General features: G+C 41.1%; 3 protein-coding genes and 3 long non-coding RNA genes across 10 annotated transcripts; 3 read left to right on the forward strand and 3 right to left on the reverse strand.

The window, feature by feature from the left end:
- The first annotated feature begins 4,579 nt into the window (after positions 1 to 4,579).
- Positions 4,580 to 45,112, forward strand: LOC310890106 (atrial natriuretic peptide receptor 1-like). Of its 4 annotated transcripts, XM_083818672.1 has the most exons (24): positions 4,580 to 5,067; positions 7,386 to 7,482; positions 11,231 to 11,363; positions 13,439 to 13,554; positions 13,868 to 13,991; positions 16,533 to 16,637; positions 17,262 to 17,364; positions 18,744 to 18,889; positions 21,483 to 21,555; positions 23,940 to 24,087; positions 24,999 to 25,085; positions 25,345 to 25,488; positions 26,396 to 26,517; positions 28,142 to 28,283; positions 31,680 to 31,728; positions 32,663 to 32,767; positions 33,696 to 33,815; positions 34,752 to 34,845; positions 35,553 to 35,640; positions 36,387 to 36,526; positions 37,613 to 37,765; positions 38,702 to 38,800; positions 40,800 to 40,891; positions 41,428 to 45,112. In XM_083818672.1, the coding sequence occupies exons 3-24, from the start codon at positions 11,244 to 11,246 to the stop codon at positions 41,590 to 41,592; spliced, it is 2,535 nt and encodes an 844-aa protein (XP_083674798.1). In that variant the 5' UTR covers positions 4,580 to 5,067; positions 7,386 to 7,482; positions 11,231 to 11,243; the 3' UTR covers positions 41,593 to 45,112. The 4 variants fall into 4 exon arrangements, with proteins under 4 accessions (XP_083674798.1, XP_083674797.1, XP_083674799.1 ...); XM_083818671.1 differs by lacking the exons at positions 4,580 to 5,067; positions 13,439 to 13,554 and adding an exon at positions 6,160 to 6,483; XM_083818673.1 differs by lacking the exons at positions 4,580 to 5,067; positions 13,439 to 13,554; positions 38,702 to 38,800 and adding an exon at positions 6,160 to 6,483.
- An 83-nt stretch (positions 45,113 to 45,195) lies between these two features.
- Positions 45,196 to 52,829, reverse strand: TMEM215 (transmembrane protein 215; the record flags this gene model as incomplete). Its single annotated transcript, XM_083818675.1, has 1 exon — positions 45,196 to 52,829. One exon carries the CDS (start codon positions 52,827 to 52,829, stop codon positions 52,110 to 52,112), a length of 720 nt encoding a protein of 239 aa, XP_083674801.1. The 3' UTR covers positions 45,196 to 52,109.
- A 276-nt stretch (positions 52,830 to 53,105) lies between these two features.
- LOC310890109 lies at positions 53,106 to 78,659 on the forward strand. The gene is made up of 3 exons (XR_014577023.1): positions 53,106 to 53,241; positions 70,383 to 70,579; positions 75,717 to 78,659. It is a non-coding gene; the product is annotated as an uncharacterized lncRNA (long non-coding RNA).
- Positions 78,660 to 78,808: 149 nt separating this feature from the next.
- LOC310890108 lies at positions 78,809 to 83,047 on the reverse strand. Its single transcript, XR_014577022.1, has 3 exons — positions 82,917 to 83,047; positions 82,659 to 82,830; positions 78,809 to 81,126 (listed from the first exon to the last, which is right to left on the reverse strand). It is a non-coding gene; the product is annotated as an uncharacterized lncRNA (long non-coding RNA).
- Positions 81,544 to 87,288, forward strand: TOPORS (TOP1 binding arginine/serine rich protein, E3 ubiquitin ligase). 2 transcript variants are annotated; one of them, XM_083818670.1, is made up of 2 exons: positions 81,544 to 81,791; positions 83,509 to 87,288. In XM_083818670.1, the coding sequence occupies exon 2, from the start codon at positions 83,590 to 83,592 to the stop codon at positions 86,509 to 86,511; it is 2,922 nt and encodes a 973-aa protein (XP_083674796.1). In that variant the 5' UTR covers positions 81,544 to 81,791; positions 83,509 to 83,589; the 3' UTR covers positions 86,512 to 87,288. The 2 variants fall into 2 exon arrangements, with proteins under 2 accessions (XP_083674796.1, XP_083674795.1); XM_083818669.1 differs by lacking the exon at positions 81,544 to 81,791 and adding an exon at positions 82,950 to 83,326.
- Positions 87,289 to 119,626: 32,338 nt separating this feature from the next.
- On the reverse strand, positions 119,627 to 122,538 carry LOC310889072. The gene is made up of 3 exons (XR_014576357.1): positions 121,997 to 122,538; positions 121,818 to 121,892; positions 119,627 to 120,794 (listed from the first exon to the last, which is right to left on the reverse strand). It is a non-coding gene; the product is annotated as an uncharacterized lncRNA (long non-coding RNA).
- Between the last annotated feature and the right edge of the window lie 21,641 nt (positions 122,539 to 144,179).

Raw genomic sequence — 144,179 nt, forward strand, 5'->3', positions numbered from 1 at the left:
GACTACCAAGGAATGGATAAAGGTCATACTAAAGGTCATTAAAAACAGGTCAAACAAACATCTGTCTAGTCAGATATATAAAGAAATGGCCATAACTTGAGGAAATAGTTTAGGACCCCTGTTTCATTTCTGGGTTCTTCCAAAGAGATCATCCAAAAGATTAAATGATCTTTCAGTTACAAAAGGCCAAGAGATGCCCATCTCAGTGACCTCTCAACATCTCTTAGGAATTACTGGTCTCATGAGTCCCTAGAAATACAGAGACTATTATGGCTTATAAGGATGTCTTTTTATTTGGGGTGGAGGAAGGGTTGCAACGTCAATAAATGTGCAATACTAATGTAGATAAAAATATGGGCAGAAAATCATTCAAGAATTCTGTAAACAGAAATGAGTCATGGAGTGAGAAAGGAGGAAGAAAGGAAAACCCCATTAAGGCAAAATGTAGATTTCAGTCAAATGTCACCGCAACCGGTGGAGTGACCAGTGCATCTATGGAGCATGACGCATGTAAGAACAGAAATATCCCTCACCTGCTGTCACTCACCGACTAGTAGATCCTCTCTAGTAGGTCTTAATAACAGCCAAGATTGCTGTTTTTAAGAACCGCAGACATCCATAACATTTCTGCCTGTGTAGGAGGACTGAAAGATGGGAGGCATTTGAGAACATCAGTGATGTTCCACTCAATTTCTTTCCAAACAGAATTGTTCTGTGCTGAACTGGGACCAACTCTCCTTAAGCCTCTTAGACAGTCATCCTGTCAAACTGAACTACATTCTCACATTCTCCGTCTTATGGAATGCCCTTTCAACAAATACAGCCTTGACATGCTGCACTACAGTAACAGAAATCCAATGATTAATTCAAGCAAATCCCTTGGTGCAGAAATCTCTTTTAAGTTATATACTTAGACTAAGATTTTCTAATGGTTAATCACTTTGAAAATGAAATTCCTGTTGGATTTTCTGAGAACTGCAAGTTCTTTTTTTCTTATCCAATCTTTTTAAGGGTTTTCCATCATGTGTTTTATCACATCATGAAGACCAACAGAATTTTCAGCTAGAGAATCACTATTACTTGCTAGATTTCTCATTATGAGTACTCTGTGAAATTCCAGATGTCATCAGTGCTTCCACCTTCTCTTTAGACAAAGAAAAAATACAGATTGCTTTACACAGTGAAAATCTTAGAGTGTTACATGCCTTCCACAACAGCTCATGTACTGGTCAATTCTCTAAACAGCAGTGTGTTCTCTTAAAGGGAAATACTACTTCGAGTTTGCAATATATCCAAGACAACTGCCTTCATACAACCTGCAGGTTATGTGCTATTTCATGCTTCACATACCTGCTACTTCATACTTGAAGTTTTGTTATTTTTTTTAATCATTTTTGAGATTAATTGCATATTTAATCTTATGTAGTGCTGCAGATCAAACTCTGCTGCAACAGCAGAACAAGCCTTCCTAAGATGCTGTATCAATTAGAGTGGACCTAACGAATGCATTTATAAAAGTGTAAATTTGTTCAGTATTCACAGCAACTTGAGAGTCCAGTGCAAACTACTTGTCACCCTACCAATGAATGTTATTTGCATTTTTAAGGTTTGTGTGTGTTGTGAGGTATGTATAACATCCTAGATGGCAGTCAAAAGAAGCAGTTTCTGAGTTGTAATTTTCAATGTCCTGTAATTACCTTTTCACAAAAATCTTTCTCTGATCTGTCATGCTTTCATAGTGCCTCCCAGCTCCATTCCTTTGTGTAAACTGTGTAACTGTTTGTTCCTTCTGCTGCAGTTGAGTTAAACTGTCATCAAAGATTAATCATCTAACATTAAGCTTTCAGATTGTTAGGAACAAGTGTGCCATTACCTCTTTTTTATTTTATGATTATCATTCTTTTAGCCTAAGGCCTCTTTCTTTGGAGTTCTTTCAAACTTCCAATATTTGGGAGAGTGAGAGAAATGTAAAGACACTACAAAGATATGTGATGGTGTGCTTTATGCAAGGCTTAGAAGCTTGCTTCCTGTGCTCCAGAATTTCACCATGCCCTAATCTGGTGCCAGTTCAACATTTCCAACAAATTGAGGACAATCAATAATGTACAATACAAAATGTATGACAATATTTAGTCTTTTAATTAAATTACCAAGAATTCTGGAGAGAATCAGATGTTGTTTCTTGATCTTGCTAATCCAGGCTCATCTATGATCTGAGTTTCACTGAACCACATCATGAGCTCACACCCAGTTTTTACTTTACTTGAACATGAGTTGGTTGGCAGACAGAACAGATGAGGAAAAACAGGGGGTGGGAGGAAAAAAACACTGAGCCAGTTAAAACTAATGCAGCAGAACAAGGGAAATTAAATAATAATAATAATAATAATAACCAGCAGAAAGCCTGGAGTACCAGCACCATAAGGAGAGTGTGCAAGAAGCCCATGCTGGAAGGTCTCTTTTGACATGTACACTTCTTTATGTCAATGTGGAACTACTACACAGGATCAACACTTTTTGTGGGCTGCTAGGTAGAACAGCAAAGCACCTTCTGCAGGCAAATCACATGTGAACAAATGGTTACCATGATCCAGTGGGTGTGTAATAACTTGCTATGCTGAGGTAATGTGTGGTAATGTGAGGTAATACGCCAAAACCTGGCAATTTCTTGTGGCTCTGTCCACTGCATCACTCTGCTGTTATGAAGGGAAGGGGTACAAGGCCACCAGCTGCTGCCTCACCTCATTCCCAGGTGAGAACTCGTACCTGTGCTGCTCGTAGACAGGTGACACTGAAGGTATCCCATTTGTGGCACCTTTTGCATCAAAAGGAAGCCATACTTAAACCAATCTGTGCACACAGATGAATTGGTCTCCCGTTGTTCTGCTGTTAAACCACTAGAGGGAAGTCTCAGAGTGCTCTGGCCTTTTTGCGAACATGATGACTCTGTGAAGCCTGTGATTTGTGCCACGTGGCGCTGGGCTGGTACGTCGCAGTAAAAAATGCAATCAGACCGTGTAAGGTATCATTTAGAATGCTTTTTATTAGAGCTAAGATTGTAAAAAGAGAATACCAAAAATAATCTTATGTCCCCTTAGAAGCTGGGAGCCCCAAGCCCTGAAGCATTGAACGGGATTCCAACCAACATGCAGTGTGTCGTGCAGACCTTGTACGTAGCACAGCGTGTCCTCCTTTGGTCATTCACCGTTCACTTGATTTTCTTTCAAGGAAACAACTCTACTTATCATTTCTACAGTGAAAACAGAAACACCTTGCTCATGAGATCTTCTTTCTGTGCAAAGATAACAGCATTGACACACAAGTGGAATAATCACTGGGTCCAAGGTGTGTGTGCAGCATAACACTGGACTGGCGGCCACGCTGGACGTGCAGCCCAACGCAGCCCATCATGGCACAGGTTCACTGAGTCCTCAATGTACAGTGGTGTTCTGGTCAGGAATGCTTGACTTCGGCCTGGAATTTGTTATCTTTAGAGTTATAATACCCCTGCGTGTGAATACATGAATATAGCATAGAAGGTTTAAACCGCCTGTTTATATAAAAGACCTCTCTTTAGGAAACATAAATGTTTATGCAAATTTTTCACCAACCCTATCAATTCACTTTTACTTAATACTTGCCCAATTTTTCACATTTTTCCCTCAATTGTCCCTCTTTGATTAAATCCAGAATACATTTTTGTACTCCATCAAAATATTTATAAAGATTTTTTTTTTTCAGTTTCTAAATCTGTCTTTTCCTGTATACACAAAAAATGATCTGATAACATCTGGCTAATAACATAATCTGCATACTAGAGTTTCATATTTTAAGGAATTGTGTTTAAAATGCTAATTTTTCAAAGAAAAAACAGTTCTGAAAAAAAGTTGTCTTTCAAATTCCATCATTTTGAAATTACAAATGAAGCCTAGTATTGATTTTTGAGACTGTTTTATGTGGCAAATAATTGTCTTGCTAGAAAATTTAATCCAATTAAAAAATAAATTGTATAAACATCTTTATTTTGACTGCAGCTTGTTATCAAGACAAGAACTATCTGGAAAGCTTGAATTACTAAATAAATACCTTCAAAGTTATTTGAAGGTTCCATCATAGAAAGTTTTGTTCTGGTATATTGCTGGAAATTACTTTTCTAAAATATCTCAAAGTACATATTTAACAAGTATTATTCAGCAATATTTTAACTACTATTATTTTATATGTATACAGCATATGGATATTTTAGATATAGAATTGTTCATTTTTACAAACTTTAATGAAAATGTACATCTTTATCAATAGCAACAGTGATATTGCTCATGGAACTTTGAAATATCTGTATTTTCCTTCTATTTGATGCTAGAAGTTATTATTAAGTTAAGGAATTAAATGGAAACCATGTTTCTTAAGTGACTGTCTGAGCACAGCCAATAGAAATAAATCTGTAAACATGAAGTTATTAGAGAAACTTTATTTAAATCAGTAGAAATCCCCCCCCCCTTTTTTTTTTTCAGATGCAAAATCCTTCTGAGAGGGGAAGCCAAAGAGATGTGTTAATGCATTGAGCAAAAAAAGTAGCAGTAGGCAGAATAATTTATACTGGACTGAGTCTGACTGTTACTAAAATAACTCATAGTACAACATTAATGCAAATTATGGGGCTGCAGATAATGGGCAAACAACAACAACAAAAAAAGCAAATGGAAAAAATATTAAGTCTGAGATGACCATCTCCCTTTATTCAAATCCGTTTCTGATTTCCTTCATATACATAGAATTGTTGACAGACCTGAATAATGTCTTACTTACTAATCTCTCACTTCTTTTTAGCATGGTGCCTATATTTATATTGCAAAACAGTGACCACTGGTTTTCTTTTTAAAATTTTTAGGACTTAAATGCAGAGGCAGCAGTGTGCTTCCCAAATATCTGGGATAGATTGTTAAGTCAGATAATCAACAACCATTTATTTCCATCCATCTTTAATTCAGGATTCCTAGACCAGCTTCTTGTTCTTGGCCACCTTCCAGTAATTCTGAACTTTGTGACAGACAAGTAGCTATAAAGGTAATGTATGATCCTTACAGTCCTTGAATCATGATGTTAATGCCATGTGAATATTTGGCATCCCTATTAAAGAAAATAGGATCAGTCTGGTAATCTGTTGGCTGCTGTGGGATCTAACAAGTTGTAATCCTTAGCTTTCCTGCCAACAAATTCCTCATTAAGCACAAGATATCCTGAAACAAATCACTAGTAAAACCTGTCCTGGTGTTAATATATGTAGAGTTCTTCTAATCAGATAATTCTAGCCAAAAATTATATTTTTTTTCAACTCTTTCTGTCATTTAGCTAAGCTGAAATAGTCTAAAGGTTTCCATATATTGCAATGTATGATTTAGGTTAAATGCTCATAGTGAAGCACAGGGAAGCACAACACAACTGAGGTTTACGATTTCATTACCAACACAAAATTCCAACCCGAAACTTTGTGTTAGTTCATACGTTTATTCACTCTTGGTTCATTCAAACTTTTATGAGTGCATCCAAGCAGATTTTTTAATTGACCTACAAACACTTTCAAGATGAATAGGGCACATGTTGCATCAAAGTAACTTTTTCATGCACTTATGATGCGACAGATTGTGAAGTTCAAGCATGTCAACTAAGGTTCTTAAGGTGAATTTGGGCTGAGCCAGAATTCCAGGGAAAATATCCGGAAGAGCTGAATCATAACTGACATTCAGTGTTGACTGTGACTTCAGAAAACAGAAATAGCACTAGAGACATCTTTTCAGCATGGCTAGGCAGAGGTCTATTTCACCTGTGTAGCAGGTCATGTCTCAAACAAAAGTTGTCCGTCACCTCCAGGGACTGTGAAATTGGAGTCACTGGACTTAAGATAACTCAAGTTGGAAGGAACCTCAGGAGATCACCTAGTTCAGTCTGTAGTCGTACAGTTTGTCTTACACAGGTGATCGTTCCTTGTACAGATCTCTTTGCCCAGGCCCAACTATGTGTCTGTGTTTATTTCCACAATATTGATTCATCAACTATAGGATGCTGTCTAAGGGTCAGATGCTACCCAAGCTCAATAAGGCAGTGAAATAAAATCCTCCCATTGCTCTTCCAGGTTGGAGCTGACAGGGGCACAAACATCAACAGTCTGAAAGCAGGACTGCCCCTAAGGCAATTTCTGATTTTTCAGAGAGGTTCAGCAAAAGTGTGGTGGAGTGTTTCCACCCTGAACTGAGCAGATGTAGGGTAGGGTAAAAGAGGAGGAGGAGGCAGAACATCTGCAGCAGCTGGAGTTGCTAGGATCGGCTTGCCTAGCAACCCCCCTTCTTAGGCAGGGGCATCTAATTCAGCAGCAACAGCAACAACAGCAGCAGCCCAGACACTTGGTGAGCTGGATGCATGTTAGGGAGTATGAGAGCTATCAAAACACTTGCCTTAGGGCTCCGAAGCCTCCTCAGTTTATTGGTAGGTAAACTATGTAGATCCTTTTACTGTAATGTATTCCTCTGGTCCATGCATACTGTAGGAATGGTAGATAGCTTATTGCAGTGAGATGGCTATTTTATTAATGTACATCTATACAAGGATAATAGCAGAATACGTTGGAAAAAAATTATATAATTCTATCTTATTCCTTAAATAACTGGATTAGTAATTGCAAAATCCAGTAGATTATTTTTTTCCAATAATATATAGAGAAAAATAATTCTTTTACTAATTGAGGACTAAACCCAGGGTGTATTATCATCTCTTCATATATAGCCTAGAATGTCTATTTTAATACCTGATTAGTATAAATATGTATAAAATGTATAATATATATACAGGCATAATCATGGCAACTGTTTGAATTCACTCTGTATGCTATTATGATGCTGTGTTCTACTTGTAATAGGCATACACAATCTTAATATTGTCTATAATTACATATTGTAACATTTGTATAATTAATTATATTTTGTTATTAAATCTATAATGAAAAATAATCATGGAAAGAATTTCAGTGTAGGAAGATGGCATTTTAAAAGCAAGGAGAAAAACTCTTTAAATAAAATGTTTCTCTGCATATGGTCCTAGAACTGCCCATTTTTTTATAGAGGAAAACTTCTGCAAGAGACAGTTTAGTTAAGTCACTACATTATCTCAGGTCTAATTTCTGGCTAGATCAAAGTAATAAACTGATCCCTAAAAAGTTGTCACTTTTTGCTTCAGAAGTTGAAGAAACAAATCAAAATATGCCAGGTTCTGTTTCTATGCTTGTTTTATTTTCTTTAGAAGAAATACAAACTTTACAAATGAAACTCATCCTTCCCCTGTTCCTATAGTGTGTTTTATGGGGTCAATTTGTATACTTTTTTTTCTGGCAGGTGATGTTAGTAGGGGGATGGCATGATTTAGACAACAAAGACTATGACTGTTGGCCCCTGGAAAAACCAGATGAGTATAACATGCTGGACTGTGGAGGTGAGTTCTAAAGGTGCTCATAGAAGACCATATCTTGCTTGAGGAAAGATTGAGAAACCCAAATTGAAGTACTCAGAATAATACCTAACTCATAATGAATGTTTCACGTGGTGGAAGGCATCTGAGTCAGTAACAACGTTTTTTTGTAGAGAAAAAAGTGAAAGAAAATAGCCAAAAGAAAGTTTTGAGTAATTATTTGTCCAATATTCATTGATTCCAAAAGAAAAGGGAATAGCAACAGCTGAATCCCTTCCCCCAGAAAATAACTGAAAACATTTCATTTCTCATTAGAAAACCAAATGCAACTTAATCCAAACAAAGCAGGCAGTCAGTTCTGCATTGCAGCAAATTCTGTTGAGTCATTCCTGCAATTTTATAGTGTTATTTCAAAAGTGGACTGTTTAAACACTCCAGCCAGTAAATAAAATCACCATTTCTGCACTTAGTGCTTTCTTCTCCTTGCTCAACACTGTTCCGTGAGTACTTAAAATCTGAGATCTTTAACCACTTATTCCAGTCAGTTTCAAAATTGAATCTACATTATGATAAAATAAAAAATAATTTGTGTTTTTTTTTTAATATTTGGAATTGCTTGAGATTTAAAAATAATTAAAGAATAATTGAAATATGGGAAATTCAATTTAAATGTAAAAAAAAGCTTTTATTCTCTATGGGTCATCAAATACTGGAAGAGGTTGCCCAGAGATGTGGTTTCTCCATCCTCGGGCATATACAAAACCCAGCTTTGCAAAGGACTGAGCAACATGTGACTCTGCCTTGCAACAGGTGACTCTGCCTTGAACAAGATCAGGCTGGACTGGATGATTTCCAGAGATGCTTTCCGTTTTCAACTGTACTGTGATTCTGTGACTGTAACTGGGAATAAAGGGCTAAATAACTGGTGTAAAGGAACACTTCTGTTTATGTTAGAAAAGATTAGATCAGAGACCTTTTCCCTTCCCTTCCCTTCCCTTCCCTTCCCTTCCCTTCCCTTCCCTTCCCTTCCCTTCCCTTCCCTTCCCTTCCCTTCCCTTCCCTTCCCTTCCCTTCCCTTCCCTTCCCTTCCCTTCCCTTCCCTTCCCTTCCCTTCCCTTCCCTTCCCTTCCCTTCCCTTCCCTTCCCTTCCCTTCCCTTCCCTTCCCTTCCCTTCCCTTCCCTTCCCTTCCCTTCCCTTCCCTTCCCTTCCCTTCCCTTCCCTTCCCTTCCTTTTTTTTTTCTTTTTTTAAGAAAAAAACAAGTTTACCTGAGAAATTCTAGTAATGATATAACACTCCAGGAAATAAACTACTGGGTCCTACTCTGAACTCAATACTATAATCAAACATTTTCTGAAGAGTTCAGACTGAACAGAGGAATTGAAAGACTATCTAGTTGGCTGTCAACCAAGGATTTTACTCCTGTATGAATTTATTATTGTTTTAACATTGGAACCACTACTTATCAGAACATATAACTTTTTTGAAGCTATTCTTATTAATAAATCAGTGTGAACTGAGTAAAAGGAAACAAATATGTGTAGGTTTTCTGATTAACATATACCCTTTACAGCCAGTTTTAGAATGAACTCCAAGCTTTATTCTGCCTTTCTCTGTGATTCTTCCTTGCAATCCCTGGGCACTTATGAAAGCAAAGTGAAAGGCATCTACTGCAGCTTCATTGCTGTCAATTTTACTTGTAACACAAGATCTTCAAAACACTTAGATGTGTGAGTATCTATCATTGAAATAAGAGTTTTGTTTATTTTTGTGAGACCTTTAAAGGTGAGTAGAAAGTAATTTTTCTGAAGTTTATGCTGACCTTCTACATTCATTCTCTTACATTCTCTGAACTTCAGCTCTCTTACCTTCTAGTGCAAATTGCTCTTAGTAGCGAGAGCTATTTTTACTTTTTTTTTTTTTAACCTTTGTTTACTTTTTACAAAACTACTTCGCAAGGGAGAGGTGATGCCTAGAGGTTCTTTTAGAATTTGCTTCTTTATATCTGAAAGGGAATTATGTTTAAGGGAAAAAATAACGTCTTATTTCACTAACAGTGCAAGTGAAGAATACACTTGTAAAAACAACTCCGGAGTATTAAGAGAATTTATAACTGAACAACAACAACAAAAAAGTGAGGATCTCTTGAAGAGCAGGATGGGAACACTCTTACCCATCCTCTGCAGAATGGATTTAATATTTCCTGACAAACTGCATGCCTGCATATGTTATTTGGCATGTCAAAAATTTAAACCTTCATCCAACAACATGCAGAGAGGCTGGTGAAAGGAGTGAAAAGATTTTTATAGTTGTTGTGGTTTAACCTGGCAGAGAGCTAAGCACCACATAGGTATTTGCTCACTCCTCACCAGTGGGATGGGGGAGAAAATCAGAAAAAAAATGGTAAAAACTTGTGGATTGAAATAACAACAGTTTAATAAGATAAAAAAAAAAGGGATAATATATATAAATATAAACATAAATAAAATATACAAAGGAAGTGATGTACAATGCAATTGCTCACCATCTACCAACTGATGCCCAGCCAGATCTTGAGCAGCAGTAACTACCCCCCACACTCCCCCACCCGCCCACTGTATTTTATTGTCTCGTACAATGCCTCATGGTATGGGACATCCCTTTAGCCAGCTGGGGTCAGCTGTTCCTGGCTGTGTCCCCTCCCAGCTCCTTGTGCACCCCCAGCCTCCTTGCTGGTGGCGCAGCCCGAGGAGCTGGAAAGGCCTTGTCTCAGTGGGAGCACTGCTCTGCAACAACTAAACATTGGTGTGCTGTCAGCATTGTTCTCATCCTAAATCCAAAACATGGTATCATACTAGCCACTGTGAAGAAAATTAACTCCATCTCAGCCCAAACCACTACATAGCGTTGTTTGAGAATATGAATTAAAAACAGCTCTCACCTCTAATCTCACTTCACTCACAGGCTCAGAGCAAGTAATAAGGTGTCCCAGGGACAAGAGAGATGACCAAGTTAAATTATTTTTCCTGGTAAGGGTGTAAAAATGGAAAATGACAGATGTCTGAGCAGCAGTACTCCCACTGTCCTCTGCTCTGTAAGTTATACAGTTTTATAAAAAGAGTAAGCTTTCTTAAGTATGTAATTAGCATAAGTAGTATCTAGTGAGGTTAAAGTTTCTGACTGAATTTCATGTGTCCTAGAATTGTCTGTTCTTCTTCAATAAGGAGTTGCGCCTCAGTGAAAGCAGCCAGGAATGATGAACAGTGCTTATTACCTGCTCTGAGAGGAATCATAGAATTACATTATCATTAAGGTTGGAAAAGACCTCCAAGATCATCTGGTCCAAGTGTCCCCCTACCACCCACTAAACCACGTCCGTAAGCACCACGTCCACTTTCCTTAAGCGCCCCAAGGGACAGTGACTCCACCACCTCCCTGGGTAACCCATTCCAATCAAAGCAAATGTATCAGGACAAGTAGCACTGCATTGTGCTGAGAGTAAATTTATTATAGATAAGATGAACAGACTTTTTATCATATTTCTCCAAGTGCTTGATCTTTTCTAAGTGAATGTCAGAATTGTAGTAATGAGCATTTGTGCTTACTTATACAGCCACTAAAATGGATGAGTATTTTGGGCTTGGAAAAAGCAAAAGGAACAATGGATGAAAATTACACGTACTTCCCTTTCAGTACACAATGTTCCCTACCACAGAGAAAGACTTACATTTGTATACAACTGTAAAGTAGAAAAGTACGGCAAATATATTGGCTCATAATTTTATTTTTTCTAGGTCTGGAGATGGCATGGGTGAAAAGGCCTCCAGAAAAGGCTGTGAGTGGGGAATTCTTCAATGTGACCTATGCAGTCTTTGCTTCAGATGGCTTTTATCAATATGCAGTGCAAAATGGAATCCTTTTTCACAGGTATTACCTCCTATAAAATGTTTTCATAGTTATGGGTATATGGGGATTCTGTATGCACAGACATTTACTATAACATAATTGGAACACATGTTCTTGTGCTCCTATCTAATTCCTTGCACCTCTTGAGTTCTCTTCTAGCAGTGTTTGCACTGATATTTGCCCCTCTGGAATGGCTTTGCTTTCACAACACCCATCATGGCACACTCACCTGCATGTCAAGGACAGCACGTGTCATCCTGCATCTGTATAACAGTGTCAGTGCAACTCTAAATGTCACTTGTTAGCTTCTCTACGTGAGGAAATTAATGAAATTCTAGCAGGAGTCCCAAACTCACTGTGTTCTATGTCTGTTTTAATAATAAGCATATTCAAAGTGCACAACATAAATGTAACAAAGGGGTTGGCCCAACCTTGAATCCAGTGATTTCAGTGAAGAATTTATTTCAATTTCTATGGCATTGAAATCAGTCCAAAAGGAGTCCAGTTCAGTCACTTCAGAGACTGTTAGTAACTAGACAACATAGGCTAAGTACAGCACATGTCTGTGTACAACTTTAGATCACTAAAATGCTAGTACGTTGTGATCTTACAGTTGTGGACTGTACACACCAGTTCTCCAACCGTATAAAGCAATGTCTGGGACAGAGGCTGCAGCCACAATTCCCCATATTCTGTTCTGTATTTGGCTACTATAAGAGATGTTTATGAAAAAAACTCACGTTCTTTGTCTATGTGAGTGTTCACTTGGTGAAGTTCATGTAAAAGCTGTTATCCAGGGTGATTTTATTTAAGATTGAAAGATGACATATAATCCATTTGCAATAGAAAATAAATAAATAAATAAATAAATAAATAATCCAAAAACTTGACGAAAGAGCATTTTTTTTAACTGCTTGGAATGAGTCAGTTTTCCTAGTCTTTCCAAGGAGAACCACTCTCTTAAATCACTAAGAAATTCAGAAAATCCTGCTCTTTGAGTACGTACACATATTTGTTTCTTCTGATATAGACTTCTCTCTTAAATCTACTCAGTATGGGCTAGTTGTTCTCACATTAAAAATAAATAAATAAATATATATATATATATATATATATATAAATCCTGGCGTCACTTTCAGTTTAGAGAACTATTGTGCATAACATACAAACTAAACTGTAGAACGAAATCTGGCTGTATCTGCTGAGTAAGCCATATTTGGAGAAAATGATTTTATTTTAAAGCCGAATCAGTTTATTATGGTCATAACCAACTTCACAGAAGCTGTTGCTCAACTGAAAGTGTAAATCAGAAAACACATTGGAAAGAAGTGTTGCAACACCTATCCAGGGAACTACATTCATCTTTCTGTGATGAACTTCCAAAAATCCTAACTTATATATATTTCTTGTAATGTAGTCTTCTCTTTTAAATCTAATCTCCTACAACTAGTTCTACTCAGCACTTGTCAGGCCTGGAGTACTATGTCCAGTTCTGGTCCCTGCAATTCAAAAAAGGCTGGTCAGGGTCCGAAGAAGAGCCGCAAAGATAATCAAAGCGCTAAAGAAAGCCTTCCACTATGAGGAAAGACTGAAGGAGTTAGGTCTTTACACCCTTGAGATGAGAAAGCTTAGAGGGGAGGACCTCATGACAGTATTCCAAGGGTAGCTACAAAGAGGATGGAGGTCTCCTAACAAGGAGTCACATGGGAAGACAAGGGGCAAAAACACGAAAGATAAAAGTTGCACTGGGAGACATTTAATCTTGATACAAGAAATATATATATATATATATTTTTTTTTACAATGAGGACAACCAGTCACAGGAACAACTTTCACAAGGTCAAGTTCCTATCACTGGAGGTTATTAAGACGCAGTTGGACAGCGTCCAAAGTAATTTCATCTAGTCTCCTTTTTCCCACGAATGGTCAGACCTGATGGTCTTTTGAGGCCCCTTCCAACCTGGGCTGTTCTGTGATTCTGTGTTTGTTTTGCAGAACAGTCTAAACATATAGACCATTATTTCCTCTAAGATTTTGGTTTTAGGATTTGTGTCTGATATTGTTGTCCAGTGTGCTAATTATCATTGGTTCTTCAGGTTGTGGAGCAAAGACTGAAGCCAAATAGGAATCACATGCATAGATTCATGTATACAGTTGAAAACACCGAGAATGAAAGTAACCAGGGACACATATTTCTGATAGTGGAAGTACAGTAAGTGGTATGTTCTTCTAATCCAGTTGTAGCAATGCCAAGTAATCTGGTCATGCAGTCAGTCTCAAGACGTAAGTGGAGGCTGGTAGCTGCTTGAGGTCTAGTATCTGCCAGAGCTGACAGCAATCTTCATTGCTCTAAGAGTGCTTCAATCAGAAGTAAAACAAAAGAGAAAGAAATGGCATTACAGTGTTTCTCTCACTGCATATGTTTATGTTACTCATTTTTCTATACAGGATTTTCTGTGCTATTACAGTTTTGAGGAATAAGTAATGAATATAAAATTATGTCTTTTTCTCTGCTCCTTGGCCAGCAATGCTACTGCTGCAAGGGAATTCTGTGAGGAGCATGAGTGCCCTGCCAGCTGGAAAGATGCAAATAGCGAGAACTGCTGTGTCCACCATGCCAACATTCACTCCTGTCCTTTGGCCTTCATGGTTAGTATAAGGGTATGACTTCATGTGCTCTGTTTGTGGTATTGGATGAAACATCATTGCAATAACTTTTGTAAAAACTTTTTGCAATGACTTCTGTGAGGTCTTTTTGTTGTTACAATTAGACCAAATCTGTAGTTTACTGAAAAAATTGTGAGAATTTGTCAGTTTCAGAAAGTTTTGCACTTGATTTTGAGGCTGCAAAGCAAATAGCTGTATTTTTGTACAAGATGGTATTCAGAAGCACTCATTATTCTTAATGTGTCTGGTTACATCTCTTCAAGTTTACTTGACTAAAATCTCTTTACAGTCAGTAGAGAAAGAAAGATAGGTCATTTCATTCTAAAACAAGTAGGATTAATTGTCAGCTGCAAGTATCACTATCTCTCTGCATCTTACAGAGGGAACCCGAATGATTTGCCTGAATTACTAAAATTGACTGGTGTGAGTCATACTGTCTGTGACTTGTAGAATGGAAGCCTGTATACACAGGTGCTAAGATGAACTGATTTTTCTATATTAGATTAGAATAAAAGAAAAAGGAATGTAAATACACGGTGACAAATTTTCTTTTCTTTTCCTTCCTTTTTCTTTTTCCTTCCTTTTTCTTTTTCCTTCCTTTTTCATTTTCTTTTTCTTTTTCTTTTTCTTTTTCTTTTTCTTTTTCTTTTTCTTTTTCTTTTTCTTTTTCTTTTTCTTTTTCTTTTTCTTTTTCTTTTTCTTTTTCTTTTTCTTTTTCTTTTTCTTTCTCTTTCTCTTTCTCTTTCTCTTTCTCTTTCTCTTTCTCTTTCTCTTTCTCTTTCTCTTTCTCTTTCTCTTTTCTTTTTCTTTTTCTTTTTCTTTTTCTTTTTCTTTTTCTTTTTCTTTTTCTTTTTCTTTTTCTTTTTCTTTTTCTTTTTCTTTTTCTTTTTCTTTTTCTTTTTCTTTTTCTTTTTCTTTTTCTTTTTCTTTCTTTTCTTTTTTTCCTCCCTTTTCTTTTTCTCCCTTTTCTTTTTTCCCCTTTCCCCTTTCCCCCTTCCCTCTTCCTCTTCCTCTTCCTCTTCCTCTTCCTCTTCCTCTTCCTCTTCCTCTTCCTCTTCCTCTTCCTCTTCCTCTTCCTCTTCCTCTTCCTCTTCCTCTTCCTCTTCCTCTTCCTCTTCCTCTTCCTCTCCCTTTTCCTTTTCCTTTTCCCTTTCCCTTTCCCTTTCCCCTTTCCTTTTCCTCTCAGGAAAGCCTTACCCAGAAAAATAACCTTCATGCGGTTGCCCAGTTTTTCAAGTTGATCTCCCTTGTGGCAACTTTACACATTCTTCATGATCAAACACAGTGTAATAGTAAACACAGCCTTACATGTCTTGTGGCTGTTTCATGCACCATTCTGTGTGAAGGCTTAATGCCTCCTAAGAACTCTAGTTTACTTCATGGCAGCCCTCTTTGTATGGAGCTGTTTTATTAATGACTCCCTGAGGACCTCAGCTGATACCAGGACTTTTATTTGACAGAGGAATCCCTGCTGGAACCATCACATCAAAGCTTTTGGCTAGAACCATACTGAGGAACTTAAACATCTGCCTATTATTTCTTACTTTCACAATTCTGCTTGATATTACTGTGTGTGAAACATAAAAGCACGTAGCCAACATGCATCATCTGGCTTCCTTGTAATATTGCAAATATTGCAGTTCCTTCTTAGAAGTCTAAACTAGTTGGCTGTCATACAGCAAGAAGGCCAGATAAGTGTCATTCTGTAAGACTAAACATACATTTCAAAGTGAGTGTTTTCCATTGTTCCAGGAGGGGGTTGTGTGGGTGTTTTTTGTTTTGTTTTGTTTTGTTTGTTTGCTTTTTTTTTGTGAGGGTGTGTTGTGCATTTTTTTTTTTTTAAATGTTGTAACCTTTAAAGCATTTTTTTTTGGTTTGCATAAACTGTTTCTTTGGATTAGGTCTATGCTTTACACTGCATTGAAAGAAGTTCCTGAGGAAATATCTGGGGTTAGTAGAAACCTTAAGCCTTTTGAAACATCAAAACAATGCACAATCTCCAAACAGCCAAAATAATCCTAAGTGGTTGCAATTGCCGAGAAGTTTGCTTTTTCAGAGCTGTAGTGCGAAATGCTTTGCAAACAGACAATGACACATAACAGATCCCTTCCTGATTTGTTAAAGACAAAAGCTCTGTTATACTAAAAGTCAAGCTGCAATAAAATACCTTTAGAAAAAATATAAAATATGGGATATGATTCTGTTTCTGGTTCTAGTGCAGCAAAACCTGAAAAAAAGTATATTAGCTGCATGGAATTACTGGAGCTAAAATATGGGACCAGATTTTGGTTCATGTATTTTAAACAATATTGAGATTTTGTGAGATTTTGACTTAATTTAAGCGCATTTCTCTCTTACTATCTTTTATTTTATCACAAAACAATGTTGTTTGTACTTTGGCATTTTAATAGAATTTGTTATTTTCTGAAAAAGAATACAAGACATTTTACGAAGGTAAAAAAGGGAGACCTAGGATTTTCATTGTGTCATCATTTAGTAACATAACCAATCTGTCTGATAAAGGGTAGAGGAGGAATATGTGGTCCGTGGATTCCCGATGATGGCCAGATATTTACTCACACTTTATCTACAGCTGGCAAAATGAGCCAAAGAAACTGGACTGCCAAGGTAAGGTATATTTGTTGTATACAACAAATGGTTTGCTCTGTTCAAAGCTTACTTGCTAGTAGTTTGATACAATTCATGTGTATGTTCCCTGTCATGTTAACTGATGTCACTATTATATATGTAAGCAGTGCATATGGCTGAGTATCACCAATTCAAAACTGACTCCATTGGAAGCAATAGCTTTTCATACTGCTACTCCTTATGTAGTTAGTGGAAATAATGGGGATGGGAAAGAAGAAAATAGCCTAACCTTTTTGTTTAAGGCCTGTACTAACAAAATACTGCGCTATTGACTAGACTGTGTTACAGGTTAGCATGACCTCTAGGGGTTTCTACCAAGCAGAAGTAACAGGGAAGCAAATGTGACAGGGATGCATAGGCTGAAAGCCTTGCCTGATTGAAAGAACAATCACCAGTGAGAGGAATCAGACCTGGCTTTCCAACATGGCTTGCCTCTCCTGGTACTATTTGTTTCGCCAGCCAAGCACCCCTGACCTTCCTGATTCTGAAAAAAAATGCACATGTTCTTTTGGAAGACACCATAATTGGATCATTCTTGTTAAACTGACTTACTGTATGCACATGAAGTTTTGATCCTTGCAGCTTTGTTCACTTATTTGGCAGGTTGTTTTGGTTCATGTGGGTGTGACTTCTCTCATCGCACACATCAGAGTTGGAAGAATGCAAGTTGCTCTGGAAGCAAAAACCACAGTCCTTTCTGCAGTAGGTATGATATAGAGTGAAGACGTGAGGGAATTGCTTATTAAATGCAAATGCTTTTATCATTCATGTATGGATACCAAGAGCAAGAGTGACTCCTACCCTTCCTTACAATTATATATAAACAAAGATCTTCCTAAAATTCTTCTAATGCTGAAAATCTAAAAAATTGTTTGAGCTTCTTCTTACCTGTGAAAGAAGCTAGAATAGTAGGAAGCCATTCTTGCCAAACATGTAAAGTCAAATATCATGACCAATGGGTTCAGTTGACAGAGATATGAAAATATTCTTCCAGCCAGTACGTTGTGAAGATGTGGACATTCTTAATCTGAGGGGGAACTGATTAGCCTTAAGCATGTTGGAAAGGTAGAAACCTAGCTTGGTTCCATTGTTCACATTAAAATCCAGTTGCTCCCAAAGGCATCAGACTTCTATGCAACTTAGTATAACAATATGCAGGGAAGCAGAAATAATAGTAACAATTCTCTTAGCAAAGCAAAATATAAAAGTGGGTATTATTTAATAAATTAAACACACAACTTGAAGAAGAATATTGGTTAAACAGAAACGTCATCAAAGTTTTCTTGTTAGCTACTCTTCTGGAAGTTTATATTCCTCAATGTTATTAAAATCAAAAACAAACACAAAAACAAACAAACAGAACCAAAGAAACTCCAGAGTGGATGAAAACAGTGGATTTTGTTTTGTTTAGGATTTTTTTTTAAAATATTTTGTAGTGACAGAATAATATCTTGAGCTTGTCTCAGGAGGCTGAAGTGAAGAAGTGTATTAGTTCGGGCACAGAGGTAAAATTGAAACAGCACTCGGAACATGGGAGAAGGAGTTTTGCCCTCTAGGGTTTTTGTTTTAAATCACAGCTGATGCTGCTGATAATTTTCTTAAGACCTTGGAGGAAAAGAAATCCTTGAAGCATGGGTAGCAAGGTTTCAATCTGCAGTACCCATAGTCTGCTGGTTCTGAGAAAGAATCACCTACTTCTGGAGGTCTCAAGGGCTGACTTATGTGCAAAAAACTCAAAAGACAATGTCTGCCTTGAGGAACTTCTTGTCTCAGAAAAACAAGCAAACAAACAAATCAGATGGACAATGAGAAACAGAGTAGTAATTAAATTATTTATACACAGAAAAAAAAGTCAAAGATTCTCGTGTCATTAACAATTTGATCTGATCAAAGAGATCCTACATCACTTTGAAAACCAAAAAAATAAATTCAGCTGCTGTAGTACTATCTCTGGAATCTTCAAAATGTATTCTTTCTGGTACTCTGAGGTTACCTCAGGAACCATGTGTTTAAATCTGAATTCAACCATGTTGATGGATGAAACTGCCATAAAATATCCTGATATGGGTTTCCTTTTCTAATCAGTTTGTGGAGATGGCTTTTGTGAGGAAGAAGAAGGCTGCTCTATCTGTCCAGCAGATTGTGGGGAATGCCCGCTATCAGCTGATGCTAGGATAGCAATTGCCTTACCAATAGGTTTAGTCTGCACTGCCTTCATTATGACAGTCCTGGTAAGTAAGCTTTCTCTCCTCTTTTGTTTCTTCTCTCTTACTCCCATTATTTCACTGATTTGAATGAGTGTTCTCTTAGGAGAGGTATAGATTTTCTTCCGCATCCTGAACCTGCATACTAGAAAATAAACCATTTTTGGCTTCTTTATGAGGGGAGGATAATTGTTCTAGGAAATTTCTTCCCCTAAGAGAAAAGACTAAAGAGGAGTGTAACAGAGGGATATATAATGGTGAAGGAAGAAGCAGTAGTTATTAACAGTCTTCCACAACATTGGAAGGAGGGATTGCCAGTGAAGTGAGAGTGCTTTTCACTCAGAATAAAATTATATTATGATAACTGCTCCAGAACCCTGTGGAGACAAGAAGTATAAATGAATTCTAAAACAAATTAGATAAGTTCATAAAGGCATCAGGTCCACCATAGGTCATTAAGTCTAAGAGTTCAAATACAACATGTAATGGAGCACCTTCAACTATATTTTTAACTTACTGATAGCTAGACGTTCAAAAGGAATAAGAAGATCTATCTTTTTCTCTCTTTTTTTTTTAATTCAGTTATTTTCTTAGTGTAACTGAACTAGTTTGGTTCAGCTGAAAGTGATTCATTTTGCTTAAAATTTATCAATTACAACAGATTTATGATGGAAAAAAAAGAATAATGAGAGAGTAGTGTATGAATATAGAAGTACTTTTGGATCACTTTGAATGGAATAAAGAGATAACAGCAAATTATTATGACTTATTGATTCACAGTGAAGAGGATCTGTATTCCTCATGTATTCACATCTTGAAAAAAAATCTGAATTTCAAAACAAAGACATAGCAGGTGAATATGTGCAGTGTTAGAGTCATTATGGTGGCTTTGTAATTACAAAATCATTTATTTGGGGTCTGGCCTATAGATCCTGTAAATCAATAGACTCTTGTTTTGTCTGTTTTCATTGCATACTGCATTTGCACTGAGCATCTGAGGTAGTTGAATGTGCTGAAAAGGAATGGGAGGAGAAGGAAGCCTCAATAGCAATTTACTTTTTTTTTTTCTTTTTTTTTTCTGTTTTGTTCCTTTGTTTGGCTTTGCAAGTTAGGAACTGAAGTACTTCTGAAAAACAAGCCTTAATCTCCCTGTGTCTCTGTTTCTTATTTGAGCATTTGTAATCCACATGGACACTGTGACAATGTGCTTATAGGAACTGTCCTATAAAACAATATGCTCTGATAGAAATGTGTGGTTGAACAGATGAGAAATTCAGACAGTTTTAGACAACTTGCATTGTACAAAGGGAAAATGGAGTCTGACCTTGCATAGATTTATCTAAATCAAAAGTTGCTTTATATAGCAAAAGTTACCTATTATTTTTGCTATTTTTCTGTAGGGTTTGAGTGTGTTTTTTGGGGGGGAGGGGATTTTTATTTTTATTTCTTTGCTATATACTTATTCATTCTGCTAACTTCTGTAATAGCTTTTTTTTTTTTTTTTAATTATTGAGGTGATGAATAAACAATATAGGAAAGATCTTTTTAACCAATTCAGTTATTAATATCACATAAGAAGAACCATCTGGGAATCTAATATCTTCTTTAATCATTCAAGCGAAGAAGAGGATTCCTTTGATCTAAGTGTCTGTAACAAGCATAGTGGTCACTCCTAGCTGATGTGTCTTTGTTCAGTCATACCTTTACAAGATAAAATGTAGATATCTTTTCTCAGAAACCCTTTGAAATAAATGGGATGACTTCATTTTTATTTAATGAGCTCAATAGCAGTCATAAATTTCTGCCAAAATATGGACACAGTCTCCACACCATGTTTCTTGAGTATTATCTAGACTTTTGCTACCCATTTCAGTGAATTCATAATTTCTAATGTTTAATTCTACAGTATATAAAATGGAATAGTGATGGTGAAATGTGGCGTTGGTTTGCCATTTTGCTACTGATTGCATGTATTGCATGTATGCAGCTGTGTAATTTAATCTGCTGCTCATCTTCTGAAAGTACTTGTTTACACTTTTTATGTGTTTTGCAAATACAGTAAATCAGCTATTTATAAGACCTATGTCTTCTTTAAGAAATAGCTGATTATTAGTATTCCCTATCTAATATTCTTTATGCTAGAGTATTTGACATAACATGGTCTTATTTGTTGGTGAGGGTGTAATTTTGTTACAGGGTATAACACGTACTGATGCTTTTCTTGAGGCTGGGCACTAGAGTATTCTTGCCATGCGTTTAGGCAGCACAGAAAATTTCCATGGCATGAGGCGATGTACACAACTCATTTGACATCCAGTCTGAGATCTAAATGCACTGCATAAGAAGTATTGACAATAATGGAAAGAGTTTATAGCCAATGCAAAATATTACATGTCATTAGATTCCGGAGTATGGAATACGCTGTTTCAAATATCTTAGATTCTGTTTTCCTCTGGGAATATTAGTTCTAACGTTACTCGTATGATGTATATTGTATGCTTAAACATCATAATTTTGGGGGATACTTATAAATTTTCATATAAAAAAAAATAAATCTCTGGATGAATTCTTTCAAAATCAGTAGAGCTACATCCGGAATGAATGTTATTTACTTTTGTAGTGGTTTCAATATCAGAAACAAAAGTTGTTTTGGGACGAGAGCTGGATTATAGACTTCAAATGCATCAACCAAGGTCAGTAACTTGTCATTTTGTTATTATTATCAGTTTCATTAATAATTTTAAGAAATAATCTAAATCATAATTACATCATGTTTTAATGGTCTTGCAAAGGATGTACAAATTTGTGAAAGACATATCCTAAGATTCATTCCTGTAAGTTCTCTGAGCTGATTACTGGCATTTTTCTTTACTGAAACCTTAGTTATCTAAGCTATTTTAGTTTCTTTGTTATTTACGGTGATTTGTCAATTTAAAAAGACAGACTTATCCCAAAATAAACAGATAACCTCTGGACTTGGATAAAATAAATTATACTTGCTTCAGTGGATACATGGATTTGTATAATTAGCCTCACTAGTTTGCTCTGTATTTGCACAAATAAAATTAAAGATCTTCATTTTTCTCAGTGAATACTGAGAACTCTGACACACTTGTTGCGAAAAGTAATTCATTGAGACCTGAGGTGGTTTGTTTTGTTTTGTTTTTCATTTTACCTTCAGGATATAAAGTAAATTTTAAATTTGTTGTAACTAAACATGTTAAGAATAAAATCAGATGTTGTTTATCTTTTACTATGCTGCACTTAAAATAAATATAGATTATACAATTCACTTAGCTGTTCAGTGTTTTAGCACTGAGGAGGAGAGCACTGCCTAGACCCTCAGGGAGGAGGAAAGCAGTGCCTAGACCCTCAGAAGAGGTAAATCTGTAGTTTGCTGAAGTTGGTAGGTCTGTACATACTCTCTTGTTTTCTGTCTCTACAGGGAATTGCTAGAAAGATATCAGCTTTAGCTGTGTTGTGTCATCATGCTGCTAGTAGAAATATCAAAACATTATTGTGCTAATGTAGTAGAGATACCTTCAGCCTTGGACTTGAACATTAATTTCTGTGTAGTTTTAATATGATATCTTTGTTGCAGTCAAGAACAGACTTTGGCTTAGAAATTAATTTGAGTACATAACATGGATTTCGATACAGTTTTGTAAAAATGGAAGTAGAACTTTCAAGGACAAGTGTCTTTCGATACGTAAAAAAGGAACATGAGTAGATTTCCAGCTGTTAGTCGATTATAAGAGGTCATAAACACCACAAAGGAGGAGAAACAATAGAAAGAAACTAAGGGAAATGAGAGACATGATTAAAAAATAGTGCTTGGCAATTAATTTTAAAAATCCAAGATGAAAAACTTTTTTTTTTTTTTTAATTGGGGAATAATCTGCAAAACAACAATATTCACAGAATCATAGAATCACAGAATCGTCTAGGTTGGAAGAGGCCTCCAAGATCAGCTAGTCCAACCTATGACCTAATGCTAACAATTCCTCCACTAAACCATATCACTAATCTCTACATCTAAACATCTTTTAAATACCTCCTTGTTTAAGACCTAGTTAGGAAAATAACTAACAACTTAGAGTAATGAACACTGATAATGTGAAGAGACTTTGAAATAGACCGTATATCTCCTCCAAACAGAGTTACCCAGCCATAGCCACAGTGGCCTGAAATGTACAGTTATTTAGATGGAAATACATAGCAGTGTTGCAGCCAGGGTATGTAGCCTGTGCTGTGAAAAATTACTCCTCTTCAGGTCCATTGCACCTATATATATATTATCAGAGTTATTGCAGGGATCTCTAATATATTTTTAAGTGGAATGCCATAGAAAGACTCCAAATGTCAACGCAGTTTTGAACTGCATGTGGATAATACTGTGGTGTGGGAACATGACAGTCCTGATGCTGAACTTCCTCAGCAGTACTTTATTGCATACTGATGATACCAGGGAGAGTTGGGAGATTTTGTCAATGCTGAGAGTAATTGGCCAGACCTGGTGGAGATGGTGAAATGATATGTAATTCATTAAATCTTCTTTGAAATACATTTTGTTACCTTGAGCTGGTCAACAGATTTAAAAAAAATAAATAAAGAAAATGTTGAGATTACCGATTTGTTCATCTAACTGTATTATTGCTCTTCACTGACTTCCTTCTGGTGTCAGAATCACTTCCCACACCCCTGTACTTTACAGTCCTCTAGGAGCTCCAAATAGACTTGTTAAAATCTGGCACAGAGCTTGCTCTGCTTCCCTGGGTTTTGTTCTCTACATCTCCATAACAGCAAGGGCTGATAGCACTGAAAGCAGAGAAACTTGCATAGAATCCTGAGGTTTGGTTGGAAAGATCTCTGGCAGTGCATCACCTCTGGAGGTGTTTTGACTTTTTATGCAGTAGTCACATTCTGAAAAAAAATGATTTTCTGTCTTACGCATTAACAAGACCAGTTCTGAATGCAAATATTTGGAAATTTCCTTATATTTATCTGCCTCTGGAGTCCCTACCTTGGTAATAATATTCATCTTCAGCTGCCTTTACTAATCCCACATCTCATTTAGATTCCATAGCAGGGGCAGCAACAGGGAGCATGATGAGTGCTCCCCCAGCACCTAGTGAATCCAATACCAGCTCTATCACTGCTCTGAGCTCCTGCACAGCAGTTGCTAATGCGTCCAAGAAACAGTACTTCACCCAGACTGGGAGATAGTAAGTCAACATATTACTCATTTTCTGCAATATCTATTATCCTATTGTTTCACCATGCTTTCTGGTTCATGCAACTTTGCTGTCAACAGGTATTCCAAAAAAGCTTGTGCTTCTCTTGTTACGTGAAATTCAGAAAGCTAATATCATCATTTGACCTCTGTACTGCTTACTGGCTGTAGAAAGCGTAACTTGATGGGTTTTGTTTTTATTATCATTTCTCCTTTTCTTTTTTGGACTTGTTATGTGGGTATGACTGCATAATGTGTCTTGCACATTAATGAATGATGTTAATGAATGATGGCTACTGTTAAAATATATTTGGAATCAAGGTTTTGATGCAGCCCTTTTTCTAAAATGGAGGTAGAGCACAGCTAGTTTATATGAACTGAAGTTTGCCAGTGCATTTATATGGTGGGTATCAGTTAAGTTCCTGCATACATCTGCAGTGGATTCTTATAAGGAAAAATTGTTTTGGTATCTGTCAAGCTCAGATGCTTCATTGTGGAGAATGCTTCATCCCATGAGAGCAGAAGGATGTTAAATAGCAATGGTGGATCTCCAAAACAGTAGACAGAGAAATAAAGGATAGCAGGGTTATTACTCTGACATTTCCTTTGCTGCTACTCTGTCATCCAGCTGCCTAGATTCTAGTACTCTCATGTTTCAAATGACATACACAGATCAAGGATGCTTGAATATAAGCACTAATGCCTCCCTTATCATGGAAGCAGAACCTTGTCATGCACTCAGACTCTGATTCACACCTGCATATGGACATGCTCAAATTCCCTGCTTCATCTCTAGACATATGAAGCTGCCCACTTTGGAAAAATATCCAGTCCATTTTCCTAGCCTTGTGAAGTTATGAAGTTGGCCTAAAACTCTCTGAACAGCATTTCATTCTGTTTCAGTGATGGTAGAACAGTGGCCATAAAGAAAATAATGAAGAAGGCATTCACCCTGACAAAATCCATACGTAAGGAAGTAAAGCAAGTAAGGTAAGAAGGGAAACCTGAGAACCATATGCTGTTTGATTTTTATACTAGTTCTTTAGAGGTTACAATCTGTCCAAAGGTTACTATAAATTCATATTCTTTCCTTCAAACTTTGATACTAGATCAAAATCTCTTTAGGACTGTTTTACTTTTCTTTGTATATTTCAATACAAAGCATTTGGCTTTCCCATTACTCTGCAAAAACTAGGAGGGACATCCACAAAAATTGTTCATGTACTGTGTTTTATGTTAATTTTTACAGGGAACTTGACCATCCCAATCTCTGCAAATTCATTGGTGGTTGTATAGAAGTGCCCAATGTTGCCATAGTGACAGAATACTGCCCCAAAGGCAGCCTAAGTGATGTTCTGCTCAATGAAGACATCCCATTGAACTGGGGATTCAGGTAAAAATAAATAAATAAATAAACAAATAAATAAATAAATTGAAAACCTAAAAGATGCGAACTATGCTGATAGATGCTATGTGCTGTTTGGGACAATATTCTAATTGTAAATGAAGTACTTGGAGAGATAGACCTACACTGTAATGTGGTGAGAATAAAGAAAAAAGAGTGAATTCAAATATCTAACCTAACATGTCTTCTGGATTTTTGAGCAATCATACATTGAGTGCTGGTCATGCTAAGCCAATGACTTTTCGACCCACCCCTGTTTATTCTGTGAAACTGTTCTCAACCCCCCCTTTCCATTCATCCTTTTCCCAAATATCTTGGGCATCTGCAATTAATTAAAAAGCCCTGTAAAGGCACGTAAGTGAAATGATTAACATACCTCCAAATGCTTTATTTTATTTACCGATACAGAAAATGAGCACAGCATCCTAATGAAACTTCCACAAAGGCACTTCTATCATTTTTTTGAGAATAACCTTTTTGGCATGCTCTTTATACTTCTGCCTATTGTTTGCCTTCAGCAAAGAAAAAGAGTATAAGGGAGGAAACCCTCCAAAAAAGTGAGAAAGTTAATAAAAATGTGTTTCTTTTGTAAACATTTGAAAAGAAGTTGCAAGAATACAAACATACTGGGAAGTTCTAGAAGTTCTAGAGTAAACTGAACTGTCTTAATAAAGGCTGAAGGCTGTGAATCCAGACAATTGAGAGTTGAGGGCTTTCAGCCACCCACTTCAAGTGTTCTGAAAAACAGCCGTGCAGTGACAGATTTCAGAGCTATTTCAGTCATGAGGAGCCTTTCATGAGGAGCCTTTTGGTCAGCTTCAGTAGGCTTTGTATCCACTCTTGAGTGAAGATCTGGCATAGTGGAAATGCTAGCTCATTGGGTTTTGTCTTTCAGGTTTTCTTTTGCTACTGACATTGCCCAAGGAATGGCCTATCTTCACCACCACAAAATTTATCATGGACGGTTGAAGTCTAATAACTGTGTGATAGATGACCGATGGGTTTGTAAAATTGCAGGTAAAGAGAAGATAAATGAAATTTCAAAACTGCCCGGATAACCTACTAATGCATGTAGATTTCACACTGAACACTGTTCACAAGCACGTTCATGATGATGTGAAGTTTTGGTGGAAGTGCTGACTTTAACAGCCTTCACTAAAAGTTCCCTGTGTTGATGCAAACTTCATGTTACATTATCATGTCAAGTCTCTCCTGTAACGTGTTACTGATGCACACATCAGATCCCTTAAATGTTGGAGTCTATCAACAACAGTCTGAGCAGAAACTCTGTCTCATTCTCAGTTTTGATGCAGAGAGAAAACCTTAACCATGGTCTTCACTGTGAAGATATGGAATAATGCTGATTGGTGAACACAAGATGGTTTATGGAGAGAAGCAGACTCGACGCAGAGCTTTGCAGTCCTGTAAACAAAACTGAATTTTATTCTCCCACATATGGAGCTTCAGATCTGTCCTGCTCCTGGTACAGGAGGGCAGTCTATGGGGGCACAAAAACCAGTGGAGAATGTGTTTTATTCTACAGCTGCCAAAGGGAATGGAAGCAATGTTCATCTCTCCTACTCACTTCCCAAACTAGTTATTACACTCTATAACCTGCAGCTATCTTAAAAACAACAGCAACTGATTTATCTTTCAAAGGTTCATCCTAAGAGTACAGTCCCTACACAAGGCCATGGCTGCTTCTCTACCTCCGTTATTATCCTTCTGCCTGCAGGAATATTTGCTTTGCTCCTTTCCTGAGGAAAAACATAAAAAATGGAGATAGCTAGACTACATCAACTGCATCATATTAGCACTGCTTCTCTGAATTAGATGAGGTCCGTGTGAGATTGTTGAGAAGTTAACTGGTAACACTGTAGAGAATTTGAATACTCTTGGCTTATTGAGATTTCATAATGCAAAACAAACCTCACAAATAACTGATATGGTGATTAATAGAAAAACTCCAATAAGCACCAATATAAAGAATGAAGTTTTAGGACCGTCTTAATTAGAGGTCACTCCATAAAAGAGCCAGAGATCTTCATCCTGCCCACCCTACACTCAGCAGACAGCTGAGTCTAAGAAAACAGATGTCAGGTTTTTTTTTTCTCCTCTACAATGCAGTCAGCTGTTGAGAGCCTCTTCTGTGTTAAGCTGAAAGTGTAGCTGCTACGTTTATCTGCCTTTGTTCTCAAGCTAGTGGTGTGAAAGTAAAGCTCACCATCTGATTTCTAGTAGCTTTAGTCTGTCTAACTTGTAATTACTCTAACAACCTGCCACAGATGAGGATCGGGGGATGAGTAGAACAGAAAACTACATTTGCATACTAAGTCTTGCACTGAAGGGAGCCTACTGTGTCTGAATGTAGTTTTATGAAATCATAGAATAATTCTGCTTGGAAGGGGCCATTTAGTTTAACTGTCCTACTCAAAAGGCTGTTAAACAATCTCATCTGCTGTCCAGATCTTACATTTGTTTTAGAGACAAAAGGTCACCAGGCACGCATCATTTTGAGATAGAGATGAGTATTTCAAAGAGGGAAAAATAATTCCTTTGTCAAGTTGTGTCACTATATACCAATTCATGTGTGTTCAGAGAAATGCTGAACAGTTTTATTTCTTGTTTTCTTCCATGTAAGATTATGGTTTGCAGTCATACAGAAGAGAAGATTCTCCTGAAGGGTCAAGCTCATACCAGCAGCACTTTATACAGGTTTACATAGCTCCTGAAATCCATTCCCTTTCAGACTTTGAACCCAATTCTATGACAGACGTCTACAGGTAATTTCCTGTTTCTCTCACTTAATAATCCAATCTCAAGTCAAATATTCTTTCATCACTATTAGTCTCAGTGTAATTCTGTGGTCATCCCAGGGGTATGTTTGATTGCATTTTAAAAAGGTTTTTCAATAATGGCAATATTAAAAAGAGTTAATGGCATCAATTTTCCAGGAGTCATAATATATTTATGCATTCCATCATTCTATAATTTGTGTAAACACTTGCTGCATGCACACAGTGACAAAGTTTTGTTCACAGAGAACAATTAGAGTTAGGAAGAGGAATGAATGTACAAGTGAATTGGTCAATCCCTCTCCTTCTGAAAATCTTTGTGGGAGATCATTGTGATCACTTACTTGGCTATCGAGTTTTGCCTTGCCAGTGATGGAAGGCTAAACTGTCAGCTAAACAAGCTATTGCAAAGTGATCTCCTATAAAGGAGATCCAACCAATTTTCAGATAAAAAGGATTACTAGTGAAATTTCAGAGAATAGTAATCTAATAAAAAAGGTATCGTACTGCGTTTAAAAAAAAAATCATCAATATTTTTTCCTTTTCCCACATATTTTCTCTATTAAGCATCAATGTGTTCTTTGTCTGTGCTGTTTCATAACAGTGATACTTCCTCTGTGCTTATTTCCAGTAGTTAGGTAAAAGCAGTTCAAAGGAGAAGTTGTAGGACAGATGGGACTACAAAATTTTTGTTCCCCCCCCCTTTTTTTTTCCCTTTTCCCAGTACAGCAGATTGGCAACTCTGCAAAATCTGGCAAATTTAGTAGCTAGCAGAACATAAACTACTGGAATTCAAATAAAGATTGAAATGCAGATTGAGTAGACAAGGGCATAGTTATTAGCACTGTTTATTAACAACATTTACCAAAGGGTAGATATTACCGTCTTTTATCAAAAAGTCTGAGTCCTACACTGGGCCACAATAAATGCTTATGGCCTCAAGTGACTGTTGCAGGGCTTTTAGTGAAAATTTAGTTCCAGAAGCAGAAAATGTTGTTTAAATCTTCCTTTTTTTTTTTTTTTCAATTAGGATACATTAAAAATTAGGTAGTGTGAAGATGTGATTTTGTATATAAACACAAGATTTACTGGATTCATGTATGTTGTTCCCTGATGTGCATATACAATAATGATACCTGCTAGGACATTATTATTTTAATCTATTCTATCAGGTCAGATTATGTAAATAAGAATTTGAGGTCTCTGTAGTTTTTTTTGTTTGTTTGTTTGTTTTTTTAATCTATGTGTGGTCCAAATATGCCATTTTAATTTGCTTCAAAAAAGCAGTTTGTCACTATGTTGATATATTTGGCCATTGTCGTTCTGTCCTGTGGAGGTCCTTTCTTTTCAGTATTGACTGGTCTTCAGAAGTACTGTGCTCCAACTAAGCAGTAATTTTAAAGTTATCTTATGCATTGCAATTTATCATTGCTCCACATTCAGGAAGCATTCTATTTTTCAGGAAATGTTATTTCCTTGCAGCTTGCCCGGTTTACTCTTTGCCCATATTCAGATTAGATGACATTATTTGACTTTGCAGACAACCTGGTCTCCGGAAACCATTTCTTGCCAAGGACTCCTCTTAAAATAGTGTTAACAGCTGATTTTCTCATATCGTAGGTGAATACACAGTGAACTTTTGACAGGTTTAGTGAATGCTTTCTGAACCTATCTTGCTGTCAGTTCTTGTGTCTGAAAAGTCCAGGTCTCTTTTTGCTGTACTGCAGATAATCCTTGCTTGGTAAAAAAGAAAATGACAAAAAGAGATGAAATATAAAGTCAGGGAAGAAAGATGAAGAAAAAGAGACTGAAGAAAAAGTATCCTGTAGTATTAACAGGTTTTTCTATTTAACTGAGTTAGTCTTCAAACTCTGCATTTTTATCAGTTTATGTTCATTGATACAAGCAAGTGGTAAGCCTTCCTGATAAATGTGTGGGATCACCAGCTGGGAAGTAGTGACCTAGTCTTGAAATCCTCAGTGTCAAAAATTACTGTGCAAAAATTCCGTTAACATTCCTGAAGATATGGCCCAAATAAAGAAAGAGCAAAGACTGCAGGTTTTGTAATTTTGTGTGCTTTTACAGATGAATCATATGCTTTTAAAGTTCTCCAGGGAATGTGTTGGTCAGATGGGAAAGTTAAAATGGAAATGAGAACAGGAACATGAAAGAACCTCCTAATCAAGCTGAAGAGGCTGTTTCCAGTCACAGTTTCTCCTAGATTGGCTTCTCTTGATTTGTAATGGTTATGTGAATCTCACTTTCCGCTCTGTTAGGACCTTTCTTGAACACTGCTGCTAAAGATGAATGAAATCAATACTGCTTTCTTGGAGTTACCATCATTTAATCATTCTCCATGAAAAATCTGAGCTTTGCTGTCTCACCAGGACTGGTAATCCTTTCTGCTACCAAATCACCCCCCAAAAGAACATAAAAATCTCATCAGATTAATTCTACATTATTCAGTATGGTTTATACACACTATTCTGTTTGGTAGTGGTGTCCTACCAGTAGTACAGAAGATAGATAGCCATACTCATTGTATGGCTAGGATGCCATGCTGAGCAGAGCAACCATTAGCAGTACAACAGATCGCAAAGCGGTTTTCCCCATAAGAATAAATGTATTCAGGAAAAGATGCATATAGTGTGTTATTTGTTACGCAGTTTGAATATACAGAAAGGCAAGAACAGCTTTATCAGTATTGCTGGCTGGAGGAGTTGTTGGCTTCTCAGAGATCACTGTTCCAAAAGATCTCTTGTGAGTTCAGCAACAAGACTGAACACAAAGTCGTTAATCCATTTTTTCCATTCTTCACCCTTGATGAATGTGTTTAACCTTGGTTCATCTAAGGAAGATGTCAATGATGAAAATATCATTCAGAAAGAAGCAGAAAAAATTCGTTCTGTATGCAATCTGCTCTGCACACTGTGTCTCATCATTAACTTTACGGAGATTTTCCAGAACAGTGATCTATGCTGAAAAAGGGACCACTCTTCTTGATGATGATTCTGATGAACCTGCTCCTGCCCATTGATTAGAGCACAGACCTGTTCTGTATGTTTAATAGGTGGGTGTCATGTAGTCCCTGCACATATCCCTTCTGGATTCTATTAAATTCCAAAGAAAATTGCTTTGCTGTCCATCAAACTCAAATGCTTCATCTCTCAGAATGGTAACTGTGCAAGTAGGTTACTGTTAAATTATCAGTGACATATCTCCAAAAACACAGAGAAGTAACAGCAGAAAAGTTGCCATCCTCTCTTTTGGGATACTGAGCTTTCAGTTATAAAGTGGGGAAGAATGGGAAATCCCCAAAAGTTAAAATCACTGTCTCCATCAGCTGTTACTTCATTAAGATTTTGGTTTCCTTTTATTCTGCAGTTATGCCATCATTTTACTAGAAATTGCCACAAGAAGTGACCCTATGCCAGTAAGTAAAAGTGAACTTTGAAGTCTGCCTGGTAATTTTAATTCTGTTTCTGCTGAAGATACAAATCAAATGTACCTGTACCTTTTTTTTGTGTTTGTTTAAGCACCCATTTTCCTCTTGATTTTTCGGTGCAAATTCAGTTCAAATGGAACATGCAACTAGGGCTTCCACATAAACCTAACAGTCTCCCCTTCAGGACTTTAGAGAAGAGTGTATGAAGAAAATAATTGTACTTCCAAAATTGCTTTTGTGTCAGCTCTCTGACATTAAATGTGAGGACAAAGGTATGCCTTAGCATCTTTCTTTTGTATGCAGTTGTTCCTTGCCCTTCCTGCCATCCATAGACACTTTCAGTGGAGTATTGCACTGGTAAGAATATCTTAAAAGAGCACCTGACCTCTTTGTAAGGAAAATGTCTTGTTTGCATGTCTCATGATCAGTGCTAAGTGGCAAACAAAAACATGCACCTTGAAAGTGAGACCAGAGGTTCTGAATACGTAACAACGTACTGTCTGAAATAATTTGCACAACAATAGTTCTAAAAACTAAAACTCAAAACTGACATTCTTCCACTTCAAAGGTTTTGTGACAACAGACCAACAAAGGTCTTGTTGATTCTCAAAAGTCACCAAATGTCTTGCCAGGTATTAATTTTTAGTTTACCTGGTGCAAATACTGAGACTGAACCCTTCCAGCTATGAAAAAGCTTATAAACAAGGCTGCTCAGATTAGAGTGAACTTTATATATGTGTATATATATGTAATTATTATTATTGTTATTTTCTTTCTCTCTGTCCTCTTATTTAAAAACAGAAGTGATCTTCTGCTGATGGGAAGTTGTCATAAAAGTAATGATGATCACAGTAATGTATTGTCAAAAGGATATGTAAAAACATGCCACCTTTTCAACTTTGTTTAATCCCTTTTTCTCTAGAAAGATGATGTGCATTCAGCTGAATATTCTTGGTGTCCACCTTTGGCAGAATTAATTTCAGGGAAGGCTGAGAATTCTTGCCCATGTCCCACAGATTACATAGAGGTGAGATATAATATTACATACAAAAATTCTTTATTGAAGTAGACTTAAGAAATGTGACTGAACTTTCATGGCAATGAATGTAAGCAACTCAGAAATCAAGAAGCACATCTCAAACAAAGCACCATGAAATTTCTTTAATATCCTTTTTTTAAAAAAAAAAAAAAAAGTCAATTTGTCCCCTCAAATTTTCAGTGTAATAATCTTTTTTTTTTTTCTTAGTATTCAGTCATGATTTGTGTGCAATTTCAGTTTATTTTACGTGTTGGTTCCATGCATAATTTATATTAGTTATATCTGTTTAGCTTACAGATGAAGTGCATATGTTTCAGGCAAAGTATGAGTTCAATTTGATTCTCATGCAAAAGATCTATGTGTTTAGTAGCCTCAAAGTGACTAAAAAGAAACCTCACTCCATCTCTGTTCAATTAAATCTGAACAAAATTGTGGCATCCTTATTTCAGTTTAAGAGCTAAATAATTGATCTTCTGTGGCTTGTAGCAACCAAAATGTATCAAGCTTCTCATAAGCAGTATTGGATTTCAGTGGGAAGTTAATGTTTTAAAGATGTATTTTAGTTTTTAAATGCTTGTGAATATTTTGTACAGACAAGTCTTCATGTGACTCCAATTGCATAATAACTTAAAACGCAAGACAAGAGCTTAAGCAGAGTTTGGCAGGACTAATGTGAACATCTACTTCATGATTTCCCCTAGGTGAATTTTCATGAACTTAAATTCTTCATTCAATTATACAGTATAGATCTGTATAGTTCAGGAGACCTCAGTATAGTCCTACTATTTTTCACTGGCTGTAGATAGGGCTTCACACACAGTTTTAGCACTGAGAAAAAAATATTAATTGGAAATACCACCTGTGCATGAAATGACAAAAGGCTGTTTGTTTCTCTCATTCTCTTTCTGTGTCACAGCTAATCAGAAAGTGCAGAAAAAATAATCCAGTCCAAAGGCCTACGTTTGAACAAGTCAAGAAAATGTTATACAAGATGAATCCTAATAAAGTTAGCCCTGTCGACATGATGATGACTCTGGTAATTTTAGATTTTTAATCCAGTTCAAATTAATCTGGCCTTCACCTCTCTACTTCTGGTTTTGTTTGGTGTGGGGTTTTGTGTATGTGTTCTTTTTTTGTTTTGTTTTTTTTTTGTTTGATCTCATTTATATTTGATAAGAACACTCAGTCATTCACTCACCTCCAGCAGATTAATTGTAATTTAAACTGAAAAAAAAAAAAAAAAAAAAAAAGAAGCTGCAGTTCTGTTGAGGCCCATTTTTCCTTCTCATCCCATTTCTGTCAGTTCTTGAATTTTTCAACTTCTTTACAGGGGAACACTTTTGTTTCTTCATTCAAAAGCCATTGTTTTTTTTATGCACTTTCAAGAAATTACAGCCTCCCCTGTGGCTAGGGGCTGGTTTTACAGAGCTGGGGATATAGAATCCCTGCATACCACAAGTATGTTTACAGATGCATTTTGAGCATCTTAAGCCCACCAGGAGAAAAAAGAGACTCGTCTCCACAGCTTGTTGCCTCCCACAGAGCAAGGATGCAAAAAACATAGCGTAGCATAGCATAGCATAGCAGGAAAGTTTATGAAAGAGCTTTGTAAGATTTTGACAAAAGGTTGAGAATTACATTCTTCTTCGGTTTTGGTAACGTATTTTAATATGCATCCGTAGCTTGATCTCTGTATTGGATTTGTCCTCTAATTTTTACATAGACTCTGAAATCTCTAGGATTGATGTCCGCCCTCTTAGGTGTAAGCAACAATTTAAAATCTGGAATCATTAATTTACCTATGGAGAAATCTTGTGTTTGGATTTTTTAAGAAAAATTTAGTTATCTCAGACCTGGGCGTTTGCTTATCTAAATATTTTCAAAGCAATATCATTCAAATGCTTAAATCCTATCCAACTGTGCATCTGTTTCAGTAAATGGATTATTTTGTGCATTTCTCCATGTTATTTAGATGGAGAAATATAGCAAACACCTGGAGATACTGGTTTCTGAGAGAACTCAGGATTTAATGCATGAAAAACAGAAGACTGATCGTCTGTTGTATAGTAAGTTCTGTAGCAAAAAAGCTGGATATTCTTCTCAATAATATTTAATTTTAAATTTCTGATTACAAACAGACAAATGCCTTAATTATTTAAAAAATAATGTTTAGTTGGTGATTAATTGATGCATATGTTCCTTGCAAATTTGAAAAGATATTGAACTGCTTTTTATATTCCCCCCAGTAAAAGTCAATGCTCTAATATCGGGAGACTTTGACTGGATAATCTGCAATGCTCTGGCTTATTTTTATCCTGTTTAGCAGTCCTTCTGTATAGTTGTAAATATTGGGGAATTTTGGATTGATGTTACTTTTGATGGAAGCACATATTCTGGAATTCCTCAGGATAAAAGAAATGTGGAATAGGCATAACTCTTAGGAGAGGAAAAGGAAAAGGACATGAAAGTGCAAGATCAGAAATAATGAAGATCAAGAAAATCTAAGAGATAATAAACAAGCTTGGAATGTATAGATATTGATTTATCTTAGCTAAAAATCATGGGTCATCTGAAAAACCTGGATTTGTTATCAGTGAGATTTACTGTGAATTCTCACCTTACAAAAGAGTAGATTTTGTTGCTGGACTGTTTTCTCCTTAAAAATATTTCACCTTTATGAACATTGTTTTTATACCTTTAAACAAGCATGTTATGATTGCTGTGTTCTTTTATCCATGTCAAAATAGTAACAGTATGCTACCTTCTATAACAGGTATGTTGCCAAAGCAAGTAGCAGATGATCTCAGGCAGGGAAAACGTGCACAAGCTCAAAGTTACTTAAGTGCCACCATCTTTTTCAGGTAAATAAAAATGAAATATATTAATAGAAATGACTCCTGAAGAAACATCTAGGCTCTTAGCAGAGGTGAAGCTCCTAGCAGAGCACCAAATCTCTATCAAAACTGCCACTGCTTGTACCAGGTGGCAACATTTGACTCTGCAAATGAACGTCTTTCAAAATTCTCACGTTCTTATTTTTTTCATTAAAATAATGCAGATAAAAAATGAAACTACTGCAGAGCTCTAAAATCACTCTATGTATGTACTCCTATGTACACAGGATAGGCCTAAGTAAAGGTTCCAGTATTTAGCTGTGTAGAGGAAGCATATCTTTGCTTAGAGTCCACATACCTTTACAGGTTTTGACACTTGGTGTGGTTATGTGTGCTTGAAGCAACAATTGCATTACATCTTAACCTGTCATAAGTGGATAGCTATTAGGTTCTCCTTCTTCATTTGTACATAATCAAAAATTGAAGACTAAATAGTCTTTGAGAGATTAAAATCTAGCTGAAAAAAAAAAAAAGTTTATGCCATTCGTAAGCAGAAAGACTTAGGTCAGTCAGTCCTTTTAAGTGGGAGGCATTTATTTTCATTTTAAGCAAATGTTTGAAGATAGAACTATTCTATAAGATACTCAGCCAAGGAAGTACTGAAAAAAAAAATTAATATTGAGCAAATTCAACTGAGAAATTATTATTGTGTGCCTGGGATTACCAGTTTGCTGTGGTTAAGACAATGCCTATATTCTTTTTGTGATTTACAGTGACATAGTTGGCTTCACTCAGCTTTCCAGCAGCAGCACACCTTACCAAGTGGTAGATCTCTTGAACAAGCTTTATACAGCTTTTGATGAAATCATAGATAACTATGATGTCTATAAGGTGGAGACAATAGGAGATGCCTGTAAGTTCCTTGAATTGTGGGCAATGATGGGACATCAGGGTAGAGACTGATAACAATTAAGAACAGATGAAGGAGATTTGCAAAGCTTATTACCACTGGGAAGACACAAAACAATTGGGGCAGAAATCCTAGCACAGCCTTAGCAATCTTTAGCAACATTTTCCTACATACATTTCATCAGTTCTACAGTTGGTGAATGTTGTCAATGGGATGTTTGGGCTGAGGGAACAATCCCTGATGTTTATTTAGTTCCTATGATCTGCAAGGTCTGAATTTAAACCGTGGCAACTGACTAATCCCAATTGGAAACTTTTGTTTCACGGGAACAAGACTGAAAAATTTACCTTCTGCATGGGAACATAAATGACATTCTCTAAGCTATACTATCTCTGTCTTTGTTCAAAGACAGCGACAGCCTTCTGCCCCAGTCTGTATGGGTTTGGCTGCCTATTCCTTTTGGATTTTTAGGAAAACAGCATTTTAATTGTCATTGTAGAAACCTTCTGGCACCTGACTACCATTATAGCTGAGTTTCATCCAAAACCCAGCAGAATCCAGCAGTTTTGGATGAGACAAACAGGAATTCTTTAGCTAGTAGAGAATTAAAACAAAACAAAATAAAACAAGCTAGGTTTTTGATTGAACACTTTACAGAGCACAGAATTCTTGAAAAAATGCACCTGAGATATTCCGAAGAGACGTGTTTCTTCACCTACAGAGTAAGAGTCGCTGCCAGTAGGTATAGGACAGGGTCTGGTGGGAATCATATACCCAAAGACAAAAGGTATTAAGCAGCCACTTGCCCACTATCTGTCCCATTTGAAAGATCCAAAGATCCTCAGGAGGGGGAGGGAGGGATATGCCTTATGAAAAGTAAGAAGGAAATCCAATGTTTTTCAGAGGCAGTGTAATTACATACATGAGCTGTTGCTCTGTACTTCTCTTGTTTCTGTCTGTCTCTGCACAGCAGGTATAGCTGTGCCTCGGGATATGAAGAAATAGTGCTTTTATGTTTTTCTAACTTAGCAGCATCTGGTAATTATGTGTGTAATTCAAAGGTTAACACAGTTGCATTGTTATTTAAAGATATGGTAGTGTCGGGAGTACCCAGAGAGAATGGGATCCTTCATGCCGGTGAGATCGCAAGCATGGCTTTAGACCTTGTGGCCGTCTGCAAGACGTTTAAGATCCCACACAAGCCCAACACCCTCCTAAAGATAAGAGCAGGAATACATTCAGGTATGTTGAGAGGGCTGTGAAAGAATCCCCCTCTGGTTTAACAAATGTTTCTGTACTGTCATTTCCTTTCCATTTAAAAATGAAGCAAATTTCCTGACATGGGATGGAGCACCTTATAGAGGTCATCCCAGCAGAATAGGTTATTGGGTACATGTAACTTTGGGAAAACAGTGTGGAATCCAACACTGGAAACACAGTATGGTCCCAGTACTTTAAGGTACTGATCTAAGTGGGGACTGCATTCTGTGTCTGTTACTTGTCCTTTTCATCTGTTCTGTTCTCAGAACAGTGAGTTGCTTCTTCAGTCTTTGTTCTAGCCTTCACTCTCGGACTCCGAGCTCCCTGATCTAAGCTGATATGTGATTGCAGCTCCTTTTTGATAGACAGAGTCGGACATGTATTGTGCAGCTCAGCATCTGCAAGTTGAGTGGCTTATGTTATCTCAGCAAAGATCAGATCTTCTGTATTTCAAATCCCCTGGGGCTGACAGGAAGGAATCAAAACTAATATTTGAAGCACATGGTCATTTTCTGCCTTCAGCAAGAGCAGGTTGTTTCCTATTCCCACTTTTCCACATGACTAGAGGATGTTTTGTGGGCAGCTCCTACTGTGAGCATTCCTATCTCCCTGTCCTACAAAATATTCTTTCGTAGTGTTGAAAAATGATTTCTGCAGGTGCAGAAACTCATGTATGATACTTCCATCCCATCCTTACTTCCTCCACTATTCTCTTTTGATGCCCTTTTGCAGTTCCCTTCATGGCTCTCTGCAAGGCATATGTAAACATGATGTATAATCCATCCAAGATAGTACTGGCATTTCTTCCTTATCTTGTTAATAAATGGGATATAAGGAAACGTAGGAAGCAGCCAGGAGGCTCTATGGCTGAGTATGTGATTTAAAAACACAACATATGTTATTTTATTTTCTTAACAGGGGCAGTTGTAGCTGGGGTTGTTGGGACCAAAATGCCACGGTATTGTTTATTTGGAGATACCGTGAACACAGCTTCCAGGATGGAATCTACCAGTGAAGGTATCAAGCTGCAAACTGCAGCTGCAGTTCTGACCACCCCTTAATGAGTACTGCAAAAATGTTATGCTGAGAAATGTCGAGTCCTGTCCTATTTCAATGACTTCAAGTTCTGTAAGGATGATGTTGATTTCTGTAGCCAAATTTGCAGATGCTGTTCTCTACAACCTTTGTAACCATCCCCTTGATTTCCCAAGTCTTAGAGGGGGATTTTCCTGGCTTTGCAGTTCTCTACAATAAGAAATGGTGTACAAGAATCAGATTTTGGAGAAGATAAAAGAAAGAGTTAAATGTGTAGGTTAACTGTTTATATTCTGTCCTTGCACCCAGCTGCGTTTATAGGAAAAATATTTTCATGAATCCTTTTTTTAACTGATAACTTTCATCTCATGAAGAACACAGGAGATAGTAAGATGCCATGGGAGCTGTGTCTGTCTTTAGCCAATATAGAAGGTTATATATGTGTTTCCCAAAAAAAGAGATTAGACAGAAATCTCTGTAGATTAAACCACGGAGGTATCTTCACTTCTTCCCAGGGGATAAAAGGACCCCTTGTATAGCTAACAAGCTTTATTTTCAGCCAGTATGAGTATCTGAATCTCAGCTTCTGAAATATTTTAGCCTGAACAACAAGAACTGGAAAAAATAGAATAAAATAAAATAAAATAAAATAAAATAAAATAAAATAAAATAAAATAAAATAAAATAAAATAAAATAAAATAAAATAAAAAATAATAAAGAATGAGGGAATGAATCAAGGCCAGACATCATGGATGCCATGTTTTTGTTTCTTTCAATCATGAAATGAAGCTAAATAGTTTTATGGCTTATATTGTGATGCTTTCTAAAATGAATTTTTGAATTAGGCAAAATCTGAGGTGTTGTCAAATTTAATTTTAGGATAGAGAGTGATACTCAATATTTTGCATGATCCACTAAAAACAAAGCAGGAAGACAGAAGAGTGGTCCTACATCATGGCTTTGGAGGATTAGCCTGGGGATTTGAGAATCAAGCCAGATCCATTCCTTCTTACCATTATAAACATTTTTTTCCAAAGCAAATGCTAGCTAGAGTGGAACAAGCAGCATTTTTCCTCCTGTCACTCTCCCCAAAAGCTCCTCTCTTCCTCATCCTCTTTTTAGGCTCCTTGTATCGTCTCATTGAAAGTGTTTTAAAAGTGATGATTTCAAAATCTACTTCCGTCATTCTTGATATTTCATCTTTTGTTCTGTATGTATCTCATAAAGAAGAAAAAAAGAAAAAAAAAGAAAAGTAAAAGAAAAATAAAAGGAAAATAAAAGATTTGGGGGGCAATTTTCCACATTGTGCAAAAATTTGTTGCTTTTTTTTGTTTCAAAAGCAGGAGTATTCTGAACTCATACTATCTGTCCTCCTCTTTGATCTTTAGTCTCTCATTTGCAAAAGGCAAACAGCCAGTGTTTAGGTACAGATAGTTTCTCAGCTAAGGAAAAAAACATTGTCAAAAATAAACTGATAAATAGATAAACAAATAGTGGAAGTATCGTAGTATTATCCCTTCCCACTGTTTTTATTTTCAGGCTTGGAGACAGAGCAAGAATGGCATTTTCCTTTATGGTTAGACTTCGCTGAAAACTTTTTGTGTGAAGGCAACACTGGGCTTTTATTAACCATGATGTAAAACTATGCATGTAGATCTTTCTTCACTAGATGAAAAGGGTGCTTGTCAGTAATTTCAGTCAGGTGGCTATGAGGAGTAGAAAAATAATATTGGATGCAGGATGTGAAGAGTAGAGTTTGCTGACAGCCATGTATTTGTCCCGAGATGCCCTCACAAAGAGGCCAGGATATTGGAGCTTGTGTGTGAACATTTCAAATAACAGGGGAATGACAGCAAAGACATGAAAAAAGCAAGAGGAAGTTCATTAATGAGCCTTGAAGTCTTTGGCACGCAGAGGGATATATGTCTGTCTTGAATGGTTAAATCATTACAACAATATGACAATTGTCGCTTTTTCCAGCTCTTAAAATACAATGCAGTTCAAGTGCATACCAGCTGTTGGAGCAGATTGGAGAGTATGTGTTAGTATGCCGTGGGAATTTACAAGTCAAGGTGTGTATCTAACATTTATACTCAGCTTTTCAGAGAGGAGAGTGTGAAAGTACTCTGAAGTTCCTGAATTTTAACCCATGCAGTCCTCTGTATCTCAAAATCCATGGGTTTTATTTCCTGACCCTTAAAAGAGGGGCTTAGGCTTTAAATCAGGACGAATTCCATGGGCTTGTTAATGGACAACCCTGATAATTCAGAGAGTGAAGGACTAAGCCCAGCTTGGAAGTACTGCTTGTCAAGTCATTTCTTAATGAAATCAAATATGTTAATTAAGAGAAAATATAAATAGTAACACTTCCATAAGAGGACTAGTATACTTGTGGACGCAGTTTTGGATGGGACTTCAAACAATTGCTTTAATCCATGGTGCTTCCATTAGAGCACGGTCTTTCAAGGCAAGGTTTTGTGCCTGTTTTCCTATATGTAAAATGGCTGACAGGCACATCAGCTTCCTTTCGGGACTTAAGGTGATATGAGAAGATTATTACAAAAATGATGGCTGGTATTATAACCCCATGATTCATTTTCTTCCTCAGGGGAAAGGAGACATGGTAACTTACTGGCTTGAAGGTAAGAAAGCCTCTGCCACCCAGAAGGAAGTCCCCAGCCCATCTGTGACTCTTCAAGATCCCAACAGAACTTCGTTTAGTTTGATACCAGGTGTCTTTCAGGGTGATCCTCTCTCAAGTCCTGCTTACTAGCCACTCACTGACTCCAACATCCATACGACTTTCAGCCTGTTAGATGACCCTGCTGATTTAGAAAGCAAGAAAATAGATAGTATGTCCCTTTGGCCTTGTGGTTGTATTAGCCTAGATTTTATTCACTGGTATTCCTCTTCTACCAGTGGCAAGATAAAAAAAAATATATTACAAACAAAAACAAACAAACAAACAAAAAACCTGGGCGTTACTGGGTAATGGCCAGTAGCCACCATCGCCTCACAGCCGGTCGGCTGGACATTCAAGCCTGTAGGTGCTCTGACAGTAAAGAAATAGACAGAGTAGTGTTGCTGTTTAGTAGTATGATAAACCTTGTGGGTGTGATTGGTTTTGTGTTGAGAAAGGAAAAAAATGACATGTAGATTGTGATAGAAAACAAGACCCAGTCAAAGAGGGAATGAAGCAGTGCAATTGTAGTCAATACAAGCCCAAATGAGAATTTGGATTCCTGCTTCAGTTTCATCTCCATTGCCAGGAGCATAAAAAGAATAAGAAGAAAGTCTGGGATAGTTCCATAGATTCAACACTCATTAATACCTTCCATGTTTGTCCAGAGATCTGAAAACCTTAGGACGGCAATGGAAAGCATTTCAAGCTGTTAAACAGAGGAGAGTCCATTACAGCTGCCCTTGTCTTCAGCTGCTCTGGGACTTCTCTGAAAAACTACACTTAACATTAGCTTGTATTATGTGGTTGCTTTGACTAAAGTGGCTTTGAACCCCCTATTGCTGGCTAGTTATCTGACTGTGAAATCAGGCAGACCTCTGAGTCACTGTGTAATTTAGGACACGGTTTAGAAAAGGTCATTCCTGAACAAGCATTTCCTGTAAAGAGAGATGCATTACTACAAGTGGAGTAATCTGTTGATGAACATGGTCTGTAAGCATTGCTGGTATTGACTTTCTTTAAAGACAAAGTGTATGTATGGTAAAACCTGCCTGTACTTTTTAGGGTTCAATTTATGGCAGTAAATTACTTTCCAAGGCTAACATATTTTTGAAGAGTTTGGGCAGTCCAGGTGAACCGATTAAAAGTGCAACAGAATTATATATGTAAAATAGTTGAAGAAAGCACAGAGTCACAGCAGTTCCACCATAACGCCCTCTGGACTGGCCAAACCTGACTGGGAGGAGGTGAAAAGGAAGGACTATAAGTGACATAGCAGCATTTACTCTCCTTTTTCTGCTTCCTTACCCTCCAGTCCATTCCTGATCCTACGTACATTTACAAAAACATATATATAAAAGCAGTTTTTCTGTCTGTAAATTTGTGTAGCTCAAACAAGCAGCTGACTAGTTGCCCATGTTCCGATGAAGTCAGCATAGTTTTAATGCTGAATATTTGGTATGTGATAGTAAGAAGAGATTGACATTACAGTTTCTTCTTCAGCTTCTATGGGAAGTAAATGCAGCAATAGCATTAGATTTTTCCGAGATGCTTAATGGAAGTAGAAACCTAAATCTTTCCATGTTACAGAAGACTTATTTGAAATAATAATTAAAAAAAATAAAAATAGAACATCCTGAGTGAAATTCTGTCTCAGAAATCTGTGGGAATACTGGCAATTTTGGCAAGGAACACGCATAGAGCTGATCTTAGCACATGAGATCCCAACATGGAACCTGTCCTAATTTTTAAAAAGTTGAATTTTAAATTCATTTCGTATTTTTTTATAAACTTGAAAAGTTCCTTTCTCTGTTTTTGAATTTCATATTAGTACCTGGTGCAGTACAGTTACCTTACTTGTAATCTTAGCAAAATAAACCTTTCAGTTGTCCAGAGTATAGCGCTGACCTTTAATAAAAACTTTTCCTTTATCCCAAGGCTACATAGATATTTTGAAACTCTCTGCCATATTATAGTACTGCATGGTGTATAATATAGTTTACATTATCCCTTTAATGAGTTAGCGTGCTTTCTGTTCTTACTAGAAGGGTGCATATCAAAGGATCTTTTATCAAATATGAATGTGAAAGCATGTGCTTTGTTATATGTTCTTCTGGAGAAGCATTGCACTTTTAACTCACCTGCTTTATTTTAATGTTCTCAGAATTAAAAGCTTAGAATCGAATGTGTTCTGAGTCTAAAGTTTTCTAGATATAAATGAATGCTGAGTGACCATTAGCGATCTTGTTGGATGGTCAACCTCCACCATGGATATCCTTGGGTAGTATTCAAATTCTGCTGATGATAATGGACAGACTCCTGTTGACTTCAAGAGGCTTGAAGTCTGTATGGCTATTTGCAAAAGAGGTGCAGCTCAGGGAGCACCAGTGCCATCCTAACTCTCAGTTTTTTCACTGTCTCTTGATCCTCTTCTTGAAGAGAGTATCTCCAGAATGAGAACCAGATTATTTTCTAAGTTCTTTTGAATCTGTGGTATCTCTCCTGAGACTTCAAACAGTAGTCCTCATTAATGTCAGTTGTCGTCTGGCTGTGATACAACTGATCATTTTCCAGAATACAGAAGTAATGAAAGTTATGGATACAAACTGAAATGTCCTCAGCCAGCTGGCAAGTATGTAAGATTTAACTCAAGACTTTTGGAAGCTGTTGTCAATGCCTACAGCCGTATTTCATTGCCACCTACCAAAACAACAGGCAAGTTACAGGGACGTGCACTACAGAGTTACACAGATTTTATCAGGCATTAGATAAAATGCAGCAATCTTCAGAGGTTGTACTACAGAACTAGCTCAGCAAAGGTGGTTGCAGCATGAAGCCTGTCAGATGTGCCCTGCTTTTACCTTCTGGGGATGACATAACTGCAGAGATCTTTTTTTTTTTCTTTTCCTATATTGTGGCCACACAAGCATATATGCACATATATATATATAATATGCCTAATATAATATATATAATATAAACATTCTGGTTATAAATATAACTATATAAGGAGACATTAGTGCAAATCAATATCCAGTATAAAGTCACAAAACTGTTGACAGCTATATCAGAAGTGTCTCAGGTTTGAACACTGCAGACATCTCAGGTTTGATCCCACTGAGGGAGCACAGGATGGTTGTCAACATGAAACTTCAGATACAAGGGCAAGGTGGTCTTTGTATCACCTGCAAAACAGAAGTGCTGTCCCATTCTGCTGCTCTCAATCTACGTCCTTGTGTGAGAATTCACTTGAGACAAATGCTACTGAAATTCAGCTCCCCAGAAGGTTCTGCTATAGCTCCCAGTATTTCTAACTGCCTGAGAAATACAGAGAGGTGTTGTGGCTCCCCTGGAAGCTGCTGTCTAAAGTCCTCGTGACCATGGCAATGCAGAAAAGCTCTGTCGACTGATTGCTGTCTGCTCTGTGAAGTCTGACAAGCAGCATGATGCACATCTATGAGATGCATTAAATCTGCAGAGATTCACATCCCAGTCCTTTCAGTGTCTACAGTTATGGAACATAATGCAATGGATACCCATAATGTATTCATGATATAGTGATCTTATGAAAAGCTTGTGTGTTTTATTGTTTGTTTATTGTATGATTATTGCCCATTGCAGACCGATCTACATGCAGGTGATGACGCAGGCATGTACTTTAAATAAATCTCATAACACAAAAGAATGACTTAAGAAAGTCTTTAATTGGATTGATAAACCATCACTTTTTTTTCACTTTGAATGTTAAGGAATAGATTGAATAACCACAACATTTAAAAAAGTCGCAACAAGTTAAAAAAAATGGTTAATGTATTTCCAGGTGTAAAACTTCCTAGACTTTTTTCAAACCATTTGCATTGGAAAGAGACTGTATTTTGCCAATGAAAAGTTAGTCTTTATCCCCAGCAAATATCTTTTATTTAATTTGCTATTGATATTTGCAGATATCTCCAGTTCCATGCTCCTTTTAGCGTAAACAGAAAAGCCGTCTGCTTCTTCGTACAGCTATGAAGCACGATCAGAAACATCAGTTTGTTTAAAGAAAACGAAAGGAAATCAGATGGAATTAAAAAAGTACGAGGACATAGTATGAGTGCTGAGCCTAACGATGGAGTCAGAGACTGCGCAGTGTCTTGAAGGTTGGGTCTGAGGAAGAGATTGGCATGAGGTTCCCCAGGACGCAGAGCACGTAGTTATCTCTCTCCCACCCCACCTAGATCCCCAATAGTAATTAATAGCCCTTCCATCTGAACTGACCTCCATAGTAAGAGTCTTTGGTTTTTTAAGAGTGTCTTTCTGGGGCTGTCCTTTCAGACCAGTAAAAAGGCAAGGCTATGCAAGTTTATTCTGATTATTCTCCAGCTGGCTAACATCTGCTTTTCAGATAATGAGTACTCTGTCTTCCTAACTCCTGTCAAAACTGTGCCCTACCTCACACCAGGCAGTACAAAACACGGGATTAAACATTATTACATTCTAGCAAGGAATACAGAGATAAAATCATTTGCAACCGAATGTTCTCTCCAGGGAAAGTGGGGGAAAATTCCCTCTCTTCCTAATTTAAAACCTATTAAAAATGCACTTTCTGATATAGAGTTATGAAGTAACCATTTTGAAATGTGAGATTTTTTTTGGTGTGGGAACCCTGATAATTGAAACTTCAAATGAGCATACATGAGTCTATATGGTGTCCCATAACATACTAACCACAGCCCTCTGGTTCAGACAGTGAATAAGGGAACCATCTTCTATATTTTTACCCATTTTTGCACTGCCCTAGGTCTTACGCACATGTGTACCCTTTTTGAAACTAACTGGTACTGTTGGATTTAACTGTTTTTATATATCACTAAGTTTGACCTTGAATCTCTACATTATTTTTTTTTTTTTTTACTTTTAACAACTTTTGGAATTTTACTTTGTATTTCTGTGGCAATGGAACAGGTTCTTCCTAGCCAGTGAATGTTAAAAACAAAGCTACTGTCATTGCACCCTTTTGTGCTTGATTGGGCACAATTGGTAATGGTTATCGATGCATTTAATGGTCAAATAAAATTATGTGTAAATAAGAGGTTTGATGAAATCTGAAGACAAATTGGCATTCCTGGAATCAGACCCCTGCTACGTACCTATTTTTTTTCTGTAACTCTTGCATTCTTCCTCCAGGCAGAAAAACGCTCACTGTCCCTTCCTGGGGAGCCTGTTCAGGGTAAGCTACCGAACAGAAGCCACACATAATGAAGAATGCACTAGACATAATTTTTATGAGACTAGAATATAACTCAGTAATGCAATACTGTTTGTGAAGCCTTTTAGGTCTCTTCTGCTTTCATGAATAGCTCCAGTGGGTCTTTTTCTGCTCTTGCTGCCCTAGGACAAGGTACAGAGTCAGATTTTCAAAGTATTCACCCCTTTTCCATTCCCTAAGTAATAAAACTGTATGTTGAAAAGATAATAGTACTGAATCTAGCAGGACTGACCAAGGACTCAAGGCTTTTACCAAGGATTTGGGGAATTACTGAATGCAAAGGAGTGGAAAATCTGAGTTTGCTATTGGTAATGGAGCCGCGACTTCAAAGGGGCTATGACAAAACATGGTCCTGGGACATTTGAACTCTCTGTATTCTGTTGGTAGAAAAAAGATGGCCTTAAAGAGACACAATATATATACATATATATATAATATATTAATTCTCTTCTTTTAAAGGACATGAATTTCAAACTTTCAGAATAGCAGCAATAGGGCTGAGGCAGAAAATTGATGTGAGATGTCTGAAAGACAGGGGGTCCCGTGTGTAGATCTTAAATGAATTTACCACCACGCATTCTGTTACCTGCTCTTGCAAACAAGTGGTTGATATATATACACCTATGCATGACGCAGTGTTTCTAAGAAATAAGAATAAACCTCTCTGCAGGCATCTAACAATAGGATAGTCACGGAAGGTCCTCACAACTGTTCTCGACAGAAAGTAGCAAATGGTTTAAAACGCAACGATAGCTGGACTTTCCTGTCTGGCAAAGAAATACGGGGTCTGATATCCCTCCACTGAGAGGACTGATAAACTAGAGGCAATGTTTACTGATGAAAGTTTGCCAGAAAGCATTACAAGTGAATTCTAGATTTGGTCTCTGTGTTGTTTCAGAATACAAGACATAAAAGCGCTTATAACACCAGACAAGTAGCAAATGTACCTAGTTGTCCCAGCAGGCATCACATGTTCGGACTGTCTGCAGATTACAAACAGGCTCAGCAGAGCTGCTTTGCAGCTGATGCCCCATGCTGTGTGTCAAGAATGTGTCAAGAAAATTCCTCTAGTCTACATATTAGGAAAATCCCCTACACGTTTTAATACTATTGATAACAGTATTTACATAGAAATCTTACAGGATTCAGAAAATTGCTCCTTGTCCAAACTGCATTCTCTAGCATGATGTCTTTACTGGCAACATGTTGAGAGTCCAGTGTCTGAGTGCAGGCTGCGCTCTGCAAATAAATAGATCAGTTCCTAAACGGTCATGAAAACCAGGCTGTGATTTTGAGGAGTGACAGCCACCCCTCCTTAACCCATGTCTACAGCACCTTTAGAATGAAAGGCATTCATTCACACACAGAGATGCAAAATCCCAGGCCTGTGCTGCAAGAATTTAGGATTTAGCAGGATGTCTCTTACATTGGGCTGATGCTGCGGGCTGAGATTCTACCACTCTGGTCAAGAGCAGGAGCTCTGCCTGCAAACAGTCTTGTCATGTATCAGATCTGCTGAGAGGGGGTTGCCGTGCCTGTTACTCTGCTAATTGCAATGTGATAAATGCTCACAGGAGCTGGGATTGCAGCGAGTTTTCATCAGATGGAGAGGAAAAACTGCCTGTGGAAAAGCAATTTCTGCCCAACTCAGATCAAAAACGAAACACCGGTCCTGAGGGATGCTCACCTCCCACTCATTTGGTTCTGGTCGGAGAGGACCAGCATTGTTTACTGCTCAAGAGGGAAAAGCCACATGCTGATTACAAATCCCAATTTCCTGTTGAAGGCTTTACAATGATCAGCTCATATGGCTGTAAAAAATGCTACTTCTGCCCATGGATATTTAAACAAAGCAGGACAAAATTGTCCTGAATACAACTGATCTGCCACATGGTTTCTTAAAAGAAGGTAAACTCCACTGTAGCACTATGATAAATTCTAGTCTAAAAACGACATTTTTATATATCTTAGGAGTGTCTAAATCACGGTCTTTCCTCAAATGCTAACATATGCCCTATGGTAGGACCAAGCAATGTGCAGCCATTGACCTCAACAGGACCACAAACAGAGCTCCACTACAAGTGCCTTGTTTGGAGAATAGCACTGAGGAGAGAATTTTAATCCAGAGAGATTATAAAGTTAGCAAGGAGAGAAAGCAGCTCTCATCTCCAGGTCATGGCTTGGAATTGCACCCAAAACTGTGGTATCCTGGAGCCAAATTCAGATTCAGGACAAGCAGCAGCTGCCTCTGAAAAGCAACATAATTATTGCTGCTTGTTCGAGGATCAGCACTGGCCATACAAGTTCTAGCAGCCATCAGAAGAGAGCACATGAGCTGAATGAGAATAAATCCTCAAAAATTCTCAGGCCTGGACATGTTATCTGCATAAAAACCCTGAGGCTGCTGTCATGCTGTCTCTGATCAAATAAGCAGTGGATTTTTACTGGCAAAACTATAGTGTATGAAAAATGCTCACTTTGTGGGGAAAAAAAAAAGAAAAAAAAAAAGCTTTGGTTTTAAATGGCCAAATTCATCAATTAACATTTAATTCTCTGCTTAGCTAGCAGAAAAGAAAGGAAAAAATCGTAGTGATAGAGATTTCAGAGGCAGTACAACTATATTTATTTAACTTCAAACTCTCAAGTGTTTGGAAAAAAAGCCCTGTAATATATTATGGTGGATTAGCCTAGAAATATTGTTCAAAGTTATATTTTGTTATAAAGTCTTACCTCAGTTAATTCAATGGAGGAAAGATATTGCCTATAAATATCCTTTAAATGTGCATTTTTTAATGCCTGTTCCTATGCTGAGGGAAAATTTCGCTCCCAATAAACTTTGCTTTAATAAAATTTTCTTTAGGTTTTAGAGTAGGAAAGGAATGAAGCAGATGCCTCGGATCTGCACGGCTGCATCTCAAGTTATGTATTTACTGTTCCATTTGTCACTAGGGTTTGCTGTCTTGCCTTGCAAAACCCCATATAACTTTTGACAGAGAACATCTAATCCTAGACAAAATGGAAAAAAAAAAAAAAAAAACTTGACCTCTTCCTATATATATATTTGCAGAACTGTACAAATCTAGGCTCCCAGCGGGCTGATGCTTTGCTCTATTATGCAATGCAAAAGGATTGCTCACAGCCCTGGCAAAGGCAGCGTTCAGCTACCTTGCAGCACGCTTCCCCTCAGCAGGTCTGATCCCCAGGGGCTGGGTGAGACCCTCACCTATGTCCCCTGGGAACAGAAAGTGATTAAAGACCCCGTTCCTAATCACGTACCTGAGCAGCAGCTCAGCTGTTGACTTCAGAGGTTACAAATTAAGATTTCCCCGTGCCTTCAAAAAGCTGCTTCTGTACGTTGCAGAAAAAGGTCCTGCAGTGACCGAGCCTGCAGGAGAAAGCCTGTCTGACAATGACAGAGAGCTTTTATCTGGACATGGTGGGAGTTCGGCGCTTCTGGTAGATGGTCTCTTTTTGTGAAATTCCTTTGCTCTGTGGACGAAACGTGGGTTGCACAGAGTATGAGTGTTTTTTTCATTCCCACAGTACTGTTAACACATGCCAGAGCAGCAAAGCTGTCCTACAACCACCTACTCAGAGGCTTTACCTGGCTCAGATGAGATACCATTTTTTATTATCATTATTTTTTTAATTTCTCCTAATAGCATCCAAACGTCCCATCAAAGCTTGGCCACAGCACAAACAAAGCATCTCATTTGGTCTGACAGAAAGAAACCTTTGATAAAAAACTCTATTTCCCCATTTTGAAAACCTCTTCAGAGGCTGTTATTCTATAAGAATTTGGCAACAACAATCAAGTTTCCAAAGAAATAAACTAAGGGACGTGTAAAGTTGCCCTCCACTTCCCAACCAGTTCCACAGGCTGCAAAGAGTGGCTCCTTTCAGTGGAAAGTTCTTTGCCACTTCCTATACAACATTTCTGCGAGCTACAAGAGAAAGACTCTTTCTTTCCTACACTGATATTTCAAAGTATTTGTCTGCTGCAACTTATGGTCGATTGAAAGTAGCTAAAGTAAGAACAGTTATAAAGATTGGCCTCACGGAGGAACTTTTTGAAGTAGGTGTGAGAGTTTAGTTACAGGGACTGAGACTTTGTGAGATACTAGCAAATTACTCCATGCTTTAGAAACCATTACCCTAAGAGCTTAACCCTTAAAGTAGCTGTGCAGCGTACATATCACACAAGGTCGCATCTCGATTATCTGCGTAGCCGCCAGATAAAATTTTGTACACTACATGGAACATGCAATTTTCTGCTGGGGAGAAGAGGCAGGATTTGCATTGCTGTATGTAAGCCGCAGGCTTAGATTTTGAATTAATCCTCATTATTCACTTCATATGTCTCATGCTGTATATCCGTAAGTAGTGAACAAAAACATCTGCCAGCCAGGTCCTCTGTTCCCTCAGCTCCTGCATGGACTGTAACCATTTATGAGCCACAGAGAAACATCTGGCATTTTAAAAAAGGCACATGAAAATGACATTTTCCAAAGAGTCAGATCCAGCTTTCAACAAAACCCATAGAAGTCTATTCCCTAAGAAGTACTGGAATAATTTCTTTAAGATCCTGAGTCCACTGACATCTGCAAGAACTGTGTCGTGGTCATGTTGTAATCCCCTTGTCAAGTATGCCTTCAAAATCCAAATGTGTTATACACGTCCCAGTGAACTCAATACCGGGAAGGCATGGAGCTAAAACCTGTACCTTTCATGCCACTGATGATTGCTTAGTCTTTGAAATCTCCCCCAAGCTCATCTAGCTCCTAGAAGACTTCCAGAAGAGCCCACAGGGTCAGCACATCGACACCTTGAAACAGAGGAAAATAAAATCCTGCCAGGAAGGAGAAGGAAGAGACAAACCACTTCCAGGCTCCCTAACATCGGCCAGCCGTTGAGGGCACACTGGCACCCCTCAGTCCCTCCCAAAGCAAGGTGATACTATTACCAGGACACACTCAGAGCACCACAGAGTTTTCTGCAGACAGCTCCAGAGTTTTGACTCAGTTCCTGCTCCCAGCTGACCTCCTGCCAGCGTGTCTATGGGCTCGTGTACGAGAGACAGCAGGAAAACAAAAGGGAGAGGAGGGGAGAAAGTAAGATTAAAATGGATTTTTTTTGTCCCCCCAAAATGAAAAATTGAATTCTTTAACCTTTAAACATGCTTGTTTACTTACAGAAAGAGTATTTCAGGCACAAAAGGTTTGAGTATCAGTCACATACCAGGTTAAATTGTAATAGTATCAGGATTGTCCCATGCAGTGCAGTCAGCTATATTATCCCCTATCAAGAAGTTGGAGCTGTAGTTTTTGTATAAATACATACATATATATAAAGTATGCATTGTTCACACTATGGTCTCCTGGTCTGAGGCGACTCCGGTAGGGTTTATGTAACAACAGTATCTGTCATAAGGGCTGTTCTCCTTGTAGGAGCAGACGATGATGCTGTCCTTAGGAGCAACAAAAATGTTGTCTTCAACGTCTGGGCAAGCATCGCTGTTCCTGGTGGGAGAAGAGCTCTTCTTCTCCAAGGCACTGTATGTGGAGCCGTCTCCCACAAACACGTTCCCTGGCATCTCCGGGTAGCAGGTCTCCAGGTATCTCAGCATCTCCTCCTGGTCCACCTTCCTGATGAGGCTCTTGCACTCCCCCGCCGTGGTGGTGGTGGTGGTGGTGCAGATGGACACCGAGTCCTCACCGCGTGGTGCCCTGTGGTCCCTGTGGTACGCCTTCTTGGCCAGCTCGTCGCAGCTCCCCTTGCCGGACTCCAGGTCCGAGGGCGTCCTCAGCAGCTCCATGACATCGCGGTCCCTGCCTTGCTTGCAGCACGGACACTTGTTCTTGGGCCATTTGGTGCAGCCGTCGGTCTTCCTGGTGAGCGCGATGGCAGCGATGCCCGGCAGGCAGATGGCCGGCCCGATGGCCAGCAGCGGGATGTCCCCCAGCGTCTCCCCCTTGATACCGGACACGGTGAACATGAAGCCGAACACCAGGAAGACGCTGACCAGAGCCACCACCAGCCCCGTCCGGGGGTTGATGTCGTCGGGTCTCATGGTCCTCGCCATCCTCGCTGCCGTGCGTGGGGACCCCAGAGGATCCCCGACGGCTGGGACGGCTTCCGCACGGCTTCTCCTCGGCGGCACGGGGGCCGGGAGCCTCCTGCCTCCCTCCTCCTGCCTTCCTCCTCCTGCCTCCCTCCTCCTGCCTCCTGCCTTCCTCCTCCTGCCTCCCCGAGCCGCTCTGCGCCGCGCTGCGCCGGCCGCCGGGCTAAGGAGGGAGCGCCCCCCCCGTCCCCCCCTCTCCAAAGCCCGGCGCCCTCCCACGCGTGACGGCGGGCACAGGTGGGCTCGGCCGTGCGAGCCCGAGCCGCGGGAGGGGGCTCGGAGCCTGCCGAAAGGCGAGGGGTGGGCGCCGGGAGGGGTGCCTGCCCTTCTTCTTCTTCCTCCTCCTCCTCCTCCTCCTCCTCGCCCGCCCGCCGTGAGTACGCGCACCGCCCCCACGGGCGCGGGGGGCTGCCGCCGGGGGTCGGGGTCGGTGGGAAGTGGGGCGCGGGGGGCCTTTAGGAAGGTTGGTTTGGGGTGTGTTGGGGGTGTCCCGGTGGACACAGCAGCTGGGGGGTTCCTCAGACCTCCCCCCCCGCCCACACGACGGGCACCAAAAGCCGGGTCTGAGTTCCCTTCCCCCCCCAAGGCCCCCTATCCACAGCTTTGTGGGTTGGGATTTGCCCCAGATGTCACCGGGGTGCGCGCAGGCAGAGGGCAGCGCCCTAGGAGATGTTGAGCTCCCACCCCAAGGACCAAGGCCACCCCCTTTGTCACCCCTCCTGGACCCCAGCCCAGCTTTTGGGGTGTGCCTTGGGGGTCCCGTGGTGCTGAAGTCCCACTGTACGTCCGTGTTGGTGGCCGTGTTCGGTGTCTGTGGGTTTTGGTGCACGCGGGAGGTGGGGGCCCAAAACAAGCCCCGCCGTGTGAATGAATTCAGGGGAGGACCCGAAACCTGTGGGGATGTGGAGAGGAGGGAGGCAGCATTTTCTGGCAGGTTGGTTCGACACTTAAAAGGAAAGCTGCCTGGCAGAGAAGGACCTGGGAGTATTGGTTGATAGTCGGCTGAACATGAGCCAGCAGTGTGCTCAGGTGGCCAAGAAGGCCAACAGCATCCTGGCCTGTATAAGAAGCAGTGTGGCCAGCAGGTCTAGGGAAGTGATTGTGCCCCTGTACTCGGCTCTGGTGAGGCCGCACCTCGAGTACTGTGTTCAGTTTTGGGCCCCTCGCTACAAGAAGGACATGGAGGTGCTCGAGAGAGTCCAGAGAAGGGCAACGAAGCTGGTGAGGGGTCTGGAGAACAAGTCTTACGAGGAGCGGCTGAGGGAGCTGGGGTTGTTTAGCCTCGAGAAGAGGAGGCTCAGGGGCGACCTCATCGCTCTCTACAGGTACCTTAAAGGAGGCTGTAAAGAGGTGGGGGTTGGTCTGTTCTCCCACGTGCCTGGTGACAGGACGAGGGGGAATGGGCTAAAGTTGTGCCAGGGGGGGTTTAGGTTGGATATTAGGAAGAACTTCTTTACTGAAAGGGTTGTTAGGCATTGGAATGGGCTGCACAGGGAGGTGGTTGAGTCACCATCCCTGGAGGTCTTTAAGAGACGTTTAGATGTTGAACTTAGTGATATGGTTTAGTGTAGGTCTTGTTAGTGTTAGGTCAGAGGTTGGACTCGGTGATCGTGGAGGTCTCTTCCAACCTAGACGATTCTGTGATTCTGTGATTAATTGTGATATAAAGGAGTAAATGCTTTCATCTGGAGCAGAGGTACTGGGAGATGGGAAGGAGTGCTACCAGAAAGCCTCTGAGGGAGTACGAGGGCATTCTGAACCACGCTGCAAAGAAAAATGGGGTAACTTCTGCGAGTTACCCCATTAACGTGATTCCTTCTCCTCGGCTTACTGTTGAAAGTAGGAATGCACAAAGCTCAGAGAATCCATTAAAAACACCACCACAGATCCTCATCTTCATGCACTCTCCCCACCGCACACCATGCACAAAGCACTCCCACGCCGTGGATTTCCACGTTGCCTCACAGGCAGCAAGCCCGAGGATGTCCTCTCTGCAAAGGTCACAGCTTCTGCCTCGCTGGCCTCTTCCCTGGTAAGCAGGGTGTCAAGTGCTGGTGCCGTTGGTGCCTTAACTTGAAGGAAGCACAAGTGTGAGGGAGCGGGAAGTAGGCTTCCTGGGGAAGGGAGCTTGAATTGGTGGTAACAGCCTGGGTTTGAGATGAAAATTGATAATAATGATCCATAACAAACTTCCATCCTTTGAACAAGTTCTCTGGGAAGCCGTCCAGAAAAAAAAAAAAAAAAAAAAAAAACCAAACTGGTTCAGCCTCTGTGCTGTGCCTGGATGGGCTCGGACAGGAGTAACGTGGTCTCCTAGAAGCACCATAAAAGTGCTTGATGTAAAAGGCTTCAGCCTGAAGCCTCCCAGCCGGATTTCAGCACAAGTTGACTCCAGTCGCCAAGCAGGATTTCGCAGAGCGAGCAACGGCTGTGGCTTCTTGGCTCATATTTTCTGGAGTGAGAATTTGCTGCTTGTTTCCATCTGCTGTTATTTGGATACACAGCTCTCATGTCCTCACATTAGAGTGAATAATGCCTTTTCTGCCCCTCTGTTAAGCCCCGGATGAAGGGAAAAGATTAACCTCCAGCCAGTCTGTCCCACGGAGATGAAGAGCTGCGAAGGCCACGCAGGGTTATGCCGGTAGCAAACGCCTTGAAACTCACTGCTCCCTGCACCCCAACCTTTCCTCCCCTCCCCCCACATGTCTGAATAGTTCTCCGACTTCTTTTTGGGTGGAAAATTGGTGATGTGCAGAAAAAATACACTATGCTCTTTGGGAATAGCAATTAGCTGCCAGTGTGTTCATCAGGGTCCGTCAGGGAAGGGAAAACCGCCTGAGTAGATGACACAGAAATGTAAATGTCATTAGTGGCATCAGTGGAGGGGAAAATACACTGTAAGAACGGCAGTACATGTCAAAAGATCTAACAGGAATAAAAATGGCTCTTCAAATGTAAGCGACAGGGTTACTGAGATGGAAGAGAGAACATCTACTCTGGAGCAGGAGGATGTTAGCACACAGGAAGATGCTTACAGGAGCTGTCGGGACAAAGGTGGAACTAAACGCCTCCAATTTGTCCCGAACAGTTCCCAAGACTAAAATCACAGAGATTTTATGCTTTCTGGGGAAAGATGGAGATGGGAAACCAATCACCCTGTTCCAGGGAAATGTGCTACAATTGTGAAAATTGTCTCTCCAAGCCAGAAATCAAGAGGTCATCAAGTATCCACTTACACAGGGGAGCAGCGATGAAAACAGTTGAGTTTTCTTTCCTGGTCACAGCTAGAGAAAAAAAAAAATCTGACTCCTGTGGAGTCTCCCATGTGGTTTCTTGCACAAACGTTTTGGATTAACTAACACCGTGACTGAAAATTCAAAGTGTTATTTCAGATTAATTGAATAGACAAAGTGGTGATTAACCTTCTCTTAGTGCTATTACCAAAAAATTTGTTCATTCAAAGCAAACCTGAAGCAGACTTCAGGGACATTAGTGTTCTTTCTTTACTCTGTGGTTTTCCAGTATTTTTTTAGGATGACTCAAATTAGGTTAATCTGTCTGGAAGAGAGTTTTGGAGAAATCTGGAGGTTTGGTGACCACACATCCCCTACCAGGGCGGCAGGATTCAAAGGCTGGACGTGGGTAACCACATTTGCACATCATAGGTAAACAGCGGTATTAAATGGTGAGCTGTTATGTCCCAGACTGGGACAGTAATTTCAGCTTGTTCGACATGCATTTCCTCATATGCTCATTTAGATACAAAACCCTTTTCCTGTGCCACATAACATGTTGGTGTAACTGCTAATCAGGTAGTGTGCATCATTCTCTCACTGTTCGCAGTTCAGAGAAACAGCCAGTGTTAGTAAAATATCCGAGCATTACCCAAGTTAAAAGCTACTACAGCAGTGTCACCTGCCTCAGCTAGCTGCAAACTGGAAGTGAGGGTTTAAAATTCAAGAGCTAGTTTGAAGTGCTCTAACTACTGTTGCTTCAGCCATTAAATGTAGCGGGTACCCAGAAGTGCACAACCCCCTTTTTCATCAACCAGATCCATCACATGTAAAACACGTAAATTGCAATAATCCCAAATGAATAAAATGAAGTTGGGCATATGCTGGGAAGCTAGGAGCTTTAACACGTTAAAGGTCTGAGAGTCTTCAGCAGCTCTTATCCCATGCAGTGCTGTGAGCTGCATGCATCTATACAGGAGTAACTCATTTTTCCAAAGGGTCGGACCCCTCAGGCAGGGGTGACCCCAACTTCTTTTTTTATCTCCGGTGCTTTCAGCACTTGCCTCCTCAGGAATGCAGAAATCCTCAAACCTGCTTTGCTGGCTAGTTGCATTGATGAAAAAATACCAAGAATAGCCCACTCTGGATGGTTACTGCTTCAGCCTGAATTTATGTTTTGGATCAATGGCAGATTATTTCTTAATTTCCATGGAACAATCGAAACAGCTGTCTAGACAAACAAGTTAGGTGTGCTACATCATGTGAGTATTTATGTAGGTTTTTTGGTACAAATCAGAACAGAATGGACCAGGAAGGATGCCATTAAAAGGCCACTGGCTGAGTGACACACACAAATTTTCTTGGCACTCCTTTCTTGAGCCTGCTCTGAACCTTCTCTGTTGCAGACCTGATTGTCCACTTCTGTCGGGAACCTTGTGTGAAACCAAAAACCATCTGATGAGCAAAGTGTGTGTAGTGTATATTTTTTTAGCATCCTAAAGGGAAACAGACCTGGGAGATGTAGTTTCAAGTTAATACATTACAGCTGACAGCTGGCCTATCTATAATGTCCAGACCATCCCATAATGAGAGTTCAGGAGCCCTTGGTAACACCGCAGGTAAAATGAGACCTGCCACCTTCTAACCTCGGTGGTGATGCTAAAACTTGACACAACTTGATACCACTTCTGAGTGTGGGATCATGTACGTCCTAGCAGTAATTTGGATATGAAACACAGGATTTGCTTTGCTGACAAGTTCTGTGTGGGCAGGGATGCTCAAGTTTCAAGCTCTTACACTGATGCCATTGTGCATACACTTGAGCCTCTCCATTAGCTTGAGCATGCTGGTGTCATTCTGCTGAGGTCACTGGCTCTTCAAACCTGCTCGAGAGCTGCTTCACCAAGTCCTTCCAGCCTGTTATCTACATCAAGTAGCCAGTGCTGGAGGTGGATGATGAACGCCAAGTCCATCTCTAAGTGCTCTTTAACATTATCTTTTCTCAGCCATGTTGGCAGAAGAAAGCACTCACTAATTTCTCTGTGCTGTGCAAAAGTGTGCTAAAATCCTTATGCTCTTCAACTTACAGCTGTTTTTTTATTATTTTGTTTGTCTTTGTTTGAAAGAGTTTGTGGGTAACCTGGTGCCACATACCAAAATACTCTTATTTATGTCACTCTGGGGGTCTGTCTAGCAGGACCTCACAGCTCTCCCATCCCTCCTGCCCTCCTTCAAAGCCACCGGTGGTTCTCTGTCTCCTCATGTCCTCAGTTACAAGGAGTTCACCTGTGGAAAGATTTTTGGGCTGTTCAGTAATACCCTCGTGTCATGGTGTTTGCAGGCAATCATTTCTGCTTGATTGCTGCTTGCTGGCCAGTTGGCTGTCGGTCAGATGTGGTAGGGCTCAGCTGGTCCTCTCAAGAAACAAGTGGCAAAAAGGAAGTAGCAGATGCCTGAAGGGCTCGTGCTTTGCTACTGAGCCAGCACGCCAGGAGCAGGGCTCAGAAATCTTGATAATGAGTCATGCATCAGTCTTGAGGTGACCTCGGGAACTTCACCAGGGTTGCTCTGGAAGAGGTATGGGCTGTTGTGTGAGTCACAGCACCAGGCAGTAAATTTTCTCCATAGGAGCAAAAAACCCTGCCCATGTAATTCAATGGGAATTATGTTTAGCTGTATCACTCTGCCTGGTGTGCTTTTTCCCCTTAATATATTTCTGGTTAAACACACTTTATGCCTTATGTCTAAAACTGCTCAGACAAAAGACGCAATAATCTCAGCGGAGTCACTGACAAGCACTGCGTGTTATGAACAATGGCGAATAATAGGTGTCTTGCTTTATCCCAAAGAACACAGCAAACTGAGGCTGTGCTTCTTAAAAGGGGTCTCTAATTGGAGTCACATCTGTGGAGCGGGAGGGAAAATAGCTCATGTCAGGTTGTTTTGACCTAACTCTACAAAAGAAGATAATGATTTCAGATGTGCTGAAAAACCTTTAAAACAGTTTTGAGCATAATCATGTAGAACTGACCACATATTAGGGCACTCGAAATGACAAGTGCTCCCTGGGAGGCTTGCTGGTACTCTTCCTGTCTCTTCTGGGAAAATTGGTAACAAACTAAGGGAGCTGAATCAAAAGAGTACTAGTACTTCATGTTATTTGCAGGCTCTGGAAGTCCGGAACTTGCCAAGGCAACTAAACTTGAAGCCAATGAAAAAGAGGGTGGGCATGCTCAATGGCCTATTCAATAGCTCATTTAAACAACGTATTTATTTTATTTTTTTTTAATCACCACATACTGTAGGTATGAACAGTTGAAATCTTTGTCATAACAGTCCTGTTGCGTCCCCTCTGACTACTTTGCGCCTCACTGGAACTTTGCCAGGTAACCCTGGAAAACATTTCCAGGCACAAGGAAAACAAGAAGAATCATAGAATCACTAAGGTTGGAAAAGACCTCCAAGATCATCTACCATCACCCTACCACCAATGTCACTCACTAAACTAAGTCAGCATGGACTCACTGAGGGGAAGTCATGCTTGGCCAGCTCTATAAGTGTCTATGATGAAACAACCAGCCTGATGGATGAGGAGAAGGCAGTGGATATTGTCTTCCTGGACTCCATCAAGCCTTTGACACTATCCCCACCAACCTCTTCATAGAGAAGTGTTTGAAGTATGGGCTGGAGGAGCAGACAGTGAGGTGGATCAAAAACTGGCTGAACATCCAGGCCCAGAGGTCAGTGGTCAGTGGTGTGAAGTCTGGTTGGAGGCTGGTAATGAGCAGAGTGCCCCAGGGGGCAGTGCTGTGTCCTCCAAAGGGAGGCTGCAAAAAAGATGGAAATAGGCTTGTTTCAGTGATGCCCAGTGCCAGGACAAGAGGCAATGGGCACAAACCGGGACACCAGAGGTTCCTCTGAACATCAGGAAGTGTGGTGAAGCACTGGCACGGGTTGCCCAGAGGGGTTGTGGTGTTGTGGGGTTGTGGAGTCTCCCCCTCCTTTAAAGATGCTCAGAACTCACCTGGACGTGGTTCTGGGCAGCCTGCTCTGGGTGTCCTCCTGAGCAGGGGTGCTGGAAATGATGACCTCCAGCGGTGCCTTCCAGCCTCAGCCATCCTCTGATTCTGCAATGGCAGAAGAATGGGTGAGAGTGAGGGTAAGCACTGCAGGGGCAGCGGATGGAGGAGGAGGGCAAGGCATGCTTTCCCAGAGATTGGGGGTGCAAGCAGATCTCTTTGAAGGGGGTGAATTCAGCGCGGCGCACCAGGAGCTCTGTGTATGGGGAGGAGCGGGATGCGACACAAGGAGCAGGGCAGCTGTGTCCCCGAACAACGTGAGATCTGTGTTTCCAGCAGGCAGCCTGTCTGATCCTCGTCAAAACCTCCCCCATCCCCTCCTCTGGGACAATCTGCCACCACGGTTGCTCCCAGCTCCCCAGGGGATAGCTGCCACCTCGCCTGGCCACCCCTCGCCGTCCCTCTGGCCAGGTGTCTCAGCAGGCCTTCCTCCAGTGGTGACCCCCCCTGCTGCCGTCACCATCGTCACCACCACAGGCCTCGGGCTGACGGGGCATGTGCTCTGCACTTCCCCTGTCAGGGGGCACCGGACACCGAGGCCAGGGACAGACAATGTCTGGGCTTCCCTCCTGCACTGCCACCTGCTGGAAAATGCCCGCAGAGCAAATGCTGTTTGGGTTTGTAAGGAGTTTTAGGGAGAAGGAGGGGAGGGAGTGGTCATTAGATGCAGCGTCTTCCTCCATGGGTAAAGCAACAAAGTGGTAGGAGAGGGTAGGAGCTGTAAGGTCTCTGATGGAGTGGAATAACATCAGGAGAAGTTCTGTTATCCAAAGGAAAATGCCTGAACCTTACTGTGGGACTTGCATGCCATGGTTTGTCTGAAGACCAAACTGACTGGAATGGGCACTGCCCACAAGAGCCATCATTGCTTCAGCAGTGCCCAACCATCTTCCTGAGGGACCTTAGTGCCATACTGATGGTGTGGTTACGGGGACGGCTCCACAGACTTCAATATCTCCTCCCAAAGGACACACTGCCTTTTCCTAAAGATTCACCCACAGTACCCATTAACCAAGACCTTGCAGATGGAGAAATGATGGTCGCAGTGAGCCCCCGATGGCACTGCTCGGTGTCAGGGAGCAGGATTTAGAGGCAGGATATTTGTACATGGTACTGGGAGTGCAGCCATGCAAATGCTTGAGAAATAAAATAGATGGTATATTTACTAGACGAGGAGATGTGTAATCACAGAGGAAGAAGGATGGCAGTGGGGGAGGACTTTGTTACACACCTTTCAGTGTAATCTACCATATTTTTTTATTTCAGAGCATTCAGCACAGGGGGTAATGTTAAAGTTTACGCTGTGGTGCGGTTGGAGTGATTGCAGCACTCGGAGCTGGTAAAAACCTTGGATGCTAATATGAGAGGATATCAAATGGCTGCTGATTGCAAGCGTGGGTGTAAATACGCTGCTAATTCACTCCCTTTCTGCAGAACAGACCCGTCTCTCTCAAGACACGGGGAAGGATGCTGTGCAAACAGCCACATATGTTGCAGAGGAGGAGTGGAGCACAGGCAGGTCTCCAGCCCGCCCCGGGAGCGAGGGCTGTGTCTGATGGGTGCGCCGAGCCTCCGAGCAGGGGCTGACGGGACCACCGCGCGGGATGCTGCTTGCTACGAAATGCCCGAGCACAAAATCCTGTCACTCGCTGCTGCCAAAGCTGTGGTCTGTCACTTACGTGGTGGCAGAGAAACTGCTGTAACAGCAGCTTAATTACAGGGTCTTTTCTCTTCCCCGTGGGCTCTGGAGGCATCTTGAGCCCCTCTGTCTGGGCACCTGTGCTCCCCAGGAGCTCAGCAGCAGCAGGACAGCTGCTGGAGATCTGTGCCCAGGACCTTTGGGTGAGCAAGCTGCCAGAAGAGGGTCCGTCATGCTGCCCTGCCCTGACCACCATGCCACGGGTGCCACAGCGATACCCTCACCCCAGGTGCGTGCATCCTTGTACTTTGAGTTTCCAGGATACCTGCTTCCTGAGACTTATTCCTGCTTTCTGTTCTGCAGGCTGCCTCCAGCTGCAGGACATGCTCGTCCTGGGCTTGGCACCAACCCCACCACCCCCTCCATTGCAGAGAGTGAGCGGAGGCTAGTCCTCGACCCTCATTTGCTGCTCTCGTGGTCCCCAAAAAGGAGCAGCCAGCCACCAGCGTGTGCTGAGCAGTACCTCCTGCCCTGATGGGAAGCTGCAGTGTGGCGGGATGAGTAATTAATTAGCTTCGTGCTGCCATGGGCATTTCCAGTCCCAGCTGACAACGGACTAATTAAGAACCTCGCTGTGGTGTCTATTTTAGATAACCAGTTACTCTGGTACAAACTAACAAAGGCTTCTTTAATGGTTTATTTCACAGGCGACACATTAGATTAATTTATGGGACAAATAGCAGGAACCTGATCGGACATTTCCAGTTCCCAGCCACCAAAAGCCCAGGCAATTTTGCTGAAGTGTGCTCTAATTTTATCAAGGCAAAACACTTGCTTCCTTCTAATTTTGTGTGTCATGTCACTTGTTCTCAGACATTACCTTAGCACAAGTCCAGAGGCTTTGGAAGCTGAAGGTGACCCCTTGTAAGTGCCGCTTCTTGGGGACGGACTAATGGCTGGCCCACCTTATATGCACAGTGTCCATCAGCATCACCTGGGGTGATGGAGTGCCCCATTCCAGCATCATGATGGAGACTGAGGAATCAAACCTCGTGCTACCCCTGTGGGTGTGCATACCGAACAGTTTTGCTGGAGAAATTGCTCAAGTAAGGGATGCATCGCTGCGAGTCCTCTGCTCAGAGCCACCTGCCCAGAGGTGGCCAGATCACCTTTGTTTGTTGATGACAGGGAACATTTTCACCCTCTTCTTCCTCAACTCAATTCTCATGCAGATTAACTCACGGGAAGTGAAAACATTGGCAGGATTGCTGACTGGCATTTCTCAGCACCTAATTGTGCGTATTCTTTGCTTTGCTCCCCCCCAGCCATTGTGCACCGGCAGAGACGGGAACATTTCCCTGACAGGAATATTTCCCTGAGCGGAACATTTCCCTGCCTGGAATATTTCCCTGATAGGAACATTTCCCTGCTGGGGACATTTCCCTGAGGGGAACGTTTCCCTGACAGGAGTATTTCCCTGTCTCATGGCAACACAGCCACACAGCAGAGGCTCCGCCAAGCCAAACGCACTGCAGGCCTTGCCCCCTGCTGCAGGCTGGGCGTTGTGAAAGCTTCTCCCCAGCCCTCACTCATCCTTTTGGGATGTCTCTGCAGTCTTCAGGCCCAATTCCCTGGGTCTGGAGGTGTCTGGGAGCACCAGGTCGCTCAGCCAAAGCCAGGGCAGATGAGAGGACATGCAGGCCGGATGCGGTGAGGTGCTGCAGCAAATGCTAGTGCAGAAGCTGGGTGACAAGGAGCTGTCCCCGTGCTCACAGCCAAACGCCTCTGGGGAGCCTACTAAGCTGGGTCTTCAAGGCATTTTTTCCAAGAAGAAGCTTTATGTCAGTGCTACGTCGGTACAATTTGCACCATTGTCCTCTTCTGGCCTCTTCTCTGTGCTGCGCCAACCCTTCCCTGGCGAGCTCCTGCCCCAGGTGAATGCAGATTTGTCTCCTGGGACACTCACATGGGAGTTGGGATTTTCAACCATTTGCCTTTTATTTATTTATTTATTTATTTATTTTCAACTTTAAATGGTGGTTTCCAGGAATTTTGGGTGGTTTCTAAGGATACTGCCTGCAGTACCCCCAGGATGCAGGCTGACGTGCCCTGTGTGCCTCAGGACGTTAGTAGACGGGTTGCCTGGGCAAGCTGCAGTGCCAGCAACCCATCTGGCCTTTGAAGCTGCCAACTCCTCAGCTGCTCGTTTTCCAAATCAGAAAATCGTTATGGGAGCATGAGTCTAGGCAAGACCTCAAGGGTGAGCTGGGTTTAAACTCCGAGTGACCACAACCCACTGCACTACGTATTTCTCTGCAGAGGTTTGCTCCACCGCAGCAGATGCATTGACTGACCAACTTTGCAGCTTTGGATGTTTTCAGACCCTCACTAGACCTGCAACTCTGACTGCTGGGTACCTCCAGGTCCCTGGCAGCTGCATTGCACTGGCTGCGTGGGTGATACTGTCCCAGGGAGAGCTGTCTCCTGCCAGTCTCACTGCAAACAGAGCATGGAGCCCTGGGGCTTGTGCTGGAGACTGTGGCCATATTTCTCTATCTGTGTTACGGGCTCCTGCTGTAAAACCCTATCCTGAATTTCTCCCCCTTCTGCCCCAGGGAGGCCACCAGCTGCTGTGTTGTCCCATGGTTTGTTGCAGGGTCACTGCTTGCAGAGGACAGGGGCTGGCACACGTTATTCTTCCCCTTTGGATGATGCCTGCTCTCACACACGGTGCCAGTTGTGTCAGAGGAGCGTGCTGTGGCCCTTTCTCTCATTGTAATATATTTAGCCCTACGTCTGGAAGACGGCTCGTACCAGGCAGAGGTGGGCTAAGGTTACCTCTGTGATAGTCTGTACATTTCTAGTCCGTGCAGCCACTGCTGCTGCAGGACCCTGCTTTGAACTTCCGCTCCTTTTTATTTTTTCCTAGCAGACTTTTTACAGGAAGGGACATGGAGGTGATTTCCTTGCCCAATATTTATAACTCTGGAATATGTCTCCAGTGCAGTTAGGGAAAAGGAACTGAATTCAGCAGTACGACTGCGCCAGCAGAGCACATGTTTAGCTGGTGGTAGCCGTTTCCCCCTTCATGCCAGCACTGAGTTTGTCCTAGCATTCCTGAAACGCCTCTGAACACTTCACTTCTTGTTCAGAGAGCTTTGGGAAGAACGCACTTAGCCCCTTAAAAAAAAGCTGTCAGGTGGGAAGGGCTGTGCCTGTGTTCAGCCTCCATCCATCACCCTCCCCGGAATTTGAGCCGATTTCTCTTTTTGTGCCTATCACCTTCTCATTTCCTTTGGCTGGAATCCCTGTTTCTTTTTGCTGAAGTGCTTGGAGGGCAGGCGATTCCCTGGCTGACTGCTGATGAAACGAGATCAGCTTTCGGCATGGAGTTGTGTAACAGCTGCCCACTGTCACCGCAGAGCCAATTTGGGGACAGTGTCATCAGCTTTGTCAATCCATATGTCCCAGGGAGATGTTTACTGGATCAAAGCTTAAGCACACATTAACTGGATCAAATTCTTAAATGTACATCCGAGAGCTGAAGTGATGAATGGCACACCCAGCTCCCACCGGCCAAACAAAACTGCAGCTCAGTGGTTCAAGCTGAGCGCTCCTGTGAGATCAAGATATCCTGGGAGATTGTATCGCCCTCCCCCTTTATTTATTTATTTATTTTCAATGTGGACGTCTGTGAATAAGCAAATAATTTTTGTAGCATTTTATTTGCAAATTTCACATTGTTGTTATTCAACTTGCAGTTGTCAGGTCCTGCTCTGTGCTCGTGAAAAGCATCTCACAAAAGACCAGTATGAGTAATACCAGGGTTTTAGTTTCACAGATTGAATGCAGAAAGGCCCGGTGGAAGCTTGCAGAGGTAGGTTGTAGCTTTCTAATAATAACAATGTCTTATTCGTCGGAGATGTGGGACGCCGTGTCCTGGAGGACGGCCTGCTGTACCTAACAGCGGAGCCTCCCCCAGTGAGGAAATGCCCTACATTATGCTTTGCAATGGGGTTTGTTGGTGAGACCCCAGCGCTGGTGACTCCAGCACCGCTCACACAGCATTTGGTCCAGGGTAAAGAGACCCAAAGAGCCTGCTACTGAAAAGAAGGTCTCAGGACTGAGTTTGGGTGTATATCTCTGGGCAGTCCCAAAAGCAGGATCGACTGGGCTTGCTTCTCCTCACTGCCTTGTTCTAGTTACATTTATGTACAATTCTCATCTTTCACAGTCTAATAATGACTTAGACTTTTCAGTCTGATAGTGGCTTAACTTCACCAACAAGCTTAGTATTTCTTTAACTGACTTGATTTACATAAGAAACCAACCACGTCTGTTGTGAAATTTGCAGCATGATTGAGATGTGGGCCTGCTCACGAGCCCATGGTCTGACATTAGCTCTAGGTCACTTCTTAACAGACTTCTGAGCATCTGCAATGTGACAGCTGCCTTCAGGGTAGCCAAAGCAATGAAAGAAAAATTAATGCTTATTTATTTTAAATAACCATCTCATGCTGTAACGAAAACTAAAAAACATAAACTTGTCTGGAAGCACCATATTTATTGGTCAGTATAAGCAGCTCCGTCCCTCTGCTAAAGTCAGTCAGTGTATATTGATTTGCATCTTCCTCTGGTCAGACACATGAGATTAACCCCCTGAAATTTTCATGTCTTTGAAAAGTGGCTTTAGCTTGTTTCTTTGCAGCATTGGATAGTTTATAATAGGAAATGTCAACCCAGCATTCTTGGTGCCTGTGGACAGCGGATTTCCTTATGGAAGTTGCCACAGCAATTTTCTCCCAAGAACAAGCTGTCTGTTTCAGGCTGGACAAATTCCAGCTCACATAATTACACTCTGCCCCCAAGGTCCAATTAATTCAGGCATCCTTAGCGCGCACACACACACACACGCTGGCTGCATGCAGCTGCCCTACGTGGATGAGCAGCTGTCGCCAGCACATCTGAGGGCCCGCAGCCCTCTGTGGCAAAGCCCTTGTACCTCATTCCTCCTCGCTCTGCTCCTGGAGGAGCGGAGGAGGCGGCACAAGGTCCCAATGGTGCCATGGGTCCCCGGGGATGGGCACAGTGGCACTGTGTGCTCGCACTGCACATGGTGTTCTGCATGCCCGAGAGGGCACCGCTACTGAAATAATTCCTTACGTCCGTGCTTACAGCGGTCCCGCGGAGATGCGGGTCCCCTGCTCCACTTCCTTTCCTTTTCCTCCCAGTCTCCTTGCTTTCCTCCCTCTGCCTGCCCCCTTCTCCTTCCTCCTTCGTGCCTGCGTGACCCAGATCCACGTGGCTTTGACAGACTACGGCTAACCTGCAGCACTACAGAAGGCTGATGCCTTCCTCAGAGCATGCCGCTTCCTATTTTTACCCTCTCTGAATGACAGCCGCCTCAGACCGAGCTGTGGAAGCCTGGCCCCTGGCTCTCTGTGCAGGATTTGCACAGCCGGTGCTGCGGGCATCACTCACTCGTGCTCCAGCCTGTGTCCGGCCAGACTGGGGCCACACTGAAAATGTGTAACCATGAAGTGTGTAAAGAAGGTATGGGAAACTTGCATTTTCAGTTGTGCATGTGGAAATGAGAATGACAGACTATATAAGGTGGATTATAGGGTTTTGCTCTGTATTTTGAATTCCCTTTCCCCCCCATCCCCATCTAGTTTTCGCCTGCTTTCATAAGCGCTGCGAGGAGTGAGACCACCTGCCTCGTGACACCACGGATTTGCTGTGGTATGACAAGAGTGCGCACGTGCTCCCCTCCCAGCGCATTGCAAGTTTCTCTTGCTCACATGGTTTGTTTAAGCAAGACTCCAATAACAGATTGAATCATAAAAAAAAAAAAAGCTCCATTTTTCATCACCCTCAATCTGGGTTATTTTTTCCATATTTAATGGCTGGATAAGCAAATACTTACTGCATTTATTCCATGCGGTTGCTTTTCTGCTCAATGGTAGTGATATCCTTTTATGTATCACTTTATCATATAAATTTGGGGGGGGGCAGTGTTTGTTGTATGTTTTGTCTGGCAATCTGACTTTAAACCTTTATAATCATTACTTGCTATTGCACTGGCAATGAATCTAACCACATGCCCATTGCAGGCACTGAAGGTCCAGCACTTCCAGAGGGCTTTAAAGTTGTTTGTAAGCTGCATTGCTGGTGACGTCAAAAAGAATCTATTTTGCCTGAAAACAGAAAAGGTTTGAATCCGAGGGATCCATCTGGACACCAAGCTTTCCAAACTACAGGAATTCTAAAATTAAAATTTGGAATTAAATAAAAAATTGCACTTTGGAACTTTTCAAAGTTCCCAATTTTCATGTTGGAAGGCCTTCTTAGCCTCCCAAATATCTAAAACTCAAACTGCGTGGATTGCACTGGTGTGACTGAAAAACTAATATTTTGCAGCTGTTTTCCACTTGGGCATCCAAATCCTGAAGCAGGCATAAGGCATAAAAACAGATTTGAACATTTATTATATTCTCCAATACAAGTTGCTTGTATAACTGGAAAATATGTGATCGATGCAGTTCATGCACTGCAGCATCAGCCTGACTCAGAAGTTGCCTCTGCTGTGGAGCATGCAGGCTCCCACAATCAGAATGTTTGATATTGGCTGCTTAGACATATAAAGCGTAATTTATTTAATAGGAAAAAAAAAAAAAAAAAAGGTGAGGCCCATCCCTGCAGAGCATGGGATGGGGTTAAAACCTGTGCTGGCTTGTAGTAGGGAGCAGGAGCTGCATGTGCTGGCTTTTTCTAGGGGAGATGGTGAAGCACCCTTTGACAGGAATGCTGAGGAGGTGTTTGAGCCCAGCTGAACTGGCTGGGGGTGTCCATAGGTGTCTGGGGGCAAGCACATGGGCCCCAGCTCTGTGTACATTGGGGGAATTTTAGGATGAGTCTGGCTATAGCTTCCAGTAAAATCACTGTACCCTTGGTATTTCCATGCAAATGTCCAGCTGAGCTCTTCAGTGCAAGGCTCCGCTCGTGCTTCAGCATCTTACTCCGGTTTCCGCAGCCCAGGAGCTGGGATGCTTTTTCTGCCTCCATCCCACCATGGAAAGCACAGGTGTCTCGGCACTGTTCACGCCTGCTGTGTGGATCCTATCCCAAACCTCTTCCCCTCTGCGCTCAGGGCACATTGCAGTCATGCAGAGGCTGCTCGGGATGGCACAGTGGTGCCCTGTGAGCTTGGAAATGCCTTCTAAAGGGCATTGCAAGGGCTGTCCTGCTAGCGTCCTGCTGTGAGGAGGATGGGGTCATCACTGCTTTCATTCCTCAGATGGAAGCTGAGGGACCTGCAAGGACAATTTTCATGGAGTATTTGGAAGGTGAGAAGTTCTGCACACCTGGTTCTACCTATTAGCAGGCGTGGGAGGTTTTCACTGCTGTCCTCGCCTGTCTTTAAAAGCATGTGATTTAATGCTTTCCCCTTATCAGTATGGTTGCTCCTGCTTTTTCCTCCTCACCTGCCTGTTTTTGTGTACAAATGCTGCTCTCAGTGCAACTTGTACCTCCTTTATACAACCCCTGCTGTGCTGCAGTTTCAAAACTGCCTTCTGTCTTCAGCAGAGCACCACGAAAAGCAAAGCACAGGCAATATTGCCCGGTGGAGCAGCTTGGAAATAACAGTCTCGGTTTCTCACTTTGCTTAACAACCTCTGTTTCTGACACTTTCTACCCAGGGTTTCCAGGACTTGAGAGCTCGTTGCCTGCTTTACTGGGTGCCTGCTGCGTGGCTCTTTCTGCTCAGCATTTTCCACTTGACCTTTCCAGTTTCTCTTGCTGCTTTGCCCTCAGCCAGCCAAAGGGCAGGTGCTGAGCAGAAGCCTGTTTGAGGCAGCAGGCTGCAGAATCGATGCCTGTGCATCCCTGTGGTAGTGCGAGGCATGACCAGAGGGTGAGCAGCTTGCTGGTCGAAGGCTGTGGGTCTTGGAGAGCCTGAAGAGCTTGCAGGGGGGAGCCTGTGTCAGGGAATACTACTCCATGAACAGAGATTATATTCTGCAGATACTATCATGCTGAAGGGTATTTGTTTGTGACTTCCCCTCCAGCTGTTACCCAGAGGACTCCTCAAGGCCAGCGTGTGATTTTGCAAGCATTCAGTCCTTCCTGAGAGGGACTGCATGCCATACACATCTTGTCTTTTTCATCATGGTGCTGGTTTAGATCCTAGATGTTCTTTCATGTCCAGGAGACAGAACGTGTGTGGTTGTGCTTAGAGAAGAATAATTTTAAAATTTGGAGAATCATTCTACTTTAAAAAGCATTTAATTTTATTATTTTTCCTTATTCTTACTCCTTTATTCCTTTTTTTTTTTTTTTTTAAATTTCTTGTCTGACTTAAAGGAGCAGGTACAGAAGCTAAGCCTTTACTTTCCAAGTCTGACTCAGTTTGCACTCACGTGCTAGAGCGCAGCGTTGCCATCTGACAGCTGCCTGCAGCTCACTTCAGAATGAGATGGTGGTTTGAGTCCAGTGCTTCAGGCTTAAGGGAAACCAAAGAGAATTAAAAAAATAATAATAATAAATCTAATTTCTCCCGCAGGTTGGGACTGTGTGGGCGCTCCTGGTGGAGTGCCAGGAACAGAGATGGGAGGTGTACCGATGATGCCCTCTGCCTGGAAAGCACCTTTACCTCAGTGAGCAAACTCACCTTCCTTCTCAGCTCAGGATGTGACCCACGCTGCAAGGTGCATCTCATCAGCTGTGACCTGACTAGCAAAATGGCAATCTGGAGATGTGGTATGTGTTGGCTGCTTTCTGTTACTTGAGGGGTGTGTACCTGCTGGCTCACTTTTCTTTGAAAAGACAGTTAATTAAGTTCTGTAATTTCTGTAAAAATACATGCAATTCCAATCACATTACTGAAACTCCTCATGGCCTCCCCACGTAACGCATTTTGAGGCTTTGCAGCAATAAGGAAACAAAATCTGGCCTCTTAGATAAATCAGCTCCCTCATTTGCAGGGGCACCGCCACGTCTGTGGCTTGATACTGTGCTATTATAAGCCCACGTGTTGTCCTCAGAGCTGGTCCGTAATCAGACTATTGCTGATTTCATGCTTTGAATTAAAGTTACTAAAAAGCTACACAGGCCCTCTAGGGGGTAAGAAGATTGGAAAGACTGGAATGGGCAACACAGGGAAAATAATCAGCAATGCCTGAGCTCCGGGAAACAGAAGCTCCTCTGGGAAAATGCCTTCTCTGTCACTTACAGCCTCTCTGCCCAGTGATAACCCAAGGGCCAGGGCAAGACATCAGATTAAGCCCATCAGGTGTACTGGATGGCACAACCTGGGCCAATTTAATTAGCTGCTTACACAGGTGTTGTAACTGATGTTAATTAACATCTTTGTGGCATGACTGGAGCGCGCTGCATCTTTTCTTAGGCAAAGATGTGGTTCTGCCGGCTACGTAAACACCAATCTACTCATTCCCTCTCCAACGCATGAGGGTATTAGGGGATGCTGCCCAGTTTTCAGAGGCAAACAAACTCAGAATTTGCCACAGTGTCAATCTGCTCTGGGTGAAAAAACAGAGCAGAAAAGCCGAGCTCACATGGCATTTGCCCATCTCCTCACCGCTATGTCCTCACAAGTTTTATTTAGAGATACACAATTCACATGCCAGCTGTCCCCTGTGAATGGTGAGTGGCAAATGCAGCTCACCCCAGATAAGCACTCCTGATATTTCCTTCTTATGTGAGCCCTGTCCTCACACAGGAAGATCTGAACTTGGCACGCCTCCTGCCTGGGCTGCACAGGAGGATGTGGGAGTGGAGGGATCCACAGTCGGTGTTGGGAAGAAGAGGTGTGGGGCAGGGCGATGAAGCCAAGGACATCTGATTGTGCTCGACTCACCGTTCTGCTGTACTATCAGCAGACCCTGATGAAAGGGTAAGGAAAACAAGTTCCTTACCCTTTCATCAAGTTCCAGTGAAGCTACCCTTTCAAGCAAGTTCCAATGTTTGCACTGTCAGTCCAGACCCTGGGCAGGAAACTCCCTTAGAGGCAGGTGGTGTTAATGATTAACACGAGATGTAGGTGATTCTTGCTCGCACCCCAGGTAGGATGGCCTTCAGAAAGTCTTGCTCATAGATCACCAGGTTCCATTTTATGGCCTGTGAGAGCAGGAGCTGATGCTCAGGGATAAGGCAGTGGCTTGGCTTGGGTGGAAGAGAGGTCAAGAAGCTGTGACAGCTGTGTCTGTATCAGTAAGAGTAAAGGCATGTTGGGTCACCATCCCACTCTATGTGTGGCACAGGCTTTGTGCTGTGCATACCGAGAATCAGAGTCTCTTTTCTAACCAGCTCCATCTCACTACCAGAGCAAGAACAGACATTTATATGGCACACATGCTGCATTTGTGGCCCAGAGAGAAGTGAAGTTATTTAATTTTTATTTCCTTTTGAAGCATCTAAAATGGAAGCATCCCCATGAACCTGGGAACAAACGTCTGGTGGTGCACAGTGTCAGCTGCGTTGCAACATGCAGTGGGCTGGGGCAGGAGTTCAGCGTGGTCCTGTTAAGACCAGATGCCTTCTGCTGTTCTTGACCGGATTTTTCTGAAATGGATTTAGATGTGGGAGTGTGCTAAGACATTGGAAATGTCTGGCATGAAGGGTATGATGAGTGTTTTCTGTTGCTTTAGATGACCCCTCTGAAGCTAATCCTAGCTCTGACTGAGATTGCCATCTATAAAATAGGTATTTTCCTTCCCTGCCAGCACTGCAGGTTCATTGATAGGTGAAGAGTGCAGCGGTAGACCAGTTTCTTTTTGTCTGTGACTGTTTATATCTTGCTAATTCATCATTGCCATAACTCTAAAGCCAGAATATCGCTGCATGAATTTATAGAAAAATTCAGAGGGAGACTTTTGCTTTTCAGCATGCTTAGTTTGCTGCACAATGCCACATGTTGCTTTTGGCTTTATTTGTTCTTCAGTGTTGGTTATTTTATAATATACGCCTGTGTAGGTACTTAAGCGTGTTGGAGTATGTTAGGTTTGCTTAGTGCTAAAAAATACCCTTTTGATTCTCTGTTACCTTTGTTCTCATTACAAAGTAATTGAAGAGTTTGTATTTGAACAATGAAGCTCATCTATCATTTTGCAGCATTTAGGTGGCTTTCTTGATGGTTGTCTTTTTTTCAAGCGCAATAGAAGGATAAAAAGTACATAGACTGATATATAACTCAGGGTGAGGCAAGTCAAGAAGGCAAACTGGAGATCTAAATTGCTGATTTTATTCCATGTGTTAAGTGTTCTCAAAAACTAAAGGCAATCCAGGAAACAGTTGGACATGGAAAGAGCATGTTATGATTTTTGATGTGGACTGTAAGGAAAACCATGTAGCAGTTTTCAGATTACCAGGAAAAAAAAAAGAAAAAAAAAAAAGAAAAATTTGCAAGGTTATATACTGCAAGAAATTTAGGAAAGTTGGCAGTATATGGAAGTTTGGCACATGCAGAGTGGAGGCAGTCTGTATCCATGTAGGTCTTCACAGATATGGAGAGACACTTACATATGCTTTCTTTCTTAATCTTCTTAATCTTAATCTCTCCAAAATAGAGGGAAAACTTGTCTAGGTTCTTCCTGGAAATTACATTTTATTTTCCTTATCCACACAGAATGAGGAGGTGAACTCCTGTCCAATTTATCATGATTGACCTTTTTCAGAGAGCTATTAGTCACGAACAGGAAAAATGTCTGTACTCTCACACTATGCACAGGTTAACTTCTGTGTCGCTTTCATCCTCTTCACACATTCAGTTTAATAAATGCCATCGTTTAAGGTTATTTTCATCAATGAATAGATTACGATGAAGAGCAGCAAACAGATGAGGTGCTCAGGAGATCCCCACCTTCTATTTCTGTCAGTGTGGTTGCTCCGTCTCAGTCAGTGGCATCTCTCTGCCCTATGATCCTCTTGAAAAATACTTTAATTCAGATCTTTTTTTTTTTTTTGGCAGAACTGTTGCCTCAGAAGACATAAAAACCTCTGCATTGAGCATGTGTATAGAGAAATCTCTGGCCTTTGTCTGTCACAATACAACCCTCTTGCGTTACAGCTTTTGTATATACAACGCTGGGCAGTTTTCTGAGAGTAAAAGTAGAGATGATCTCCCATACGGGTTAAAACATATTCCCCTCCTCCTCCCCTCCGCTGCTTCCACTGCTTAAGCTGAAATCACCAATAGATTTTGGAGTTAGCGTTGTTCTGGCATAGCAGAATCCCCTTGTATGTCCTTGGATGAGAGATGTCCTTGCCTCAATGAGAGTACAGGCATCAATGCAGTTAAGAGTCATGACTGATACACACTTTGAAAGTGCTTTCAAGAAGTTAGAGAAGAAGACTATAATTCATTGATCTGTCTTCCATAAGCCATCTGATACTGACATTTGAGTGAATAACAGGACACACAATCATCCAGTAAAAATTAGATGGCCCAGGGTATGGTGAGAAACCTGACTAATTTAGGCTAGATACCTAAATTTTGCATGGTGTATATTATGAGGCATTCATCCTGTCTTTGTTGGCAAAATCAACTTAATGCCACAGCAATTCATGTGGGAGGAGAATAATACCAAATACTAATAATACCAAAACCCCAAATTCAGCTTGAAATTTTGATTTAAATTTGTGGCAACATATGCTTAAACTTAGTATAAATGCAGCAAAGGAAGGAACTTTTTCATTTTTTTAGTTCTTTTCAAAGGGGTGACTGTGTGTGTGCTGGTCTGATCATGTCAGCAAATGGAGCCAACCTTCAGCTGCTGGGGGTAGCCTCATTTTGTTGGGGGCAGGTGGTTTCACAAGTCTCTGCTGGTGCACTTTGTCCCCTAGCAGAGAGGTAGAGACGTGCCTGATTTAATGCTGGCAGCTTTCTACATTCATATGCATATCACCAGTCTTATTGTTTGTTCATTTGGGCCTTTCACATACCACCAGTAGGGAAAGAAGCATTTATTTTAGTGGAAAATGTGACTGTGGAAATGTAAATTATTTGCAGGCTGCAGGCATAGCTTACTCTCCCCTAACATTAATTGTAGCTCACTTTTATTTAGCACTTGACATTGTCCATTTAATTCAGCACTGAAGTTTTAGAAAGGTTTCTAAAGCATCACTTACACTTTCATTGTCTGCCTTCAGTAGCAAAAAAAATAAAAAATAAAAAAATAAAAAAAACAGCATAGGTGAGCTACCATTTAACTCTAAAGCAGTAATAACAGAACATATGCCCATTAAGCAGTAACAAAAGAATCCTACTAGGCTATTTCTAAAATTGCTTGCCAAACTGGGAGTGTGCATTCCTCACATATGTATTGGGTAGTCTTTCCCTAGAACAAACTACGTAGTATTTATTGTCAACATTAACGCATTAATGTGCCTGTGAGAGGTATGCTGGCCAATGACAGACTGCACTATGATCAAAGTCGTGTTGAGATGTAGTTATGTGTCTTTCTTCCTGTTGGATAAAGACTTCCTAATTTCAGTTTATCTAAAGAAAAAAATGACAAAACATTCAACTCACTTACTCATAAATTAGCTGTGGGTGGATCTTGTGCAGACAGCACAGTCAGGAAACTAAGTCTACTGAAATCCCTGCTAAGAAATTGCAGTTTTCTGAACTTTTTACTATTTTGAGAATATTGAAAATTATGGTTATTATTCATTCAAATGAAAAATTAGTGATCTAATATACAACCACTTTATGAAGCACACTAAGTTAAATATTTGTACGTGGACTTCGTGCTAATACATATTAATATACCCTATCGTATCCGGAAAAGTAACAAAACAGTTGTTTCTGAATTCTCAACTCTGCTAACATTTGTTGTGAAACCTTTCTTTTTATCCCAAACCAACATTTCCTGTGCAGCTGTCTTTTCACTTTTTTCGCCGCTGGAAGGAAGAATTAATGGACCATTCAAACAGAAAGGCACTCTGCAGGGGAAGAGACAGATCCATCCCCTGTGGGGGGCTGCTGTCCCTGCACAGCCCCTTGTGATGGGTACCAAGAGGGTGGAAGAGGAACCCTCGCTGGTTTGGCTTGGACAGAGCTGCTTCATCCTGAGGAAGGTGATTTGCTGTTCTCTGCTGGATACAGTCACAGAAACATTCAGGTTGGAAAAGAGCTCTAAGGTCTTTTAAGACCTCTGAGGCCTCTAAGGCCTCATCCTCTCTCCTGTCCCACACCTCAGACCAGGATTGTCCCTCTGCCCACCTTCTCCAGCATATTCTGTCCCTCTGCCCACCTTCTCCAGCATATTCCATGCCCAGGAAGAAAGACAAGAAAGATATTAAGGAGAATTCTGGCTGGGTGCAGAGTATCTGGAGAGAGCAGGGACTAACAGAAATGTCCCTGGCAGAAATAACCACCTGGGGTGGTTATTACTTAAAATCAGTGAGGAACAACTATCTGCAGCAGATTAAATTTGCTCTTTTCACTGTTTGTCAGGTTAGCTGTCTGTTGTAAGGAAAATCGGAAGTTTCTGAGGAAAACAGAAGGGTCTGAGAAGATGCACAGGCTGGTCTTGGGGCAGCGTCCCTGCTGCGACAGCTGGTTCAGGAGTGAAACTAATGTGAGCAGTCCCATCACAGCCACGGCCCAAACTGTTCTGGCAAGACTTAGCAAGGTATACCTTTTTTTTTTTTTTTAACACCTTTTTAAAGCCCTGAGTGTGCTGGGGCCCCCAGGAGGGGCACAGGCACCACCTGTGTTGTCTCTGTGAGCCCAGCCAGCTTTCTGACCAGCTCCTCTCCTCTCGGCCCACATGCAGGGAAACAGGCACATATTTCCTTCCACCTGTTTTCTGCATCAGGCTGTACAGGGCCACATGCTGCCTTTCACTCTCTCACAAAAATTTGGTTTACCTCACCGTTATGATTATATATGCCCCAAGTACAAGGGTGCTGGCAGACATCCCCGAAGTCATTACCTGCACGGTGCTTTGGATCGAGGCCTAGTGAACTGCAATTATTTGAGGAGGGTTTCCTTTTGGAGCCGACACCTTAATCACTAGACCCTTGGCTCTTTACAGAGGCAGAACCCTCCTGGCCGCAATTAATAAAATCTGCAGGCTGTGGCCACGTGCAGCCTGTGTGAGGCAAAGCATAGTGCTTTAATGGTTTAACCTTTTGGGTTGGTGCTTAACACCTAACAGGTGCCACCAGTCAGCATAACAATGGAAACCAGAACTGTTTGTGTTGCTTTGTGTATTTCTGTCCAGGTGAAATAACCAAGCAGCTCCTCTGCCTGGCAAAGAACTCAGCATCTACCAAGGTGGGAGGTGTTGGTTTGACCTTATGGACTTACTTTTAATCAGTGATGGGATGATTGAGGACAAATGTGTTCACTCACAAATTTCACACAAGTCTGCTAATGCAAGCCTCTGGAACACACATTCTGTATAAATCCCACCAGAAGGGGGCTTGCTGGAAGCAATGAGACCAGCTGAACCCATCAGGACCACTGCTGCCTGCAGCTGTGCGTGGTGGAGTGCAGCCTCTCTTTTGAGATAGATACTGGTCTTGGGTTCTCGTATCCCTGGGGTCTGATTCTGCAAACAGGTACAGCATGCAGAATCAACCAGAATACAAGGCACCTGAGAGCTAAATATAAGTGCTACTTAATAAATAGCAGCCCTGCAAGGATCACTTGCTTCTAAGGAGACAGAATTAATGGGGTTTTAGTCCCAGTCTGGAAGTTCATGAAGTTCTTTTTTTTGTATGTGAACAGTCCCGTTGAAATCACTGGGATTAACTACCAAGGTCAAAGCAACGTTTGCATCTGCCGCTGATCTGAAGCCTACTCCAGATGTTTGCCCAGAGCTTGGTTTTTCAGATTGCGTGCTTTTGTTGACTTTGATAGGATTATTTGCCCCAGTTTAGTGCATGGTGGGCCATTATGTGTGGGTCTGGGCTTTGATCTGCTAGCAGAAGCCTCTGTTCCCATTCCTCCCCCTATCCCTGTACTACAGATTTCACCTTCATGCATTAGGTGTACTCAAACCTGCTGCAAAATGTGTTGTCCACTCACAGTTACAGCTGAAAAATCACAGTGCTTATCCTGTGCTTGAGAGCCTTTATAGAGCTACAGCAGGATGACTGAAACTGGTATGGTTATGAAGCTGCCTAACAAATTATTTAAATTGCATGGGTTTATATATATATATATATTTGTATATTTATATATATATATTTGCCTACATTTGGGTTATACTGCTGGCACTGAACTCATGCTTTATGATGAAAACCAACATATATTTAGGCTTAACTACATGTAATCACTTCTTAAATACTGTTGTGTTTTTTTTTTTTTATTATGAAGCTACTTGAATCAGCATAAGTATGGAGTCAAAGTATCATTTGGAACAGAGGACTAGGAAAATAATTCTACCAAAAAATTAGCATGCTGGCCAAAAACATGTGGACATATTGATTGCAATCAATAACACCAAAAGATTTTAAGACTGAAGTCACACCAAAAGAAGAAGTAAACACTCCCTGTCTGCTGGCAATGTTCTGCTTTCAGCTGCTGTTATCATTTCAAAATAATCCTCATCTGAGTGGAAGAGAATTCCTTGTGCTGCACCTCAGCATGGGTGCTGTCAGCTTGTTCTTCCATGTGATGCCTATCACAGAGGAAGAAGCTGAAGGAACTCACTGCATGTGTTCTCTTGTCCTACCAAGTCCAGAAATCCCTTTCAGAGCAGTCCTGTACGGTCACAAAACTGTACTCAGTTAAAAGATTATTGTGACATTATTATTAGAAATAGCTGCAGCAACGACTTGCCAAATGAACCATTAAAAGAAAACCAGGTTCACTGAACCACAACAAAATTCATTAAAGCTTGCTTTGGGCAACATACGGTCTTTGAAGGTCTTTATCTTTTTAACTATTCATCTCTTCCAGCATCTGTGGCAAAGCCCTCCACCTCTCTTTTTATTTCATTTGAATGTAAATACTCATTTCCAATAATGCACATTTCCTTTATTGACAAACTCATTTGACAGTGCGTCACTGGTAAATCAGACAATCTGCCAACATACAGAAATGTGAATAGCAAAAAAACAAACAAAAAACACGCACACAAAAAAACCAACTTTATACTGTTAGCGTGAATGATAAATTCTTTATGCTTGGGGAACACTGGTTAAAACTTTTTGGCTGTTGCTTTCACTCTCTAGCTGAGTGTTTGCTGGTCTTCAGTCTAAAGTTTCACCGATCCTAAACAAGTTTTATTTCAGATGACAAAAGAGGAGGTCCAAACCTGATTCCTCTAAATGGAGGACTCACAATTGGAACCCACTGTGTAAAATACAGGCAGTAGCTTGCCTGTGCCTCGGAGCATATGCCAACACTGCCGTCTAGCTTCTGCAGAGGTTGTTGCATGCTGTTGCTTCATTCTAGCTGATCACATTCATATGCGAGACAGCATTACGGAGCCACCTGTAGTGGCTGGGGCATCATAACATGGGCTTCTGTTCTCAGACAGGGTCCTCTGACATGCCACCCTCCGCTGGTCTCAGTGTTGTCTTCCATTTGCTGTTCCTCTCTCCTGTCCTTATTCTGTGTCTTATGGTATACCATGCATACAATTATTTTTTCTCTAACACCACAAAAATCTGAAGTTCTGTCTTTAGGACTACAGGCATTTTATATATAGTCACCACTGGGATTTTACAAAGTTTTTAGGCTTCCATTTACCATGCTATAAGCTTGTGTATATTTACCAAAATCTGTATTTATACAGTTTTTAGGCTACAGGTAGTGTTGCATAAAAAGTAGGCAAGAGAATAGAAAGCAAATACTTATTATTAAGACAACAGGGATCTGTTAAACTGTGGCTTGAACTTGTGTAATTCCTCCATTTTCAAACAATCTATAATGCAGGAATTAAGCCATTACATTCCAGCTTCCTTGCTGCTGTAATTCGAGAGAAATTGATTATCATTGGTAGATTAAGGTGATTTGAGGTAGAATTCAGCCCACAGTTTCCTGTTTGGCTGATTATTTCGTTTCCATTTCTTGACTTTCTTCCATTAGTCTTCATTCAATAATTCAGCTACAGCTATCCTTACATATTCCTGTCAACCTTATAATTAACATGTATCCATGGGTACTGCCTCACGTTAGTGAAGCAAGGTTGTATCTGAAGGAGAATCTTTTGTATTGGTTGAAGCAGCTGTTATTGTGGCTGCATACCTGGATGAATCAATTAATCATTTCATTAAGCTAAAGTGCCTCTTAGCGATGCTAATCAAAAGCACGCTGTTCACAATTTTCCCAAACAACCCCCGAAACCTAAACCAACAAACAAAACACTTTGTGACCAACAAACAAGCTTTGCTGTCATAAATAGGCTAAGCTTTATTTAACATAATAATAATAAGATCTGAAAGGGATTTCATCAGCATTATGAATATGTTCCTTTAGGGATGATAGGCATTAGCAAAACAGCCGTCCCTGGTGATTGCATCTGAATGGTTAATGCTGCTTAAAGCAGGGTTTTTATTTGCTATACCATTTTGGACAGGAAACATTTTCTGATCTTCACTGCGTTTTTGTGGGTCAGGAGAGTCCTGGCCCTTCCTGCGACACCCCCAGTGCAAGCTGAGGGGTTTTGCACGTGCTGCTCCTTGACTTCCACAGGCAAGGACAGGAGAGCAAGCCAAGCACAGTTTGAAAGGGAAGGGGAGATGGAACAGACAACATAGGTGGTAGCACTGAAAGTGGGCAGCTTCAGAGGGAGCTTCTCTAGAGGGGAGAGGTCAGCATGTAAAGAAATGAGACAACTAGCATCAAAACTGCATAGGAACTGAATTTTTAACACTGTTACTGCTGATATACTGAGCTCGTATTCTCTTTTCTCCTGAGACTAGGTATCTGCTGAATAATTTCTTAAATTACTTTCAATCCAGGTCTCAGGATCTTAATCCTGGACACTGATCCCTATGGCCTTGGCATCAAAACAACGCACAGCTGTCGGGCACAAGAGCCAGAGTGAAGATCTTCTCCAGCGTGAGAAACTGAGCTGATTCTAAACCTCAAGTTTCTGGGATTTCTCTGGTTACTTGGAGCTCCACAGAGCTGTGGGCTCTGCTTCCCACTCTAGGGAGCAGCCGAGGGCCTCCGGAGGCTGCTGGAGACCCGCGGGGCAGGCAGGGAAGCGCTGCCGGGGCTGGGGAGCGGTGCTGCGGTGCGCTTCTCCATCTGGTGGCCGCTTATGAGTAAAGCGGTTCAGGGTGGTCACAGCAGCTCAGCTACCCTGAAGGCACAAGGCTCCCTGGAGAAAGAGAGGCAGAGAGAGTTGTCTGTCTGCACAGAGACCTTTGCAAGGGGCACCGCGGCAGCCTGTGGCAATTTTTATGTATTTGTGAGCAGCCCCGCTGGCAGTCCTGGGGCTGCGACTGCTGCTCGGGGGACGGGAGCAAGTCCCCCGCTAGGTGGGTGAAGCTCTGCTGCTGGCAGAGGCTCTGAGAGGCTCTGGGAGCAGCGCCCAGCCTCGCAGGGGAAGGCTGCTCCCCAGCCTGAGGAGGTCTGTGGGTCTAAGGGGGTGGCATAGGTTGGGGCTGGTTCTGGGCGAGGAGCCACCAGGCTTCTGCTCCTGCCAGTTGCTCAGAAACAAGCTGACACGCCCCACATTGTGATCTCACTAACTTTCAGAACTTTCTTCCTAGCTCACAGGTGAATCGCCCCCCATGAAGGCGATTGGTGTCCTCACCTGAGCCAGGCGTTTTTGAGTGAGCACCAGGTAGCAGGCACAAGCAGCTCACAGTGAGGAAAAGACGCTTCCAGTTGCCTGTTTTGGAGACTATGGAGTTGCAAATGGTCTCTCCAGGTGGATCCGACCTTGCCTAAAAGCTGACACGTGCATGCAGCATTTAGGAAGTGAACTGAAGAGGACCCTTGTGGACAGCAGTCTCTCAGATATGCCAAACGCGGGAGCAGGTAAGAGTCCTGGTGGCAGCGATGAAGGTAGGTGATGGGGAAGGGCTCAGCCCCAGTCCCCGGGACAGGAATGGTGCGTGTGTCCCAGGTGCAGCTACTGGGATAACTGGAGTGAGTAAACCCAAAGGGAGTGCCAGCACCAGGACTGCTGATCACAGCATGTGTGCCTGGTATTGCTGAGCAAAAGTGTTTGCATCTTCCTCCAAACCCCACAGGTAACTGTGTGTGTGCAGGTGGATGTAATTTGCTAGCAAACTTCCAGCCTGCCCTGGGAACAGACAGGGCTATCAGGTGCACAGAGGCCTGTGCTGATGTCCTGTGAGGAGCGGCTGAGGGCACTGGGGTTATTTAGTCTGGAGAAGAGGAGGCTCAGGAGAGACCTCATTAATCTCTACAGCTACCTGAAAAGAAGGTGTGGGGAGCTGGGGGTCGGCCTCTTCTCACAGATAAACAGTGATAGGACAAGAGGGAATGGCCTCAAGTTGCTCCAGAGGAGGTTCAGGTTGGAAATGAGGAGACATTTCTTCTCAGAAAGAGCAGTCAGGCATTGGGATGGGTTGCCCAGGGAGGTGGTGGAGTCACCGTCCCTGGGGGTGTTCAAGGATAGGTTGCACGTGGTGCTTAGGGGCATGGTTTAGTGGGTGATACTGGTGGCACGGGGATGGCTGGACCAGATGACCTTGGGGGTCTCTTCCAACCCTAATTATTCTACGATTTGGAAGACCCACGGGTGCCTGTGGGTGCACGCCGCTTAGCAACGAGCACGAAGCTGGACCAGCCCTGCCCCACCGCCCCCCCCTCCCGCGGCTCCCTGTAACAAAACAGCGCGGCGACCCTTCACCTCGTTGCCCTCCCTCAGGGACGCACCGTGCGCTTTATCCTCCCCTCAGAGCTCCTCGGGCGGCGTCCTTCGGCCTCTCTCCTCCTCTTCCTCCTCCCCTCAGGGCACCGCGGTCCCGCCCCGCAGCAGCCGCTTCGCTGCCTCCCGCGCCCCGTACAGCACGTAGCCCCACGACAGCAGCACCACGGCGGCCAGCACCTGGGGGGGGAAGCGACAAGAGGGCGTGATACGGGGATATCGCGATACGGGGATATCGGGAGACGGGTTCCCCCCCCCCCACGCACCAGGCGGCACAGCGGCCGCGGGTCCCTCCGCGTCATGGCGGCGCCTGCCCGACACTAAGATGGCGGCGCGGGGAGCGGAAGTGACGCCATGAGGCGGCGACCGGCCCGTTGCCCCGCTGCCGGGGAAGCGGCGGCGGCGGCGGGGGGATTGGAACCCGGTTTCCGTGGCAACAGCACTTCCGCCGCCGATGTCGGAGCCGCGGCGGGGCCTGGCGGAGCGCGGCCGCCGCCGCCCAGGGCGGGAGGAGCGCCGGGACCGGGATCGGGACCGGGACCGCGACCGCGACCGGGACCGGGAACGCGCTGGGGACGGGGCCGGGAACGGGAATGGCTTCGGCCGCTGCCGGGCTCGGCACAGGGGGAAGGCGGCCGCGGAGCCGGGCCGGGCCCGGAGCGAGGCCACGGCGGCGGTGAGTGCGGGCCTGGACCCTCCGTCTGTCCGTCCGTCCGTCTGTCCGTCCGGTGGCGGTGCCCCCCCATCACCGGGAGCCCCTTTGTTCGGGCAGCCCGAGGCTCACGAGCACCTGTTGTCAGTTCCCGTGCCTGGTGCGCCGTCTGTCCTCGCTGACCCCTTTGTCTCCTCCTTTTCTAGAGCACAGCCCCCGCCGCCAAGGAGTTCCCAGGGGATAGCAATTTCCTGCCAAAAGCCAGCACCAGCAAGCTGCACCAGACCATGCCAACCGATGCGTCCCCTGACTCCAAGTGCCCCATTTGCTTGGACAGATTTGACAATGTCGCCTATCTAGATCGTTGCTTGCACAAGTTCTGTTTCCGTTGCGTCCAGGAGTGGTCGAAGAACAAAGCAGAATGCCCGCTCTGCAAGCAGCCCTTCTTTTCCATTTTCCATACGGTTCGTGCCGAGGATGACTTTGAGGAATACATACTCAGGCCTACAGAAAATGGCTCTTTTGCCAGCCCTGATGGCCAGAGGTTTCGTTACCGGACCACCTTAACAAGGCAACATGACGCCTCCTCTTACGACCAAGGCAGTTCCTCATCTCTAAGGACACTGTCCCCTCCGGATACTGGGATTTTGTTTGAAGATTTGTCAAGCCAGCCGGTTCAGCAGAGAGATGGGGAGATTCAGCAGATGATAAGGAGGCTGGCCTTGAGGAGACAGGAGAGTGCAGAGGGCGGATATGTGGTACCGATGCTGGAGCAGGAGATGATCAACTTCCGCAGGGCCCTGTACCGTGCGGGGATGCGTGTCCGTAGCATTCAGGATGGCGGCCGCTACCGAGACATTTCAGCAGAGTTTTTCCTCCACAACGCCGCTTGCTTTCACAGGTTGGTTCCCTGGCTGAGGCGAGAGCTTGTGGTCTTGTTCGGTTCCCAAGGGGCTCTGGCTACCATCGTGCACCGTGTCATCGCCAGGAATATCATCAGGTACGATATGGAGAGCCAGGCCTTCGCTGATAGTTTGAAGCCATTTTTGCTGAATCGGACCGAACACTTCCTCCATGAATTCATCAGTTTTGCCCGTTGTCCTTTTAACTTAGAAGCATATGATTACAATGCCAATTATGACTGTCCTGCACCGTCGTATGATGAAGGAAGTCACTCAGAGTCATCAATCATTACTATATCTCCCGATGCGGCAGATTCTCACAGGCCAGACCACCGTTCATCCATGACTGGTATTGGCCAGGCCCCCTGGGATGATGAAACTCCAGGGCCTTCCTATTCCATTTCAGATGATGTCCGTACAACCATAGCTTCTCCTCTGGAGACATCAGAAAGTTCTGATGAAGACTCTGCTGCAAGGAGAACCGAACGACAGACTCAGTTACAGGCAAATGCTGACTCAAATGACAGTGATTCTTCTTTGGACAATTGTGTTATCGTTGGGTATGTTAAGCCACTAGCTGAGAGGACACCAGAACTGGTTGAGCTGTCCTCAGACTCTGAGGAGTCCATCAGGGAGGAGAAAAGGGAGGATGTGAAAAAAGAGCAGTCAGTCCAGCATCGTAGCTGGAGTGACAGCGAACAAAGCAGGAGCTCATCACCACGCTCCCCCATGTATAAAGAGAATGTAGGAAGCTGCAGGAGCTCCTTATCCCCTGCAGTCGAGAAAACAGAGTTGAAGGATGAGGAGAAAAACAAGGGTAAAGCAAAAGCTCTGTCTCCACAGGACTCGATCTGGAGCCCCTCTTCGGAGAGGGACACAATGTACTCTCCTTGTAATCACAGATTGTCTAGAAGGAGAAAGTCCAGGAGTCCGCCGTCCTGTTCACAGAACAGTCAAGGCAGTCATGACCATCTGTATAGGAGGGAGCATCACAGCAAACGCCAGCTTCGAAAGAGGCGATCAAGAAGCAGAGATAGGAGCAAACATAGGAACAAAAGAAGCAGGAGGAGGTCGAGATCTCCTTTCACTAGTGTCTCCCAAAAAAGCCAGAGAGGCTCCCTTAGTCGTGAGAGCACTACATCCAGGGAAGTAAGCAGATCGCGGTCGCGTAGCCGTGGCAAAAGGAGATCGAGGAGCAGAGACAGTGACCAGTGTCATGTAAGAGACAGTTACCAAAGTAGATACCACCGGGGTTATGCTTTCTACAGTCGAAAGACACCTGGAGAGGGCTCCTCCTGCAGGAGGAGGACTCAGTCCAGTGCTCACTGTTCAAGGCAGTCTGCTAGTCCAGAGTACAGGTTACAGTCTTCTACTGAAAAGACAGATCCGCACAGCCAGAAGGGAGTCCATGAGAGACATTATTACTATTATGAACGACGCAGATCAAGGAGTCGGTCAAGCGATAGGTCAGGGACCCCGTCTGGAGGGACTGACAGAACGAAAAGCGAAAAGCCCGGTGGGAAAAGGAAGTACAAAACTCGGCACTTGGAGAGTGCAGTGAAGGAGAGCACAAGTCTAGAGAGAGAAAACGACCGCAAGAAAAGTTTCTCGAAATACAGCGACTGCTACAAAAACGAAGATAGCCTTTCAGACAATCAAGCAAGTAGTGAGACAAAGCCTAAGAAAAAGAGGAAGAAAATGAGAAGCCCAAGTGTGGAGATAGTCTATGAAGGAAAAGTGACAGACCCGACAAAGCACACGAAAAAGAAGAAGAAAAAGCATAAGAAGAAACACCGGAAACATCACGTACATTCCTCACCAGTGGTGATTACAATTGATAGTGACAGTGGCAAGGAGCCAGAAAGTACCGAATGTGACAGCAGCGTTACTTGGACAGGCGCAACCAGGTTAAACGAGAGGGAAAATGAGTCTCCATCATACCTTCCGGGAACGACAGGTTTTGAAGATGTTTACAGAGTGAGCGAGGAAACTGGAGAAGCAGAAGAAAAATACAGTATTCCTACTGCAAGAGACTTCGATGGTGACATTGACATGAGAAATGCTGATGCTGAGCCTCAAGAAGCAGCCGGGAAGAGTCTGGTAGCGGATACGACAAGCAGCAACACCACTCACACAGAAACTGTAATTAGCCATGGTCAAGGAGCACAAGCAATGCCTTCCAGTCAACTGTCTTTACCCCAGTCTTCCTTACTAGAGTGTCCAGAGAGACCACCGCTGATACTAAGGCTGTCAAAGAGATTTGTCAACAGATCCTGTTGGTCTGAGTCCCCAGAAAAAAACATGTAGCGTATTTTACACTGAATAATTCTTAAAATTCTGAATTTAATAACTTTTTTTCACCCGTGAGAACAAAGCACGTGGTGTAACTTGTGTGTGTTAAAAGATATTTGGGAACTGTGGAAACCCCTTGAATGTGTATGCACTTTTACACTGGAGAAGATAGAGCATTGTTAGTATGTAACTTCTGGGGTTTCCTAAAGGACTGCTTGAAAGCTATAATTTCATAAAGCCATCGTATTTTCTCATGGTATGTAAAATATATCCACAGTGTTATTTCAAAGCTGTGTTTAAAAACAAAACACACAACAAAAGCATACCAAAAGACAGAAAATACATTTTATGGGGATTGTTCTTCTTGTACCTTGAAAAACTTGCTTAGTTCATAAAAAAATGTTTCTTGATGTGTTGTATTTTGATTTGTGGGGTTTAAGCTGATCTCTGCTGAAAAGCAGTTGGCAATTTCTACATAGATCTTGAACAACACTTCCAGTAACATAAATTGAGTTACGTCAAAATCTGAATAAAGCAATAAGACTTTTTTTTTTTTTTTATAAAGAATTTAAATCCATAGACGGTGTACTTTGCCAGCAAAACATTTCTCTTTCAGTTTTGGGTTTACGGACCATCCAACATTTGTGCTGTTGGTGGTACTCCAGGTTGGGAAGTTGTCAGATCCTAGCCCTCACTGAAAGCAGAAACACCTTTGGTCAGATTGCTCAGGGTCTGTGCAGTTTGGAATGTTCCCCAAACTGGAGATCGCACAGCCTCTCTATGATACCTCTTCTAATGTCCGAGTATTTCCTTGGGATTTGTTGCTGTTGTTGTTTCAAATGTCCTTTTTGTATTTCTCTTGTTGCAGCCTGCGTCTATTGACTTGCATCCTATTGCTGTGCAACCCCAGAAGAGCCTGGGGTTATAGCTGTCTGTAGCTCCTCCTGAGCTTGCTGCATAAAGCATCTCCCCCAGCTCCCTTCACAATACATGTCCTGCTGTGTGTATGTACAGTGCATGGGGCCAGGCGGGGTCATGGTCTCTCGGTTGGGCACAGGAGTAGTTCCCCGGTGCTGATACGAAGTTGCCTGCTGTCTCTTCTGTGTAAGGGCCTTCCTGTGTGGTGGGTTTGGCCTTGGCTGGCTTCCAGAGGCCCACCAGCTGCTCTCTCACACCCCCTTCTCAACAAGACAGCCTGAGAAAATAGCATGGGAGAGTTCCTGGGTTGAGATAAGGACAGGGAGATCACTTGCCAGTTACTGTCATGGGCAAAACAGCCTCAGCTTGGGGAAGATTAACTTAATTTACTCTCAGTTAAAAATAGAGTAGGATAGTGAGTGACAAAAAACTGAAACCACCTTCCCTAACTCCCACTCTCCACAGGCTCAACTTCATTCCTGATCATTCTACCTCCTTCCCCCCAAGTAGTGCAGGGGGATGGTGAGTGGAGGTTGAAGTCAGTCCGTAATGATTTTTGTCTTTACAGCTCCTTCCTCCTCATGCTTTCTCTTTGCTCCAACACGACCCACTTCAAGACCTGCTCCAGCATGGGTCCTTCCCACAGGGTGCAGTCCTTTGGGAACATGGTGATCCAGCGTGTGTTCTCCATGGGCGGCAGCTCCTGCCAGGAAACCTGCTTCTGCACTGGCTGCAGCTCCTGCGGGGGGCTCTCCACGGGCCGCAGCCTCCTCCAGGCCACATCCACCTCCTCCACCGGGGGCTCCTCCACGGGCTGCAGCGTGGAGATCTGCTCCGTGTGGGACCCATGGGCTGCAGGGGGACAGGCTGCTCCACCAGGGGCCTCTCCACAGGCAGCAGGGGAACTGCTGCTGTGTGCCTGGAGCACCTCCTGCCCTCCTGCTGCACTGCCCTTGGGGGCTGCAGGGCTGTCTCTCTCTGATTTTTCTTAATCATCTCCCAGCTACTACACAGTGTTTTTTACCCTTTCTTAAAAGTTTTCCCTTGAGGTACCATCATCATTTCTGCTGGACCCATCTTTGGGCAGTAGCAGGTGCATTAGAGTCAGATAGAACTCTCTGTGTCTGGCATGGGGCAGCTCCTGCAGCCCCACCATAACCAAAACCTTGCCACGTACACCCAGTATGCCTTGGCCTGGCAGATATGGATCCTCCAGGTCAATTGCTAGTTGGTTGTGTCTGCAAAGATGGCGATGAGGCATCTGACTGCATGATAAACTCCAGCTTAGTACCTAAATCCTAACATGATTCATTTTAGCATGGTACTGAAAATATGTTTCAGGCTCCATTATGTGCAATGCACGGAGATTTCATTACCATTCTGGATTAACGAGGTGACACCACAGTTTGTAAGGCTTTCCACACTTTCAAAGGTGCCGTCTTGTCCTGTCCAGAGAATAGGAGATTTTTGCAGAGGTTGTGAAGTTAATTATTGAAGAAGATCAGTCTTTGGGGCTGGGTGAGTTCACCTGTTTTCTGGCTCTCATGGGGCACCAGAGCTGACCGTAAAGAAATGACATGGTGGCAAATTGAAATTACTGTAATTCCACATAAATCCTGAAATTTGGAAATGGGACAAGGTATAGTGAGAGGTACTCCACTAGTGAAGGTTTCAAAAACCTGTCATAAAACTGGTGGCACCTATGGGGTTATCTAAGAGACAGGCAGTGGAACTGTGTCAAACATCTTGGCCCGCTACAACCACATTTGGTGCTGCAGAACAAAGGTGGACACAAGTTGGCAGTTTTAATGTCCATCACCTAAACTTTTTGTGATTATTATTGGAGGACCAGTTTCCTGACCTAGCTGGTCTATTGGTGAATATGGACAATTTGGAGAACCAAAATAGTCAATTTAAATAAGTCAAACAGTGGCAGGAAAAAGGTTTTGTCTCTGCAAACTCAAGCAATTGCTAATGCTGACAGTGCTCCTGTTGTGCTGCTATGGCCTTGGTTTCTTCCTCTCTGTCCCTTTCTGCACCCCTGGCTGCTTATCGTGCTCTGCCAGGTCTGTTAGAGGAGCTCACACTGTCTCCGCCCACCTCATGTGCTGTGAAGGCAGGGCATAGTGTGCATGTGCCTGTGGCATGGCAGATAGAATGGGGTGTCAGCAACAGATGCTGCAGTTACAGGAAGATCCAGGAAAGGTGTTATGGATGTTTAGAGGTATAGTTAGGGCATATGATCCAGTATGGACAGATGTTTATCAGTTGTTAGATGCTTTGTTTACTCTGGATGAAAAAAAAAAAACAAAACTTAATTTTGACAAAGGGACAGGGCTGCAGCCCAGCAAGACAGAACTGCATGCCTAGAGCAAGAACCAGGTTTACCAGAATTACCAGACTTGGGCAGGGGTGGATGCAGTTAAAATGGGTTAGTATCTGCAATAGACGCAGCAGGGCAAATGATGGTAAATTGGACAAAGGTAAAAGACTGTCAGCAAGAAGCAGAGGAACACCCCTCTGCTTTTCTAACTAGGTTGGAGAAACAGCTGAGAATCTGTGGGGGACTCTGCTGCTGGTCTGCATTCTTTATTCCACCCTCTGGAAGTCAAAACGATGAATTGAGACTCCAGGCTGTAGCAAGTCACTTCTTGTCATGAAGAAGCCCAGAACTTCCAAGATACTGTAACTTCCCCTTGGCTGAAAGCCGAAACACCTACAGTCATCATCCAAAAAGGATGGGAGCCACCTGTCCTGCAGGCCTACAGAGATCACAACAGAGCTCAAAGGATTCCATGATACACATGGACACAAAGGTGTTGTTCACTAGAGATTCCTGTTTGTTGCAAATCAAAACAAATCACCACTAGCAAATATACTTTCATTATAAGGCAAATATACAGCTATATATATTTAAGCGCTATTACAGACAGTACCAGGAAACACGGAACAGGCAATAGTTTAAAAGTCACAGCAGTAGCAATTGGTGGTAGTAGAAAGGCAATTTGAAGTGAGGACATCAGCAAGATAACAGCAGACAGGGTTTGGGGATCACTGTACATTCCAAAAAACTGTCAAGAATACTCTGGCATGGCAAATACTTATGGATTACAAAATTATCAATGCTCTAACAGCAATCTGACTTATGAGAGGTCATACATATCAGTCCTATGTTTAGGATAGGGTATGCATCTATCTACATATACATAAAATTACCTGACATTTCAGCGAAGCTACAGCCTGTTTCAGGAGCAAGAAAAAACACAAAGACACAGAAGAGAGAAAGAAGGACGTGCAGCACAGGAGGTTTACCGCACATCAGGGGTTGCTCATCACATGTCGGGGTGGCTCTGTCTCCCTTTCCATGTTCCTCGGTGTGGTGCTTTTACTCAGCTGGGCAGCCGAGCTCCACCACAACCGCTTTCTCACTCCCCCTCCTCAAAAGGAAAAGGGGAGAAAATATGATGGAAAGGGCTCAAGGGTTGAGACAAGGGCAGGGGGATCACTCAACAATTATTGTGACGGGCAAAACAGACTCAGAGTAGGGAGATTAGTAAAATGTATTGCTTATTACTAGCAAGCTAGAGAAGTGAGAAACAAAGGAAACGAACTACAAACGCTTTCCCTCCATCCACTCTCTTCCACCTCCTCTCCCTGACTGGTGCAGGGAAAAGGGGGAATGGGGGCTGTGGTCAGTCCATGACACTTCGTCTCCACCTCTTCTTCACGGTCACTCTCTGCCCCTGCTCCCCGTGGGCTCCCTCCCACGGGATGCCGTCCTTCCGGAACTGAGCCTGCGGGGGCTGCCCACAGGCAGCAGCTCTCCAAGAGCTACTCCCACACGGCTCCGTACCACGGGGTCCATCCATCCCCCAGGAGCAAACTGCTCCAGCACGGGTCCCCCACGGGCGGCAGCTCCCCCCAGACCCCCTGCTCCTGCGTGGGCTCCTCTCCACGGGCTGCAGCTCCGGCCCGGGGCCTGCTCCTGCGGGGGCTCTCCATGGGCCGCAGCCTCCTCCAGGCCACATCCACCTGCTCCACCGGGGGCTCCTCCACGGGCTGCAGCGTGGAGATCTGCTCCATGTGGGACCCATGGGCTGCAGGGGGACAGCCTGCTCCACCAGGGGCCTCTCCACAGGCCGCAGGGGAACTGCTGCTGTGTGCCTGGAGCACCTCCTGCCCTCCTGCTGCACTGCCCTTGGGGGCTGCAGGGCTGGCTCTCTCACATTTCTCAGTCTTCTCTCTCAGCTGCTGTTAAATAACAGGGTTTTATTTTATTTTTTCCCCTTTCTTAAATATACTCACACAGAAGCACAAACATAATCAATTATTGGCTTGGCTTTGACCAGCTCCCTTTGGAGCTGTTTGAAACTGGCTCTAATCTAACATGGGGCAGTTTCTGGATTCTTCTCACATGCCAGTACATGCAACCCCCAGCTACCAAAACCTTGCCATGTAAACCCACTACACTAGGCCAACGGCCCAGGCACCCAGGGGAGGTTTCAGGCAGGCAGACATTTTCTCCTGTTGGTGTCTGGCAGACATTTTCTCTCAGCTTGGCGCAGCCCCACCAGGTTACCCCTGTTGCTCCTCTGCAACAACTAAACCTCGGTGTGCTATCAGCATTGTTCTCATCCTAAATCTATAACACAACACCATACGTGCAAGTTGGAATAAAATTAACTCTATCCCACCTGAAAATGGGATGGTTTGTCTGAAAAGCAAAAAAAACCCTCCATACTCAAACAGTAGTCAGACTTACAAGAGGTCATATTTTCCAGTACTATTTATAGGATAACGTATATATATATATCTATTTATTCATTAATTTGTGAATTTTATGAATATAAAAATACATTTTGAGTTGTATGAATATCTAGATATTAATCATATAGTTTTTAAGTAACTCGACATTTCAGCAAAGCTTCATCCTGTTTCAGGAGCGAGAAAAAACACAGACACAGAAGAGAGACAGGAGGACATGCAGCATGGGCAGTTTCTGAGAGCAAGCAACTGCATCCCGGGCGAAAATCAGGCCCTTTTGAGACCACTGAGATGACCAGGGGTGTAGGACATTGGCACTGGGGCCACCAGGGGGTGCTGTTAATGCCAGTCTTCTTCCTGAGACAGCCCAGACGGGATGTTTCTTGCTTTCTGCTGCTCTCTGAAAGCAAGGGCTTAATTTCTCGAGCTGTCTCCCCCTTCCTGAAGCGGGATGAAGCCATTTGCCAGTGTCCTGCTCCATCTTTATGACTCCCATCGTCCATCTGCACCGCTGTGAGGTGCTCTGCACACGTCAGGGGTGGCCCTGTCTCCCCCTCCCTGTTCCTAGGCCAACCCAGCGGAGGTTTCAGGCAGGCAGACATTTTCTCCTGTCCGTGCCTGGCAGACATTTTCTCTCACAGCTTGGTGCGGCTCCACCAGGTTACCCCTGTCGCTGCTCCATCCCCTGCATCCACCTGGGATCGCAGCAAAGAGCCCAGCGGGCAGGTGGTGAGCCCTCCCTCAGACAGGGGAAATAGGCCATGGCAGTGCGTTGGACCCAAGGCCATCATCACTCCTCCTGAAGGCACTGAAACTCTGACAGGCGTGGCTCCCTAGGCGACATTTAAGGCAGGTGCCTGCATTTGTCCTGTTGCCCTGTGCTGTGCGTAAGGCAAGAGAGGTTCTCTGCTAAGAGAAGAAAGGGCTGCAGAGTTGCCACCACGCGGCCTTCAAGTGAGATTTCTTTGCCCAGAAACTTCTGAGATTTCTGGGTCCTGCAAGGGTCCTCCGAAGCCTGGCAGAGAAGGCACAGGACCTGCGGGACGCTCACAGCCTTCTTCCTTGGAAGGCACCTGGACTCCGGAAAGAGCACACAGGGACTATCAAAGGGCCCCAGCTAACTCTGTGTGGGCTGCTCCATCCAGCATCATTGCTGGTGGAAGTCGTCTTGCCTAAAATGGACAAAATGGAGCCAGGTGACCCCTGCAAGATTTCTGTCCCCTTGTGCATCTCCAGGTGTGTCCACGTCAGGGCTCAGCACAGCCCACAGTCCCTCCTCAAGTACTTCTGACACACCTGGTGTTAGAAACGTCCCACACCTCTGCGTGCTCTGCAGTATCTTTCCTTAAAACAAAGAGCTAGGACTCCTAACTTTAGAAACCTCAGAAATGGCAGCACCTTCCTTGCTGTGCTCAACTCTTTGTATGTCACAGAATCCGTCCAGTGACTTTTGCAAGCTCTTGTGTCACTTTTAAGGGGAACTAAGTGAGGACACCAGCACTAACAGAGGGACCTGTTGCTGCCATGTGCCCCAGTTCTGTTGGGGCTAATCCTGTTCCTTGAGGACGTGTGAGGCAGTGAGGTGGCTGGTACCCCAATGAGGAACAGCACGGGATGTGCTGGGGAACTTGTGGATGCAGTGCTGCTGGCAGGTCCAGGGCTGGAGGTGGGAGTTCCTCCCCAGGGGGACACGGGATGGCCACAGGGCTGTTCTCCTGCTCCCTGTCGACGTGGGGCTCCTGCAGGCCCAGCAGCCTCTGGGCCTCCTCACTGCACAGGCACACGATGGTGTTGACCAGTCCATTCACAAAAGCTTCTGTCCTGTTCCCCAGGCATCTCAGCAGCTGCTGGACTAGGACATTCCTTTCCGGCCCGGCATGGCACGGGGTCTGCAGGATTGTGCTCTCTGCTACCATTGCTGGCCACCAGTGCGCCCTGTAGATGATGGACAGCTCCCAATGCAGCCAGGGCAGCACAGCTCAGCGCCTGCCCCTCTGCTCCCTCTGCTCCCCTCATGAGGGAGCTGCAGGCCGCCATGTGGTCTGCATCCTATTATGTGCTGTACATTTTTGAGAACAAACTGTGAGAAAAGTATCGAAAGCTTTGCGGAAATCCAAAAAGATTACATTGACTGGCTGCCCTTACATAAATAGCCAGTCAGAAGAACTATATACTCCATCTGGCAAATTTTCAAAGTTTTAAAGGTAATTTCTCCTCAGAAAATCTGCAAGACCTTGTATTAAGATTTTTGCCACATGCTGTCACATGTCCTGCTCTTCCAGTGCTCTTGGGGACCTTGGACCACCATTGCAACCATGTCTGCAATGTGTACTTTGAACAGGAGTGAAACTTGCTAAAATTTCCAGTGTGACTGGCAAGCTTCCTCTGAATCTATCTGTTTAGTTGAGCTTTCCTGGGGATGCAGATTTTATTTTTCCAAAGGAATTACTTCTCTCTCTTCCAGGACACAGACATAAGAGAGAAGTGATATTTTGGATGCTTCCCTCTAATTCCAGATACTTTGAATTGATGAAGTAATTTTAGTTCCATCAGCACTTTGCAATAACATACTTGGTTGGCTTTTAAGCTACACACATAAAATAGTGAGAGTTGTGGTGATCTTGGGAAAGCATCACACATCTCTTGCTCTAGGTCCCAAGAATTAAAGGAAAAGGCAGGCCTGTCAAGCCAGCAAACTGATAAAAAATGCATGGTCGACCCTAAAACCAAATCATTGCTTTATAAGACATATTTCCTTAGGGAGGTATCATTTCTTACCTGCTGCTGATTAATGCTGTCTGTGCTACCATCTTGTGGTGAGTTCATGGTAAGGTGAGTTAGTGACATTAGAGCATTTTTGATTCTTTAGAAGTTTCTTTGAAACTCTGGATAATTTTCATCAAAGCTGACATGGTATCATTTTTCAGCACCTTTAATATAACACCATATTTAGTCTTTCATGTTGCTGCTGTTCTTTTCAAAAGCAAAAGGTACAGGTGTATTTGCTCATGGGAGATACGGTGAGAACTCTACACAGATGGCAGTGTCTTTGGAGGCCTTATCAAGAGCCACATTTTCCTTCTGCTGTGTGTTCTTAAAAGCATATAGCATTAATTCAGGCTTCTGTGTGAAAACTGTGTTGTTTTCTGCTGCCTTGTGTTTCTGTGTGCAGGTGGGGGCTGCCTGAGAGTCCTGTGATAGAAGGTGACACAGAGGCTGGCAGTTCTATTTCTCAGCAAGATGTTTCCAACCTTGGCATTGCTGTAGGTTTAAGCAAGAGAGTGATGTTTGCAGGGCCTTGGTGTACCTGAGCACTTCAGCTGATGCAGACAACACCTCTTCTTTTCCCAGACAGGTGCGTCTCTAGTACCAGTTCTCTCTGGTGTATCTAAGCCTCCCCTGTGAGCAGCTAGGGCTTGGCCTGGACCACAAGAGAGAGGTGCTGAGGTGCTGCCTTCTGGGGTGCTCCTGAGGTAGGAGAAAGAGCAAGGAAACAGCAAGGCCATTCCCAACCCCAACAGAGAAGTGGCGGCAGAGATGGATAAGGACTTCCAAATCCACACCTCATAGCACAAGGAAGAAGGAGGGCAAGGTGTTTTCTTAGCTGAGCCCAGTGGCACCATCTCCAGCTCAGCCCAGACTCCAGCTCCTGATCAGCCTGCTGTGAGTCAGGAGGAAATCCTCACCCCAGGTTTCTTCCACACCAGGAAAGATCACGTCTCGTCTCCTGTAGGGCCTTCCCTTGGGCTGCAGAGCTGTGGCTTTGCTGCCTTCCCCAGGCCTGCAGCACTGTTACGGTGCAGTTGTGACAGTGTTTTAATTCACCTGAAAATGGTCTTGCTGGTTCTTGTCCCTCCTGAACACGTAAGTGAGCAAGAGGATGCGGAATGAAAAGTCTCACAGCCAGCCTCTGCTGTTCAGCTTTTGCTGCCCAATGTCACAAGAGTCACAAAAATGTGTCAGACTGTCACCATAAAGAGCCCTAGTTTAGGATGTTGTTTTGTGTGGCCTTCATATGAAATAGTTTTAGGTACATTTTTTATATGGAAGCATAATTAAAATATAGCAAAAATATACCCAAAGAGGGAAGAATTACTATAGCAGTTTAATTGGAATGAAATATGGTTTTCCATTTGTTGGTTTTGGTTTCTTGGGCTGACTAAATTGTCACCGTTGGTTCCAGCGGTGAATGCTAAGCAAATAAATATTGGTTAGGATATCGTGCTCTGAAAACCAGTCAACAAGGAAGGTGAAGATTTAATTTGCTTATTCAATAGATTTAACTGTAGATTGCTGCTCTTTTGAAGTTAAGCTTGTGCAGTCTAAACATTAGTACATTTTTCATTAAGTATTCCTCTTCTGTCTGATTTTCCACACATGCCTGTCATGTTTCTCTTTCTCCTTTCTTTACAGCCTGCAGTTCTCTCTAAGCAGAGGTGTTCATTTGCTTTCAGTTCTCACTCCCAGACACTGGTGGACCTACAACAGGACGTGGGCAAGACTTGCAGCCGAGAGAGTGACAAAAATACAGATTGTCAGAATAGCAGAACATTTCCTGAGAGAAGGGTCACTGAAAGCTCACCCAGGTGTTTAACTGCTCCCCTAAATGTCAGCTTCTCAGCATGGGTTAGGGTTAGAAGGGCCATCACTGCCAGGTGGGATGCCCATGCCTCCCATGTAAAGTCTGAAGGTTAGACAGAGAGAAGAGATACAAACAGTTTGCAACTCTGATACAACTGGAGAAGTGTTCTTGGAGGATATGGTCATCCTATGTCATATCCCGAAGCCCTTACATTTCACAGGTGCCAGGCTGCATGCCATTTCGGGGGTGGAAAGCTTTTTCTTTTCAGCACCTGGCATTTTGTTTTCTTATTTAAAAAAGGGAACAAATATCCTGCTGCGATATCAGTGCGTGGTTTAAAAAGCAGCGCTGAAATAGATATAAATTTTTATTCCACCTCAATTAGAAAAGTGAAAACACACTTTTGTAAGTTTCAGAAATTGTAGACAGTACATGGAAGATGATTTATTATGGATATAGGAAATACGTACCATCATCCCCCACCCCACCCCCAATAACAATTACTATTACAAAGGAAAATAACTGATAATTCTCCAGTGCCAGCTCCTGGACCATTTGGTGGCTTATCTTCATGTAACACTGCTCTGACTCACATGTACCTGTCTTTGTGCGTCAGCATGCGTGCCAGCTGTGGGGGAAGACTTTGTTTCACCTCGCCTCTCTTGTTGAGGGAAAGGAAGGAAGGCTGTCCCCCCCCACACAGCTAGCCTTCCACCTAACATTACTTTTAGGCCTCCCTGGGTCTCAGTAAGGATCTGGTCCAGAGCGTTTGCTATCTTGGGCTAAACCTGCCTAGCACAAGCTTGTTCTGTATGCACGAGAGTTGAACTAGCTGTTCCCCAAAAGCAATGGGTCTACAACAGGCTTGTAACAGCAAAAAGCCTGGGTCTGGACAGGTGTCGACTTCAGCCTAATATGTTGTGTTTTCATGTGAGATGTGCAGCATCAGCCTCATGAGAGCTGTTCAGGGAGGAATAAACGGCATCTCTTGTCTACTGGCCAAACTTTTTTTTGTAGTTATACTCAAGTAGCAATTATTTTATTGGAGATTAAATGAGGTAAACAGTCCGAATTAGCAACTGCAATGTCATCTCTTGTTTCACCACTGGAGATGTACAGCAGGTCCTAAAACACACCAACTGCTGGCTTTTGGTGCATCCCTAGTGAAAGCTGACCCAGGAGAGACTCTTCTGGATTCCCCACAGTTAACTCTGTCCCTCAGATCTCTGTGGAGATCATATGCTTGTGCCCTGACAGGAGTCCCCCTCATTGTGCTTGCTGACTTTTCTCCATTTCTATCAAGCCTTGGGGTCAAAAAAGCCCTTTGCACAACCCAGCAATTTCCGTGTGGTTTGTTTTGAAGAGAATTCTGCTTCTGCCAAGTTTGGCCTTTTCAAGTCATGCCCACTGAGAAGCACTTTCTGCTGAAGCTGTGCTCCTTGCCTTAGCAAGTGGTACAGTACTGGTGATGGAAATGACACAGGGACCACAGCAGCCCTGCGTGTCCTGCACCAGGACGGAGCCTTGCTGACAATAGGAGTAAATGGAAGCCTTAGGGAATGTTTGGACGTTAAAGCTGACCTCGTTGCTTGGCTACTTACACCCACAGTAGCTGTCGGTCTATATTCTCCTTCTGACCACTAGAAGTCCCTTTTCTGTACTTCTTTATGCTTCATATTGTCGTGGATCAGCTGGAACCATTTCGCCTTGACTGTACAGACAAATGTTTTGGTATCAGTCATCTGGCATTGTAACACATTGAATTAATGCTGCTTTGTAAGTATATGCTGCCAGTAGGTATCTCTTTCTATGTTTTGCTTGCTTTACTATGCTTTAAATTTTCTCTGGGTCCCACTTTCTTTTTTTTTTCCCCTTCTTTACAAGCAGGTACAGCACAAAGCTTTTACCTCCAACCATCTATAGCTTTCCTTGTTGCCTTGCTAAGCTGGATTTTTACACTGCTTTGATGTATGAGAGCATCACATGTGTATAAGGGTGCTACAGATGGGTTCTGGAGCTGAGGTTGCAACCGCACTGTACCTCTGTATTATGGTGGAAGTCAAACTGGGCGAAGTTATGGTCTTTTCTTGCCTGAATAGATGTGAAGGAGGCACAGGGGGAGCAAAAGCATTCAGAACGGACATGTTTTGTATCAGCTGCAATGATTCCACTCGGTTCTGGAGCTAAACAATTTACCTGAGCTGAGGACGGGTCCTAGAGAGATTTCGGTTTCCTAAGGGGGAAGAGAGCATTCTTTGAAGCTCTTTGAGTAGGTGTTTCATGCCCTTAAGCAACATGCGGAAGCCTTTGCTTGATGAATGCACATCCCAGAGACAAATCTGAAACAAACATTCCAGCAAAAACATTCTGTTTGTAGGAGAAACTCTTTGAAGTGATAACAGTAACAATATTTTCATTTTTCACACTCTAAGTGTTATCATATGGTTAGTTAATATTTACAAAATCATATTCTAATTAACTTATTTCATTATTTAAGAAAATCCTAGTGCCTTTTCACAACTAGAAAAACATTTAACAAATATCTAATCGCTGTTACTGGAAATCCTCATCGTTAACCTGCTTGTAATATCTACCAGGCTACACTTTTTTGAGATTAAAATTTAAACTGGCAGGAGAAATTGTATTTGGATATGCCTTGTGAATCAACTAAGATTTTCTGCAGAATATATCTCTGTTTTCTGAAACTCACTCAAAGTTTTCAGAGCCAATAGTTTATCTGCTACACACAGTAGATACCATGACCCTTCTGGCTCAGCAACACATTTCCAGACCTGGGCACTACCACCTGCACCAGAGGAGTGTAAAAACCGATCTTCCTGGAGAAATGCAGGACTGCATCAAAAAGTATTTCTTTCATCAGATCTGATTTGATATGGACAAAAGGATGACAGATTGTTCCCTTTGTCATTGTCAAAATGGTGAGTGCTCTTACAGCCCAGCAGATGACTGCCTTTAAGTGTTACAGAGCTTCTGATCTCAGCAATATTCTTGGCAATGAGTTTCACAAGTTAATTATCAGTAACAAAATGCAATTCCATCCGTTAGTCTAAAATGTATTATCTGTCCCTTCCCTTCCCTTCCCTTCCCTTCCCTTCCCTTCCCTTCCCTTCCCTTCCCTTCCCTTCCCTTCCCTTCCCTTCCCTTCCCTTCCCTTCCCTTCCCTTCCCTTCCCTTCCCTTCCCTTCCCTTCCCTTCCCTTCCCTTCCCTTCCCTTCCCTTCCCTTCCCTTCCCTTCCCTTCCCTTCCCTTCCCTTCCCTTCCCTTCCCTTCCCTTCCCTTCCCATCCCTTCCCTTCCCGTCCTTTCCCTGTGGTTTTTGCAGGTGGTGAGGACATCAGTTCACCAGCCTGCTGGTGCTGGTGGAGATGGGGCTGCTCCTTGGGGAATATTCTCCAGGCCTGATGTCTTCCCTGCCAGCAAGGACATTTTGGGGCTCCTCTGGGGGTGCTGAGGAAGCTGACACCTCCCCTATTAGCCTGTTAAATCCTAGCCCCCTTCTGTGTGTGGCGAGGCATTAAATAATCACTTTTTGCTTCTCAGTTCTTAAGTGCAAAGCCTTTGTGTGAACAGCTTAAAGCAGCTGCACAAACTGACCCAGAAGAGGTCAGTAATAAGCCCCTCACAGAGAGGAAAACAAATTCTGGAAAAAAATATTTCCTTGAGCCAATTTGTCATGACTACATCTCTAGAAATTAAATGCAAAGTTGCCCGAAAATGACCTTTGGTAAAAGAACTCTTAAGAATCTGAAGTAATCTTAAGAGTTGTTTTCCATGGAAAGTGCATGCAAAAATTATTCCAGCTGGTAGAGCAGTGCCATGGTAAAGAAGTTCCTCTTGACATATCTTGGAAGAATTTTGCCATCTATGACAACTACATCAGCGCTGTGCTGCTTCCTCTGAATCTCTCCAACACCGCCCTGTAATTCTGCACTTCATTTGCTTCGGGTCAAGAGAGGCTGGAAGGAGCACGGTGTCCTTCCCTCTGTGTGCCCGTGCTGCACGACAGGCACCACCTGCCTCTTTGTGCTTTAAGCTGGCAGTGCTCTGACCGCACGGCTAACAATTCCAGATCAGACTGACCCAGAAGATGGCAATAAGAGGCTAGCAAGTCTTTCCACCCATCTGTATGTCACACCTAGTCGTGGTACAAGGGATACTTTGGTGAGGCACAGTAACATTACAGATGTCAGGCTTTCCAGTGATTGCTTCACCAGGTGCAGAAAAGTGCCGGCACAAACAAGCCTGAGTACCGGCAGCACCACCAGCACGAAACTTCCTAGTGATGCAGAAGCGTCCTTGTGGGCAGGAATATTTTAGCCTCAATAAATGCAGAAAAATTCCATGAACTATTGGTGCTCTGGAGTCCACCATTCAGAGTGGTTTTGTGCTTCCTTCTGACTGCTGATAGTTAAAATGGTATCAGGGCAACTCGTGCCACATGGAAGAAACTTGTAGAGATGACAAGTACTGAATTGATTTGTTCTGCATTGGGTCTGTATGGGCAGATTTCTTTCACTGTCCATAGAGACTCCCAGAAGGTTTTGTAAATTTGTGTTTCATTCTGAGTTTGTTTTCCTCCATGGGCTCCACTGTTGCTGTTTAGCTGGGCTGATGAAAAAAAAAATGAGAAGAGGTTAAAAATTCTAAGGGGAAATGCTCCTGTCTTTTACCAGCTAGTTAATAAATTAGTTATTTAGGAGATTATTTAGAAGTTCTAATTGCTTTCTGAACTTCTCTGGGGTTAACTTTGGAGACTACATCTATCACTGAATGGAAAAATATTTGGATTTGAGATATTTGAATATTCGAATATTTGGATATCTGAATATTTGGATATCTGAATATCTGGAATGATGTGCATTTCTCACTGAAATGCTGGTCATATAGGTACACATATTGTCTGCAATACATTGTTACCAGACCAATATACGAAGCACCTGATTCAAAACATAATACCTGGAATATACCCGGCACTTTATCTACAGTAAATGAATTTGGTTCCTGGAAGCCTCTCTCTAAAGCCATAATCAAGATTCACAATTTAATACCAAAAAGACAACAAAAGCCAAATAAATAAATAAATAAATAAATAAATAAATAAAATATAGGAGTTTCTAACAAATACATGAAAAAGGATCTCAAACTTTTATTGTATTTAGTTTTTATTATCTGACAGGAACTACAATCTTATCTCTGAAACTATGTTTTAATTAGAATTTGGGAGGATATTTATGCCATGATCATTGTTGATAGCTGAGATACTTAGCCTTCATATTCTCCAGCCTCCACCCCAAACAGAGTAAGTAGTGGGGTCATACAGATACATTTTCTATTAAAACATATGACAGTCTTGTAAGTAGTTATTGAACAAACACTACAAAAATGTTCATTATGATGATTCTGCAATTTTCTTCAGTGTTCTGTAAAGTAGAAATCTTGTGGACTTTTAGATTATTGTGAAATATTGAATAGTTAATGTATAGTATTATATACACTTCTGTTTATAAATACAATAATGTTCTACATATTTATAATGTTCACTTTGACAACCAGAGCTTCTATCCTATTTGTAAACCCTTGATTTTACTACTTTATAATTTTAGTGGTGTTTATAAAAGCGCCTTGCTTAGCTTGGGAAAGTTGTTCTTCTGTGACCAGTAGGAACTGAAAAGTCCCCCACAATGATTTTGGATGCTGGCTGCAGAAGTCCAGAATGACTGAACTTTTGTATCTTAAAAGTGGTTAAAATGTTTGATCATGTCACTTAGCAGTGGAAGAGAATCATTCTCTTTGTTACAACTTTCGCATTCATGCATGACTGATGTAGGCAGGAGAATTATCATGACGAGTGTTTCCTTACTTCAAACGTCCTACTCTTCCAGTGAAAGTGCAGGATACAGCTCTATTTGTAAACAACTGAAGCATAATATCTGCAATGCATCATGTAAAGGTATTATCACTGTCAAAATGACAAGCCAGCATCACAGAGAGTGACTGCTGTAATTGACAGAGATGGTGATCAGGCTCTGGAACTGTTTTCTGATTGCATATTCATGATTCCTTTCTATGATATGCTACAGCTAGTCTGTAAGCTATTCTAAGCAGATGTTTTAACAGGACTAGACTGACACCTCATATTTTGAGATCTGCAAGTCTCATATTTAGCACAGTTCCCCCTCCTTTTTTTTTTTTTTTTTCCAAATGCCCAATTCCTGACATGTGGACTTAGTTGTGGAACACTCTTTTCCTTTCCAATGTTGAATATTGTTAGAGAGCTCAGAGAAAAGTTTGGATTGCAAAATGCAAAGAAATCATCTGATCCTGTTCTTTCTCTCCTCACTTCTATTTCTGACACAGTAAGAAGGGTTGGGCAATTTTCCAAATAAAAGATGATTTATTTTTATTTTATTTTATTTTTCTTAGTCCCAAGAAGCAACAGTTTATCAAAAACTGAAGCTCTATACAAGAAGCACATTCCTGAAGACTTTCCATATTGTATATATAAATAGCCAGTGGGACAAAAAAGAAAGTGACTGTAAGTGCCATTTGGGAAGAGTTTGAAAGAAGATGGATGAGGGAATCAGATGCTAGTGCCTGTTTCCTCATTTTTCTGATCCTATTGCTAAACACATACAGAAAACTTTTAAATTGGTCACAGTGCAAAGTAAGAAAGATTTTTTGTTATTATTATTATTATTATTATTAATCTTAAAGATATCTTGTGCAATGAGGAACTACTAATTCCTTCTCAGATCTGTTCAGGAGCAATGGGACCATGTACTAAATGGTGTAATTCAAGACCCGAAAGCACATGGGGGATCCCAAGATGCTGTTGCATTGCCTGTTCACTGTCTTGCCTTATCTTTGAGCTTGCTCAAATCATACTCTATCCACCAGCTTCCTGGCTGCTTTGTCCAGTGTGTTCATGGCAGAGAGTTCAGAAATCATACAACCTCTAGTGCTGCTCTCCATGCAGCTCACTTTCAGGAGCCACCAGGCACAGCAACCATAAGGTTTCGAATGCCATCTTTTGACTTAAATCAGCTTCTGATTCAGCCAGGGGAGAGGTTGTTGTCTGCAAAGTGGATGAGCTAGCTAGCAAAATGCTCTATGTACTGCTGAAAACTCACTTCTGCTCATGAAGGACAGCAGGCAAGTGGTGGAAGGCTGTGGCTTCAGTGAGACACAATACATTGCAAGGATAAAGGGCCATGGAATGAAATGCTCTCTGTGCATCTACTGGAAACACTTCTCCACTTGTTGCATGTTAAGCATGACTACATCACATGACGACAGGATCTGCTGTATCCAATAACGCTATAAATCCTGGTATTTTGGTACAATAAATCTAGACTTTCAAATCAGTTAATCTGAGTTGAGGACATTTGAGGAGAGCCAGCCAACCAGACAACACTGTTGAGTCTGGACCTATAAAAGGAAAAACAAACAAAGAAAAATATATAGCAACACCACAGACTGCTTGCAACATTTCTGCAGTTTCAGTTCAACTTGCAGCAGAAGCCAAAGTATTCAAACGACCAGAAACCTTTGCTTATTATGTCAATTTTTGATGCATACCTAAATCAGGAGAATGCATTTAAGAAGACTGGTGGAACTCCCCGAAAATCTTTCCTTTCACAAACAGCATGAAACCTTTCAAGTATCTCCCAACGTCCAGGCCAACTGGAACCCAGACTGGAAATGTGAAATTGCATAAAATGTCTGAGCTGATCAATCCTTGCTATTAACACCAAGAGAAGGTCTTGATGATGACTTTCTCATCCACCTGTCCTGTGCTGTAGAGACCTACCTCCTGCTGTGAGAGTCTTCAGTAAGCTGACTCAGCTCTCTGTCCCTGGGAACTCCCTGCATGAAAGAGAGCAGCTTTTATCTAAGGATAGGTGTCTCACCCCTTGCTCCCTCCAGATTCAATATGTTGTCCTGGTGTCTTCCTTGGGAGCAAAGCCACCTTGGACATTGGCTTGCCATATCCCAGCCAGCAGCCCAGGAATATGGAAACAGGCCCTACAGCCTGAAGGTGACCTCATTTTTTCATGTGGGTGCAACCCAGGCTGAGGAACAGCTCTATAGTTCTGAATGGTTTCCAAAGCAGTTTGAAGTTATATTGTGGATTGCCCGGGACTGTTCTTGTCTCCTTAGTGCTGCTCTGAAAAAAAAAAAAAAAAAAAAAATTGGAGCTGGGCAGGAAATGTTTTCACACCATTTGTGAAACCTTACAAACCTGAGCAAAACATCAACTTTCCAGATGGGGGGTGAAACTTCAAAGAAGTGTAAAAAAAACTTTTTCTAACTAAAATATATAGTTGCATTTTATGTTTGGTTATTATGCTTTTTATGTTGTTGCTTTTTCCTTTCTTTGACTTTCAAACTTCATTTTATTTTATTTTATTTTTTAAATGAATACGTGTGTGAATATTAAAGAAGGTTAGATAACCTAACTATTCCAGGTTAACAATGAGAGTGGCCTCCCTCCAAGTGGGTGACACTTAATACCACATGGTTATGACTGTCCATCACAACTACAGTCATTCGGGTATGTCATCCAAATACGTCATTTTTTTTAGCTAGCACAATATGTACTGAAAGATGATTGGAATATGGTTTCAAACATCCTGTTGAAGGTCAGTATTGCAACTGGAGTGACAAGGGCTCTTTCTCCTACAATTCCATAAATTATAGGAAATAATTTATGCGTTGGCAGGTCTTCCTGGTAACTCTAAAGTAGCATTAATTCATGGCTTTTCTCCCTGCTCAGTATGGTCATACTCATTTCAAAGACAGTGCTCTGGACATTGTCTTTATTGTTCTGAAATCCACATGGTAGCATGTGCCCCTATGTATCTTGGCAATCAGTTAAGCTGCATCAAGCACTGCTTGATTACCCATTCATTCCTACATGTTTCTCTCCCACAAGCTAATTCATCTCAAGGTTATTTAACTTTTATGGTCTTGAAAATCCTGGTTTTCTCAGCTGCAGGAGCAGGGAAGAGAAATAATATATTTGTGAATTTCCTGCTCAGACTTCAGAAGGGGTTCTCTCTTCTCTTTAAAGGACTTGGATGTCCCATCTCAGGTTACAGAAAGAAAAATATCCCTGCATTCAGTGGCATCCTGATAAGATGGGAAAAGCAATACTATTATAAAAAGGAAAAACAAACAAACAAGGGTGCTGGTTATTGAAACAAAGTAAACTTTTGTCACAAAAGAAAATCACTGCAAGCACCCCATCAAAACACAGTGTGTAAGGGTTCAAGACGTATCAGTACATCTGGAACACTCATCAAGTGCAGAAATGCATCACGTAATACAAACCAAAATGACACTATTTCATATCTTGTGTACAACAAATAACTCTTGCATCAGGTGAGGGGGAAGCCAACCCATTAGACTGGAACTGTTATCCTTGAAATAAACAGGAAAAAATCGTCTTTCCCCTGCGTGGCCTGGAAAATATGTGTGATCATGCACATTTTGAAAGATGCAACAACAAGGAAAACTATCTTTATTTTATCATGATGTATCTTTGAAGTATTATCACTTTTTAGAGATGTCATATGTTGATCTGAAATATTGTACATTTTGAATTGACGACCTGACAAAGGACATTCTGTGAGTACTTCTCCATTTTTAGCACATTCTGAAACTTTTTGGAAAAAGAAATCCACAATAAAATGCAGCTTTGTAGGAATATGTCCAATTTTGTCCAAAGATACAGGAAAATAAATAAATGCTAACAATTATTTTATTTTATGTTTTTGTTGTGTCAGAACATTTAAAATGTCAAAAGAGATGGTTTGGTTTACTTCAATTTATATAGTATTTTGATGTACTATATGTACATATATATATTTAGTAAGGTATAGTAGCATATGCTTAATATTCAACCTTTAAATTTTTATAATAAAATGTTCTCTTTTCAGAACAAAGTGTTTTGATGGTGTTGGGAAATGCTTAGAAATTTACAGAACGAGTATTTTCGTTTTTTAATTTTATGGTAGATATATGAATCTTATGACATTTCTGTATGAAGTAATATTTTTTTCAGCTAACTGCTAGAAATCTCTTCAGAACAGAAATTATATTTCATCATTTTTCTTCCCCTTTTTTTTTTTTTTTTTTTTTTTTTTAAGATCTAATGACTACACAGCGTTTCCCACGAGATGGCAGTGATGAGTTGTGAAGCTTACAGATGTATGGAGAGAAATCTCTGTGAAAACAGCAGATATAGTTTTGATAAAGCAACAAGAATGAGGATATTACAGAGTTCAAAGCTCCAGCTTTGGTTCACTCTTCTGTGGCCAGAGTAGCATATATTTTATTTTAAGTACGGTCATATACCGTTCTCCTTTTTAAGATGAAGCCAAAGTTGACTGCAGGATCTACTACAGTCACCTGAGATAATTTTTAACTGAAGTGTGTATGTGTTTGAGTACAGATTTCCATCACAAATACATATTATTACATTCATGCAGTTGCAGTGCTTACAAGTTAATTCCGATGAGATGTTGGTATTTGAAATCTGCTGTTAACTGAATAGCAAGAACCTACAAGCTGTTTTGCCTAGGAAAAATACTGTAAGCAGAAAAGATATCTCAAGCGACAAAAAAGGAGAAAGCCACTACAAATGCAGTGACAAATGCATATTAGGAAATTAAAAATTTATTACGAATATGAATTAATATTTTATTATGCTTAATCTTACTCTGAATCTTATTCTAATTAACATTAAAAAATAAAGTCAAGAAATTCTACGTAGCAATGAGTTGCCCCACACATTCAATAAGGAGTTTGTTCAGTCATGACAGAAACTGTTATCAGGTTGAATACAGTGATTTTCCCTATTCCTAACTGAAACGCAAACACGTCCCCATCATCATCATAAAAGTCCTACAATTCCTTTCATATCTGATTTAATCTAATCTTGGCAAGAGAGCACGTGGGAGTAGGGAAGCTGATGTAGAAAATTCTGAGCCTTAAGCAAGAGCTTTTTTTTTTTTTTCATTTTCTGTCAAAAACAGGGGCAGCTTGGACCATGCATGTCTCTCTACAGACACACACACACACACACACACGTGCCTGCACATGCACACTGAGTATTTTAATTTCTTCCAACACTATTTCCTGGCACTGTGTACTCCTGTATTCATACAGATGAATGCTACTTTTCAGTGAGAAAACAAAGAACAGATTTTTTTCTGAAGATGTTGGTAGAGAGTAGGTGGTAGAAAGCAGCGGTCTGCAGACGTAGGGAAAATGCCAGCTTACATTGTCTGGGGAGCTGGTCGGGAACCTTTTGGGGCAACCCGTAAATCACAGCTGCCTATGAGGGGTGACAGATTTACTAGAGGTAATACAATGCCTCAGCAAACAATTTGTTTGAGCAAAAAATTCACCCAGACAGATTTCAGCTAGAGCAAGGACAGGTCCCACCTTGGCCACATCCAGCATCTACACCTGTTTCAAACTCTTTCACGTTTGTCACTGTATTTTTTTTTAATTTATTATAATTTATTTTTTTTCAAGTGTAATGCCTGGGATCAGATGCAGTATTCCTAGAATCAGTGCATCTGACTTCACTGAGAAAGGAGTTCCCAGCATTGTTTGGCTGAAATGATTTTTTGTTGTGCTGGCTTATTGTTGTTGTTGTTGGTAGTGCTTGTTTGTTTGTTTTTCACTATTCACTAATGACAAAATTCTCTAATGACCAAATTCTCAGTTGCTGTGTATCTGCTACAGCCTTTGAAGGTTTTGAAGAGTGATTTGTATTTCCTGTAGGTCTGTTTCTTGACCACAATAACTGTTTGTGTTTTTTTCCTTCGTGACATTTTATGGCCTTCCTGCTCCATTCAAATTCATTTTATTTCCATTTGCTAAGACTTGGATCTTACTTCTGCTGAAAACATTGAGAGTTGTACTGTTTTGCCAAGAAAAGTTAAGTTCAGAATGTCCAAAAGCTAATTGATGCATATTGCATCATTTAGGTATTACATTGACAAATGCAAATAAGGTACAGGCTGTCTTTGCCTTTTATTGGTATACTTTAGTGTTTACCGCCTACTGAACAAAAGTGACTGTCAGATACATTTATGTTTTCAAAAATACTTTGAAATATAGAAGGTCTGAGAGGATTTTGTTTGCTGAAGTGAAAGCTTATGTTACAGATGTTAGATATGCTTTTTGACTCACTGCAGTGTCAAGTTGACATTGCTGTTTGGATGACTCAAAAAATAATTGATTTCTATAAATGCCCAGCTTTTACTGAGTTGGAGTAAGTTGTTTTGATCTTTTATTTTTATTATTAGAGTGTTTCTTTTTGTTTGTTTGTTCCCTTTTTTAAAAGTTCACCAGAAAGAATCATGAGTACATATACATATTCTTTCCCTTTCTCAGGCTTTTGGGCTGACTTTGGACTTTCAGATGTTGTTAAAGGTAGCTAAAGCAAGAAATTACAGTACAATTTAGCTACACAATGGAGTTAAAGCAAACCAAGCAGACCACAGTTTGTACATATTAGTTTATCAAAACAAAAAATCATTTGTACTTAAGATTCTGTGGCTCCTGGAATGAAATGCCTGCAAGAATAACCACAGAAGCTGACGTTAAAAAGATAATGTTTCCTAAAATATATATTCACTTTTCTTCTTCCAAGGTATCATCAATTTGCACAAAAACTGTTGAAAAGTACAAATGAAAGGGCATAAGAAAACAAGTGACTTTGCTACTCCTGTTTGTGGAAAAAAATACATCTCTAATGTGATGCTTCAGATGCTGTTTGTACTGTCTCATAAGCATATGGTAGCTGTAGTTAAGCAAGAGGGGATAAAAGGAGTTCTTCTTTTTTTATTCTTCTTTTGAATTGCTGATGAAGAATCTGGATTACAAACTGAATGGAATGTTGATGAAACATGATATAACTAATTACGTTACTCTTCATATTCGCACAAGCATAAACAAGAACAGAAACTGCTCAGCTTCCCACATTAGGCAATAATGTTGTCTTGTGTGTATTATGCTGTAAACACCAGAAAAAGCAACATGCAAAAGGTTTAGTATTTTCTGTTCACACATTACTTGGTTTTGGGGAAGCAGAAGACTGAATTTGGGATGTGTCTCAGACTCACATTGCAATGAAAGAGAAATTAATTCAAAGCACCATTCTACTCTGAAAAATAAATAGGATGTGTCACCCCAGGAGCATCATATTTGCCATCTCTTCATTGTCTCTTAATTTGGGCCATTTACAAGTAACATTAAAACATTTTATTGCTGCTGGCTGCTGGCTCTGAAAACATCTTGGAACTTTAAAATGAAATTTTGCCCTTTATATTTAATCAGAAATAAGGATTCTGAGACCATCACTTTTCCAAATATTCTGCTGATAGCAAGGCAGAAGAGTACCTAACTCATTCTCCTAGCTATGTTCTTGGACTGATGATAAAAGAATGAAAGTATTTTGTTCACATAAATCTACAAACAACTCTCTGAATACAAACAAGGAGTAGTACTTTTATCAGCACTTTCTAAATTAGAATTTCTACAGTAGTGAATTAAAGAGTGAAGGGAAAAGAGTGAATTTACTATACTGCTGGATTAACCAGTCCTATTTGACTTTTACCCTACAGCTGCAATACTTTCTCTGTCCCTCAAGTATTTTCAGAATTTCAGCTGGCATTTGAATAACTCTGAGACTTTTCCAAGCTCTACTTTCCTCTGATTGAGAGACTGCATGTTTTTAATTACTGCCAACAAGCTGAAGAGATCTACCAGGATATGTAAAAACTTTACAAGGTCCTGTAGAAATATAGAGCAAAAAGATAATCCTGCCTCCAAAAGTGGTTATTACCCGCTCTGAGGAATATTACCTGCAGCAAGTTTTTCAACAAAGCAAAACATATAGCTAAAATTCAGGGAAGATATCACCCTTTCCCCCTGCTTATTTTATGAGAAATATTTCCATTTTTCAAACAGTTTTACTATCAAACTAGGCCACTCTGAAAAAGCCAAGAAAAACAAAACAGAACAAATACTTGCATATGAATGTTACAAGCCCATGTTTTTATATCTGCCAGGGTTTGTCTGGTTTCACATCAAAATGGTGTGAATCTACAAATCTCTCACTGTACCACTCTTCAGAAACAGCCTCTCAGACGAATACTTTAGAAAAGAGGAATAAAAGCCTATCTGTGTGTATTCTCTCCCAAGTTCTCTCTTTAAAGTTCTGTTTTAACTGATTTTCTAGATATTTTCTTCAACTTTTCAGACCTTACAGAATAAAACCTCTCAGCCAAGGCCATTATCTGGGAAAGCCTAAGGTCTTGAATTAGGGACCTGGTCATGAAACTTCCTGTGTTTTAATTACAGTAGCCAAAACAGTGGTATTGGCTCTCTTCAACTTTCGTCAAGGAACCTTACTGCAGAATTACCAAAACACAGTTCATTTTTGGAGAACTGTCTTTTTTTACCCGATCGGCAGAGCAACTCACTACTGTCCTCCCTAATTGTGACAGGTAAGCTTTTCACAAAGCACTTTTCATCTTCAATGTGCACCACAAATATTAATTAATGTGTTAAAACACAAGGCAGGCAAAGAAACAGCACAGTCTCTGTAGGTGAAGGGTGGGGAGGTCTGGAGCCTGATTCTGCTGGAAGTTACCTACATCCAGCCTCTAACTGACTCCGAGCATCTTCACACAGCTGGTAGTACTTTCACAATGGTTTTAGACCCCAAATACCTGTCACAAGATTTTGCATAAAACAAAGCTAGACAAGGGTGCTGGTGTGGTTTCCACCACCAGATTTCCTGATGCACCAGGCTCAGCAGATGTCCCCAGCTGCATTCTGACCCAAAACTGACCATGAGCCTGGGCCATGCATGACCCAGTAATCACACATATCGTGGAGTATCTGGAATAAAATATCCCGTCTAAAGGATAAATAGTTCTGTGAGCACAATGACTGATGTGTGAATCTGAACATCAGATTATCAGGCATGCTTTTACTGCAGGTTGTTTTTTTTTTATTTGTTTGTTTGTTACCTAGCCTCCTTTGTTATCGTGGCCTTATTGCTGGGCAAATTAGTTGCTTTACCCGTGCCCCAGTTTCTCTAAATGTACAGTAAGGAAGTTCACACTTACTGATATACTTAAAAAATCTCTGGGCAAATTCACTGTCTTACGGAGCTATTTGTCATTAGCATTTATCACCAGTGACAAAACTTTGCAGGCAAAAAGTTTTCTCCAGGTACAAGATATACTGCAGGGTGAGGCTCCCTGCAATCGCAGATGAAATTACATTGACCTAATGGTCCTTGACACACACACAATTGTTTTCATGCTGGCAATACAATACAACCAGGCCTAAAAGACCAAACACCATCCCCAGGGTAAGTACCAAGCCTCAGACTAGTAATGACATACAAATCTAAACAGGTGTACTTCAGCTCAATATGTACAGATTTGTCCCGATGACATAAATGACATCTGGAAACTAGAGCCCATATATGTATTGACAGTGAGTGACAATCCCCACACAATTCCTATACAAATATTACAACTGAAAGGCAAACATTAGGAAGGAAAGATTTTGGCATGCAAACAAACAAACCCTAAAGCATCTAATTTCCTCTTACTGGGGTGGAAACACACAGCTCTAAGTTATACTGCATTTTCTTCAGTGCACAGCTTCAGCGACAGGCATTTCCAACTGGCCTCTGAAAAAGGGAAAGAACAACATTTTGTGCAGTTTGAAATACTTTCCAATACTTCCTGTGCTTTAGAGCAGAACGTACAGCCAGGTTGTACCACCATTAGTGTGCTGTCCATCACACATGGTCGTGCATTGCCCTCTGTGCACAGGTTTGATTGGATTTGGTGGCATGCAGCTCCCACCTGAGATGCTTGAGCTGGACTCCTCTCTCTTTGGATGCAGGGAGCTGTGCACTTACAAAACACGACACTCCTGGTGGAGCTCTTACTATGAAACAAAGTCCTCTTCCTGCCAGCTGTTTTAAAATTCACTTTTTCTCCCGTGTCTTTGAAATTCAGTTGATTTGTTAGCACAGGATTGCTTTCATGAAGTGTTGATAGGCCCCTGCGAGGACTCTGATCTGCAGAAGAAGGTGCTAGAGTTTTTTTTTGATCAGTCACTTTATTTTCTGGTTTGGATCCTGAATTTATCAGCTTTATATGTTGTTTGGTTTTTGGTTCTGATTTACTGTTTCTCCCCTCTTATATTCAAACATTCTGTGCTATTTAGCAGAGCTGTTGAATTCTCTGGTTCTCTGAGGATAATTAGGTGGATAGGGAGGAGGAGCTCTTTATTTTAAGAGACTTTCTGATTTCAGTGTTGAACTTAGTGAATTTGACACGCACTGTAAAAGACCCTTTCATTTCTTTAAGGAAAACTCAGAGGGGAGTGGGTGCTGAAACTCTCTGCTCACGGAGTAGCCATGGTTACCACCAAAATGCTTTGGCTAACTGATGGACCCAACTTACCTGGTGTAGAGAAAAGGCATGGGAGGGTTGTTTTGCACTTTAAAGATGTTATGTGCAGATGACTGGCGGGTGATGTATCACCACACCTCAATGGCAATCAAGAGATATGCGCAAGTACCTATGTACAAACGTTATGTTGTAATTTGAAAAGGGGATTAGCCAGCCTGATGTGAGGTTAATTTTAGTTAATTCATCTGGGCTTTCCAAAATTTGCCTTAAGCCTCTCCTACGGTTTGTGCTTGGTCCCTTCCCTCAATTTCCCCATGACTTATTATTTAGACAGTTTTCCAAAAGTCAGTCAATCGCAGTTAATGTCCTCTGAACCTGTGGGCAATGTAAAGTACAAAACTGTCTGACCCCAAAGTAACAGTTAAATATAATGAGTTATCTAAGTACTCTATTAAAATAAAACATGAACACACCACTTGTACTTACCCTGCAGCCTAAAAGGCAGTAGCCAGTATTATTTGCAGTGCTGTAACACCTTCAGAAACCACCCTAGTGAGCGAGTCTTGTTCCACTTTTGTCATAGTGTTTCTGAAATTAAAACCTGAAAGACAAAATCACTTCAAAACTGTTAGGCAGATTCAAACTTCTTTGTCTACAAAACTCTTCTGAAAGACAGACTTGAGTCTTGTCTGGGAGCACCAACTGGGTACAAAGATCCAACACTGCTGGCATTAAACTAGTTTACTGTACATGGACACAGTTAGCCTCGTACAGATTACTCCTGACCAGGAGGAGGAAAGAGCAATTACAAGAAGCATTGATGCCAAAGCCCATTTTGCTTTATTGAGAAAGAAATGAAAAGGAAGGAAGGAAGGGAGGAAGGGAGGAAGGGAGGAAGAGAGGAAGGGAGGAAGGGAGGAAGGGAGGAAGGGAGGAAGGGAGGAAGGGAGGAAGGGAGGAAGGGAGGAAGGGAGGAAGGGAGGAAGGGAGGAAGGGAAAAGTTGTAACTAACATTGCTATATATGTGTAAAATTTGGCAAGGGCATCTTTCAATGACATTGAATGTATTAACTGCATATTAACAGAGTATTAACTACATTTTATTTTATTTTTTTATCCTTTAAAGCTCTTACCTTAAGAAATGTTGCTTACCTGCAACTTCCAATAACTGAAGCAGTTCTTCAGCAGACCTCCAATCGTGTCCCAGGAAATTGACCTTCTAGTGCTCAGAGTGAAGAACCCAAATGAACCAGAACTTTGAATTTGTCTTGCACTCAGGTAAACATGATTGAGAAATGATAAGGCATGGAGAATTAACTTTGACAAGGAAAACCTCCTCACAAACTCTCCCTCTAAAAAAGATAAGAGGAAATATATATTAGTATGTTTTCAGCATTGACATAAAGATGTATTTAAATGAAAGGATAGTAACAGCAACAGGGAAATATCATTTGCAGTGAAAATCCTGCTTGAAATAAATGTTGGGGGGGAAGATAGAAAAAGAGATATATATATATATATACTTTTATGGTGCTGAATTAAGAGTTGTGAGTACATTTATCTTCAAGTTGTGTTCAGTACTGTTAAAAAACTGATGCTTTTATTGCCAATTCCTTTAAATAATAGAAACATATAGGGCAATGGACACCCTCCCACACACAGTCTTTATTAGTATACAGATTATTCTATTTCAATGTTTGTTTCAAAACCATGAACTTTGGGTCATTTTATTAATTCATCTCGCTCCTGATTTCAAAAATACCACGTGGGAGTTTTCTTCTTTATATAAGTTTACAGCAGTGAGCCTGAATAGGGCTCCTGTTAAATATCTAATGCTTAAAGGAGCCTCATTTCATATTTTTTCAACTTTTAAGTCAAATTAAGTCCTTATAGCACAAAATAATGAAAAACAACACTTGTATTAAACTGTAGTAACATTTATTAATTCATGCTAAAACTCAAGAGTTATATTTCCTCTCACTTTGGAGATTAAACAGAGATCAGTCTTAATTCTTTCAACAATAACAAGAAAACTTCTCCAGTGCAGTCTGAAAACTGGATATTTAGGCTGGCCTCCAGTGTAATAGAAAGTTAATTCAGCTCTACGATTCTCTTAAAGGTGGTCTGTGGCCAGGCTTTTAACATCCAGTCCTTAGCTGTTCTTTGGTAAATGGTGGTGTTGAACATTTCCACTCCTTGTACACAACAGTACCTTGTGAGGCACAGCTGGTATGTTCTCCAGACACCAAGGGCTAATCTGCATGTGCAGAATGACTTTTCACAGAAATTAAGGACTCTACACATCTCACATTGTACAACAAGATCAAGGAACGTGGTTTAACTTCTGTAATATAACTTCAGAATGATATTCAAATTTAAAGTTGTGAGTTGTCTTTGGGCATCTAGGGCAGTGAGAGCAAGACAGAACGGGAGTCATCTGTATGTTGGATACACCCAGCATCTCTGTTGGGGAAAGTCTGCTGGGGGTATTCTCAGAGACAAGACTGTGGGCCAGACAGTCTCTCCATCAGGACGGTATTTTGGCTGAGCATTATAAAGCTAGCAATAAATCAGTAGTCTTATTTTGTCTCGTGCTTGTATAACAGCTATCAAAATAGGCATATAATCTGTGAAAGTAGGTTTCGTGCACTTGTTTAACAGTGAATGACATTTCAAATACTGTTGGTGTTGGAGAGATAACTGTATTTCCAGGCTTTCCAACCATCATGGTTTCTTCTAACTGTATTGCAGTGCTTAACTAAACATTATTATTTATTTATTTTTTATTTCTTCCAAAGGAAGGGCACATTTCAGGCTTATTTCCTAGCTTGGGCAAGCTTAGGTCAGGAGTGAAGCTGAATGAAGTTCTTTCGGCAGGTGCAAATGCAGCAGTTCAGTTGGATCCAGCTCCAGTGCCCTACTTCTCCAGGAACATGAAAAAGCAGATGCAGTGGGCCCACTGCTCCTCTTGGGCAGTCAGCATCTCACCAGCTTGAGACCTCCTGCCATCTCTTTGTGGGTTTTGATGCCCTATGTGTGGGTAGGTGGCTCACCTTCGTGGCCCTATGCAAAGTGTCTCACGCCACAAGAGAGGAGGCCTGGAAGAACCTCCTAGTTAGGAGATGAAACAGCTCTGGAGGAGGACCTCCAGTAATGTGAGAAGAGATGGAAATGGCCTGAAAATGCGGGGAGAAAGCTGCCTCCACATGTTCATGTTTTCTGCCTGCCATGGGAATGGGTCTGGTTTTCCCAGGGTCCCTGTACCAGCAGGGACCTCCTGGATCACATCCTGTGCCCAGGGGAGGTACAGAGCTTGGGGGACAAGTGGCTCACACGATGACCATCCTACACTGGGTGCTTGTGAATGTGCTAAAAGCCAGGCTGCACTTGCATCAAGTAATCTGCTATGTTGGACAATATCCTGGCCAAATCCTGTACCCATTCCATCCCCAATGAGAGCCCCTTGGTCTCTTTTAGATGGTAAGGTTTTGTTTTATAGTTCTGTTTTTCAAAGCCCACAGCTCTACTGAGGTGCTGTCTAAAATCTGGTACTGGATGAATAATAAATAAATAATAATAATAATTTCAAGCTGTCCCTACTGAAATACAGTGTGGGTGTTGCAGTGCACAAATAAACACAGAAGACCAGCTCAGATTTACCAGTTTTTATTCAGTTTGTGATCAAAACTAGCTGTTAGTTCGTCTTCCCTTGAGGAACGGAGCTAGTTCATTAACCCACAGCACTAAGAAGACCTTGCGTCGACACCTTGTGTTAGTGACTTTTCACACAGAACCTGTCATTCCAAGCAAGAAGTGGGTTTGTGTCCTTGGAGCTGGAACTAGAGAAAATGTCATTGCAATTTAAACAACAGTGATCAAAAGTAGCTGTCACAAATCAACAGGACTCAGTTCCAGCCCTTTATACTAACCCAAAGTAAGCAAAAAACATTGTGTTCAAAGAAATGATTTTTGTATGAGACTTGACTTTTAAGTTTTACGAATTTGTGTGCAGAAAATATTCCTTTTGATCTCAGTTTAGTGACTTTCCCACATGTATAAAAAGAGTTAGCAGAATAGATAGTAAATTAAACTGGAATATAAAATAAAGACAGCACCAGACAACTGTTTCTTTATGGTTTTACCAGCTCAAGAATGAGCCATGTTAAGAAATTATTGATAATGCTCTTAGAGCACGTGATTGCTGTGGAAAAAAAAGAAGCAGGGAGAGAAGCTGCAGACTCAGGGCTGGGTTTTGCCATTGGGGTTGAGCTCCTGTGACTGGCAACAGTTTGGGCAGTTGTTCCTTTGGTTCACATGGTAGATGTACTTAAAAATCATTTGTGTTAAAGGCGATTGTTTGTAAAGATCATCTGTTGTTAACATTTCTCTGTTAATGGCCTTTTGTGTCATGCAGTGACAAATTTTCGAATCTGTTGGGACGAAGAGGTGATACGAGAGTTTCCACTGTGTGGTGGGAAGAAGAGCCAAAGCTCTGCTCTCATTTCAGTGCAAATAAATTGTGTTGAAAAGTATGCACTGCACGTAGCTTTGTGCGACAGTTGGAGCATTTTAAATGAATTACAGGTTAAATCTCTGTACTACAAATTCACTGAGCAGCAGCATCTGCACCGCTGATAATTGCTAATGAATCAATCTATACATCTCCAGATGCTCGAGAACAGAGCTGGCCACTGAATTTAAACATGTTGGATTTTGTAAAGCGACAGGTAGCAAAGAATTTCAGGATTTTTTGAACTGTTTTTGGTCAGAAGACATTTTTGTTATCTTTTGTTTGCAAACCACCACTAAATATGTTGATAAGGATAGAGAGTCAAGTAGCAAAAGGCTATAGCTTGTCTTCTGTTTCTTTGTCTTCTGTAGCCATGACCCTGTACCTTACAGTGTTGCTTCTTAATTTTCCATTCAGTCTTGCTATATTTACCTAAGTAAGCATGTGTTATTTTAAGCTGTATAACTCCTCCTGGGTTTGCTCTGATTTATTAACTTTCTATTTCCTCTAGGATTTTAAATCAGCAGGGGGTATACAAATCACAAAAATCATTTACTCAAGAACTCACTCGCTGAACTAAGCTCACTTAGGTAAAATATATATGTAAAAATTAAAACTTTTGGAAAATATTAGAAAAGAACACGTGAAATTTCACACTGAAGGTCATCTGCAGCAGGTAGAGATGTTTGCTTTTATAGCAAAACATGGCAATAGCTGCACTGTGTAATCTGTACTTTGGATAAAGCACACAGCAGAAATGCTGTCATGCCCACAGTCATTCAGCAGGGATAAGAGTAACATTTTCCAAATGGACTACTTTATTCAACCTGCCTTCCATTTTGCGGGTGACAGCTCTATCTCCCTGCTTGCCTCGCAGTGGTTCCCATCCAAACACAATGCTCCGTGAACTCCTTTGTTGCAATAACTCCACTTCATAAAAAATAAACCAAAGCTTTGTCTCAAAGAATATCAGGACAGCTTTCAAAAGAGGTGAGATTTGTTTACAAAGAGAACAAGAAGTAAATGGATGAGGTAGAAGCAGAGTGAAAAGGAAGAGTCATGTCTAAAGGTTAATGTAAAATGGAACAAAACTCACAGGAAGCACTTCAAGGAAAAATCTGAGGCATCTGAAATGTAAGAGAAACTACATCAGAGAAAGTCTATTAATCACTAGGCCATGAAATCATTAAAAAGCCTTTTTGTATTTATTCTAGAATCAGAACTGGGCAGGTTCTCAGACCATTTTCCTATCCTATTCAGCAATGGAAAATGTTAAAATGTTTATTTCCTACTCTCATCGTGTGGAGGCTGGCATTAAAAACACTGTATGTATTCTCTTCCAAATGTTTGCTCTTACTATATCAGCACAAAGGTGTCCAAAGATATTTAAAAGATGTCTAAAGTCACAGTGAAACCTGTCTTTTGTAGTCCCACTGAACTGATGGGTAGTCTTTATTTTTATGATGATTTAAATATTTATGATTAATTTTATTTTGTGTGGTTCAAAGGGACATATCTGGGCTTAAGCACAAGGGTGAATAAGCAGCACCAAATAATACTGTTGACTCCAAAGGAATCAGTTTCTGTTTCGATAACTACTCTGTGAATAGCACCTAGAAAAACACTAGTGCTGGAAATAGGACACCAAATCCATGGCAAGTTGCATTTCAGATTTTAGCTTCCTAACATGCAAGAAGGTAATTAGATTTTCTTTATGTTTTTATGATGTATAATAGCATTAGTGATCTCTGGGTCGGGTGTTTCCTGGCAGTTAATGGTGGGTTGGGTTAAGAGCCCCTGGGTTTATCTCAGACCTTTTACTCTTCCAGCTAGTCATTAGCTGCTAGGAAATGTTTGACTCAGAGGTCATTATTGCTTAAATATTGCCTCTAAAAGCTTCTTATTACTATCAATTCATTTTGCTTTTGTGCTGTATTAGCAGGCCTAAGTAGTAATACAATTAACTATAGTAACGAATCAGGCAAATAATAAAAGCTCTGCCAGCCAGGGACTGGACCAAAACCAATTACTTTATTTTCTACACGTTTCTAGTTTAGGGTTGGATGTTGACACTGTAGTAAATCCAAACAGGGAGAATAAGTGTTAAGTAATCTGCTGAAAGAGAAGAAGGAAAAGGAGGAAAGGAGAAGGAGGAACAGTCAGCAGTGGGGATGGATTGTGGAGAAAGAGAGAGAGAATAGTGTAAAGCAAAAGTTATACCTGAGGAGTAAGAAATGGTGCACACAAGTAATGTAGTATGCCAAACAAGTTCATGTATTTCATCACCAGTAACCTTCTTGTGTCTTTTTTTTTTTTAATGTGTGTAAACGATGGGCTGTGGCTTGAGGCCACAGTACAAATATTAAGCAGGGCACTTTCCCTTTGATTCTGTCAGAAGTTTCCTGCAAGGAAAGATCTCATTTAAAAATTTCCTGAAGCAAATCTAAATGAAACATTATCTCAGTAGCAAACAAAACTTTGTCCCTTTTTCACCTGGAGAGACTGTAGCTCAGTTTCCAATCTGCCTCCATTCGTTATCATCCATAATTTTTTTTAAGCTCTCTTCATCAACCATCATGCAGAATGGTTTATTTTATTTTATTTTATTTTATTTTATTTTATTTTATTTTATTTTATTTTATACTCAGTAGTTCAGCTTTTCAAACTAGTTCATCATGAAAACAAATGTCAGCCTAGGAATTTCTTTCTGGGAAGAAGTCATAGGAAAAAAAATCTGTGTTAGAACACAATTAACACAATGTTGTGAGAAGATATGAGTAAGTTTAAAGAATATACTAAATTATAAATATATTCTAAGTATTCCTAAAAGACAGTTAAAGAGTATTGCAGTAGCTTGTGGTGATGGCTGTTGTTAGCATGTTGTCTCAGAAACCACAATGTTCCAGTTAGGAGGCTCCAAAGGTCATCTTCAGTTGTCCCACATCTTCTGAAGAAAGTATGGGCTGGTTCAGTAGTACAGACTTTACCGTCAGCAAGAGATAGTCCCTGCATGCCTGATCTGGCAAGGTGTTTATGGATGGCTACAGGAAACCAGACAATGACAGGAAAATATGCATTTGATACAAAGCTTGCATGTTTTCTGACTATCGTTTTTGTACAACAACCAAAAAAAGGCATTGCAAGTTGAAAATAGTATGGTACACCATGCATCCTTCTTATGATATTAGGCTGGTGTTGAATTCCTAGGCAGTCTTTTGCATTGTATTGACAGCTGTTTTTCACTTCAACTTTTACTTATGTAAGGCATTCATGAAGGAGTCTATGTTCAGCAGCGAGACTTCCCACTGACCCATGTTTTAGCAAGACCTTTCTGTCAGCACTCAGGCCAATCAATGTTTCAGAAAACCTTGAGCAAATACATTTCTAAATTATTCAGGAAGCAGGTTTACAGCTGTGCTTAAATTAAGCCTATTGTGTGTGTTGAAATCACATTTAAGCATCTCAAATATCAAGCCTGATTTATCTTGATACTATGATAACAAAAAAAAAAAAAGAAAAAAGAGAGAAACCAATATTTCTGTAATCACCGATGTACCTATCCTGGAGACCACAAATAGTACACTTCCTTAACCACAATTATTTGATTGTGTCATGATATCTCAGAACTGAATAGAACTATTAACTTGACCTTCTACATTAATCTGCAATAATAACTAAATGCCATAATTAGTTATTTACCTTAAATAAAACCTAATGTCTGAAGGTATGTGATCCAATTAGGATCCTAAGTGAGTCTCAACAGTAGGTTGAAAGTTGGTTCCTCAGAAAAAATGTGAGACAAACTGTTATAATAAGATGATACGTAGTTTCTATTTTAGAATTAATTTCAAGTCAAATTAATTAGTTCAACCTGTTTTTTTTCAGAAAAATTATTCAGTGTTATAAGGAATAGTATCTTCTGTGCTGGAAGGTAAGCTACCCACGGCTGAGAATCCCATTCTCTAGAGCAAAATATAAGTAAGGAGCCAACCATCAGAATTAATGATTCTCATATAATCCTTTTCCCTTAATTCTTCATCGTTTTAGCATTTGTCACCACTTACCAGCTATGTTTGCCAGATGCCTTCAAAAGCAACCATTTTTTTTTTTTCTGCTTGTTATCTTCTTGTAATCCTGGTCTGAAAAGGAATGAAAACAATCAAAACAGTGTCCTCAAAACTCAGGAGCCCATGGCTTTCAGTGCCAGCTCTCTAAGCTATAGATTGGTTCTTATACAGCTTACTTGAGAACGGAAACTTGAATTCTGCATTTTTGAATGCTGCACTGGGGTGTGAGTGATGTGTAGTTCTAGGTGGTATGTGGCTAGGTGTCAGAAACCTAGTGAGCTGATGTGTTTGTGTCCTGCAAACCCAAGCAAGGGCTGCTTGCCAGGGCTTGTGCATGGAATGTGGAGCAGCTGCTCATTAACTCGCCTGGCAATTCTTTGCTCTTCAGAGGATGCAAGTTAGAAAATAGTTGTTACAATGAAATCTCAGCTGATTCTTGCTGATTCTTAACAAAAGCAAAAACAATCCTATGCAAGCTTACTAATTGTTCTGCATTGTAGCATAGTTGGTCATGCAACTGTCCGTTTTGCTTATCATGCCACCACAGCCTGTATAACACAAGGATAAAAAGGAAAAGAGAGGTCAGTCTTGCAGGGCATGGTAATAGATTATATCATGCAAATTATATGAACATCATGTGAATTACTGTCTCTGAGTTGCTTTTACTTTTATGTATTCACTGAAACAGAGTTTGTGTTATGCAAACTTAACTGTTGCCTCTTTCTCTTTTTTTTTTTTTTTTTAATCAGTCCTGTAACATACTATTTCGATGCCCATTTTTTACTAAGTTGAGATAGAATAGGATGCCCCAGCTGGAGGTTTGTTTGATCAGTTCTGCACATATCTGTAGTAAGAATACGCTTTGTACGGTAAGAAAAACATGGAGAAAAAACAGATACCAGTGAGGACTGAAAGTAAAAAGAGGAGAAAACTTTAGTCTTCAGTCTTTTGCATGGACTGACTGTGGATACACATTTTGCCTACCCAGGTGTTATGAGCTAGTAGTTTTCTTTAAACAACCAGATGAAAATAAGTCTTAAGGAAAATAAGGTCTTTTAGGAACAGATGACAAAATGAGAGCATCGTATACATGGATGTCCAGGAGAATCTGTATATAGATAATTGAAAGTCACTGAGCAATGTACCTGTTTATTTCAAAATATGAATATGATGAATATGGTCTATGAACAATGCAGACAATGAGAACAGGTCTGCCTGAAAGACAGAAATAAATTAGAGCTCAAAATGAAGGACAACTTTTCTGAAGAATTTTAACACGACAACTTTTCTGAAAAATTTTAACACACTATTTAACAGTGTGTTCCCAGGGATTTGAAAAGCCAGGAACTAGTAATAAACTCAGAAATGTCTTGCATTTAGTACAGATAAGATAATTAGTAGCTCTTAAGATGCAAACTGTTAAATAAGAAGTGTCAGTAATTATTAATTATTATTAACACAATCTTAGGTTTATATGGGATCACAGAAGTCAAAGAAATATTAATTCAAAACTCCGTTAGCAATTAGGACATGATTTAGTTTACCCCAATAACCTCATAATGTACACATGGTTTAGGCTTTTCAGAACCAGGTAGAGCTTCTCTCTTGCTGTGAAGTTTATTCATCTCCTGACTGTGAAGCACTCACTGGGTACCAAACTGGTGTGCTTCATCTTGGTCAAAGAGGAAAACATGCCAAGAGAAAGGGACTCATACCATGTTATTTTCTTTACCAACGACAGGACCATAAGGGCACTATTTTTCTGCATGCCAGTTAGATTTTTCTGTGTCACTTGGTAGGGGAAATGAAGGCACTAGTGGAGGCAGTGCATGACACTTTCTTTCTACAACAACACTTCAATTTTGTCCTGTGTCGGGACCTCACAGATTTACAGCAGTGCTCCTCCAGGAGTTCCCCAGAGAAGCCAGCCCTGCTTCAATTGTTCTCAACCATGTTTCTGGAAGATATGCTAATGAGTTCTCACTGACATTTCTTCAATAGACAAATTTGGAAGAAGAGCCTGAGTGGGCTCTTCTTTGGGAGAACGGTGGTTTTCAGAGAACAGGGGAAGAATTCTCCTCTTTCTTCTCTAGAGCATAGGAACAAGACTAAATGCTTTGTTTCCTAAGAGGAGAAGACAATAGAAGATTCTGGAATAACACGTCTGTAACTGGAAATGTTGATATCAAAAGTAAGGCCAAACTTATTCTCGTTGCAAACGAAGAACTTGCCAAGCCTTCTTTCAGCTTTCAGCTGTGTAGAACAAAACTCTGAGCAGTCATGATATGCATGGCTTTGCATTTTCTAAATATCAGGATCCTTCTGCATTTGTAAAAAAGACTGGTGTAATTGGACACCTTTAAAAATCACCAGAGAATCAATGCATAAATGTGTGCAAACAACAACATTTCATACTACTTCAAATGCTTGAAATTAATGAAGATAATAAGCAATTTGGTAATTTGAAAAATTTTAAAGCAAATAAAGTCAACTTTTAAAATTCAGAAGTTTTTATTATAATCCTTGAAAAGTTTGATTCCACCACCTTTTAAATAAACAGAAGTGCTTCCTGTGATGGAAATAGTTGCTGAGTCACTCTTCAACTAAGAAAAGCCATATCTACAAGAACAAAGAGATTATTTTCACATTTTGAGAATTTCCGAGTAATTTTGTTTGCATATATTACATAAATATGGAAAACGGTAGTCCATATTCACAGAGCCACAGAATCCTATATTTGCTGAGGCTACCAGGCATCTTCTGGATATTGTCCAGCCCAACTCTCTGCTCAAAGTAGGGTTTCCTAGAGCAGGCTGCTAAAGACTATGTCTAGTTGGGCTTTAAATATCTCCATGAATGGAGACTCCACAGCTTCTCTGAGCAACTTCTTCTAGTGTTTGAGCACTCACAGTAGAAATATTTCTTATTTTTAAATGAAATTTCCTGTATCTCATTTTGTGCCTTGTCTCTGGACACAACTGAGAAGAGTCTGGCTCTGTCTTCTCCTTTCCATCAGGTTATATGCATGGTTAAAATATCCCTGAGCCTCCTCTTCTCCAGTCTGAACAGTCCCAGCTCTCTCAACCTTTTCTTACAGGAGAGATACTCCAGTGCCTTACTCACCTTTGTAGACCTTTGTGGGGTTCTCTCTAGTAGTTTCTTGTCTTTCTTGTACTTGAGAAACTCAGAGCTGGAGTTAATATGTGTGGCCTCACCAGTACTGAGCAGGGCAGGGGAGGATCACTCGGCAAGTAGCCAAGGATACCATCAGCCTTCTTTGCAGCTAGGGCACATTGCTGGCTCACAATCAGCTTGGAGTGCACCAAGACCCCCAGGTCTTTTCCTGCCAAGATTTCTTCCAGCCAGTTGGCTCCAGTGTGTTCTTATACCTACAGTAATTCCTTCTCAGGTGCAGGACTTGGCATTTCTCTTTATTGTTTGTCAAGACATTCCTGCTGGCCCATTTCACCAGCCTGTTCATGTCCCTGTGGATAGCAGCACATCCAGGCAGCCTATCAACCATTTCCAATGGTCTTGTGTCATCTGCAGACTTGTAGGTGCAGTCTATAGCACTCCAACCACCAGCTGGAGACTTTGTGCCACTGTTCACAATCCTCTAAACACAGTTGTTCAGTTTCCTGCTCCTCTACATGCTTGTTCTTCCTGAAGACAGGATATTTGCTTCCTCACAGTCCTCAGTAGCCTCCTTAGTCACCATGACTTTTCAAAGATGATGAAAAGTTGCCTCAAAATACACTTGTGGGTGCATTCTGTGATGCCCCATGAATTTATGTCTTTCTGGTTTGTTTAAATATTCCCTAACCTGATCCTCTCCACTGAGGGTAAATCCTACTTTTTGCCATGCCCTCTTCTCTCAGGACCCTGAACTCCACCATCTCCTGGATCGTGTGTGCATTATTCTGTTGCACATCTTACAGATATTGCAGTTGTTCAAGTCACCTATGAAGATGAAGCAACTGTGCTAGATGAAGCAACCAGTTGCCAGAAAAAAAATCATCTACTTCTTCCTGGCCAGGTGGTCTACTGTAATATTGTGCCCATACTGGTATTCTCACTAACTCAAGTCAATCCAATCTCAATGGTTTATGATGCCTCCCTAGGTGGAGCTTCACACATCCTCACTGTATTCTCACTAAGCTCACTGCCACGGGCTGTACTGCTGTACCTGTTTTAGACATGAACGACTGTTCGGAATCTGGGACTTGATCTGAACTTCTGGCTCTGACAAAAGAATGACACTAAGTAGTCAAAACTGCTTGCCAAAGTTTGCCTTTAAACAACTTTTGGCCCTTAAGCACAGGCTTGCTCATTTGTTTGCTTGCTTTGGGAGGCTTTGATGCTGTTAGTATAGTTACTAAGTCTCCCTACAGGTTACTGAGTCTCCTCAATTTTATGGTCCAAGCCCTGGAAAGAGCAGTACTTAGAAACCAAATTTTCAGTTATAGGTAATTAATTGCCTGTTCTTTGCTAAACTATGTACATTTACATTTGAGTTTGCTTCTCCTCAAAAAGTAGAAGAGCAAACTTCAGAGTGTGGTGGAGGCACACAGAAGACTGGGTATGTCTTGTTTAAGAAGTCTGTGTGGAGCAGATACTAATGTATATCTAATCCTACTGAAGGGGCTTGTGTGTTATTCCTGAGTTTTTTCCAACTTGGAAAATATTTAAAGGTAATAACTAAGTTACATATACAGGTGGGGTGAAGAAGCAAGTGGAAGATTACTGGCACCATAAGTGACTCATTACTAACCCTGTGGTAGAGTTTTAAGTAAGGACTTAAGAAAGCATGGAAAAAAAAATATGAAAGGCAAAACACGCTACATTGATTATCTAAAATGTAGTAAATGGGTTAATTTGTATTTTAAAAGCCTTATGCAGTATGCTCAGTAGCAGCTAACATTTGAATACCAGCCATCTTTGCATGTCGGCTTTTGAAGCCCCAAGAGCTTTTGCCATTTGTTCCGATTAGGTCTGTCTTCAGGAGATAAGTCTCTCAGGTAATTTGAAGCACAGGCACAAAATGAAGTCCGTTTGATGGTCTGAGACTAGAAAATGTCTCTTACCCAATTAATTAATGCTGTTCTTTAAAAATTCCTGTTCATGTTCCATTTTATATGCCATTCCCTCAGATGTCTGAACCCCAGCGCATTTATTCCAGGATTTTTTTCGGTGGCTCTGAAGAGTTGCCTCTTATGTAAGTAGTTACACTTTTTACCACAAGGTAGACAATGGTCTGGATCCCTTTTCACTTGTATATGCATGGTGGCACACTCCCACCAGATCATTTCACATGATATCTGCTGTAGGGTTTAAAGCCGAACTGACCTTTTTTTACTGCAATATATTACATCCACCAGACTGAGGATTATTTAGCACCAGAAGCAAGCAGAGGGTAGAGACAAAGGAGCTAAGCTCTCACTCTCCGTAACGTTGCCTGCTCCATCTTCCTTTAATATTGCAATTGAATTTACATGCTCTGAAGATTTTCTTTAACTTTCGTACCTTATTTTTTTTTCCTTTGAATCTGTGGCTGCTAGTGCTGAGTGCAAAAGTGATTTCTAGCTATAAAGCCACTGCATTATTTAAGCTCTCGTCTCTATTATGTAGTTACTTTATTAATACCTTCTTTAAGATCATGACCTTAATTCAGTGTTTAAAGGAACAAAGGCAAATGTCTCAGTCAGTGACACATTTCTCATTTTAAGGGGAGATAAACCTCCTGCTCAGCCCAGAATTATGGAAGTTGGAAATGTAGGAAGCATTTCCCAGCACACGTATTCTGTAAAATATGCTCCAAGGCAGAAAATGCGACTTCTGAGCCCACTGCTGTCGTCAGCCATTTTACACATAAGTAACGTTTTTGTGTGCGTGGCAGACATCTTGCAGAGAAATAATATCACTTGTGCATGGAAGCCAGCAGGAGACATTGCTAAACAGTACCCATTCTTTATTAGAGCTGTGTTAACAAGCAGGAAAAGGATACTGTTTTATTTTTTGAGCACTGCGAAGGCACTAGGAAATTATACTGCTCTTACAGACAAACAAGGATATTAAACATTTTACTTTTATTGCAGACATATCGCAGTACTGTGAGGTGGTCTAACAGATATAAAATTAAAGTGCTACACCAGCTGGAGAAATTCTGATACTTGTCCTTAAGCCGGTAATAGCTCTGTGTTGAAATATGTGTGAAAGTGATTCACAAATAGCTCAGAACTGGACGTAGGCCTGGATTTTCCTACTCCCAGTTCCTTCATTCCTTTTTTTTTTTTTTTTTTTTTTCCATCCTTCCTGCTGCTTTCATCTCACTGGTGATCTAAATGTACTCAGTGAGATGATATACTGGATCTGGCTGCGATGTAGTTAACTCTCCTTGCAGCATCCCATATAGTTTGTGCTCTGCACTTGTAGCTAGATCAGCACTGATAACACACCAACATTTTGTCTATTGCTGAGCTGTCCTGGCACACCATCAAGGCTCTCTCCAAAGCCACCCAATGTCAATAGACCAGGGGTAGTCAAGAAGTAGGTAGGGGACATCACCAGGGCAGCTGACATAAGCCAACCAAATTTCTATATTCTATGTCCCATGGTGTCACACTCAGCATAAAGAGGGGGAAAAGGGGCAGAAGAAGGAGGGAAGGTCTCTCATCATGAAGATATCTGTCCTCCCAAACATCCACTACATGTATTGAGGCCCTGCTTCCCAAGATGTGTTTGAACATCACTCATTGATGGGAAGTAGAGAAAAATTGTTTTCTCTCTCTCTCTCTTTTTTTTTTTCTTCCTTGCAGCTTTTTCTTGTTGTTCACCCTCCCCCTGTCCATTCCCCATTAAATTATCCTTATCTCAACCCATGAGCCTTTTTCCTTCCCATCATACTTTCTTCCCCTCCTCTCTCTTTGAGGGGGTGGAAGTGAGGGAGCACTTGTGGTGGATTTCATCTGTCCATCGTGGTGAAACCACCACAGATACTGCAACTGGTAAGAAAAAGGTGTTTTCCTATAAACCGTACATTCATAGAGAAAAATAAATGGGAAGCAAAAAAATTCTGCTAGGGTTTGCTAATGTCATAATTTCAGTAATTTTCTCTACATAATGTGGTTCTTTAGCACCACCAAACTTGTTTTTTTTTTTTTTTCTTTCTTTTCACATGCTGTAAAGCACAACTGCAGTGCTAAATCCAATATCAGAAATTAAAATGGTGCATTGGGTGTACTTCTAAAAGCCTGGCATTCTGTGGAGCAGAGAGTACTGCTGCTGCTCCTTGCATAACTGAAAGAACAGGGAGAGATTAAGATTAAAAATAGACGTGAAATAGAGAGTGTTGTCAGATACAATTTGCCAGACTTTTGATCAGAAAAATATTTTCTATGACATTTTTTTAATCAGTAACTGAGATCTGTAGTACTATTGTTTGCTGTAAGAACTGTAGGAATTTTTAACCATATTGGTGCTTTACCTGAGCATTTTTCCTGGGTTATTATGTCCATTTGTAAGATAATTTTTTTTTAATTTTTTTTTTGAGGCGAATCTTTGCTTTGCTCTTGTAAACACAATCTGTTTGACCACCCAGTATTGATTCATGTTTTTATAGGTGGCTGCCTCCCACAGCTGTGACACACATGAGGTGCTACGACACAAGTGAAGTGTTGCTAACCACTGCAATGTCCAGACCCTGCCTTGAATCACTCCTCCTTTATGCAATTTTCATCATGTTCTATGCCAGATCCTTGTTAATAACAAAGGATTGTTCTGTTAGTTAAACTTCTGTGATTTGCCCAGAATTTGATATATGACATAAATTGGAGATCTTGAGACCTGAGGTCTCAAAAACAATGCATTTTTGCTCTTGAAGAAAATAATAGCAGTAGATCACTGCAGAAATTTTGATAAGGTATATTTCACACAATAGTGTGTGCATTTAAATTAGTAGTTGGAACTCATGTCTTTGTATGGTTATAAAACTATATGATTGAAATCTTGATGATCTTGCACTGACACATTGGCACTCGTCCTGGGCGTATCCTGTCTCCTTGGAAAGCCTGTGGAAGGTGTTGTCATTTGATTGTCCAAGTTTCTTTAATATCCATCTAAACATCACGAAGCACTTCTTTGCTGTGCAGGTGATAGAGCACTGGCACTGGTTGCCCGGAGAGGTTGTGGAGTTTCCTTTCTTCAAAAGCCATTGGGAGATGGTCCTGGGCACCTGCTGTAGGTGTCCTTACTTAAGCAGGGAGGTTGGACCAGATGACCAAAGTTCCCTTCCAATCTTAATAATTTTGTGATTCTGTGATACTTTGAAATAGTTTTTCTTATTTGTTTCCTTTATTTTAACTACTTTAACTACTCTTCTTTCCTGTCTTTCATTCTACAGTTTCTAACTGGATTAAAAATATTAAGCTTCATGAATGTAGTACCTTTAAGTCTCTGATTGATTGATTGATTGATTGATTGATTGATTTATTTATTTTCAGACTTTGTTAAAAATGTCCACCATCTTCTGAAGAAGAAAGAGGAACAGAGGACAGTCTGAATTCATTTGTGAAGGTTAGCTGCTTCTTATTATCTGTTGTATATAAAAGAAATGTTTCTTTTATGTCTAAGCCTGGTGACTTTCCACTGGTGAGGGAGAAAACCATTTGATGAGGCTAAGTATTTGGGGAGAGTATTAGGTATTAAACGTCTCCTACCTTCAGAATTTATGAGATACACATAGATTTTTCTCTTCTAGAGCATTAAGGAGGCTTGTGCCAGACAATGATTTGTCACAAAAAAATCTGAAAGAGAGGGAAAAAAGTGGGGCACAGGGAAAGAGTGTGCTTAACAGAAAAGAAAGCCCAAATTCTCTTTATTATCATTAGAAAGTGTCAAGACAATGCTGACACAATTTGCTCAGTATCTTAAAACTAAAGATTTTCACACTACTCAGGGTTTTCTGGAGCTGATTTATACATCTGGCAGTGAGCTCCAGTTTGTACATGCTTTGAGAAACCTCTCAGGCAGGCAACTAAACGTTATTCCTCTGGTCCTGTACTAATGTAATGTATTAACACTTTCATTTTATTTGCATTTTTGGTTGGGTTTGATTTCTAGAGATGATCATGAAAGTACATTACTTTTGGAAATTATCTACTGGAATTTGCATTGGAAACCTTATTATAAAAGTTACACTCATCCTGAGAAAGACGTAACTTGACCCCCCCAATCCAATGCAACAAAGATTTCAAATATCAGAGTATCTCTTTTAAAATAATTACTAAAAGACAAAAAAGAAAATTGGGTAACAAACTATCAATTGATCATAGGCTGAGAGCATCAGTGAGTAGAGTAAGGACAAAATCTAAAATACACTATTCTTTTTGATTTGATTTTTTTTTCCAGTTATATTGTTTAGGTTACAAACATTCAGACAAGAAGGTGATGAATGCCAACCCAAATGCCTTGATGAAGTCTCCAGATTAGTAGTAGAGACGGAAAACATTTTCGGTAGTTGGTTGAGCCCTCATTGTGGGAAGTCAAAGCACCTGTTTTAAATGCTGTTGTCTTTCTAAAGTAATAAAATGGAAATGTACTCCCCTGATCTGAAAATTAAGCCAGAGATTGGAGATTAGTCAGAGTTCTTAGGAGATCTTCTATATTTTGTTATATCTTCCAGCTGATAATAAGCTTCCTCATTATATTTTACTACTTGTCCAGTCTCTGTAAGAAACCATTTTGTCTTTGATAATCCTTATCTACTTTCTATGTAGCTTTTCTACTATATCCTGTATTTCTTATTCACTGTTCAAGATTCAGCAACATAAAAGTAAGAGAATGACTTCTGTTTCATTCCATACTTCATTTCCATTTCTACTCCCATTTCTCATTCCATTTTCATTTTCCACTTCCACTTTACCTCTCTTTCATAACACTTTTGAGACACTTTAAGTGTCTTTAATGAGAGACCCGACTGAGTGTTTTTTGGCCCAAACCTTAGCACACTATATGAGCTAGATTTCCCTTGCCTACCTAGTAGCTGACTTTTTCAGCAAACTCTGGTATCTTTAATATCATTGTGTCATCGATATATATGTTGTCAATGTAATTACATCTTGCTTACTCATGTGTTCACTTACTACTATTCAGAATACATTCTATCACTTTTCTCCAAAGGATCTATGCTGACCTGCAGATCCCATCTGCTCCATCAAATAAATAAAAAATAAATAAAAAATAAATAAAAATTTCAGCACTAGAAACCTCTCAGTCCTTTAGCACAAAGGTAGTTTAAAGAAATTTCTCATATTTAAGCGTTCCACAGCTCAGTTCCTTTAGGGGTCCAGAATTTATCCTCGGACGTATGTGTGGCTCGGCTGAAATAAATAGATCAATGAAAAAAAAAGATCTTCTAGGTGCTCAGGGGTAAATAATGTTGTCCCACTTAAATTAAGGGATTCAACTCCTAACTTCACCTAAACCTACTGCTTTTAATGAGGGTCATGTTTTAAAGATGTTTCCAAAGAGTATCAACAATTGCTTTTTCCTGCAGGCTTTATTGACTTTTCAGAATGAATCATTTTTCTCCTAAATCAGGAAAGCAGTTTTCACCAGGAAACGTGAGATGACCAATGCTCAGCTACTAGTAAATGTTAGTTAATATGGAACAATTTATGCTACATGAAAAGTCAGTTTCATACTAGTGGCAATTTCATTGCTTAGCTTTAGAATCCTGAAAAGTCACCTCCATACTTGGACAAACTGATTATTAATATTGCTCCATGTTATTACAGCTAGATCATCATCAAACTCAAGGAGATTTTCACATAGGGAGGCAGAAATGGAATTTCCATTCTTGTTTGGATGTCCAGCATATGGAGTTTGACTCATGAAGTCTTTCCCAAGCATCATTTAAACTGCTAAATAAATTGTTTCTCTTGTGACTAAAAGACTTTTGGGATATTTAAATGTCTCTATTAAATCTTGCTGTCAGGATGGACTTGGTCAACTAAGAGTTACATGTTGGCAGGCCTTAATTTGAATGGCTGCTTGCAGTCATTCTTGGTGTGGGAGCACTGTATAGCATCTTTCCCATCTGGACAGAAATGTCTGCCAGTATACCATTTATGGTTGTATTGTGTTTATTATTGTTATTGTTATTGTTATTATTATTATTATTATTATTAATAATAATAATATTAATATTAATATTTTTCTGAGAGCAGTGTAATGCATTTTAGAGCTCAAACTTCAAAATCTTTGTGATCTTTTATCACACATGAAAATGGTGAAATTTGATGAAATAATATAATTTCTGAAGTCTTTCTTCTCTCCGTGACTTTTTAGTAGACAGTTAATTTAAAAATAATAAATTAACTATCCAGATTGAAACCTGTGCTGTAGTTGAACCCTAAAATTTGCCAGTAATATACCTGAGTGGCAAAACCCATTCTCAGCTCTTTGTCATTCTGGGAACTCTGCATAGACGATTGCTTCTGAGCAAGAGCCGAGTTGTCAGGGAGCACTCAGGGCTAAGGAGGGGCAATGAATCACTAGCATTTTACACAGGAGGAGTCTCATGAACTCTTCTTAGAAGTATTAGTGTTATCATTACTTGGTAAAGGCTTCAAGGAAAGGCAAGGTGCAGCCAACCCCCATCACCACCTTGTGTTATGTCGTGTCCCCAGCTGAAGTTTTCAATTATTTCTATTTGGGCCATCTTCTCTATATGTATCTCGAACTGCATGTTATTTTCTGAAGTTTATGTCAAGATTTGTTTGGATAGCCTGGTCTTATTCGATTTCATTTTCTAAATAGCAGAGTTGGAAATTTGACTCAGTTGCATTTACTGTAATCATCCTTGCTATGCAAACAGCGATCTCTGAACAGGCTTATGCATTTTTCAGATCTTTGTATGTTTTCACAGCAAATAAAAATGTCTATGACCCTTTCTACTGCTTGACGCAGGTAAATTATTCTACTGCTCCCTTTACTCTCTACATAGATATGGGAAAGAAAAGAAAAAAAATGTGTCTGGTGAGTGACCAGTCTTAAAATATTTGTCAGTTCCTGGAACCACTGATTCAAAAATTGTAGTATACATCCTTTAAAGCAGTAGCATTAAAATGAGGAACAAAATGGATATTTTTTGTTCAGATAGTGTAATTTTTAGTCTTTCTGTGTGTCTTTGAGGTAGGCATTGAGATTCTTTGCATATTCAAGTTATGCACATACTCTGAAAAATAAACAAGTATTCAAATCTATGCTTTTTAACTTGTCATTTTTAGAATGATTTTGAATTTTCAAACCTCCTCATGAGTTTGCATATTTCACAATCATACCATCAATTTCAGTAATCCTGTGTTTTCATTTTTCCCTAAGGGTCTGCTTAAGACTTTTGAGATTAATAAAAAGAGCCAAGAGTTCAATAGACAGGAGGATCCAGGAAACAAGTTCTACAAAATTGTATGCAATGTGTGAAGTATGTAGTAGGAAAAAAAAATATTTTTTGGTGAGGTTTTCAGTTACCACACTATTATGTTGTATGGAAACGAACAGGTTTAAAAAGACTATGAAAAGGTATACAGTTTTAAATCAGCAGTCTCCTGTTAATTATGGATGTCTGGAAAATGATATCTTACTAGGCAAAAAACAACTTCAGATTTACTTGGCCAACATGATAAATTTATTGAACTTACTGCTCAGAAATTTCTGCAGAGGAAGACCTCTTCATAAAGTCCAGGTGGAGAGGCCTTTGTACTCCAGTCACTGTCCTGTGAGTTTTCCAGTCAAAACAATACACAAAAACAAAGCCTTTAAGTGCATGAAATTATTAGTACTCATGATAAAATGATAGTGCTGTGCGATGGCACTCACATAATTGTTTAAAATCCTGATAAATTAGTTTACATGAGAGTATAAATTGTAATGTTAATTATGACAGATGTGTTTAAATTCATTTCATTGATACATTCATGTTTCATTATTAATATTTCCTAGCACAACGTAAACCCATTCAGCTAATCAGCATCTAAAACAATAGTTTTAATTATAATTAGATTGGTGTTTAAAAAGTTAGAAGATTTCAAGCTTGGCTTTAGGAACAAACAATTAATTCCTGAGCAATTTTTACCTTATTTTTTGCCTCTATTGTTACCTTAGTAGCAAAAAATTGATTGGACTTGAGCTAACAGAATTGGAAATAGAACTTTAAAAACTCAGGGGTCAAAGAAGTCGAGAAGGAAAACATGTGACTGGTGTTTCAAGAAATGATCAAATAAGTTGTATATGTAATCAAATGAAAAATATCATTTAAGCAAGTTGAACTGTTTGTATTAAAAAAAAAAAAAACAAAAAACATAAAATGTGAATCAACAGGTAGCATTAAAAGCAATTTATAGCTATTTAACTAAAACAATCTATACTGATATTTTCAACTCTTATATTTATGTAAATACTAAATATGCCCCAAAATTCATAGACTATCCTGACATCTATAGTTAGACCTCACATCTTAAAAGACCTAACACTTTAAACCTTAACAAAAGATATAAAGTTATTAGATTCTGATGAAGCTTTCATATTGTTTGTAATCTTTTCATCCTAAAATTGCTACATCTCTCTGCAATTTTATTGCATGTTTGGTACGAAGAAACATTAAGAATAGAATCAAAACAAATCAAAACAAAACAACAAAAAAAACCAGTAAGACTTATTGATGTACCACTGAGGACAGATGTTGCTCTGCTTATATACAGCATGTTGAAGCAGAAAATTCACTTTTTTATGCAAGTACTCTTTTAGTAAGTCCCAAGAAAGAAAAGAATGGCACAAATAAATCTAATCATTTATTTATGGTTAGACTAAGTAGGCAGAAAAAAAAAACAAACCTAATCTGTGACTACATTTATGAAGCAATGTAGTTCACACAATTTGAGGATGGTTGACATCATTGACAAAGATTTTTTTGTTTTTGCTGTTGTTGTTTGTTTGTTTGTTTATTTATCATGGACCATAGCCAGTTTCATGTGGAACATCAGCTGTTGTCTACTGCATACCCATGGGACTGGAAAGAAAAGAGGTTGCTGGTCATCATGTAGACTGAACATTGAGAATAAAGATTCTTAGAGTGTGTCTTAGCTGAAAGTGGATTTAGGTTCTGAAATCTAATGTCTCACGACATGGGAAGAAAGCCTATTCCCTTCAATTATTGGTAGCAGGAAGACTTATTCTTCATTTTTTATACAATGTGCTTTATGCTTCTTTTGGTAACTCATTGCATCTTGATGTATTTTATATGTCGAGAATGATTCAACCCACAAAAGTGCGAACATTGAAAGATCTGTCTTGGTGGTTTTCAGTGGTTTTGCAACATACTGCAAAGTTTTAAAAAAATAATAATAATACAAGAAAAGAAAAAAAAAAGAAAAAGAATTAACAAGGAACAAGCAAACTGAAGATAATTTTCTATATAAAAACATCCCTAAATGCAATAGTTTCTCGGGAAATATTCTGATCAGATTGCCTATGTCCTCACGACTCAGTACATTGCCCCATGGAGGAAGCTGGTCCAGTGATTTTCCTGTGTGCTGTTGTATTGTCTTCCTCTGAAGCCTGTAATAGCCGTTTTGTAGATTCTGCAGTGCTATTCCTGAAAAACACGTTTTCTTCCTCTGCTGCAATTTAATCTCAATAATATTGTTTGCAGCCTCAGTGAATGTACACTTTATCTTCTTGTACAGATGATTTGGAGAGTTCCAAGTATGTATTTTCATCTGCTGCAATGTTTGAATAAAGTTTTACAAGGGCAGATTGACTTTCAGGATAGTACAAGTCAATGAGTTTCCATCTTCATTTATTTGATCCCTGCCAGTCTATGTCTCTTCATTATGCTTGGGTCAGCGATTTTATCCCCTGTTTTAGAACTGAAATTCCCTGTAATCAGAGGATGCTGAACAAATTCATCTCTCATGTAGCTCCACTGTAGTCAAAGCACTTACACGAGGGATGAATTTGGCTCAGAATATTTGGCATAATGTCAGTGAATTACTATAGCTGTTCTAGTTCTTTTCATTTTCATCACCCTTGGCTGCTCTACTTGGTACTTAAACCTGAGTAGTGGTCAGATTTATTGGGTTTCTTTAGAGGGGGATTAAAATAAACTTGACACAGCCTGGATTATATCCTATTATATGGTGCTCTTTACTCAGATCCCTCTTACACCTTCACATGGAGAGCCAAAACTAAGTACTCTGAATGGGAAGTAGGACCTGAAGATGAACAAAATCCATTAACTCTGAGGGAAATGGGAGTTGCATATGTTAAAGCTTGAGAACCAAATTCAGAGCATAATATGAGCTGCTTTTTGCAATATGTCATGAATTGCACAATGTCAGTTTCTCTAAAATATAGGAAAAAAAAAAAGTTGCAACTTTCGTCAATCCATGGTGAAACTCCACTCCCCTGCTGACTATTCCATATAGCAACATGATTATGATTTTGAACTCCCTGCTCCTCTGCTGACATCAGAAGAAATTCCATACAGATTTGGTGATGTTCCATTACTTTTTGTGTTTTATCCAAAATACATATCCATAGATATCTTTTCCATTGGCAAGAAAATTCCCATGTTGGACAATTTGAACAGTGATATCTGTCCCTGTCTTTGCAGTGTGGCAATATCTGCCTATAAAACTAGAAAAGACACCAAATTGCTATCCCTTTGTGTCATACATCATGCTGAGGTACAGATTTAGAGCTTTTTTGTTCACCTGCAAGGGCCTTGCAGGGTATTTTCCCATTGTGATATCAGGAAATATTTATTACTTGATAGGAGAAAAATACAGTCACATTTTATTTCCTTCTCTTTTCACATCTTCTGAAGCATGACTACATCAGGTGACAAAATATCTAAGTGATACTAAAAATCTCAAACCTATCTGGCCTATTCACAAGCTCATGTTTAAGAAAACTCCAGATTTTGAGTTCAGGAGGAGTTTTGCTTCAAGTTAGAGCAGCCATCTTCTCTTCATGATTTTTGAGAATTTCACCTAGCATGTCATTCCTATAAAAAGAAAGTAAAAGTTTTATAGTTATTTTGATGTCTCTTTCTTAGTTGAGTAGCACTCTGTAATTGTGGCTTTTTTTTTTCCCCAAATTTATTAATTTGTCATATGATATCAGCAACATTGCTCTAGTGCCTCGATCAGCTGTACCAGGGGACCCTAAGTCATTATGTCTTTGAGTGGTTTTCTTTCCATTCCAGTAGTGCTTGTTATTTGTTCTTTCTTTATTTGTTGCATACTGATTACGTAGTGCCTGACGTCTCTGAAGCAGCACCATAGCAGTTATGTGTATGATCTGAGGAGATTTAATCAATTTCCAGTCAGCATGTGTAAACCCTCACTAGGTATTGAGCTGACACATATTTAAACATGATACCCAACAGAGACTGTCAAATATAGAAAAACTGATTAGAGGATTTGATGAAAAGTGATCAAATTCATCAAGCCATTTCTATAACTGGCTTAAACATGGTCAAGTATCAGGAAAATCAATATGTTGAACCAAATGTATAATAATGAAAACAAGATAGTGGGACAAATCATTTTGAATCATTTTAAATATTGTATCTCTAGAGCAACTAGTTGGAAGTTTGTACTAAATGCCTTTGTAGAGGCAGTTTGCAGGATTAAATTGGCTCTTTGGGCACTGAAGATGGACCAAAAGGAGAAATTGAGCTGGGTTTTGTTGATTGCATCTAGAACAAGTCAATAAAGAAGATGATGAGGGAAGCAGACAATAGCTACGACCTTGTCTGTCTGACGTAGATATTTGGCAGATCTGAGTCAGCACCCAGTGGTCATATTTCCCGATGTTTTACGACTCTAAAAGGCCACAGTTCTTACCAGGGAGCACTGTACTGGAGAGCTGTCTAAAAGGTGGAAAGCTCACCAGAACCTGACACATCATTCTGTGTAGAAAAAGCAAAAGTTTCACTATAGCAATGTTCGAGTGTGAGAGTGTGCATCATGTCCTTTATTCACACAGAGAAAAAGTAGCAAACTCACTGGGCAAACAATGTCCTGATAAAATATTCAGTTGTTTCATAAGAGAGAGAGAGAGAGAACACAAGAAAGAATCTGTTTTGGTATACAGAAAACATTTTCTTGCAGAAGGTCTATCCCTAAAAATTAGGTCAGCTTTGTAGCTTATTTTTTTATGTAATGAAGCACAGAAACTTCATAATTTTTGCTGAATTATTAATGTACATTAATATCATTCATGCACAGGAGTTTCATGGTATTTTATTATGTTTTGTTTAGTTAACAGAAGCAGAAATCTTGCTTTCGTGGGATATTTTTCCTTTCATAGTTGTTTGTAGGAGTGACCAAATTCTTCCTTGTTTTTGAGAGCAACTACTTACACAAAATAAATAATTTATTTTTTGTGTTTGAGTACGTGTATATGCTGGTGATTGTGTGCATGCCTCTCTCTGTGTAAATGATGTACACACATATCCTGTAAGTAGCAAACTGGTATTTTGAAACAGAATTTTGGGGAAGACAATTGTTTTTGTAACTCAAAGACTTCTGAAATAGCAAACAATTATCCACCTTGCTTGCAACAGTAAAGATGGATAATATAACAACATGATTTTAAAATTAATCTTAGCTCCACTCAGCTAGGCATAAAAGAAAATATATGACATGCTGAGGAGACGTAGTGAGCCTGCAGCATATTGTATATCACTGCCAAAAGTTAGAAAAGACTTTGAAAGACCTTGCTACTGAGAATGGAGTTTTCTGTCTTATGTAAATTTCTAGCTAAACTTCTATTTGACCTCGAGAAACTTCAAGTATAATCAATGATCACCTCAAACCAGCAGTGCAGGTATGATATCCAGAAGACTTTGTTCCATGCATATTCCAAGCATCACCTGTGAGAGGAAATAATCGTCCTCAACTCACGGGAAAAAGCCAGAGACTTTTCCATGTTGATATCATAGGCTGCATGGTCTTATTGTAGACTATTATAGCTTTAGGCTCCTGGCTTGATTAGAAGCAGACAATTTTATTTCATTTTATTTTTTTAACCAAAATATACAAGACTGAATTTACAAAAGATCTTAAAAACTTGCAGTTCCCAGCAAAACAACTAAAATAGGGGATAGATTTTCTGAACTCACATCTCATTGACAGAGTTAATGATTCAGAAATGCTACTGAACTACTGCAACAAAATTCAGCCAAAACAAGATAATGTGTGCTCATAAAAGGAAATTCAAAGGTATCTACTCTTGTGTAGATAAAAAATGGGAAAGAGTTAGGCAAAATCTCAGTAAAATAAATTAAAGTGAATTACCTGTCATTTGCCACTGTCTCTGAGGAAATCCACAGTAAGTTTCTGCATGTCAGCTGATGTATGATTATTTGTTAAACTGTGACACGTTTTCCAGTGTGTCTCAGATGCTGGGATTCAGTTTCTCCATAGATTTGAAAACTTGTGGGCACTTCTAGCAAGTTGATTCCAGTGCACCTCAGTGCATTTTTAGTTGGTATCTGTTACAAAAACAAAGGGCATTGACGATGCAAGACACCACCTATGTCACCCTTAAAGAAGTTGTCCCATTTGTTCTTAAAACCTCCCTATTTTTGTGACACTGAAGGGGAAAGCCTTGAAAGCTTTAGCCAGCAAAAATTGCTACAAAAAAAAGTGGATACTATTTAAAGGTAATATGATAGAAGGGCTGGGTTGTCCCTAGCACTTCCAGCAAAAAAATCTGTCATTTTTGTTGGTTTGTTTGTTTGTTTGTTTGTTTCCTCTTCTTTGTAGTTCATTGCCTTAGCTGAAAAGAAGGGAATCCTTCTTCATTTGGTCCCTCACTACTGCAGGTAAGATATCTGTGAAGGAGTCCAGGTTGCACCAATGAAACAACCACAAATCAGGCCAAAGTTCCTACCACAATGCAGAAAGTCTACAAAAGAAGCCTGCCTAATCTCCAGAGATAAAACACAGCCCATGTTTGACCTTGATTAACTATGAAGTCTAAGCTATCAACTGTGAACCAACATCAACAGTAATTTATGTGAGTTATAATTATTCTGTAATTCTCTAGCACATCTTCTGTGGCTCCACAAGTGTAGCTGGAAGCAGCCTGAGGCACCATCTCATCACTTCAGGCTATTAAGTTTATTCATTTAATCACTGTTACTTTGCAGCTTAACCTGTCAGGCTCTGGACTTTTCTTTGAAGTGGAATAGAGGGAATCAAAGTGTAGGCCACTTGAAAATAATAGTGTCTATCACTTGGGAACAGTAGCTTGATTTCAGATCCCTGAACACAGCAGCTGTCCTCTGTATTCAGGACATGCTTACTTTTTTTTTTTTTTTTTTTTTTGGTAGTTACATATGGCATGAGATTCTCCAGTTCTAAATGCTTGTCATTAAAAGCTTTCACTGTTTATCAAGGGCTGGTGGTGAGACGGGTGGGGAATCTGGGGACATCTTGACCATTTTTAAACAGAAGAGAATATAAATCCCCTTTCCCATTCCTCCCTTAATCACTGTACAGTTCCTCCTCCACATTCATGTGGAAATGTTGATTCTTTTCTTCACTTCAAATACTTATATAAATCAAAATCAGTGGCCCTGCTTATGATCTCATTTCCACTGCTTTTAAACTGAACAAATCTTCTGAACTTGGTGGACTTAAACTGATTTTAAACCACAGAGAGGGAGAATAAATTCCACTCTCTTTTTAGATTTTTTTTTCCATATAGATCAGAGTGACTTACAGCTATCTGAAAACTGATTAAGAAAAACAGCTAACTTGAAAGGTGTCCTCTTAAAAGACTTTTAGAGGCACTTATGGAAAGTTTTGCATAATTTAGTGTGGATAACACCAATGTGGTTGTGCTGAAACTGCTTTTTGAGCTTGTAAAAAAGTAGCCTGAATAATCTTTTCTGTAGGATTTTAACACATCTTATTTTTGGCACAGCAATCTTTTATTTGTTTCAGGTAAGTTGACCATCTGAAAATATGGAAGAACCATTGATTGCTTATCTATTAGCTTTTGAAGGATTCATATATAGGAAGCATAGCAAATATCACAGAATCACAGAATGGTTTGGGTTGGAAGGGACATTAAAGATCATCCACTTCCAAACCCCTGCCATAGGCAGGGACCCCTCCCACCAGACCAGGCTGGCCAAGGCCCCATCCAGCCTGGCCTTGAACACCTCCAGGGATGGGGCTTCAACAGCTTCTCTGTGCAGCCTGTTCCTGTGCCTCACCACCCTTACAGTGAAGAATTTCTTTTTAATGTATGATCTAAACCTATCCTCTTTTAAGACCAATACACCCATTTGAAAGCCTGAATATTCATTTCTGATAGCTTTTCTCAATATTTATATTCCTCATTTCATTAATTCTCTTTAGGAATAGTTCAGTGCTAGTCTTTGGGCTGATCCGTCAAAGCAACCTGGAAAAGAACACTCAACAAAGCTTGTAAAGGTTAGTGTTCTTTGGGGAAGCAGTATGGGTGTTGTACAAAGCATTAAAGGAGATGAATGTGCAGGGTGAGTTAGTGAGAACAGCCCAATATAAGGGTTGCATAGACAATTTTCTGCTGATTTGGAGATCTCTGAGTAAGGTATTATGACAAACATACATAGCTTGACTTATATGGATCCTGCTTGGAAGGCATGGTTGTGGTGTCCTCACCTTGGCCAGTGCCATGTGAGATTCTTGCTCCAAGAAACTTAGCATGAATTCTGCTGCGAACTTTACAGTGCATGGTTTCATCATGCTGAAAGTTTCTCTGGTGCTAAGAAATTAATTCAAATCCCACCAGTTGTACCCATACAAGAAATCTCGTTGATATCACAGTAGAAACGGGGGGAGTAAAGATTCCACTACATGAGAGCTACTGCTCTCATCCCCTTCATTATGTATTTGCTATATAGTAATTTCATTCTTGTTATTTTCCTTTTTCTCTGTTGCAATCTACCTATCACACAAGCGTACTGTGCATCCCAAGGTGCACTTGCCACTCCTCTTCGGCAGCTGAGTTCAGCATAGCTGCACCATTCAATCAGTGAAGCATCTGACCCTGCTTTTTCAATTGCTAATTCATTGAGTTTTGTGAAAGCCACTTCAAAGATTACCATTTCAGGAAAGGAAAAGGGGAGGGTTTTTCATATACCTGACTGAACTGTTCAGAGGGATAGGAAATACAGAAACGGTCTACACACCCATATGGTACATCATCCCTACATGTACTCATGAGGAAGGCAGTGTGAATGCTGTCTCATCCTCTAAGCACGCAGCTGCAGCATTCAGTGGCACTTCACAGGTGGCTGAGGCTTTTTTCAGGTTTTAGATCCTACTGAGAGTGTCAAACTGCTTCTGATTTATTTATTTCCCACCCCCCCTTTTTTTTTGTAAACAGGAAATAAAACCTGAAAGGACATGAAAACATCATTTGAAATGCTGCAAGCATGGCAGCTGTGCATTGGAGCTGGGAGAGAGGAAGGAGGAACTAGAGATTACAGAAGGAATATTTTTATGGTATGGAAAATCTGCAAGATTTGATTTATTTTCTTAATTTTAAAAATGATCCCAAATGTCTTAAAATATTACTTTTCCTCTGTGTGCACTCAAGAACATGCAGAGAGCTGGAAGAAAAAGAAAACGTAAAAGAAGAAGAAAAGCAGAAAAAGAGAAGGAAAAGGCAGAAAACAAGAAAAAAAAAGGATAAAAGAAAAAAGAAAAAAAAAAAAAGAAAAAAAGAATAAAAGAAAAAGACCACCAAAGAAAACCAGCTTTCTTGCACTTAAGTGAGAATATACGAACAGGTATTTTAAGTTAGAACAATGCTCTGACCCTGAAACTCATCTCTCACAGAAGCTGGTGGTGCTTGTCTAGGCAAGAGCATAAGAAGGTCAGCAGGACATGCTCACTTTGATTGGCTCCACTGCACTGTGGCTCAGTGCCTTCTTGAGACTGAGGGGGTGCATGCTTGCTTAACAGACTTCCACAGATTTGTTTTCCTCATAAATTAGCATAATTGGTTTTGAACACAGATAAACTGTCAGTAGCCACAGAATACGAGGGCAAAGAGTTTTCCTATATATTCTTTAAGAAAGCATTGTATTGTCCTTTTCTTGAACCTACTACCTACCTTTTTCCGTGTCTTAAAATGTGCTATCAGCATGAACAATGTACAGCTCAGGTGATGAAACTGTTGTGGTTGAGACACACTTGTATTTGATAGGCAAAATAGATGATCTGTTATCTTATAAATGTAAAATTTCAACAGTATAAAGCCTTGAAATTCTATATTGTGATAGCTATAATC

The sequence above is a fragment of the Anser anser genome (genome assembly GCF_964211835.1).
Source record: "Anser anser genome assembly, chromosome: Z".
In the NCBI taxonomy this organism is placed as follows: domain Eukaryota; kingdom Metazoa; phylum Chordata; class Aves; order Anseriformes; family Anatidae; genus Anser; species Anser anser.

Bases quoted from the DNA above. Each gene is read 5' to 3' on its own strand.
- LOC310890106 (XM_083818671.1), top strand. From the start codon at position 6,418: ATGTTAGGGAGTATGAGAGCTATCAAAACACTTGCCTTAGGGCTCCGA. The intron at 25,086-25,344 runs GTAAGAAGGGAA...TAATTTTTACAG, and splicing joins AAGGAAGTAAAGCAAGTAAG to GGAACTTGACCATCCCAATC. The intron at 33,816-34,751 runs GTAATTTTAGAT...CATGTTATTTAG, and splicing joins TCGACATGATGATGACTCTG to ATGGAGAAATATAGCAAACA.
- TOPORS (XM_083818669.1), top strand. From the start codon at position 83,105: ATGTCGGAGCCGCGGCGGGGCCTGGCGGAGCGCGGCCGCCGCCGCCCA. The intron at 83,327-83,508 runs GTGAGTGCGGGC...CTCCTTTTCTAG, and splicing joins GGAGCGAGGCCACGGCGGCG to AGCACAGCCCCCGCCGCCAA.